This window comes from Gymnoscopelus braueri (genome assembly GCF_963280865.1).
Source record: "Gymnoscopelus braueri genome assembly, chromosome: 4".
NCBI classification, from domain to species: domain Eukaryota; kingdom Metazoa; phylum Chordata; class Actinopteri; order Myctophiformes; family Myctophidae; genus Gymnoscopelus; species Gymnoscopelus braueri.
The window spans coordinates 58294174-58417979 of NC_137605.1; the positions used below are offsets into that span (position 1 = coordinate 58294174).

General features: G+C 41.8%; 4 protein-coding genes across 6 annotated transcripts in view; 2 read left to right on the plus strand and 2 right to left on the minus strand.

Annotated features, from left to right (window-relative positions):
- LOC308083696 (uncharacterized protein) overlaps window positions 1–2914 on the plus strand; it is a gene marked incomplete at both ends in the record, with an annotated part of 38554 nt that extends 35640 nt beyond the window's left edge. The window contains 2 exons of the mRNA XM_080426009.1: window positions 498–560; window positions 2749–2914. Coding sequence (XP_080282135.1) covers window positions 498–560; window positions 2749–2914 — 229 coding nt within the window. The remainder of the gene's footprint in view (window positions 1–497; window positions 561–2748) is intronic.
- A 27730-nt stretch (window positions 2915–30644) lies between these two features.
- LOC308084813 (kelch-like protein 23) lies at window positions 30645–48629 on the minus strand. The gene is made up of 12 exons (XM_080427723.1): window positions 48508–48629; window positions 46281–46450; window positions 45417–45551; window positions 44775–44966; window positions 43905–44048; window positions 43434–43608; window positions 41945–42106; window positions 39535–39663; window positions 39210–39389; window positions 38225–38380; window positions 31709–31871; window positions 30645–31119 (listed from the first exon to the last, which is right to left on the minus strand). Exons 2-12 carry the CDS (start codon window positions 46446–46448, stop codon window positions 30948–30950), a joined length of 1776 nt encoding a protein of 591 aa, XP_080283849.1. The 5' UTR covers window positions 46449–46450; window positions 48508–48629; the 3' UTR covers window positions 30645–30947.
- A 1440-nt stretch (window positions 48630–50069) lies between these two features.
- On the plus strand, window positions 50070–62888 carry LOC308083336 (uncharacterized protein). Of its 3 annotated transcripts, none has more exons than XM_080425626.1 (8): window positions 50070–50318; window positions 51383–51534; window positions 52625–52754; window positions 53765–54046; window positions 56547–56846; window positions 58886–59052; window positions 59494–59601; window positions 61773–62888. In XM_080425626.1, the coding sequence occupies exons 1-8, from the start codon at window positions 50264–50266 to the stop codon at window positions 61842–61844; spliced, it is 1266 nt and encodes a 421-aa protein (XP_080281752.1). In that variant the 5' UTR covers window positions 50070–50263; the 3' UTR covers window positions 61845–62888. The 3 variants fall into 3 exon arrangements, with proteins under 3 accessions (XP_080281752.1, XP_080281750.1, XP_080281751.1); XM_080425624.1 differs by having other exon boundaries at window positions 53762–54046; window positions 61773–62884; XM_080425625.1 differs by lacking the exon at window positions 61773–62888 and adding an exon at window positions 60260–60622 and having other exon boundaries at window positions 53762–54046.
- Window positions 62889–63605: 717 nt separating this feature from the next.
- Window positions 63606–117826, minus strand: gon4lb (gon-4 like b). Its single transcript, XM_080427058.1, has 35 exons — window positions 117711–117826; window positions 114980–115183; window positions 112108–112221; window positions 109338–109564; window positions 108888–108962; window positions 108366–108416; window positions 106938–106985; window positions 105963–106061; window positions 104867–104974; window positions 103825–104010; window positions 101991–102198; window positions 100370–100471; window positions 99774–99814; window positions 98415–98515; window positions 97399–97636; window positions 94128–94214; window positions 93032–93230; window positions 90296–90449; window positions 89466–89622; window positions 87180–87296; window positions 85754–85969; window positions 84091–84387; window positions 83162–83527; window positions 80497–80714; window positions 77995–78976; window positions 74548–74824; window positions 73158–73315; window positions 72115–72312; window positions 71540–71683; window positions 70707–71018; window positions 68682–68792; window positions 67317–67494; window positions 66526–66847; window positions 66020–66122; window positions 63606–64966 (listed from the first exon to the last, which is right to left on the minus strand). The coding sequence occupies exons 2-35, from the start codon at window positions 115125–115127 to the stop codon at window positions 64841–64843; spliced, it is 6468 nt and encodes a 2155-aa protein (XP_080283184.1). The 5' UTR covers window positions 115128–115183; window positions 117711–117826; the 3' UTR covers window positions 63606–64840.
- Window positions 117827–123806: the final 5980 nt, after the last annotated feature.

The window sequence follows — 123806 nt, forward strand, 5'->3', positions numbered from 1 at the left end:
GCATTAAGCCACACAAGGCTGTGTGTGGTTCACTGTGATTTGAGAACAGCTAAGGGGGTTTTAGGCACAGCGCGGAGTGGAAGGCATAACATCCCCTTCGCTGTTGTAAAATCACATGGCCTCGCATGGCTTATTGCTTTTCTAATAATGGTTACCTTATACATGAAAATCATAAATATAACTCAATGAAAACAGTTTTAATGACAAGAAAGTTAGTCCTCGGGCCTGCCTGCACAAAAAAGGAAGTTGCTGCGCACATGAATGCCAAAGTAATCCCTTTGTTGTCAAATCTTGCACAAAAAAGACTTTGCCATCATAAAAACAACCATGGAACTTTAAGGTGAATATTGTAAACGATATGGTGCAGTGATACTGATTCATGCGGTCCAGGTGTGTGTTTGTCGAGTATATTACAACGGGACTCAGCCAATCAGAATCAATGGATGGAACTATCAGTTTTATTATAATATGTTCTCTCTCTCTCTCTCTCTCTGTAGGTCTGTTGGCGTAGAGGTTCATAAGTCAGCCAACACAGACGTGGAACACAGTGCATCTCAAAGGTAACGTCACTGCAAGGCATCATGGGGTGTTATTTAAAGTTAATTTGTCAAAGTGGAAGCAGCGGTTAAATTGTTCTAGGGCTTAATTTAAGCTCCTATAGACCCCTTAACACATTCCATGCCAGAGGTTAATCTCATAATGTACTCACCAGTGCCAACGTTTTCTTGTTTTTTAGTTTTTTTCACGTCGCCATAGACCTTGTTAAAATCCTTAAGATTGAGCTCTGTTTGTAAACATCGCCCAGATCTCCCTGCGTCTACCAGTCCAAACCACGTGTCAAACGGACCTCCATTTTTGTAGTTAGAACGGTTTATGTTAAACAGTGATATGCGAGGAGAAAAAACTACAAGGAGAAAATTGAGTTTCAGTGTGCGCTTTAGAATGGGGGCCGACGGGATCGGCAAAACGGGATCCCGAAATAATTCCGCTTCCGGTGGTGTTACAATGAAATGTGCCGTACTAAAAATTGATTTTTTTTTTTTTTTTTTGAAAAAAATGAAAAAAAAACGTCATCTATTAACACTCAATGTGTTAATAGATGACGTCACACTGGTTGCAAGCGTCATACTAGTTGCAAATGAAACCCATTCTGTCAGGTCTCGCTAGGACGCGCACTAGCCAACACAGAAGAGGGGGTTGTGGTGCGCTGAAACCAGAGCACCCCGAAACAACAGGTTGAGAATTGATCGCATGAAACAATCACCTGTGCATCTAGTCTCAATGTTGGTAAATAAATAATTGGTCTATATACTTGGTTGTAGGATGAATAGCAAAGTTGTGAGCTTGTAGATTTCACTATTTTTGAGTGGGGGGGAAAGTGAAAAAGTAGTCTTCAATTTCATTTTAGTTAAAGTGCATTTGCTAGTATGTTATTTTGTGAAAAGGCTTAGTTTTTTAGAGTTCGTTATTAGTTTTATTGGGGCGGCAGTGGCTCAGGGGTAGAGCGGCCGGATGGGAACCGTGAGGTTCCCAGTTCGATCCCGGATTCCCCTTGAGTTAGTGTAGAAGTGTCCTTGAGCAAGACGCTGAACCCCTAGTTGCTCCCGATGAGCAGGTTGGTGCCTTGCATGGTTTCCTCCGCCATCGGTGTATGAATGTGTGTGTGAATGAGTGAATGTAATGCACAATCTATGTAAAGCGCTTTGGATAAAAGCGCTTTATAAATGCACCATTTACCATTTTATTGTAATATGTGGGATGTGTCAGTATTGAGTAATAAAATACACATATTTGAAAATTAATCACAGCTAAATCATCGTATCCACCCAAAATGTCAGGCTTATCCCATTAACACATTGACCGCCGGGCCCGTAGTTCTACGGGCCGTTAAATCCAACGGTTAAGCGCCGATCCCGTAGCCTACGGGCTGTGGTGCTTTTTCCTTTTTTTTCGATTTTTTTTTTTTTTCAATTTTCTAGGGGGACCATTTTCAGTGTAACACCACCCGAAGTTGACCGGAAGTGCGATCCCGTTTTTTGTTTCCCGTCTGCCTCCATTCTAAGTCGTACACAAAAAGCCCTGTAAAAGCCCCTGTAAACATGTAGTTTTTCATCCTCGCATTTCCCATGTTAACATAAACGGTCAGAACTCAAACATGGCGGCTCCGTTTGACACGTGGTTTGGACTGGTACACGCAGGGAGATGTCGCCGATGTAAACAGACTGTGTACGGCTCAATCTTAAGGATTTTAACAAGATCTATGGCGACGTGAAAAAAACAAAAAACAACAATAAAACGTTGGCACTGGTGAGTACATTATGAGATTAACCTCTGGCGGTCAATGTGTTAAAACCGGGAAAGCATCCGTGTCATTTTAGATTTTTGCGTTGGCTATTCAAAAACAGCAGATATACAAGGTCATACAAGGCGAGCTTGTACATCTGTTTTTTTTTTTCTTAACTCATGCACTGCCTGAATTATTTCTGGCCGCGTTTGCCCACTGCCAGAGATTTTTCATTGAAAAACAAAAAGTACTCAGGAGCCGAGATACAGAATTTTTAAGTTTTAAGTTAACAAGGAAGTGGATAGGAGTCTAGATCTTTGAAAAATCATATCTCCAGTCCTTGGTCTTTGGGTAAAAAAAAAAAGAAAAAAAAAGATCTACGCGATTGGCAGTCAATGAGTTAATGGGTTCTGTATGAAATATTGACATTGTGTCTATTATGTTTTTACGTCCGCATGGAGCAGTGTGGGAGCAGAGGCCATGCTGGACAACGCTGACAATCTGTCTGGACAGGAAGACGTTGTCTCTCTATCTGACATCATCCCTGAGACCAACATCTGCTTTGTAAGACACACACACACGCACACGCACACGCACACACACATACACATAGGGCTGTCACGATTATGACATTTTACTTGACGATTAATTGTCGCTCAAATAATTGCAATTGACAATTTATTTATATTTTTTACATTTTCGGCATTGCACATTGGAACATAATTATGAATAAAACATATGTCTGGTTACCTTTTAGGCTTAGAATCCAAAAGTCCATAGGGCAGATATGACAAATAACATAAATATACAAAGAAATTACAGACATATTTAACAAATAATGTAAAAAATATTGTGACAGGTTACAACCTGTCACAATATTTTTTACATTATTTGGAAAGTATAAAAGTATATTTTTCAGCATGTTTCCATGCTGAAAAAGGTTTATACATTAAAAATGTATAAAGCTTGTTTATAAAAATTGTGACAGGCCTACACACGCACGCGCGCGCGCACCCCCACACACACACACACACACATTATCGTCACTGTTGGATGGAAACCTTGCATGTCCAAAACCGTTACTTTTAACGAAATGGGGGGGAAAAAGAAACTCAACACTTAACGTGCATTTTCAGGGCATGTTTATTGAAATTAGAAATTGAAATGAGTCAATGCGCACATCTCTAATGTGTATATCTCTCTCCACAGTAAAGAAAAGAAAAGAAAGCTGGATCCCCGAGGAATCGACCTGAACACAACACTTCTGGAAGAGAAGAGGTGGGCGACAGTCATAAAGACACAGAAAGAGAGCGAGAGAGAGAGAGTCACTCATCCACAGCCAACCTATACTCTCTCTCCCCTCTACACCTGCAAGAGAGGGAAGATGAGGAGGCCCTATCCATGCCTGGTGGGGTGTCCGGGGTGGTGGTGGGTAGGAGGGGATCTATAGGGGCCTACACAGGGTATGCTGCTTGTAAAACCAAGGGTCTCTGAATTCGGGGCGACCGCCCCAACTTCATGTTATTTACCACAGGACTTACACAGAGAGCACAGCCCTGCAAACAGAAAAAAAAACCTGCTGAGGACAGCCGATCTACAACCTTGTAGCTGGGCTGTTTTTATGCGAGCCACTAAGTATGAGTCAGGCCTAAAGAATAACGGAGAGCACAGCCCTGCAAACTGAACGTACGATGTCCTACGTAGCACTCAATGTAGGCATTTAGTAGGGTGGGATGAATACCTTTTAGTTAATTTGTTCATTTTGGGGCAGTGGTGCTGCTAAAATCCATTAAGACCGGGAAGGGAACTCATCTGTGTCATTTTAAGATGTCTTTGGCTATTTAAAAAATAGCAGATCTACAAGCTCATAGTGCGGCACTTAGTGTTGCGCTATGAGCTTGTAGATCTGCTATTTTTGAAGAAAATGTGTGCAAATCTTTGAATACATATTCTTTGCTTCTGGGGAGGTCCCTGGAACACAACTTTTTCATGTCAAGGACCCCCAAAATGATAAGTATTTGTCCGCCGACCCCCCCCCCCCCCCATCTCAAAATATGTTGTTCCAGGGACCCCAGAAGCCAAGATTTGAGTTACAAATGTTCACTTTATAAAGTATATATTCAAAGATTTGCACAAATTTTCAGGATTTTTCCAAAAAATAGCAGATCTACAAGCTCATAGTGCGGCACTATGAGCTTGTTTATCTGCTATTTTTTTGAATAGCCAAAGAAATCAAAAAATGACACAGACGTGTTCCCGGTCTTAATTGATTAATGTAGTCACGTATGGATGTGACTAGTAAGCCATCCATGTGCTCTGCCGCGCAGCCGCAGCCGTCCATTTGGGTTTGAACCTCGGCACCTATGTCAGATTATTTTGGAGGTCACAATATTTGATGGATGGATAATGGCTGCCATCAGCTTACTGCTTGCAGGGGTAAACAAACCAACTATTCTTTGAGTTTTTACGTACCGACATTTTTTTTTAATGATTAATTTAATTAATTTATTTGGGGGGGAAGAAGTAATACTTTTTATCTCACACGTTTTTAAAAGCTCTGTGGGTGTATTGTTTTCTTATTATTCATTTTCATATTTTTATCTATATACCTTTAAGCCTGGTTTATACTTAGAGTATACACAGAGTATACAGAGCTAGGTGTTCCAGCACATCGCCCACCAGGTGGCACCTGTGAGTCAGGATGTTGTGAGCTCACTAGCCCTGCAAGGAAACGACACTCTTCACGTTTTTAGATCGTTCCTTAACCCCAGCATTTAGCACATTGGCCCTGGCGGGGCGTGGTGGTCAGAACAACTACCCCCACATGAAGTACAATCCAGAAAAGATTACGTGGTTGTGACTCAGACCCTATAGAGCAGTGGTTCTCTCTTTTCGTTTGTCAAGGACCCCCACAACTCTTAGAGTTACAGACCTGTAAGGGTCCATTTGGTTCCATTTGTACACTTAGAGTTACAGACCTGTAAGGGTCCATTTGGTTCCATTTGTGCACTCAGATTTACAGACCATTTGGAACCCCTTCAATGAACCCTGAGGGTCCTTGAACCCCACTTTGAGAACCACTGCTATAGAGTTCAAAGCTGCCCGGGTTGCAGTACATTTCAGGCCTGGAATTGGTTCTTTTCTTTTTCTTTTCTGGGTCAAAATGTGTGTGTGTGTGTGTTGATAGCTCGCTTTCTCCGTGGTGGAACGATCGCCAAACACAACGGAAACCGATCGGATTTACACTCACTTATCGGTGAAGTTCCCCTCTTAAAAGTTTGTAGGTTCCTCAGCCGTCTTCACGCACAGCTTTCTGAGCGAAACAATTTGCTCGTATTTAACTCTGAACACAAAATCTGTTCCGCAACAGGTGCTGCTGTTGACTGTAGTCATATATGCATTTCTTAGAATGACTGAACAAAAAAGATGACTGAGTTTGAAAGATTTTTTTCGGTGGGCCGGGTTCCAGTGTGTTTGTATTACCAAGCCCATTCGTACAGACAATAAGAAGCCGTTCTCCTCACTGCCATGTTGGAACTTAACAAAGCTGCAGAGGCAGGGGGAAACGTTTCTAGAATGTAACATTAGAATGTTCACTTCATTTAGACTGTGTTGCTGTCTACATGGTCTTCCCTTGACAGGCCCTATGTGTGCCAAGCTTATGTATGTTTTATTTTTCTCAAGTGCATCTCTGGTCCAATCCATGCTGTTCTCATCAAGGCATGATATATACAAGCCTGGATTGTACTTAGTTGTATGACATTGTCCCATGCCGAAAATATCTGTGTCTTATGCCGAAAATAGCAGATCTAATAAGCAGTGTGACGCATTGTGAGCTTATTGATCTGCTATTTCCGCTGCACGACCAAGTATGAACCGGGCTGAAAACTGGATATTCGGACAGAATCGCAGACAAAGAATGTTTGACAGAATATGTTCTTCTTTTTATGTTCGGCCTTGAATGATAACCGTGCGAAATTCCGATTCCAGCGTGACAGTTGAAAACCACTTAACTCACTTAGAATCGTATATGCCTCTAGTGATTTGTCCAGGTTACCTGTGCCTTGTATACACTGCTATTCTACAAGGCCAACAGCATTCACACTTTATGTTTGAAAGGTCATAGGACATAGGGTATGACCAGGGTTTAGAAGTGTACCTGTGTAAGGACCGTATCAATCCTTTGAGCCGGACAGGAGATGGAACAGTCGTCGTCGGTGTTGTGGTAACTGTTTTCTCACACTGGAATTTCTGACTTAGTTCCACTTAGTTCCGTAGTATGACACAATGTTTGCTTGGGCTGGGCAATATATCAATATTACAGTATATTGATAGCCTGGTATCCAGCCTGCTTCGCTACGTTCGGCTGACTTTTTTTTCTCTCTTCGCTTCTCAGTCTGGAAAGCCTCCTATCTCCAAGGGAGGCGGGACATGCCAAAAGCTTCGAAACCTAACGTGGCTTCTGATTGGTCTGTGGTGCGGGGCGGGACCAAAAAAACAGTGTGATCGTTGTGATTCGTCATTCGTTTGAACAACATCCAATCAGCAACGACGTTGCCCAACGTAACATACGACGTTGCCCAACGTAACATATGTAGTTCCAGTGTAGTTCTGCAAAACCTTCCAATGGGAGGCTTTCCAGACTGAGAAGCGAAGAGAGAAAAAAAAGTCAGCCGAACGTAGCGAAGCAGGCTGGATACCAGGCTAGTATATTGATATTGTGATATGAGACTAGATATCATCAGGGATTTTGGATACCGCAGCGGTGTCTTTTAGGTTTACTCACTTCACCACTTTCTGTTATCCTCACAATATCAATTCAAGGTATTTGATCCAAAATATTGTGACATATGAATTTGTCACCCAGTCCCATATGAAGATCAGTTTCTTCTTTTCACCAGCAACACCATCGTGCAACGGAGTATAAATGAGGCTTCACATCAGCGTCCATACAGTACAGTCAGTTTACAGTCCGAAACCTGCCACATCAATTACCACTGACTCAACTCTACTGCCAAACGTGTGTCTCAGAGGTGTACCTTTTCTAATGCAGACACTGCTACAGTCCCTTTGGTTGCGACTCTCTGTCCATCAGGAACACACAATAACACAAGAATCCTGTTGGTGTTTGGCCCCGTGGCACTGTTACATCACAGTAGTCTGTAATGTGATCTTAAGGCGAAACCATTCTTCAACGTTCGATGAAGCAGACATTTGCCTTCATTGAGTTTTATCTTTTGATTGCTCTATAACCACCGTTCCTCAGCCGAACCAACTCTATTCCGTCTTCTACAACCCACACAGAGCTTTGTTCTGCTGGCCTTTTATACTGTACTATTTAATGACTTGGAGGAGGTATACCGTTAAAAGAATGCACGCACACCATTCTGAAGCATGCATACCATCATGCAGCATGCACACCATTATGAAGCATGCTGCATGCACACCATTAGGAAGCATGCATACTATTATGCAGCATGGATACCATTAAGCAGCATGCACACCATTATGAAGCATTTATGCATACCGTTATGCAGCATGCATAACATTACAAAGCATGGCCCCTCACGTAATTATTCATTTCTGCTGGCTACGGAGATGAGTCGAACCCACTCTTGGACCAATACTAACATGAACCACATGTATTACTAACTGTTAGTATGTAGTCCTTTATTTTATATGGCTGTGTGTATGTACATTATATCTATATGTTTTTTGTTGTATGTTACGGTTTGGTCCCGGGGACCCAAACAGCTGCTATAAGTATTCTAACAGTCCCTACAAAGGCCAGCAGTACTTTGGTTCTGAAGACGAGACCGTTAGGGCAGTGATTCTTGTCCTTGGTATTGCTGGATTTGTTGAACCAGCTTTGAGGACCACTGGGCTTAAAACAATGCCTGATATATACTTGTCATGCACAGAAAATATCAAACCTACAAGGTTGGCTAGTTTCTGTACGCGACAAGTGTATATCGGGCATTATTTTTGGCTATTTTCTGTGCGTGACGCCGCGCAACTAGGTCAAACTCTGGCTTAATGGTTGAAGCAACCAAGGGCGCTGGCAGTAGGATCCTTTTCAATCGCTACTAAGAGACTGTAGAGCGGTTTTAGAAGCACAAACCTTTTACTAAAGCATGCCGAGTTGAGGCTGTAAATGTACCCCAACTCCAAAGCACTTGTTAGGAGGGGGGGGGGGAGTTGTGTTTTCGTCTCCTCTCTGCCATCAGAGGAATGCTGTAGTCAAATGAAAACACTTAGCTGGGTTTTTATAGGAGCCAAGTTGGTTTTACTGTATACAAATACAAAAAAAAAATCTGCTGTGCCTGCTGTATTTCGGATGGGAATTCTTCAACGGCTACCACTAAATATAGCACTTAAGGTCCTTACACAGCAGGAGCCTTTATTTTTAATCTTTCAAAAAATGTGTGTGTGTGTGTGCGTGCGTGTGTTATTGTCCAAAAGAAAATTATTTATTGTGTGTCAAGAGTACATCCACAGCATGTGATTATTACGCAGCATTAAATGAATGCAGTTTTTTGGGGGGGAGCAAGGTACATTTTCCCCTGCAAATAAAGGCATCAACCTGTATTAATGAGCCATGGACAATTATGAATAGTTGTAATGAAAATAACAATACTCGCTGGTGATTTTCAAATGGTTTATTTGTCATGTCCGCGCTGTGTAAGGACCTCAACCCCATGTGGTTGAGCAGAGTCTCGCAACGCATTGTGGGATGCGTTGCGTTGCGTTGTGAGCTTGTCGATCTGCTATTCTCCTGCGAAAGCTTTCCCCACAATACGTATGCTGGGGTTTAACGAGATTCTCATTTTTGGCACTCAGAAAGGTTGGATTTGAAAAAACGAGAATATACGTTTTTGGCACTCAACGTGTTAAGTGCTACTGTAACAGTACGTTTTAACAGCGGGCGACTCTCGGGCGATCCCGGGCGACATCGTCCAAAAGATAAAGAAAATCCATCTTTCATCGCCCCCCCGCCCACTTCGCCCTATTGCCAGTAGTCGCCGGCTCTCATAGACATATAATGCACTTCCGGAAAATACTATCCTGATCGCCCGCTGATCGCCCGCTGTTAAAACGCACCGTAAGTATTAAATAGCTCTAGGGTCTCATAGTAGTCATTGCTATAGAGTGTTTGTTCAGTAACAGGTGTCTCCCTGTCTCCAGCGCTTTCATAAACACAAACTACATTTTCGGGTGGGTTACAATTTTCATCCAGAAAGAGCCCATTCAATGATCATTTTATAGTGTTCCAGATCCAATTTCGTCTGCTTATTGTGTGTGTGTGTGTGTGTGTGTGTGTCTCATCCCTTCCAACTTCACTTGTGTGTGTACTGGGTCATCACTTCCAACTTCACTTGTGTGTGTGTACTGGGTCATCACTTCCAACTTCACTTGTGTGTGTGTATCGAGAGAAAATGTTCTCTAAAGACGGGATGACTCCTGTTACTGAACAAACGCACTATAGCAATGATCACTATCAGGACGTAGAGCTTACGTTTTTTTTAAAAGCAATTAACATTTTGTTTTAACCCAAAAAATCATGCAACACCTTTTATGACCAATCATAATTGGTCATAGCTTTTAAACTGACCTCACGTCTCCCCTGACCTCGTCTTTTCAGTGAGAACATCACGCTTAAACATTCTCTTAACAGAACCCCCCATACAGCACATTAAAGAAAAGTATTTTTGCGTTGCGAGTTTGCAATTTGGCTATTTTAACTATTTTTCTTTCACTTTTTTTAAGCATTTTCACCTATGACGCCGTTCCCAAACTGGTGACGCGAGGTTGAAAGTGGTCACAACTGTTGTGATATGTGATTGTTCAGATAATCACAAGGCCTGAATATAATATGCGCTGTATGAAGGTTTGATTGAGGTCGTTCATCGCACTGGTTCTCAATGTGAGGTTCCGGGGACAACCAGGGATCCAAATGGACCCTTACGGGTCTGTAACTCTTGAGAGTGTACAAATGGAACCAATTTTGGTTCCATTTGTACACTCTGGGAGTTAACTGAGGATTTTACAGTGTATATTGGGGTCCCAGGGATAAAGAAAAATGGTCACAAATGGGGTTCCGTGGCCTAATGCATATCAAACTAAGGGTCCTTGAAATTCAAAAGGTTGAGAAACTTTTTTTATATACGTTTATGTATCGTCTCGGCAAAACACTCTTAAAGGTTTCATGACGTTCAGTTTTACCACACATTAAAAGTCTTTGTCATGGTCCTTCAAACGTGTATAGAAAGTTTTAACAAAAAATTCCACTCCATTGATCCATGGCAGGTGTTTTTCTCTCACATTACTAAAGCCTTTTTAACTGCAATGAAAAAAGAAATCTTTGCCTGCGGGTGTCGCTAGTGAGGGATTTTGCCTGTCAATCATCGCCTCTGCTCCGCCCCCCCCAAAGGAAAGGAAAGGATAGGGGAGGGGAGGGGCAAGGAGGAGAGTGGGCGGGATTAATCGGCTGTGACCTCACTGTCGAAGGGCCAAGCTCAGATTACTTTTCAGCCTAATTATTCAGAAAACCCCAGACCACAGAAAATCGACTGAATGTTCAAAGTTCAGATTTTTTGGGTGTAATTGAGGTCATAAAACCCCCCAAAAAACATAAAAAATAAAAAAAGTGAAAATGAATGTCATAGAACCTTTAACAGGCACATTTAAAAAAGAACATTTTTGATGGCTTTGATGTGAGCGATTTTTAGATGATTATTAGAAAGACATGTTTTAATTTTTTGTTTTCATTTGTTGTTTTTTTAAGTTTCTATTGATGCGTGTGGTCCCTGTGTATTTTTCAGCTGTATTGGGCCCACCGTAGTTTGGTATTCAACTTGAAGCGTCATGGCACAAGAGACAAATCACCCTTTTGGTGCTCAGAGCGCCAACGGGCTCTCACCACCGACACTAAACTAATGCAACATGGACAAGTCTGCCGTCGTTTTTAGTCCTTTAAGAAGCATATTTATTATGAGTATTACTATTAAGCACTTCGTTGTAGGCCGAAGTGAATCTTCCGCTGTATAATGTACCGTAGACTATAATGTAACCTAATGTATTACGAGTGGGGAAAGAAAAGAAAAAAAACTTAATTAGCGTGTAATTTGCTCATTTGGAGGGGAATGGTTTGGACCGTTTTCAAGTTTTTGTTTGTTTTTTTTGTTTTTTAGATTCTGATAAATGAATATACCCTCCGTAAGGACTCTGGGGTCAACGAGCTCCGTCTTGACTTTTTTATCTACGTGAATGTTTCACACGGACCGAGATGGCCGACGTCTCTATCGCCGCTGTCGCGTTGGGAACCTTGTACGTCCAAAACTGTTACTTTTTAAGGAAATGGGGAAAATGTCAAAATGTTCCAGTTAGTTATTATTTAGTCACAAACTCTTGTTAATAGTTTTCTTTGTTTAAATATTTATAAAACCCGCACAGACTAAACCACTTCCACTTTGATAATATTTCCAAAATATCTGATTTACAAGCTCACAACGCGTCGCAGTGCGACGTGTTGTGAGCTTGTAAATCAGATATTTTTGCTACGTATGCGAGACACTCTAATGCGGTGAAGTATTGAATTAAATATGGACATAAAAAGGTTTTTCCTCGACAGCGACGCGATGTTTCATGGCCCGAGAGCCGTTGTTGCCGGTTGCCATCTCCGCTTGGATGACTATATTTTTACTGTGTATAAAATGTGTATATGTATATATAGAAGTCACAGAAATGCCTTCTTCATGCAATGATGTGCTGCCTCTTCTTTCTGCCATGTTTTCATTCAAGTGGTGGTGTTTTTTTGTTTTTTTTTCATAGTCACTGATTTGAAAGGATTAAACATATTTTATAATTCTTGACGATTCCGTTTCTTTAATTCGGAGCTCTCTCATGAACAAGATGTTCAATGTACTCAAATCATAGTGATGTGAAATTACTAGTGTGTGTGTGTGTGTGTGTGGATGGAAGGATAGATTTTATAGTTATTCCTCCTAATGCACTCCTAATGCTTTTAACAATAACACCTAAAGCCTTTGAAGTAGCTTGTATACTACTTCATAATTGCTGAAACTGGCCAAGGATCATAATGTATTATAATTCGCATAGTTCTTATACATTGTAATAATTGATAATTGTATTATAGTCACTGTTCTAATGCATTATAGTGTGATTAGAACTCACTATACAGTGGTCATTCATTTAACGGGTCATACACTTTGGAAGGCAGTCATAGCCAATCAAACAACTTGATTACATGACCCCAAACATACAGTATAAAAAGTTCTGGACAAAACTTGGTGTATCAGTGAAAAGTGTGTTTTGAAGAAAACGCAAAATGGTAATGGTAACATTTAATGTCAATGAAGTTCATTGGAATAATATTGAATTTAACAGACAGGCCTCTAGATAGAAAAATGTAATGGTGGTGTAATGGATTAATTACACTACTAAACCACCAAATGGGATTTTTCATGAAGTAAAAGCATGCAATTAAAACATTTCCTTTGTAAAAGTTTAATCCAAAATTTAAAAAATGCACATTTTAACAAATGTACCCATAATGCACTTATAACCCATAATTACACAGCTATAATTTCAGTCATTTTAATTATTTTCTTAGTAGCTTAAATCTCTCATGATGGCCCTCCCAATGAGCCTGTGTGTGTCCTTTCCCTCACCCTTCCTCTTTGCTATTTAAATGTGAAAGTTTGTAAAACACATTGCATTGCCTTGTTGAAATGTGCTATACAAGAACACTTTCCTTGTGTGTAACTTTGTTGCAATTAATTGAAAGATTGTTGTGATTATTTGTGATGCCTTCAATGTGGCTATAAATAGGCTATTTTTCAGTGTAGTTGGGATGTAGAATGGGGGTGCAATGCCTAAAAAGTCAGGGAACCACTGGATTAAGCTTTAGTGTCATTTCATTGATGGATCAAAGTCATTGTTTTACCTGAACAGATCACCTCCAGAAACAATGATACTGCTTAGTTCCACACTCCCAACAACACGGGACAAATCAATACACCATACAAGTTGACATGTAAAAACATAACCACATTTTATTATAAATCATCCTCCACTGGTCTCCAGTCTCCATGGTGTTTATCTCTAGTCTAGTACCAGTACAATTACTTGTTCCTCCCACCAACCTCCCACGAGTAAGCAAAAAATGTAACGGGTGCATGTCAGAAATTTGAATATTTTATAGAAAAGTTCATGTCTGATTCATAACCACTTAATATTTCAAGCCTTTTTTACCTTGTTTATTACGACATAAAGGTCATAACAATCAAAAGTCCAGTAGGCTGTCTCAAAATATTTAAAAAATCTACCTGGAATGAATGACTACCTTAAATCATACATTTTAGAATAGATATTTTGAAAATGGAATATTGAAAATATATTTTCTTTTTTTGCATCATATTCCTTACACACACATGAACTTTATTCTAATGAGTGAGTGTGTCATCAATCCCCCGACCAATCAACCTGAAACTCGGCGTACGTACCGAGGACCCAGTGATGTGCTGAGTGGGAGGTCGGTCGGATCAGCGGATCTGTGAATAATATTGACAAATCTGCAAAACCCCATATATAGAGTACCCTGATATCATCAATATGACAATCTACAAACTCGCAACACGTTGCGAGGTGTTGTGAGCTTGTAGAGCGGCTATTTTCACTATCTGTGGAACTATAGTCAAACCAAATGCCTCAACTCCTACTCCAACTCCAAGTGCTTGTCAGGGTGGGGGGGGGGGGTCCCCATTTCAAATACTGTATGATTATTTCGGGGGGTCCCCACTCCCCAGTTCAAAAAATATTATTTGGGGGGAGTCCCCAGTTCAAATATTATTTTTGGGGGTCCCCAGTTCAAAAATGATTATTTTGGAGGTCACGGCCTGAAAAGGTTGAGAACCAATGGTCTATCTATGATATGACATTTGTCCAAGGTTTACTTGACTTCCATTATACACGGAAACCATTGTTCTTGCATTAAAAAATAACACATTTTAAATCTTGTTTGAAACAAAAAAAGCCTGCCTAATGATGATGTCACTGGTAGACAGGTTTCTGAAGTGTCCACAGCCCTCCTACAGTATGAGGCACAGACTGAGTGGAAAATAATTGTACCATTTTATCATGAGCAATAGTGAGGACCAATTATATGAGGATGAAAATGTTGAAAATGGGTAAAGTCGTCCTTTAAGTTTATTGGCTCGCAACATCAGCAGCATCAGCTTTGTGGCTATAGTCTTAAGATTCAAAGTGTTTGGTCCATTGTAGAACGTCAGTCTTAAGCAGTGGTGTAAAGTAACTAAGTACATGTACTCAAGTACTGTACTTAAATGTACAATTTTGAGGTATTTTTTTACTTGACTGGAGTATTTCTAATTTGCAATACTTTTATTTCTACTCCACTACATCTCAGAGACAAATATTGTACTTTTTACTACAATTATTTATTTGAAAACTTGAGTTACTAGTTACCTTGAAGATTATGAATATTATTACAAAACATACATTAACCACTTCAACCCTATATGTACTTTGGCTATTTGAAAATGGACGATCTACAAGCTCAAAACGTGTCACAAAGCGACGCGTTGTGAGCTTGTAGATCTGCCATTTTCAAAATATTTTTTATACATGACGAACTTTGGAAATGGGACATACTGCATAATGAGTATTTTTACTTTTGTTACTTTATTTAAGTGTATTTTGATGCCAATACTTTTGTACTCTTACTCAAGTAAATTTTTAACACCAGACTTTTACTTGTAACTACATTGCGGTATTGATACTTTTACTTAAGTGAAAAATGTCAGTACTTCTTCCACCACTGGTCTAAGTCTGAAGAAATGCATCCATTAATCAGTGGATCTGTCTGATTGGTCAGAGCAAGAAATACAACATTGTTATTCAGCCCCTGAAGAACATCTGTCCACACTCATCTTCTCCAGTTCCTTTGCAACAGTGGGTCTCAACGTGAGATCTGGGGACCCCCAGGGGTCCTTGAGGTGGGTGCTCCAGAGGGTCTCCAGCTAAAATGATTGAGTTAGTAACCATATGGGCGCGTATGGGTCTGTAACTGTGAGAGTGTACAAATGAAACCACATGGTCTGGTAGTGTATGGAACCAAATGGGTCCCATTTGTACACTCTGAGTTAACTTAACACAGAGGATGTTTAAGTGTAGATAGGGGGGGTCCCATGTCCTTAGTAAAGGGACCTGCAGTGAAACTATGGGACAAATAACAGGGCTTGGTCAGGGTGCCCCAGCTTTGTCAAGCGGAACAAATACAATTCTATTAGTTGAAACGTTATTTGGAATTGAATCCCTGCATATGTTTCACATAGGCCTGTCCCCGACTAAGGATTTGTTTAGTCGAATCTAATTGGCGACTAATTGCCAATGTAAAAAAAATGATAATTATGGCCAAAATACATTTTATTTCAAAGGGCCAAGTCTACACAGTTTGTTTTGTGTCTCCAGCAGAGTTTCTAGTGTCTCTATCTCTCTCTGGAAGAGGTTGCACATGAACTCTGCAGCCGCACTGAGGCGCTCCAACACAAACAATACCAATACAAAGACGAGGAAGAAGAAGAATAAAGTGGAAGTTACGTGTGGTTGCAGGTGTAGACTTGGCCAAAAAACTATTAAAAACATTTTTGGCCCTTAAAAAAAATAAAAAATAAAAAAAATCTCAACTAGATTTGACCAAGAGACACGCAGTCGACTCGGACCCCCCACGACTAACCAGTCGACTATTCGACTTATTCGAGGTCAGGCCTAGTTTCACATATTGCTAATATTTCTTTTGCACAAATATGGGAAGTGGGAAGTCGGTCGGATTGCCACTTGTCCCAAACCATCTAAAAATCCACAAATGGAGATCAGTGTATCTGTCCGTCTTTCTGTCTCTTTTATGCCTGTATATGGAGATCCCTGGTGTAATTAATGTCGCCATAGTACTGACATCATAGACTAGCCTCCAGATACTATGATAACTCTAACAGTGCTCTGACAATGGGTACAACAGGTGTTGCATAACCGGAGGGGCATGCATTCCCAACGGGCATCGTTCCCAATGGCAGCCTATTCACCTGTTTCCTAGGCTGTGTGTTTTCCACTTCCTGTCGATTTGATCCAATGAAATCCAATGAAACTGGTCAGATGACCAATGATATCCAATGAAATCGACAGGAAGTGGAAAACACAGCCTAGGAAACAGGTACAAATTCATGTCAGAGCCACTGTCCCGCCATCCCGCCATATTTGGGCAAGATGATGTCACCGACATGACGTCACCGACATGACGTCACCGGTATGTTAAGACGTACGCGGAAGCTGACGGCAGCGCGTCTATTTCTAACAGTTCGAGGAGCCGTTCGACACAGCCCCGTTTGTGACGATCATGGACGAGACGTCAGACAGCTTGGAGAGAAGCAGCAGCACTACGTTGTATTTCTCGGAGGCGGACCGTCCCGGAGGCTTCTCCCTCAGCGACAGTCTGTACATGTTTGAACACGGCGTCGTCACCTCCCTCGCCGCCATGCCAGACACACCCAGCCCTCAAGAGGTGGGGGGGAGGAGGAGGAGGAGGAGGAGGAGCAGGAGGAGGATGAGGGGGCTTCCCAGCCATGCCGAGGAGGAAGGAGCGGCTGAAGCCGCCGCGGTTCAACCCCCGTCTCTGGTTGCCGCCCGCAGGTCCAAGCGGAGGAGGGTAAGCGAAGCCCGCCCCGCCGGGAGGCAGGACGAAGAGAACGGGAACGCCCCCTCGCCGGCCAGAGACGGCGGTTTTCCGAACGTCTGGCTGGAGCCTTGCCAGCCTTCGTCGTCTTCATCCTCCTCAGCTTCCTCCTCGTCTTCCCTGTTCTCCACCTCGGAGGGGGAGGTGGTGACCGCGGCGAACAAGCTGGCCGGCCCCGGCCCGTCCGATTGGGGCAGGAGGAGCAAGAGTGACGCCGACTCCCTGTCGTTCCTCACGGCCGAGGAGAGAGCCTGGCTCTGCGCCGAAACGGCAGCTGCGGACCAGTCGGCACCTCCCCCTTCACGGGAAATCGTCGTCGGTGATGGCGAGGATGAGGAGGCCGGGGTTCGCGGCGCCCAGGTGGAGGTAGACGCGTTTCTGGCCCGACAGCTGCAGGAACAGTTTGACAGGGAGCATCGGTTAGCCCTGCCGTTCAGGGGCCGCCAGCGTTGCCATCACAACCACCGTGGTAACCGGCAGAACCACACCGAACCGCTTGCCGGGGAGCAGCGACAGGAAGCTCAGTCGTCCAGGACCCGCCAGCATCGCCAAAACAGCCACCACGGCACTCTCAGCAGCCACAACGCGGAGCAGATGGACAACCACACGCTCGACTTGCTCCCAGACTCAGATTGTCCTTGGCTAGCCGCTGTCCAGAGGGCTGCTTTCTTGTCTTTGATGAATAGCAACGGAGGCAACGATTTGACGATCGGTCAGCCTAGAGGAAGGGGACGCGGCGGGGGTTCCCGACGGCCAGGCAGGGACGCTCAGCTTTTGGACGCCCTCGGGGGCAACGAGTACAGGGCTCTGTTGGACTTTGAAGAGAGGCAGGGGACGGTCGTGACAAAGAGGAAGTTAAATAAGAGAGAGATCAGCATGTTCCCCACCAAGACGTACGACCCCACCCAGAGCGCCGGGAACGCGCGGTGTCAGATCTGCTTCTGCGACTACACCTGTGGGGAGGAGCTCCGGATGCTGACCTGTTTCCACGACTACCACGTTAAATGTATCGACCGCTGGCTGAAGGTGAACGCCACCTGCCCTGTGTGCCGCTGCAACATGGCCGAAAGAGAGTCCCTGGGGGATCAAGCATGACCCCCTATACCTCAGACTGACTGACTGACAGAGAGGTCCCTCGTGGTCTGTCTTTATAGAGATGAGGTCGAGACTCTACGGCCAAGTGGAAATTGGCCAATGAGAGAGAGAGCGATGAGGTGATGGAGGCAATACTTTGATGGGTCAGCCTTGAGCAGTGATTCTCTACCTTTTTAGTTTCAAGGACCCCCTTTTTGATATGCATTAGACACGCTGGACGAGACCTGCTACTGAGAGTGTATGACCACAAGTACTGTCCAACGAAGTTACACTGCCCAGTGTACCAGTGCAACGTGGCCAAAAGAGTCTCTTCGAGGCTAAGCATGAGTTCTACCTCAGACTGACTGACAGTGAGATCACTCAGTCTTTTATAGAAATGACCTTGAGGCTCTTAAGGCCTGTGGAAACTGACAGGTGGCACTGCTTTGCAGAGCCAATGAGAGAGAAAACAACAAGGTTATGAATGAGGTCAGCCTAGAGCAGAGATTCTAAACCTTTTTAATTTCAAGGACCCCCAGTGTCATATGCATTAGGCCACAGACCCCCATTTAAATACCTTTTTTTTGGTCCTCTGGGACCCCAGAATTGAAGACGTTACGATTTTCATTAGGAGTGACAAGGATTGACAGGATCAGAAGACTACATTAGAGGATCAGCCCATGTTAGAAGGTTTGGGGATAAAGCAAGAGAGGCGAGATTAAGATGGTTTGGGGCTGAGGGGTACATTGGGAGAAGGATGCTGAAGATGGAACTGCCGGGTCAGAGGAGAGGAATGCCAAAGAGGTTTATGGATGTGGTCAGAGAGGACATGAGGGTGGCTGGAATGACCATGGAAGATGCAGAATATAGAAACAGATGGAAACAGTCCAGTGGTCCGCTATGGCGACCCCTGATGGGAATTAGCCAATAGAAGACTCAGAGTTGCAGACCCCCTAAGGGTCCATTTGGACCCCCATGGTGGCCCCTGGACCTCAGGTTGAGAACCAGCGGCCTAGAGGAAGGGGGCGTGGTAGAGGTTCCTGACGGTGACACGCCCCTTCACAGCCTAGAGGTCAAGTGGAAACCGGCCTTGTAGCCTCAACCAGTGATATTGCGTGGTCAGGCGATCTAGGATTTCCACCTGCCGGTGTGTCTGGTGAAATCTGGATTCAAAGTAGGGGCTAAAACTGGGTGGAAGCAATTCGAAGATTTGAAAAATGACTGCATTGCAGGGCCAATGAGAGAGAGCCTGTTTCACCGACGCGATAACCTGGGCAATGAGTGCTGGGTACCAATCTAAGAGCTATATTATATCTGAAGAGCAAAGAAAATCCCCGGCCACTCGTTCCAATGAAAGTTGCTCACCCAGCACATACTCCCCTCCTTCCAGTTTTGGGACCAAGTCAATGGGTTTGATGACAGCATGGGCCCAACAGCATGCACATTAGACTCCTTTATGTGTCTACTCACAAACTAACTCCATGAGCAAGCCTGTGAGTCGAGATCATTGGTCCAACCCCTTTTAACTCATTCATGTAATGGGCCCAAACCGGACCGAACGTGCAGTACCAGTGTTAGTACCATATTTGCTTCAAAAAGCCCTCCCAGTACCGATACCGTCAGATTTTTTTTTGTATACAATGAATACAAAATGGATAATGGACTGTCCCCTGAGGAGGTGAGGTACATGTGTTTACAAAGAAAAAGTAGTTTTTTTTCTCCCCTAGTTTTCTTTATTAAGATCTACAATGAGAACTGGTGACTGAGCAATGTGGTGATGATAGCTTGAAGACCCTGAAGTGACTTGATTCGTGATTGCATTTGTATTTTCTTTCTATTTTATTTATTTATTTATTTTTGTGTCTTCCTACCTCAAAAATGCTGATTGAATTTCCAAACGCTGCTGTTCAAAAAGTTGCAGTTCAAATTTTTGTTTGGGTCTGTAGGTGATTAACTTGAAAGGAAACGGATGAGTAGGCCTATGTGGCTTTGCAGAGGGGAAGGACACATCTATTTCATGTCCATGACAGCAGAATGTTTGAAGAAGAATTGAAGGAAAGTCTTGATTGGGACACAATAACCTGTTGCTCTGCGTTAGAGATATAACATCACAATGTTGACTGAAAGCTCAAATGTGTATACAATATACAGTATGTATCAAGGTTGACTTTTTCATTATAATCTTTTCCTTTTGTTTTAACTTCTTGTTTTCACCCAATGCTCTTTTTTAAATATATATTTATCCATTACTTTTAACCAATCTCTTCTCATGAATGACTCTGTGGTTTTATAAACCTGCTATTTTTTCCCTCTATTTTATTCTCGCCTCCTTTTAACTCTTGCAATGTTGAAAGGTCACACATAGAAGACTTTCACCCACTCTTTTACTTTGTAACTGTTGGCTTAATTTATTGGCTGACTTTTTCATTGATTGATTTAATACGTTTTTAAAGTGGGTTGGATAGTTTAGTTTTTATTTTGTGAAAAGGTTTTGTTTTAGTTTTGTTTTTATACTTTTTTTTTTTTTATTGCAATATGGGGTATGTGTCAGGGACGAGATTCACAAAGGTCATAAAATAATTGTGTGATCAAATACCAAAAAGACAGGCTTATGGATGAAATGTTGACAAAGATTTTTGTTGATATTAGTTTGATTTAGTTATGTAAACACACAATACAGTGTCCTTAGATTTTTTGTATTTTTTTATTTCCAGTTTATTATTTTGTTAGTTTTAGTCACCTTTACTTTAGACATGTATATACAGAAATTCCTTCTTCCTGCCATGTTTTTTTTGTCACTGATTTACAGGATTTCTTCCAACAAACATGATAATCATGATATATTATCATGAATGCAACATCCAATGTTTTTAGCAGTATTAGCCTAGGACCCCAATGGAAACAAGACCGCAAGGACTTTTTTGGTGTTATCCTTTTAGACAGTGTTTGACTGTACACGTGCTGTTTTTACATTTCTGTCTAATAAAATATTCAATCAATCAATGCCTAACCACAGGGGTGTCAATTGGGTATGGCAGGTGCCATACCTTGGCTCCAGAAAAAAATAATAATAATAATTAATTAAAAAATCATGAATAGTTGCCTATAGTAGGTGTAAGACCATTGTGTTTGTATTGTGTTATAGGTATAATGCATAGTTTTCCATGCATTTCGGGGGTTTTGGGGTTTGACCCCCCAAAAAAATCTGCCGTGCGGCTTTGCCGCGCACCCAGGAAGGTGTCCCTTATTTTAATCTCTGGGAGTTGGCAACCCTAACCTTGCCATACCTTAGCTTTTGCTGAACTGACGCCACTGCCTAACCATACAGTCGTTTTTTACGAAACTCTGCAGTATGGTAGAGGGCTATGTCAAATGGTGAAGACACGAAACCCACAACCATTGGCCAAAGGGTGGTGCTATAGCAATCAATTGACAATGCTAACGTTGAACAGGTATAACTCATGCCCTGTTTGAGCTATTGTCATGAAACTTCAATACATATGCGTCTCCTCATGCCGAACAACTTTGCCACTTTGACCTCTGACCTTTCGATCTCCCACCATTTTGAATAATATGAAAAACAGTTCAATTCAAACTTGTCTTGGGTGTTTGATCAATCTGCACGAAACTTTCTACACATGGACTTTGGACCAATATCTACACACCCAGTTGAAGTGAAGCCTCCAGGGGCCAATGAATATTGCAGTTTTATGAAAATTATTCTTCTATCCCTAACTACATAAATGCAGTCACATTTTTATGAAACTTTGCAGTATGGTAGAGGGTCCAAATATAATTTTTAGACTTTTAAGACAGATAAAGGAGCGGGTGATTAGCACACAGTGTATTTATTATTATTGTCCATATCTCCCTTGCCCTGAAAGGAACTTCAAATCGTACCTACCTTTTGACTGATGATATAAACATAACTGACACAAGGATTTAACAACAAGACTTTGTGAATGGATTCCTGTCATTCTAATTTATCTGCGCAATGAAGTGCGGGACCTTAACCCATTAAAACCGGATTTAGAAGACATTTGCAAATGTTTCTCTTTGCACAAGAAGCATAATTATAGTCATTGTATTCCCATTTTGTATATTCAACATTGTGTCTTCTTGTGATCCAAGTTTCTCTTCTTTCTTGATCTATTCTTCAACTTTTTCTTGAAACTGCTAACTGTTGGAAGCTTGTAGAAAAAAGCAGTTCACGCGCGCACTCACAAACTAGTACACACAGTAGAGTGTGGTGAAAACAATAATAATCAACAAACGGACATGCAAGTCGTGCACTGTTTGCTTGTAGTGATCTGCAAGGAGGCAGGTCTTATGTCTTAACTTAACGCCTGGAGGCGTGGTCAACGCTATTTCGCTATGTTGAGGACGGTAATATGTCTTGGGTGTGGTTTGGGCTTTAGATTAATCAAAACAATCAGAGTATTGGCTGCCGTTTGTAATGGCTATTTCAGAATGCCAACCTGTTCTTCTATATTTCTGTACTATCTAACTAAGGAGGTCTAAACTCACAGCAGGGGTTTTTAGTCAACTCAGTTACAGCTGTCAATCTAACAGCTGATCTGAATCCTTCATGCTATTCTCACTGTGTAAGCTATGTGTAACTATGCTTGTGTCGCTCTTATCTTTAGTACATACCTTATATGGCTATTTAGAATTGCATCTGTGGTAAATGGTCTACTATAAGAACTGTGTGAGATGGGTGTTTGAGAGGCTTGTGCCCCGAATGGGCTGTTGGTCAGGCCAGGAGGCCTGGCTCTACCGATCTGTGTATGCTGTTGCGCTCTGCTGACATCTTCCTAATAAATGATCTAAAACTTCACCTGAATGGAATATTATTATTAATATTGCTATAACATTTGGCGACGAGGATGGGATCAATATTTCATATTTCATAACTAATTATGATTATGGATACTTGATCAAAAGAACTTAAGGGTGAAGGATTTTTTTCGGAAAAAGATTTTCTCAAAGCAGATCCAGACGATGGAGGACAAAGAGGAGACCGCCACAGAAGCAAGCTATGCAGAATCGACTTCTGATGATCTTCTTCAACAAGATCTACACGATTGGAACCTTGCGGACCGATCTGTTCTGTCTGTGATGACAACAAGGAAACCACAAGCTTCAAGTGCCAGAGGGAAGGAGCAGAGCATGCGTTTTCCACAGCAGAGCGTGCGTGGTCACCAGCCATGAGAGCAGCACCAACAATCTCACCATGTAACAACGAAGGTGAGGAAATTGACACCATGTCAAACAAACAACAAGAGACTTTGCCACAGCAGGAGGACCAAGGCACAGAGAGCCACAGAGAGCATTTGAGAGCCACTGAACAGGGGAACCACCAGCCCAGTGGAGACCACTATAGAAGAGACATTAACAAAATGGACGTGAGAGCCACTGAACACTGGGACCCACCAGCCCAGTGGAGATCACTGTCAGAAATGCAAACCAAATGGACCCGTACGCCAAGTGAAGATGGAGGAAAGAGCAATGAAGACTGGAAAACTATATTCGATAACTAATGTGAACATATTTGTTCTTACTGCCTAATCTCTGGCATATCAACGTCTAGAAGGGTAAGATACAAGTAATTGGTGAAAGGCCATTCGTAGTCAATCGATAAATAATCTGTGCTTAATTGTACAAAGTGGTGTGAGGCCATCCGGGAAAAAACGGTAAATAACTGTACGAACGGTACAAAGTCCTTAGAAGGAAACTGAATCAATCCGTGAAAGGCGGTCCGAATTGGTAAATGAATCTGTATGAAGCCCTCGGCCTTGAGAAACAGAGATTTAACATACAAACAGATATAGATTTGACATTATGAGTGAGAGGCTTTCAAAGCTTTCAAACCTAAAACAACCAGGTCTATTATTCTGTAATATGTTTCATGTGATATGTTTGATAAATATATAGCTATATCAACATGTAGGTAGGAAAATGTCTATTGATTTGGCATTCTATAAATCTCCTGTCGTATGTACATGAATATGATTATTCATGTACAAAAACAGAAAACTCTGGAATGTAATGGCTATTTCAGAATGCCAACCTGTTCTTCTATATTTCTGTACTATCTAACTCTATCTGAACCAAGGAGGTCTAAACTCACAGCAGGGGTTTACAGCTGTCAATCTAACAGCTGATCTGAATCCTTCATGCTATTCTCACTGTGTAAGCTATGTGTATTTGTGTAACTATGCTTGTGTCGCTCTTATCTTTAGTACATACCTTATATGGCTATTTAGAATTGCATCTGTGGTAAATGGTCTACTATAAGAACTGTGTGAGATGGGTGTTTGAGAGGCTTCTGCCCTACGGGGCCCAAGCTCTGGCCAGGAGGCCAGAGCTCTGTCTGATCTGTATGCTGTTTGCTCTGCTGACATCTTCCTAATAAATGATCTACAACTTCACCCGAATGGAATATTATTACGGGGCCAGAGCTCAGCTCTGGACCTGTCTTATTATTGTACGTATTCTGTTTCTGCCACTTTTCGCAGTTCTGGCTGAACCGTGCTGTCGCTTTTTACGAAACTCGGCCATATGGTAGATGGTCATGTTTGACCTACAGCCATAAAACTTTGATACACACATGCGTCTACTCATGATGAACAACTTTAACCCTCTGACTTTTGACCTCTGACCTTTAGATCTCCCACCATTTTGAATTATATGAAAAACAGTTAAAACCTATCTCCTCCTGGGATTTTTGAGTAATCTGCACGAAACGTTTTACACATGAACTTTGGACCTATGCCGACAAACCTGTGCAAAAGATTTTCCATAAGTGAAAAAATGAAGCTTTAATGAGCCAATGAATATTGCAGTTTTATGACAATTATTCATCTGCCCCTAACACATACATGCAGACTCACATTTCTTTGAAACTTTGCGTTAATGTTGAGGGTCATTCCAAATATTACTGAAACCAATCTTACTCCAATTGGTCAAAGGGGGGCGCTATAGCGATTTTTGGAAAGTGCAAACTTTAAACAGGCAAAAGTCATGCCTCGTTTGGCCGACAGCCATTAAACCTGCTTACACATGTGCCTTGACTCATGAGGAACACATGTATCACGTTGACCAGTAAGCTCCCCCCTTAGATTGTCCGCAATTTTGAGCAGTTTGAAAAACACTTAAACCCAGGATTTTTCAGCTATTTGCGTGAAACTATCATCTGTGTGATCTCCTTTTTCACAGGTTCTTGTCTGTTGGTCCAATGGCTTCTCCCTTAAACGTGTGCCTCACAACGGTTGCCAGTTCAAGCCTCACTTGATGCGGACTTCATTAAAGTTGCATTGCACACAACATGATTGTGTCAATTAATACATGTGCAATTGTTAAACATAACCTGAAATACTTATTTGAGAGGGTATGTTTTTGCAATCTCAAAACTTTTCAGATAGCAACGTGTTTCTGAGTTTGTAGATCGGCTGCTTTCACTGGTTCACTTTTATCTTCAACAGACAACCTCAGCCTGGTCAAAGCTATAGCACTACAGGTAATGTTGCAGCCCGTCAATCCGAAGGTTGAGGGTTCGATTCCTGTTAATGGCAATAGGTTGACACGTCCAATCAATCCATTCTGCTTCCATCCTTCTCTCTCTTCAATCTATTGTTTCCATGTCTCTCTCTCTTCAATCTATTCCGTTTCCATGTCTCTCTCTCCGCCCTTAGATTGTTCGCAATTTTGAGCAGTTTGAAAAACACTTAAACCCAGGATTTTTCAGTTATTTGCGTGAAATGGTATAATCTGTCTGACCTCCGTTTTCACTGTATCAGGTCTGTTGGTCCAATGGCTTCCCGCTTAAGTGAATGTTTCACAACATCAAGGTTGCCGGTTCAAGCCTCACTTGGTGGAGACTTCATTTAAAGTGCATTGCAAACTACAAGACTGCAATTGATAAAGATAACATGAAATGCTTATCTGAGAAGGTCTGTTTTTGCAATGTATGACATACTTCATTCTGAAAATAGCCGATCTACAATCTCAAAACTTTTCAGATAGCAACGTGTTTCTGAGCTTGTAGATCGGCTGCTTTCACTGGTTCAATTTTATCTTCAACAGACAACCTCAGCCTAGACAAAGCTATAGCACTATAGGTAGTGTTGCAGCCTGTCAATCCGAAGGTTGAGGGATCGATTCCTGTTAATGGCAATAGGTTGAGATGTCCAATCAATCCATTCTGCTTCCATCTCTCTCTCTCTTCAATCTATTATGTTTCCATGTCTCTCTCTCTCAATTAATGCATGTGCAACTGTTAAAGGTAACATGAAATGCTTCTTGGAGAGAGTATGTTTTTGCAATGTATGACAAACTTCATTGTGAAAATAGCCGATCTACAATCTCACAACTTTTCAGATAGCAACGTTTTGTGAGCTTGTAGATCGGCTACTTTCACTAGTTTTCGTTCCGAGGAGACACAAAAATGCCTTTATTGGTAAATGGTTTGTGAACCAGTGATCTAGAGTAGTTCGAGACACAGAGGCTTGGTTCATAATGGACGGAAATACTTATAAATATCAACAGACACTACCAGTAATTGTGTCAATTAATACATAATGCAATTGATAAAGATAACCTGAGATGCTTATTTGAGAGGGTATGAAGTATGTATGACATACTTCATTCTGAAAATAGCCGATCTACAATCTCAAAACCTTTCAGATAGCAACGTGTTTCTGAGTTTGTAGATCGGCTGCTTTCACTGGTTCACTTTTATCTTCAACTGACAACCTCAGCCTGGTCAAAGCTATAGCACTATAGGTAATGTTGCAGCCCGTCAATCCGAAGGTTGAGGGTTCGATTCCTGTTAATGGCAATAGGTTGACACGTCCAATCAATCCATTCTGCTTCCATCCTTCTCTCTCTTCAATCTATTGTTTCCATGTCTCTCTCTCTTCAATCTATTCCGTTTCCATGTCTCTCTCTCCGCCCTTAGATTGTTCGCAATTTTGAGCAGTTTGAAAAACACTTAAACCCAGGATTTTTCAGTTATTTGCGTGAAATGGTATAATCTGTCTGACCTCCGTTTTCACTGTATCAGGTCTGTTGGTCCAATGGCTTCCCGCTTAAGTGAATGTTTCACAACATCAAGGTTGCCGGTTCAAGCCTCACTTGGTGGAGACTTCATTTAAAGTGCATTGCAAACTACAAGACTGTATTAATGAATACATATGCAATTGATAAAGATAACATGAAATGCTTATCTGAGAAGGTCTGTTTTTGCAATGTATGACATACTTCATTCTGAAAATAGCCGATCTACAATCTCAAAACCTTTCATATAGCAACGTTCTTTCTGAGCTTGTAGATCGGCTGCTTTCACTGGTTCACTTTTATCTTCAACAGACAACCTCAGCCTGGACAAAGCTATAGCACTATAGGTAGTGTTGCAGCCTGTCAATTCGAAGGTTGATGGTTCGATTCCTGTTAATGGCAATATCTCTCTCTCTCTCTCTCTCTCTCTCTCTCTCTCTCTCTCTCTCTCTCTCTCTCTCTCTCTCTCTCTCTCTCTCTCTCTCTCTCTCTCTCTCTCTCTCTCTCCTCCTCTCTCTCTCTCTCTCTCTCTCTCTCTCCTCTCCTCTCTCTCTCTCTCTCTCTCTCTCTCTCTCTCTCTCTCTCTCTCTCTCTCTTCTCTATCTCTCTCTCTCTCTCTCTTCTCTCTCTCTCTTCTCTCTCTCTCTCTTCTCTCTCTCTCTCTCTCTCTCTCTCTCTCTCTCTCTCTCTCTCATATGATGTGCAACTATGTATAAAATTGGACATTAAAGATGCAGTCCAAGATCTAGTACATGCACATCACACAGGAATTTAAAGAGGTGCTTAAAAGAGGTACATTTTCAACGACCAAAAGAATCATTTTCGACCTCAATACGAAAAGAAAAATTAACTTTTAAGGTTATTCCACCTGTGGGCGGGCATTCTCCTGCTGGTTAACGGCAGTGTCAGTTATTTTGCCGCTGTGCCTGCATCAAAATGCGTTCTATGCTTCCCTCTTTTTTCTGTAATGCTTTTTTTTATTTTTGTCTCCACCAGGCCGAAAGGCATGGCGAGAGGAGTATGTTTTACCCCCTGTCCGTCCGTCCGTGGTGTCCGTGTGTCCATCTGTCTGCGAGCGACTAATCTCCGAAACCGTTGGCCCGGTCGCTGCGAAACTGTGCACACACACTCCCTGGATGCCAATTCAGAACCTCTGCCCCAAATCTTTTACATGGCCCAGTTATAGCGCCACCAGGAGGCCGATTTGTGCGAAATATTTGTTTTTAATATTACGCCTACAGATTTTATCCAAACATCACGCAAATCAGTACACAGTATCTTTATAGTCATGCGATCAACACAGATTTGTCTGATTTTCCATATTCCATCCTGATTGGCTAAGGTTACCTTCCAAAGTTTGCAGAACTGGTCCATTTTGAACTAAATGCCTCAAATCATGAACGCAGCTTGCGATTTCCGTGAAATTTCACACGCACATTTCCCCACTAGGCCGAGGAAGAAATGCCACTTGAACATTTTCAAATCAGCCTCATGGTGGCGCTATAAAAGGCCAATTTGCATTTTTAACTGTAACTGCACCGATCTGCGTGAAACTTTGCACGCATACTCCCTAGAGGCCAAGGAAAAACATCTGCCCTGCATTTTTCACATTAGCCTTTTATAGCGCCACCAGGAGGCCGACTTATGTAAAACACATATTTTGAGATTAAGCCTTCAGATTTTATGCAAATTTCACGCAAATCGTTACACATGATCTCTATAGTCATGTGATCAAGATGGATCTGATTGATTTTTCATATTCCATCCTGATTGGCTAATATTGACATTAAGGTTTGCAGGAGTGGCCCGTTTTGAACAAAATGCCGCAAATCATGAATTTAGCATCCGATTGCAGTGGAACTTTGCACGTACATTCGCACTACGTTGAAGAACAAACACCACCCTTTTAACATTGCCCTATTATAGCGCCACCAGGAGGCCGATTTTTCTTTTTTATATTACTCCTACAAATTTTGTCCAAACATCATGCAAATCAGTACACATTATCTCCATAGTCAAGTGATCAAGATGGTTCCGTCCGATTTTTTATATTCCATCCTGATTGGCAAATTCTGAACATTGCTGGCCCACAATAACCTACCTGACCTGGCGGAGACCCAAATGGACTTACAGGACACTAGCATTTCATTTAACACATTGAATGCCAGTCGCGTAGATCTACGCGAACCTATTTAAAGCCGCAGCGTGCCAGTCGCGTAGATCTACGCGCACCGCCGATTCCCATTGAAATTGCCCCAGGTGCACTTTCCGAATTTTTTTGATCCATTTCCGTTTCCGGTTTCCGGTCGGAAACAGAATTATTCGGGTTCCGGTTTTTTCGATCGTATCCGCTTCCTGTCTGGGATCCTGTTTAAAACTCGATTTTCTCGGTTGTTGTTTTTCTCCTCTCTGATCACTGTTTAGCGTTGATCGGCTGTATCTTCAAGATGGCGGCTCGCATTTGGAAACTGTTTTCGCTGGCCGTTTCTCACGGATCCGCTGTGTGTTTAGAACCAAATGAACGCGCACTTTTAACTTATTTAGCGAGGTCTGTGGCGACATGAAAAAAACAAAAAAAAAACAATAAAACGCTGGCACTGGTGAGTACATTATGAGATTAAACTCTGGCATGGAATGTGTTAACAAACGATGAACCGACATAATTCAAAAACAATAAACCGGACAAGAACCTATTTGAAGAGATGAGATTGTCTTCTACTCCAGGCACTAGAAACACAATGTGGCGTCTTAAATACCTCATAATTAAACAACCACTCCAACTTCTGGCCATCATCTTGCCAGAATAGATCAGGTTTTTGTTTTTGCATTACATCAAATAAAGGAACCCTCAAATCGTCATTAAGAGTACAATAAAACATAAAATGGAATTCATTTTCGACATCTTTCAGGTCACATACATTGCATATCCTATTCTCTTCTGGCACAGCTGAGAACCGACCTACCTCAATAGCAAGAGGCAGGATACCAGCTCTCAGCTGAGCACACAATGACCGCTGGTTTCTGGTTAAAAAGGATTTGACATAGGACTCAGTACCAAAACACTGCTTAATCTGGACATATGATCTAATGTTACAACGAAGCATATTATGAAAGATATAAGACAAATCTGAGAATAGAAAACACTTCATTTATCCAGGGGTCATTGTGAGCCTTAGCCCAGTTGAAGACCTTTTTTGTTAGCCTACCCTCTGGCAAATTAAGGAGACGGTTCCACAACCGTATCACTTCTCCCTTTTGCCTATTCTCCATCGGTTCCCAACCCATATCTCCCTGGATTGCAAGAGAAGGGGCAAATGCATGTACCCCAAGGAAACATCTTATGGCTCTATTCTGGATAGAATTGTGAGATTATGTGACAATAAAGTTGAAATTCAACCTGGCTTGTATCTCCTGTGTGTATATAATTATAGATAAAGACAACACACTCCCGGAAGATAATTACCGTAATACACATTTATCAAACATTTTCACACACGTAACATGTCCCTCAATGTCTCAAAAAATGTATATAAGTTCACAGCTAGACAACAAAAAGCAGGAAGGCATCTATTATTTATACAGTGAATAACCTACAGAGACAGAGAGCCTCACATTAAGCATGTAAAGGTATTGTGCAATAAATCCAGGGTTTGAATTACTACAGTGCTCACCTCCCCTGAAAACAACAGGAGCTACCCAGAAAGCATACACATTATGTACATACTGTATATATATGGCCTCTTTTACACATAACAGCATCTGCTAAATGCCGAATTTGTTAAACTGATCTGGACGGACGTAGGTAGGTACATTGTATACATCTTTACTCAGCCAGAGAGAGACGCAGCTGAAACAGCTGCGACCGTCCGGGATCTTCCCCACACTTTCCCACGTGTCCATCTGGTCACAGTACCGCTCGATGGTACAGAGATCCCTACATTGAAGACAGAACCAATAGCCATGAGAAAAATGCAGTGGTGGAAAGTAACTACACTGTAAGTACATTTACTCAAGTACTGTACTTAAGTACAATTTTGAGGTATTTGTACTTTACTTGAGTATTTCCAATTTCCAATACTTTTACTTCTACTCCACTACATCTTGGTTCCAAATATTGTACTTTTACTCCACAACATTTATTTGCAAACTTTTGTTACTAGTTACTTTGCAGATATAAATTATTCTTTTATAAAATTTAAAAAATGCATTAACCACTTCAGCCCTATTTTATACATAGGCCGATCTACAAGCTCACAACGCGTCAACGTGTTGTGAGCTTGTAGATCTGCTATTTTCAAACATTTTAGTACTTTTACTTACATAAGTATATTTTGCTGCCAATACTTTGGAACTTTTACTCAAGTAACATTTTGAACACAGGCCTTTTACTTGTAACAGAGTATTTTCATATTGTGGTATTGCTACTTTCACTTAAGTAAAATATCTGAGTACTTCTTCCACCACTGGACAAATGTCTGGTGTTAACAAACAGCCACTTTTTCCATGAAGCAGAAGCATCTTACCTGCCCCTGCCATCCAACCCTCCTAGTACATAAATCTTTCCAGCCCTCACAGCCACACCAGGATCGCGGCGTGGCGTTTTCATCGATGCACGCATGGTCCACTGGTTTGTTCTTGGGTCATAGCACTCCACCTTGTTCGTGGTCACTGATGAATGATCACCACCTGTTAGATAAAGAGGTTAGTCTCTTAATTAACCAGATTGTGACTTATGGGCTCTATTACAGTTGGTGCCTAATGAGATTGTCGTTTTTCTTTTAGCATCTCACTAGGGGTGTGCCTAATTTCACGAAACGATACGATACGATATTGGGCTCACAACTTCGATACGATTTCGATACGATACGCACTTCTTTATTATGAAAATATATGGGGGAGAAAAAAAGCAAATGCAAACAAATAATTCTGTTTTTGCATTATTCAGACATGCAAACTTGTAGCTTTTCAGCTACAATAGCCGTTTTGAATCCAAATAGGGCAATAGTGTGACACCTGACCCGAAAAAAAACAACATGTTGTCACCCTTTTCACCTCGGGGCTGTTTGCATGCCTGATTATTGTTATTGTAAAAAATATATATATATATCAAAACGATTTCCCCCCCCCCCCAAACGATACATATCGTCACGAAAACGTTTCGCGATATATCGCGGTACGATATCGGCACACCCCTACATCTCACGCGTGTCACGCAGAACTTGTGTGATTTCCACTCTGTGCCACTAGGGGCAGCAGCGGTCTACTGCCTTATCCCACCCACAGCAGACAGCAAGAATATTTTAGTTACTAGTTACTCTATCCTCTCCAAACTGTACATACTTTACACTTTTGTATTATGTTTTGACACTTGCTTTGGAAAATGTAAACGTATGTTTTCTCATGCCAATAGCTCATTTGAATTGCAAAATTGTTTGTTTTGGGGTTTTTAGGCACTGTTTTTCCTAGAAAAACAGAGAAAGATCCTGTCTGTTGCTTACAGTACAAGATGTGACATTTGTATTAAGCAAAATATTAAGCAAATAAAGTTAGATAGCATGATGCTGAGCTAAACATTAGTTTAATTTCAACGTCTAATTGATAAAACGAGACGGGAAAATGGGCCGCTCTCTCTCTCTAAACGTATTTTTTCTCATGCCAATAGCTCATTTGAATTGACAAATTGTTTGTTTGTTTATTTCTGTGGTGGTGGTTCAATGGCACTGAGGGAATAAATAAATAAGCATTTTGAAATAGCCTAATGTTGCTATATATTAAATTATTAAAATATATATTTAACTCTTAACCATTGTGCTGCCTCTTGGGTGACTGAATGTGCCTAAACTACACTTTCCTACAAAGCCAAAGTTCAGTACATTTTATTTTATTGTCTCCGCCAGGCCGAAAGGCATGGCGAGAGAGTATGTTTTGCACCCTGTCCGTCCGTCCGTGTGTGTGTGTGTGTGTGTGTGTGTGTGTCCGTGTCCGTGTGTGTCCGTCTGTGAACAGCTAATCTCCCACACCGTTGGCTTGATCGCAGCGAAACTGTGCACACACACACTCCCTGGATGCCAATTCAGAACCTTTGCCCCACATTTTTCACATGGGCCTGTTATAGCGCCACCAGGAGGCCGCTTTTTCTAAAACACATTTCTTGACAGTACTCCTACAGATTTTGTCCAAACATCACGCAAATCGGTACACAGTATCTCTATAGTCATTAAACAAAATTGTTATTTCAGATTTTTCAGATTTCATCCTGATTGGTTAAAAATGGCTTCCAAAGTTTGCAAGAGTGCTCCGTTTTGAACAAAATGCCTCAAATCATGAACACAGCATGCAATTTCCCTGAAATTCTGCACGCACATTCACACTATGCCGAGGAAGAAATGCCACTTAAACATTTTCAAATCAGCCTCATGGTGGCGCTATAACAGGCCGATTAGTGTTTTTACCTATAACTGCACCGATCTGTATAAAACTTTGTATGCGCACTACCTAGAGGCCAAGGAAAAACCTTTGCCCTGCATTTTTCACAGCTGCCTTTTATAGCGCCACCAAGAGCCCGACTTATGTAAAAAAAAAAAATTAATATTACTCCTTCCCATTTTATCCACATTTCACGCAAATCGGTACACATAATCTCTATAGTCATGTGATCAAGACGGATCTGTTTGATTTTTCATATTCCATCCTGATTGGCTAAGATTAACATCTAAAGTTTGCAGTGGTGGCTTGTTTTGAACAAAATGCCGCAAATCATGAACGCAGCGTCTGATTGGGGTGAAACTTTCCACGCACATTCACACTATGTTGAGGAACAAATGCCACCCTTTTAACATTGGCCTGTTGTAGCGCCACCAGCAGGTCAAATTTAGCAAAACACATTTTTAGCACAAAATGCCTCAAATCATGAATGCAGTGTCCGATTGCCGCGCACGGCCTAGGAAGAAATGGCATCCTTTTCACATTGGCCTATTATAGTGCCACCAGGAGGCCAAAATAACCTACCTGACCTGGCGGAGACCTGTGCTCCGAGGAGCACTTTTTCTAGTTTATTTGGAATCTCTCTCTTGCGGAGAGAGAGGCTAGCTGGACACTGCGTCAACCGCCAGGCATCCGGAACTGGTGGCGAGCATACTGACACAAGGCATAACCAGGAAAGGATTTTTTTTAATCAATTTGAATATTTGCATAGATACTACAATTTGGCTTTGTAGGGCAGTTCATTAATGTTGTAGTGTCTCTAATCTGGAACTAAATGCCACTTATGCACAACTGAGCATCCCTATTCTGGGGGGAATATTCCCTGGACATAGCAGATCAATAATAATAATAATAATAATAATACAAATTATACAAATGTAGTATATGCAATATAATCTGCTTCATCTACACAACAGAAACAAATTGTAGTATTCTAATTAGGCTATAGCTTTTCATCACTATTCCTGGCCAGCCGGTTTAGCCGGGGCCTGAAATCAAACCTGTGACCTTGTGTTTTCCAGGCGTCCTCTCTACCCACCCAACGTTTTGCCATCTGTCATGCGCCATGCAACTATTTCAATAGGACATACATCACAAAATTGAAAATAAATACTGTGAAAACACAATTTCATGTTGTCTTTAAAAAGTGGGAATGCATTCATTACTAAAGTCATGATTTCTGTGTGGAAATTTAAATTAAGTCTGGATAAGTCGGGGTTGGTACAAGGGACCTTCTGACTGACAGGTCATGTCAGAACTCTACCGACTGAGCTACTGCGACCCCAGAATTGCCAGAGTTTTTTAAATCTTTTTTTGGAAACCATTCCTTCTACAATTTTAATTGGCTCATGGAGGCTTAATTTTTTCACGTTTTTTCACTGGGACTTTCAGGCCGCTATGCGGCCTTCAAATCCAATCCTATATTGCGCTGTTCAGAGCAATGGTCACCGAGTTATGGCCATTTGAAATGTTACACATTGCTGTAACACTGCAATTTTGTTTTTTGGGGGTGTGACTATTGTCATGGCAGACCCCTGAACAGTGTTTGTGTCAGGTTTGGTGCAGATTAGACACTCAAGGCAATTTAATATAGGATGGTCTATAGATTGTGTGTAGAACGTGTCACGCAGATTGAAAAACACTTAAATCCGTACTTCTCTTGCGATTGGGGATTGTTGAGCAAACTACTCAAAATGGAAGAAAATCTAAGAGCTGAGCTTACTGGTCAGAGTGACAGATGTGTTCCTCATGAGTCAAAGCGCATGTGTAAGCAAGTTTTATGGCTATAGGCCAAACGAGGCATGACTTAGGCCTGTTCAAAGTTTGCGTTTTCAATGGATAGCTATAGCGCCATCCTTTGACGAAGGACTGAGTTTAGTTTCTTGGCCGTTTTCCATGACTCTCTACCAAGTTTCGTAAAAAGCGCACAAATAAGCCTGGAGCGGCAGAATAATAATAACATACAAAACGCACATACAACGCACTACGTGCTTGGCCTCCTAAAAGAAAAAATAATAATAATAATAACTAGACGTGTCGCAATTCTGGGAAATTCTGGGGAGTGTGGTTGCGCCGACGCCGGTCGCCGGGACGCGAGGATTACGCCGGGAGGATTACCGCCGGAGGCCGCGCGACGTGCGATTCAAATTCGGTGCCGATCGGATCCCGCGTTCTTGATGAGTTCCGTTTTGAATGTAGGAAATAGGCCCCTCCCACTAAATAAATAGGCCCCTCCCATAAATGTAACGGGCTGATTACGTTGTCACTTCACTCCTGAGATCACGTTTCATTTTGAAAGGATTGATCCCCCCCAAAATCATGTTTTTGCATCAAACGGTTACGTTTTGCGCATTTGTGGCGCCCCCTATGTATCAAAGTGGAAATGCTTTTGGGGATTCGTTGAGTAAACCACCCTCAACATATGATTCAAATTTGGGATTGACTGGACGTTTTGTTCGTGATTTCTGGCCTTTTTTGTAAAACGGGCCCCTCCCACTAACTTTGGAAGCCAATTACGGACGAACGGTAAGGACTATCAAAATGCCATTTGGATATGTTTATCGCATGGGTCCAGAGATCATGTGTACCGATTCTCTTGAAATTTGGACAAAATACGTGGGAGGAGGAGCTAAAAGTGTGTTTTGAAGAAAACGCAAAATGGCGGAAAATCTATCCAGACGCAAATGGGCGTGGCCTATATGGGGAGTTGCGTCATGACCCAAGAAATTCAGGGGTAAAGATTATTATTTTAATCTTATTTTAATTAAGATTATTATAGGCCAAAAGGTAAAGTGGGCTGTTATAGCGCCACCATGTGGCCGACTGGTGTAATTATTGTTTTTAATAATTTGGCAATAAACTCTAAACCTTCCCTCAAAGTCTTGTAACTCTAGCCTTGTATACGCCGGGAGGATTACCGTCGGAGGCCGCACGATGTGCGATTCGAAGCCGATCGGATCCCACGTTCGTGACACGTGCCGTTTTGATTTGAGGAAATAGGCCCCTCCCACTAAAGAAACAGGCCCCTCCCACACATGTAGCGGGCCAATGACATCGTCATGTCACTCCTGAGATCACTTGCTTTTGTTTTTGAGAGAACTGATCCCCCCAAAAATCTGTTACATTTTGTGCATTTGTGGCACCCCCTATGGATCAAAGTGCAAATGCTTTTTGGGATTCGTTGAATGAAACACCCTCGACATGTGATTCAAATTTGGGATTGATTAGACGTTTCGTTCTTGATTTTTGGCATTCTTTGTAAAACGGGCCCCTCCCACTAACTTTGGAAGCCAATTACGGACGAACGGTAAGGACTATCAAAATGCCGTTTGGATATGTTTATTGCATGGGTCCAGAGATCATGTGTACCGATTTTTGTGAAATTTGGATAAAATATGTGGGAGGAGGAGCTAAAGTGTTTTGAAGAAAATTCAAAATGGCGGAAAATCTATCCAAACGCAAATGGGCGTGGCCTATATGGGGAGTTACGTCATGACCCAAGGAATCCAGGGGTAATTTTTTTCATTTTACGACCTACGGTTCAAAAGTTATAGGCTAAACGGTAAAGTGGGCTGTTATAGCGCCACCATGTGGCCGACTGGTGTAATTATTTTATTAACAATTTGGCAATAAACTATAAACCTCCCCTCCAAGTTTTTTAACTCTAGCCTTTACGGTTTCTAAGAAAAAAATACTTTGAGTAATTTGAGTTTTTTCATTTTCCCATTAAAGTGGATGGGGAAATGTAATGCACTAATAAATCAATATCGGAAAATCTATCCAGACGCAAATGGGCGTGGCCTATATGGGGAGTTGCATCATGACCCAAGAAATCTAGGGGAAAAAAGATTTTTATTCTACGACCTACGGTTCAAGTGTTATAGGCCAAAAGGTAAAGTGGGCTGTTATAGCGCCACCATGTGGCCGACTGGTAATTTTGCACTGAATTTTGAACCTCCCCTCCAAGTCTTGTAACTCTAGCCTTTACGGTTTCTGAGAAAAAAATACTTGAATTTGAGTTTTCTCATTTTCCCATTAAAGTGGATGGGGACATTTAATGCACTAATAAATCAATACCAATTAAACTATACAACCTATCTCTTAGAAAAGTACAAGCCCTGGATTCCCGATGAAGCCGGTGATTTTGACATATGACACGAGTGTGGGAGAAATAGCGCGATGAAATAAAGTTTATCTAGAAAGAATAAAGATTATCTATTACTATAGTCTGGTTGCCCCACACTAATAAAGATTATCTATTACTGTATAGTCTGGTCACCCTATTCAGGTAACCACACTAATAATAATTTGGTCCCCACCCATCAGTTTGACACATTTCTGAGGCCTGGAATCGAACCTGGGACTGTCATCTTCCCAGGCGGGCTCTCTAATCATTCAGCTATGGCCGCCCCATCTACGAGCTCACAGATCAGCCATTTTCGGCAAAGAGATTTGGAGTAGAGGAAAAAGAAGAGCGGACCAAGTACAGAGCCGAGTTGGTCGAGTAAGTATTACTTTACTAAGTATAGCGGTTTTACGTGGTTATGGTATGATACCTATAACGTAGATCTTTCCATTGAGAACACAGGCAGCTAAAGCAGAACGTGGAACCTGCATAGGAGCCAGTTCTGTCCATACAGATGTTTTCGGGTTGTATTTGTAGACCATGTCTTTGTCAGGGAAACCATCCGTCTCCTCCTCAGCAATAGCATCTAGGAACCAGGAGGACACGTGGCAAATCATTATTCATTGTCAACAGGAGAAGGATGAATATATAATAACAACCAAGGCTTTGGACATTTTCACTTAACCATTACACATTCACCGCCACAGAAGAATATATCAGTCTTTTAAAATCCACCTGTTTTTTGGCTACAATTATGGAACGGATTACCGCAATCGGATAAAAAGAACAAAAATCAGATTCTACGAGACTCCTGTGTATGTAATGAGGGGATCACCATGAGGACGGTGATCACGGAATTTTTTTTGTGACTACTTGAAAAGGTAAAAAAAATCGTTAATAACGCTGGCACTGGCTGTACCCTGTTTTAAAAAACCTCTGGCACTCAATGTGTTAACACATTCACTGCCAGGTATTAATTAATTAATTCATCCGCTGCTACCGGCGTTTTTTACCATATATTGACGATATTTGGAGAGCCGTGGAAGCCACGATGTGCACACGGATGTAAACAAAGGGTGTCTGGGGGGTGGGGGAGGGTCTCGTCTATCCACCGGAACAAAACGTTTCGGCCATTTTGTTGCTATCGGCCTTTGAATATGGCTCGTTTTCACCCAAAAAAAAGAAGAAAGCCACCTAGATGTGTTTTTCTACAACTCATAACATAGGAGTGGACGGAAGTGATGTTTTTTGGGATGACGTCACATCCGTCCATTCTTTCTCTCAGAGTCAATGGATTTAAAAAAAAAATTATGTAGATCTACATCAATGGCAGTCAACGGTTGGATTTGAAATGACGTAGATCTATGTCAATAAACAAGTGGTTGAACCTGCGGTTGCATAAATCTGTTCCATACCAATATAATAGATCAGGCCATCTAATGCGACCACACAGCTGTTGGAAGGGCCTGGCATGTCATTGTCAACAGACTCCATGAGCTGCCAGGTGTTGGTGTTGGGGTCGTAGCGCTCCACAATGCACCCCGGGTCGTCGTGGCCACCCACTGCCCACAGATAGCCGTCCAGCATCACCAGGCCTATGGACCATGTGGGGTTCAAACCTGATCATTAGAACTGATGACCTTGGTCATATGCAGTATCTACTTGTGTAATCAACGTAACAACCAATAGTGGTTATTCCAAAACAAAGTTAAATTGAGTGCTATCGTTTGGTAGTCTTACCGAAGTCACAGCGTTCCCTATTCATGGGTGCCATCTTCATCCATGAGTCATCATTTGAAGGGTCATAACGCCACAGCTCACTACTATATGAATTAGGAAGTTCTCCTCCAGCCAAATACAAAGTAGTGCCTATGGTGGGAGAAGAGCAGAATTAAAACAACGTATGCCTTGATTGAGGTACAGATTGTTAAAGAAAAACAGATTTTCAGAGCTCAAGATACAATGCCATTAAAGATAATATGCATAGACCTGTGGTTCACAACCTTCTCTGGATCAGGGCCCACTTGAAAACCTTGAAAGCGTTCAGAATGTTCTCAGAGCATGTTTAATTTAACGATTGAGCACGTCAATCGTGTTTCGGTTTGGAGCAACGGAATCAATGTAGTATATACTTAAGTTCCTATTTTTGGTTTCACAGTGATAACGCAATACCCTCACGGCCCACATGTTGTAATCTCAGGCATTAACAGGGTTCCCAGTCACACATTTTTAACAATTAATTTTCTAAACGTTTCCATAAGTATTTTACGCTTTTCCCAGGCCTAAAGCAATCATATGGTGCAATAATGACTATTCAAAATGGGAGAGCGAATTGTGTGTGTGTGTGTGTGTGTGTGTGTGTGTGTGTGTGTGTGTGTGTGTGTGTGTGTGTGTGTGTGTGTGTGTGTGTGTGTGTGTGTGTGTGTGCTACGCTAGTGCATGTCTCTCGTGCGCGCTGACTAGTTTTGTTTACGTCCTGCTTGTACATGCTTGAAAGCCCGCTTGGAAATGGCAGCTTCACATGTGACTGCGGTGTGGGACGATGTTGGGATTGACGATAAAACAGTGCAATGCAAATTGTGCGGCACAAAGTATACATATCACTCGTCAACATCAGTGATGCCAAATCACATTGAGACACCCAAAGCCTTCACCCAAGCAAAGCAGAATGGCAGATTTCACAGTGAAACCTTGCCATTGTGATGACCGGCGGGTCACCAGATTTGATCCGGGACGACCATGTTTTGGGGCGAGCTGTCTTGTATTCACTGAGGTAACTGGAACGCTTCGTAAGATGTTATAAATAATCATATCCAGGCCATATAGCTACATATTATTGAACGTTTTGTGTTGCTACTATAATTATTTGGCATCGGGAAGGAGAGCTGTTTATTTGCGTTTTTATGTAAAAGAATGTCGCCATGGTTACGGCTGCCCAGCTGTGGGATGGCCCCACGAGCTATGGGATGAGTGTTTTGTGTTAATAAACAGATGTTTACAAAATAAAGTCCCATTTTTATTTTCATTAGGGCTTTGATGTGAATTCTAAACATGAAGGCTGCAGCAGTTATTGTGCCATTTGAAAGTGCAATTTGCGCTCTCCTCTCAACTGCGCAGCACAAGAGAAAAAGAAACGGAAAGTCATTAACATCCCTAATAATGTTAGACAAAAACAATAATGTTAATCAAATAACATTTAATTATTTCCAAACCTTTTCCAGGTCCGGAAAACGGTTTTTCTAATTTCAAAATATTTCCAAAATGTCATGACCGTGGGAACCCTGCATTAACAACTTGAAAGGTCTTCACTGATACCCAATGTGCTGTCACCACACATACCACTGAAAACATTTCCATTTTTGCCTGTACTCCTATAATATTGTGATGGTTCATTCTTCATTCTTCTGTATGACCGAATAGCGGAAGGGGATTACGTCACGTGATTCCCTTGTTTGACCCGGCGAAAACTCGGATTTTTTTTGGGGGGGGGGGTGCCCGCTTGCCTAGCAGTCCAGGCGCATACCGCATATGCCGGTAATCCAGCTGGACAGTGTGTCGCGGGTTCGACTCCCGAACCCGACGACCTTTGCTGTGTGTCACCCCCCCATCTCTCTCCCCATTTCCTGTCAGCCCACTATGCTATCAATAAAGGCAGAAAAAGCAGCTTGAAGTAAAACCAGCTTCCGAAGCCTGTAAAACAGAGCTAAGAATGGCAGTATGTTTGCATCCAGACGGTATTGAATCAGTGTACTGAGAAATGTAGCATAACCACACTATTAAAAAGATGTTATAGTTTAATTACTTGATAAATAAACCATTGCAATAATACCCTTCAGGAAAATGCCTTTCCATTGCAACATGCATTCAACAATTCACGCACATACTGTATTCACACACCGATGGCGGAAGTCTTGCATAGCCAGATGATCGGCTCTGATCGTCTGGCTACACAAGACTAGATGTTGGAGGTAACCATGCAAGGCACCAAACTGCTCATCGGGAGCTGTTAGGGGCTCAGTGTCTTGCTCAGGGGCACTCGACAGCCGCTCCACCTCCTGAGCGACTGCCACCCCTACAAATAGAGTAGGATCCATTACAGATCTTAAGTTGATTGGTCTCTACTCCAGTTGACCCTGATGGTACTCCTCACCTAACACAGCCAGACCATGCCTGCGAACAGTGATGGGCAGAGATGCCAGACTCTTCCATGGACTGGACAGGAGCATCTTCCATTCTTTGGTCAGGGGATTAAAACACTCAACGTTGCAAAGCAGCTCGTAGTCACTCCGACCCTCCACCATCACGATCACCTCTTTTAATACAGGGAGATAGAACATAAACACAGCACATTTTAATACAGAGAGTTAGAACATAAACAAAAAAAAGTGTGCTCCTCAGAACTCTGCCAGGCCGGGTTGCCTACCCAGGGCTCGCAAACACATCTTGATCACATGACCCCAGAGGTAATGTGTACCGGTTTGTGTGAATTTTGGACGAAATCTGTAGGAGTAGAAGCAAAAAGTGTGTTTTGAAGAAAATGCAAATTGGCGGAAAATGTAATCTGTCTCTGCTCGTCTAAGAGCACCCATCAGGTTTGGGGCCTTTAGCATGCTGGGAACTGGAGTTATGGCTGTTTAAAGCCCAGCCAATAGGAACACAGAGGGGGCGGGGCTTAAGCAATTACAGCCTGTCCCTATTGGCCGTCATAGGCACCTACCACGTTTGGGGCCTTTAGCATGCTGGGAACTGGAGTTATTGCTCCCAGCCAATAGGAACACAGAGGGGGCGGAGCAATGGTGCGCCTGTGGTCCCTGGTGTGGCTATTCTGATGGCAGACCCCTGACCAGTGTTTGGTGCGGATCGGAGCAACGGTGCGCCTAGTGCGGCACTCGGTGCCACACTATGAGCTTGTATATCTGCTATTTTTGAAAAGCCAAAGTATAGAATACAGCTATATTAACACATCGGGTGCCAAAAACGGTCCGGACTGTTTTTGAGAATCCAAACGAGGAGTGCCCAAAACGGTCCGGACCGTTTTTGACCCAATTTTATTTTTATACGCTGGGCCCACGTGGGGCGCTCTAACGAAACTTTGGGATCATCCAAGGAGTTTCTGAGAAGGAGAGGCCGGATGTGGATCCATGTCAAAAATCCTTCCGGTCGACCTTTCCAATGTTATCTCCTTGACTAAAAGCTTAATATCTCCATTTCTTTTTAACGTGGTGGAAGCGAGCCGTTTTCGATCGGCGATCACTCTGCAATGGAGGATCGCGTTAGAAATATTATTGTTCCAGGCGTTAGTCGGGACCCTCCGCTGTCTCGCACGCTTTGTTTACATGCACTTCCGCGTCGAGGCTTCTACAGCACGAAACGTATCAACGTAAGTGGATGGAAGAATAGCCGGCACTGAACGTATAATATTTGAATAAACCTCTGGCACCCAATGTGTTAACACATTTTGCTGGGGACCCCCTGGTACCCCCCCAAGGACCACTGGTGGTCCCCAGACCACTGGTTGAGAACCACTGCTCCAGGCAATTTTAATATATAGGATGTGTATACATGCATACAATGCCATCTAGAAACCCCTTATGTATCTTTTCCACCATCAGTTGCAACATATGTGTGAGGCGGTGTACCTGAGGTCCTACGTGGGTGTACTGTTTTACAGTAGGGCAGGAGATGCTGGTCCTTGGCCTTGGCCTCAGAGATGATCCTCTGGCAGCACTGGGATTCTTTCACCACATCCAGAGCCTCAATCACATCATGGAGGTAGGAGGGACTGATGAGAGGAAGATGGATCAGCTCTAGGACCTTCAAGAACAAAAAGAACACTAATTATTTACTAGTCCAACTGGATATTGGGTGAACAACATTTAACATTGCTTTCAAATCTCTACATCTACCTCGAGACAGAGTCCTTACGTATTGTAGGTACGTACATAGGTACGCATGTGCATGTTGGGATGATCAACTTTGCACATGCACATCAACATCATAATACAACCCATGTAAACATTGTAAACATGTAAAGCCTTAACAACATGATTTGCCTTCTCCATGGTCTTTGTAGAATAATCAAGTGAAAGACTGAGTGAGAAGTGACTGACCTTTTCAAAGTGCTGTCTGCGTGTAGGACACTTATTTAACCACAACATGGCAGCCTCAAACACCATCTCCTCCTTCGGAACATTGAGATCTTCATTGGAAAGAATCTTTGTCACTTTATCCACCGAGAGAGAGGGAAACTCTTCCTATGGGCAGAAAGAAAACACACCAGATTAGTTTATTTAAGAACATGTTCCTATATTTACTGAAGTAACCTTTTGTCCTCTCAAGTGTTCACTGGTGACAGATGGTTTGGTGAAGAGGACAAGTGACAGTAGTAGGGGCGTGCCGATATATTGTCCCGCGATATATTGCGATATTAAAACGTGACGATATGTATCGTTGTGACGTCATACTGTATCGCAATAAAAAAAAAATTACTATGAATATGACTGATTTTTTTGTGGAATTTATATTCATGCAATATTTATATTATATTTGTTATTAGTGTCTATATGTCCTCTGAAACAAAGGGGTTTATAGTGAAAACTTGCTTTACTTGTTCCTTAAGCTTGTATAATTGTTTTTATTTTGTGTGTAAAACGCGTTTTTATGCGTTTTAAAAATAAAGCACTTTTAAACTGAAGATGATGGCCAATGTTGATGATGATTAAAATCGTATCGATATCGTGAGCCCAATATTGTGTCGTATCGTACGTGAAATTAGTGTATCGGCACACCCCTGGACAGTAGCTGATTAATATCCATCCAATCACTGAAGGAATGTTTCTACACCAGTTCGGATCAGTTGTGGAGGTGAAAGGTTGAGTAATAGTAATAACACCTTTAATATCTTATTATCTGTATCATATTGCGAGGCTGCACAGATTTATAGGAGGAAAAGCCAATGACAGACAAACAACTTCTCTGACCTGCTGGTAGACATCTCTGAAGTGTTTGATGATGTAATCCAGGCTGTGCTGCTCCAACGTCTCAAAAGAAAGGGCCTCCGCAAAGCTGTGAATCCCTAAACAGTTGTTTTTATTGATGTGACGATCCATGTAACGACAGCAGACCTCTTGAACAGCCTTGATATACAGCATATGTGCTGCTGCTACCAGGTCCTAGATGAAAAAATTAAATAAAAAGTTAAGTTCAAAATTACTCAGCACCTTCATAACAATACTTATTTAAGCCCATATGGATTTTTTTGGGCCTCTCCGGCACATCCTATTTTGATTTAGATTTCCATATAAAAGTTTTTGTTTTTATTCCCATTTAGTTTTTTTATCATATGTAATTTTTTTGTGCAATAAACTAAACTAAACAAGATACCTCTTTGTGTTCTAATATAGCTTCTCTGGGAGACCTCATTCATGCACACCCTGATGCTGTTCTGAAGACTGCTGTGTATTTTTCGTGTGCACACGTGTGTGTGTGTGTGTGTGTGTGTGTGTGTGTGTGTGTGTGTGTGTGTGTGTGTGTGTGTGTGTGTGTGTGTGTGTGTGTGTGCACGCACACGTGCGTGCGTGCGTGTGTGTGTGTGTGTGTGTCTCAAGGTGATAATACTTTACCTGCAAATGTGCTTTGGGGATGGACATCTTTGAAGTGTAGGCATAGGTCAGCAACAAGTCAACAATGTGAGGCTCTACTCCATGGAGGTCAACCCTGTCCTGTCTGGACTCCAACATGCCAGTTGTAAACATGGCCTGTGGAGATTGAAAAGGTGGGTGGTTGGCTTCTAATGGTTTAGGCCTCTACATTTACATTGTGTCAATGACTAATTAATTGGATATAGCATGGTCTTCAGTTCACATGAAAGCCCGGGCCGAATTCAATGTCATTCCATTAAGACCGGGAACGCGTCTGTGTCACTTTATATTTCTTTGGCTATTCAAAAATAGCAGATCTACAAGCTCACAGCGCGGCTTGTATATCTCCCTTTTTTCATTTTTTTTTTCAAAGCGTGAACATGTGTGCAAATCTTTGAATTATATATATTTTTTTTTTAACTCAAATATTTGCTTCTGGGGGGACTCTACATATCTACTAAATCCTAACAGTAAAAAAATAAAGAAGAAAAGAACATATGTTCATGTTGCTATAATCAGTGGTTCTCACACTTTTTCATGTCAAGGACCCACAAAATAATATGTATTTGGCCGCGGACCCCCATCTCAAAATATTTTGTCCCCCCTCGAAGTAAAGATTTTAGTTAAAAGTGTATGTATATATATTCAAAGATTTGCACACATTTTCATGACTTTTTTTCAAATAGCAGATCTACAAGCTCGTAGCGCGGCACCGAGTGCCACGCTACGAGCTTGTAGATCTGCTATTTTTGAATAGCCAAAAGAAGTCTTAAAATGACACATGATGCGTTCCCGGTCTCTTAACAGCACCGGGTCAATAAATGCTCATGTGGAATCTGTGTTTACCTGGAAGTACGAGCTAAAGGAGGCCAGTACGACTCTATGACAGGGGAAGTCCTGTCCCCCACAGCACAGAACCACATCACACAACTCATTATTGAGCCTGAGACGGTTTAGGCCTTCGAGGACTGTGTTGGGATGCCTACTCTCCTCCACAAACACTAAGTTCTCCATGACTCCTTTTTCTGGCCTGTATGACAGTAGGATGAGATGGAATACAATGGTTAGTCATTGTTTGCACGTTACATTTAACTAACATGGAGAGAAAGGACACACCCATGAGACATTATTGGAAAGTCAAACATGCAAACCTGTTGGCTTGCTCTTGCTCCGTGCACTGAACAGTGGTGGGAAAACGTACTCAAATGTTTTACTTAAGTAGAAGTATCAATACTGCAATGTAAACGAGTAAAAGTCCTGAATTCAAAATGTAAAAGTAAATGAGTAAAAGTATTGGTATCAAAATGTACCAAAAGTAAAAGTCATAAAATGTTTGAAAATAGCCTAGGAGGTATAAAATAGGGCTAAAGTGGTTAATGTATGTTTTATCATTTATACCTGCAAAGGTATAGTAAATGTAAATGTACTTAGTTACTTTACAACACTGTACACTGAATGTGCTGACTTGACACCTGCCCGGCGCAGACATCTCTGCCACCTGCCAGAATAACAGTATGTGATGAACTGACCTACTATGACTGAGACCAATTTTGTTTATTTCTCTTTATTATCATCATCATCATCATTATTATTATATATTTTTTTACTTGTATGGGAAAAACAAAACAAAAAGGTGATGCCACATTTAACAGAATATTCTGCATCCTCTGCATCTCAATGTGTTTTTCGAAATCATTGGTTCTCAAAGTTGGGTCCTTGCGGAAGTTCCAGGGGGTCCCCAGCAAAATTAGTTAATATAGAATCAAAATAAGTTCAACCCTATACATGACTATTTGAAAATAGCAGATCTACAAGCTCACAACACGTCGCAATATGACTTCCTGTGAGCCTTCTAGATCTATTTTCTTTTGTTTTAATCAAAAATGAAAATATTTTTGGAACATTTTATTTTAACACAAATCTCATATGGGGGTCCCTGGCAAAACACATATTTTCAGGTGGGGGTCCGTGGTTTTATATCCAATGGTTTAAAATGTATTAACTATGGTGCTGAAGCTGTCTTAATATTTGTCTTATCAAACTGTAACCGTCTAGATTAAAATTAAGATTTATAACGTGACAAATTAAAAACCATTTTCATCTGTAACTTGGGTTGCAAAGAGTCTGCCAATTTCTGGAACATTTCCAGGAATTTTGCACTCTGTCACCTTTTCATATTTAAGAGGAAATACAAGTAGGAACACTGTGTTTGGCAGTGAACTCTTTTTGTACATCATCATTTGACAGCATCTTGGCATGAACAGTGCTTTCTGCCATGCCATGTGCAGTCACTGTCTGAGCTAGCCCTCAGAATGTCTGTGATCTTACTGTACATACATTTCATGTATAGCAGTCTGCTACTGGCTGTGTATTTGGAATACATGAAATGTATGTAAGATCACAGACATTCTAGGGCTACGTCACTCTGAGCCAAAGGACAACATTCTTTCAGGACCGTTTAGATTGTATTACTGGAGTTAATATTTTATATTTATTATGATATTTTAGTTAAAGGTAGGGTAAGCGATTTACTTTGTTAAAACAAGTGTTAAATAGCTACATTCTGATAGTACTCATTGCTATAGAGTATTTGTTCAGTAAAAGCTGTCTCCCATGTCTCTCCAGCACTTTATTAAACGGAACATTTTCAGTGCTCTCTCCTGATTGGCTTAAATGTTGTCACCTACCTGAAAATGTACTACATTCTGTTTACTAAAGAGCTGGAGAGACCCCTGTGACCGAACAAACACTCTGTAATGATTACTATCAGAATATAGTACTTTAACCTTTTTAAGAACAAAAAAAATTACCCAATCCTAGCGTGTAGGATTTTCTGTTTGGTAGTTTGGTGACAGTGACACCAGGTGGTGACTGGTGGTACAGTTTAACAAACGATAGCTAGTGTAGCTCCTCAAACCACAGATTTGCTTTGGCTCAGTAAAATTCTAAATTATGCATAATTAAATACACAATAAATAAGTGTTCACGTCACGCACATAACGGTAGAAAAATAACTGTAACATTGTATTGTACAACAAACGTCAACTTCAAACAAAAGCAACTGCAAATTCACCGCAGACATACCTGCCTCTGTGGCTTCATACACATATAAATGAATGAGTCCAGTACTGTACACCAAAAGTCTTCTTTAACAACTACCGGTGAATGTATATTATGTAGACATTTACACTTTGAACACAACTCACTTTCTGCTCGCGCTACACGTCTTCAAAATGTTGTGTGTCACCACTAACGTGTCCCTCTGACAACAACATGCTGTAGAGGGAGTTCCGTGTAAATAAACATAAAACACTTCCTGCGCACACACAGTGGGATAAAACTACATATTCATGGGAACTAAAACATATTCATGGGAACTAATACATATTCATGGAGAAAATCATATAAACTACACATATAAATACAAAATCTAATATTGACATTAAAGCAAATAGTTTGGAAAAAAACGTTTCTCCGCCGTGTGGAAGGTTGCCACTTTTGACCGCTAGATGGCGTAGCGGTGTCGCTGCAGTGAAAACACCAACAGAACAGAACAACACAGATCCTGAACCTACCAGTGGTAACTGAGTAACTTAAGTACAAGCACTAAAAAAAACTCAAGCACTGTGCTTAAGTACAATTTTGAGGTACTTTTACTTTACTGGATTATTTCCAATTTTCAGTACTTCTACTGCACTACTCTCAGAGGCAAATATTGTAAAAACAATTTATAAACACTTTAGTTACTAGTTACTTTGTAAATATAGATGATTACATAATGGGCGCGTTCGAAAATACAGCACTGAGCGCACTGGCCAATACAAACTAATAGGCGAGTGTGCTCCGGTGCGTAATTTCCGAACGCACCCTATAAAACATACATTATAACCACTTTAGCCCTATTTCATACCAAGGCTATTTGAAAATAGCCGATCTACAAGCTCAACATTTTAGTACTTTTACTTTTGGTACTTTAAGTATATTTTGATACCAATACTTTTTACTTTTTGTTTTGTTTGATTGATTGATTGAATATTTTATTAGGCAAAAAATGTAAAGAGCACAATTACATGTGCTGTTTTACATACGTACAAAATCAGCGGCATGCCTCTGATTTTGATAGCCCCCTCTGGTCATTTATGTTTATGTCCAGCCTGTTATGTCCTATGTTTTAACCTGCTTCTGGACAGACTGAATCATGCATTTACTATTGGGAAATATAGACTGTCTGATATCTTTGATATTTATTATGAACACAATTTTATGTCAGTTAATATTCATCCGGGTGTCCCTATTTGGGGCACATGTATACAATTGTTTCAAAATTGTACATTTTTAATTTATTTAAAAATGCAAAACTACTGCTATATTGTTATTTTCACTATTTGTCGTTGGAAGAAGTATATTTGTGGCTAAAGTGGGTAAGACAATGTCACTCACTTTTTTCTGTTTTGCTTTGTACAAATCAGACCGTTTTTTTTTATTTATTTTTTTTAATCAATGATTGAACACTGAATATAATATTCTAGGAATAATCTTAATTTACAACAGCAGTGTGTAGGACTGTCATAACTCTCTGTATCTACGGCTCTGGTTCATTTACAACAGCAGTGTGCAGGACTGTCTTAACTCTACAGCTCTGGTTCAGATAGAAACTCGAAAAGAAGTGGGCGGAGCTTTGAAGGCGGAGGTTTGTTTGTTGTTGCTGCCTGAAAATGTCAGACAATCTGTTTAGTTTTTTTGTTTATAAAGTAAAATGAACTTATAGTTTGTTTTTATAAATTAATAACATCAAGTTAGTAGAGCTTTTCTCCAGCCTCTGTAACACCATGTTCCGCCTTTTCTATTTATTGCTCGTGGTTCTGAATCTGAGTTCTTTTGCTGGTAAGTAACTCATGTCTTTTCATCTAGGCTACAGATAGCCATGATACTGACACGACCGTCATGGATGAACTTCAACCTGGTGTTTGCACTTTCTCCAATTACAGCCCGTTCATCTATATAAACGTTCAGATTTCAAATATAAAGAGTTTACCCCATGGCCACGGATGTTACAATACTGTGCGGGCCCTCAGAAGTACCTGTATCATCCGTATTGTTCAATACAAAAAATAAAAAAATGTAATCCGATTGGGTGGCCATTTTCTCATAGTTATAATGTATCAGAGTGCAATACACCTCCCAACCGATAGCGTCGCGTAGTTGAAAGCATATGGAGAAAATACGGAGAAAATGACCACCGATCGGATTAAAATTATTTGTATTGAACAATACGGAAGATATGGGTACTTCTGAGGACCCGAACATAATTGTAACATCTGTGGCCATGGGGTAAATACTTAACTTGAAATCTGAACGTGTATGTAGATGTACGGACCAAAAAGAGAGAACGTGAAAACACCAGGTTGAAGTTCATCCATGACTGGGATAGAACAGGCCAGAGAAAGACTTGTGAAGAATATGAATTTGAAGGTTAGAATGTAATTTCAATTTATTTAACCTATACCCTGGTTTTTAATGTATTAGAACTCACCTTTCCTTATAATGGCTATACCTACTTCAACCTACAGTATGTCATTTGGTAGCCCACCCTCGTAGTGGAGTGAAGTGGGGCTTAGTGGTAGCCCACTCAGGTGTGTGTGTGTGTTTGATTGATTGATGTAGTTTATTTAGTAAGACATGAGAATAGTACATGACAGTATATAACAGTACATGGAAGTACAAATTCACAATACAAGGTCTACTAAACTGGAACTCTCATTAAGCACTAAGCTTGTTTAAGATGAGAACCCCATGCACACAAATCATGATGAAATATAAGAGGCAGATAGATATACACACTACTATACAGAGTGTGTGTGTGTGTGTGTGTGTGTGTGTGTGTGTGTAGCTTATTACTGTCATCCCCACCCCTATTTTAAACCCTTTCTTTGTGTCTTGTTTCTTAGGCTCATATCATGGAATAAGAAGATACCCATGCTATGGGCGTAATTCTCTTACGGACTGGTCGGACATGGGAATCAAACCCTCCAATCTGATCATGTTCTTCACTCCAAGTCGACCTGGCAGCCAAAGGATACAAGTGTCTGAAAATGGAGTGGTGAGTAACACATGGAAAATGTCCTGCTATATTAAGCTATTTATTTACAGTCATTAGTGCTCTGACATTTTAGGTTGTTTCTGTATAGTAAGACGTTCATTTAATCCACATTCAGTAAATCATCTCCGTCAGGCCAAACGGCTGAAGGCCAGAGATTATGTTTTTGGCCCTCTCCGTCTGTGTGTCTGTCTGTTTTGAGTGTCTGTCTGTGCCCAGCTTATCTCGGACACCGCTGGACCGATCGTGATGCACACACACTACCAATAAGACGAGGAAGAACCTCTGCCCCAAAATGTTCAAATCATCAATCGCCTCATGGTGGCGCTATAACAGGCCGCCCTTATGGCCTATACCTCTTGACTTGAACCGTTGGTCGTACAAAAAAAAAGTTGCGTTTTCTTCAAAACACACTTTTTGCTGGTACTCCTACAGATTTTGTAGGACTTCATTATCTCTGAAGTCATGTGATCAAGATGTATCTGTCAGATTAATTTCCGATTGGCAACGAATAGCTTTCAAACTTTGCGGGACAATTCGGGGGCCAGCCCTCTTACGTTGTTGTAACATCATGTGCACAACCTACGTTTATGATTATTATATTATTATTATTATTATTATTATTATTATTATTATTATTATTATTAAACCTATTTCATCTCCCAGTGGTAACCTCCTTCTTCCCAGGTGGGCTCTACCCATTCAGCTCTGACTATGTATCTATTCATGTATTTGTGTGACTATGTATTTGTATTAACCCATTAAGACCGGGAACGCATCTGTGTCACTTTAAGATTTCTTTGGCTATTCAAAAATAGCGGATCTACAAGCTCGTAGCGCGCTTGTAGATCTGCTTTTTTTTTTTTTAATCGTGAACATTTGTGCAAATCTTTGAATATATATTGTTAAAGCGAACATTTGTAACTCAAATCTTTGCTTCTGGGGGTCCCTTGAACAAAATATTTTGAGATGGGGGTCCGCGGCCAAATACATATAATTTTGGGGGTCCTTGACATGAAAATGTTTGAGAACCACTGATGAAGCAACATAGGTTTTTTCAAAAAACTGTATTTGTGTTGTCGCCCCCCTGCAGGTGTTGGACCCGCACTACGTGTTCTCTGATAGCGTGTTCACCGTACGCGACGTGACGGAGAAAGATGACGGGGAGTATTCTGTCCTGTTGAACGGCGTCTTGACAGATGTCCTGACACTGGTGGTCAGAGGTGAGACCGCTGGACCCTTCAATCTAGGGATGTTCTAGTTAAAGGAGTAGTTGATAGATAGATACTTTATTTGTCCTTGTCCGTGCCAAGCAGCCATCAGGATACAAAAAATCACAAACACATAACATAATTACAAACTAGACAAGGCCACCAGTCATGGTTCAAGAGGCATCACATTACATTTTATGCACAGAACTGAGATGGGGCCTGTTTGTTCAGGAGTCTTATACTTGTAGGGACAAATGATCTTGAAGCCCTAGCCTGCAACATTGGCACCCAAAGCATTACTTATTTCCTATCAATTATACACCCCATGAAGCATTGAATTCATGGAGATTTCTTAGTTTTTGTCGCAATCCGGAGACATTAATTTGATGATAATAATAAGACCCTAATGTATCCGGTAGGTCGGAGACACAAAGAGTCTCCTTTGTGTCTCCTACAAAGGATCGTACATTAGGGTCGTATTATTATATTGCTTCGGAATGCGACAAAAAAAAACCAAATCTTCATGAATTCAATGCTTCGTGGCATGTGTAATTGATAGGAAATAAGATTTTTTTTGGGTGAACTACTCCTTTAACTAAAAACAGAATGACTGAAATAAAAATGAAAACGAGGCACTAAGACACAAAGACGATAATTAACTGAAACTGTAGTGTGTGTTTACAAAACTAACCCTTAATGTTAGTCTTTGTCAATATTTCATACATGGGTCATTTAGCCAGTTTTAAGCCCTTTTGGCAAAAACTGCTGAAACTAGTCAATCTTCAATCTGATGAACACGGAATAAAGTTAAATAAATTTTCCTCAAACTCTGCTGCCTTTTAGATTTTATATGTTGTGTGTGTGTGTGTGTGTGTGTGTGTGTGTGTGTGTGTGTGTGTGTGTGTGTGTGTGTGTGTGTGTGTGTGTGTGTGTGTGTGTGTGTGTGTGTGTGTGTGTGTGTGTGTGTGTGTGTGTGTGTGTGTGTGTGTGTGTGTGTGTGTGTGTGTGTGCGCGCGCAGTAGAGTGTCGATTGACGAAGGAGGTCGTACTCTATGGAAACGCCTACAACTTCTTACTGCGCCAGACGTACTACACCCTGGAATTCACCCCAGAATGGTACTCAGATGAGCCGGCGTTGCTGCTGTGGAATCGCACCGGCAACCCACAAGCCATTGGGGGACGCAGGGGAAGGCTGGTGGACAACACGTGGTTGATAGAGCACATCACGCAGGAGCACAGTGGCACCTACACCACCAGAGAGGAGAACCAGGAACTTGCTACCAGAAGAAAGATTACAGTCGAAGGTTAAGATTCAATAACAAACTAGAAAAAGTGCTCCTCGGAGCACAGGTCTCCGCCAGGTCAGGTAGGCTATTGTGGCCTCCTGGTGGCGCTATAATAGGCCAACGTGAAAAGGGTGCAATTTCTTCTTAGGCCTTGCACGACAATCGGACACTGACTACATTCATGATTTGAGGCATTTTGTTAAAAACATTTGTTTTCGCTAAATTAGGCCTGCTGGTGGCGCTATAACAGGCCAATGTTAAAAGGGTGGCATTTGTTCCTCAACAGTGTGAATGTGCGTGCAGTTTGACCGCAATCGGACGGTGCGTTCATGATTTGCGGAATTTTGTTCAAAACAAGCCAATTATGCAAACTTTAGATGTCCATCTTAGCCAATCAGTATGGAATATGAAAAATCAAACACATCCGTCGTGATCACATGACTATAGAGATCATGTGTACCGATTTGTGTGAAATTTGGATAAAATTGGAAGGAGTAGTATAAAATAATGTGTTTTACATAAGTCGGCCTCCTGGTGGCGCTATAAAAGGCAGATGCAGGGCAAAGGTTTTTCCTTGACCTCTAGGGAGTGCGCATACAAAGTTTTACACAGATCGGTACAGTTATAGGTAAAAACACAAATCGGCCTGTTATAGCGCCACCATGAGGCTGATTTAAAAAAATAATAATGGTAGTTCTTCCTCGGCCTAATGGGAATGTGCGTGCAAGATTTTACGGAAATTGCATGCTGTGTTCATGATTTGAGGCATTTTGTTCAAAACGGAGCACTCCTGCAAACTTTGGAAGACATTTTTAGCCAATCAGGATGGAATATGATAAATCTGAGAGACCCGTTTCGTTTGTGCAGCTTACTATCAAACCCTGCTCGGCTTGTGTCTCTGTCCGTGTGTGTCTCTGTGGTGCACTGCCTGTGTGCAGCCACGCCCCCATGTGACTCACGCTCTCATTGGCTCGCGCCCCCATGTGACTCGAAACTCATGCTGAAATATAGCAGCTGCACTGCCTGTGTGCAGCCGCCAGAGTGCAGGGACGCGGGAAGTGGGGTGCTGAGGGTGCTGCAGCACCCCTGGTGGTGGGGAAGAGAAAGAAAAAAAATTGAAAACATTTTGAATTTTTTTTTTTTTTTTTTTTTTTTTGTAAATTAAACAAATATATATAATTTTTAAAGTCTATATACACACTTATATATTAAAACAATGATGTATTTAACTTTGGGGAATAAAATATTTGTTGAAAAACGTGAAAAATGTGAAAAAAATCGCGGGACACATGTAAAAAAAAATCGTCAAGCCCACCCCCCCTTGGCATAAATGACTTCCAGCGTCCCTGCCAGAGTGCGCCAGAGTGCACTACTACAGTGTGCCTGAAATATAGCAGCTACAGTACAGTCAAGCTGCGTTCGCTTCCAGCGTTCGCGCGTCTTACTTGTGACTATAGAGATACTGTGTACCGATTTGCGTGATTTTTGGAAAAAATCTGTAGTAGTACTGTCAAAAAATATGTTTTGCACAAATCGGCCTCCTGGTGGCGCTATAAAAGGCCCATGAGAAAAAATTGGGGCAGAGGTTCTGAATTGGCATCCAGGGAGTGTGTGTGCACAGTTTCGCTGCGATCAAGCCAACGGTGCCGGAGATTAGCTGGTCACAGACGGACGGACACACACACGGACACACGGACACACGGACACACGGACGGACGGGGTGGAAAACATACTCTCTCGTCATGCCTTTCGGCCTGACGGAGACAATAAAGGCCATTATTTTACACACTGGGGGTGTGATGAATTGACAAGTGGTTCTCAAACATTTGCATGTCAAGTACCCCCAAATTAATGATGTTTGGCCACGGACCCCCTTCTGTATTTTTTTTGTGCCAGGGACCCCCCCCCCCCCCCATACAACATTTGTCTCTCAAAAGAATATTCAAAATTTTACCATTTTGTCTTTGAATTAATCGTACAAAATAAACGCTACCGGCATGTAAGGAACTTAATCGTTTGAGATTCTGCGTTTCATCTTGACTTTTGAAACAGTGAAAATGATATAGAGTTCTTTGGCTATTCAAAGAATAGCAGATATACAAGTTCACCAAAATGTGTCACCGTTTGGCCTGACAGAGCAAAATCTTTTGCACAGGGGGGGGGGGGGGGTCAAATACATATCATTTTGGGTGGTCCTTGACATGAAAAAAGTTTGAGGACCACTACTATTATAGCAACATAAGTTAAACAAAAAAAACTGTTAGGATTTAGAAGACATTTGTAGAATTCCCAGAAGCAAAGATTTGGTTTAGCTTTAAAAATATATATATATATTCAAAGATTTGCAAAAAGATTCACAATTTTTCAAAACAAAATAGCAGATCTACAGACTCGAGTGCCGCACTATGAGCTTGTAGATCTGCAATTTTTTGATAGCCAAAGACATCTTAAAATGACACACAGATGTGTTCCCCGTCTTAATGGGTTAATGCATAATCTCTTCTGTCTCGTATTACAGCGCAGCGCCTGTATTTTTACAAAGTAAAAGGCGAGGAGTTTACCTTCACATTTGAAATGGACCCCGGTGAGTTGGACATGATCTACACCCCATCTGGAGGCTCAGAGGTGCTGCTGATGGAGGGAGGCCGGATGGAGTCTGGGTGGGAGTCTGTGTTTGGAGATAGAATCTCCACGATGACCGGAAGCAGACTGCTGCGGGTCAGGATCACAGACGTCCAGCCGTCTGACGCTGGTCACTTCGAGATCAAAGACCAGCGGGGCAACCTGGCTCTGGTGGTGGAGCTGGAAATGCCAGGTGGTGAGTGATGCCGCTATTAGGGTTGGGATTTTTTTTATTTTTTTTATTTTAACGATTCCAGTTCCTTAACGCAGTGGTTCTCAAACCTTTTCATGTCAAGGACCCCCTAAAAGATATTTATTTGGCCGCGGACCCCCATCTCAAAATATTTTGTTCCAGGGACCCCCCAGAAGCAAAGATTAGAGTTACAAATGTTCGCTTTAAAAAAATATATATATATGCCCCCCCCCCCAGGACCCCAGAACCCCAGAACCCCAGAACCCCAGAACCAATGCCTTAACAATTCCCCCTTAACGGTCCGATTCCTTAACGGTTCCCTTTAAAGGGCAAGACCACTTTGGTAGAGGTTTGGGTTGTGTAGTTACCTTGCCATGATGTAACTCCAAAGGTGGGCAAGAAATAAAAAATAATCGCTCCATTGATTAGAAATTGATAATTCAAAATATGCTCCTCATTGACTTACATTGTACGGTAAAACAGCTCTCAAAGTCACTCTTTTAGCACATAAACGAACGCAAACAAAGTTGATTCAGACAATATAGAACATCACCAGACCCAGTACTGTTTTTTTTTTTTATAAAAATGTCAACTTCCTGTTGATTTTGCCATTTTTAACTGATTCACTGCCAATCACGTAGATCTACGCGAACCTATTTAAAGCCGCCACGTGCCAATCGGATAGATCTACGTGAAGTGGAAAAAAAAGACCCAAAGACCAAGGAGATATGATTGTTCAAAGATCTAGACTCCTATCCACTTCCTTGTTAACTTAAAACTTAAAAATTATGTATCTCGGCTCCTGAGTACTTTATTTTTTTCAATGAAAAACTCTGGCACTGGCTAAAAAAATATGAAAATACCTCTGGCAGTTAATGGGTTAATAAGTAGAAAACCTGGACTGGATCCGCGGATCCGGATCCAGATCTTCAAATAGTCAAATCAACAGGAAGTTGACATTTTTATTAAAAAAACAAACAGTACTGGGTTTGGTGATGCTCTATATTGCCTGAATCAGCTATGTTTGGGTTCATTTATGTGCTAAAAGAGTGACTTTGAGAGCTGTTGTACAATGTAAGTCAATGAGGAGCATTTTTTGAATTATCAATTTCTAATCAATGGAGCAATTATTTTTGATTTCTTGCCCACCTTTGGGGTTACATCATGGCAAGGTAACTACACAACCCAAACCTCTACCAAAGTGGTCTTACCCTTTAAGGGCAGGTACACACTGTAGGACTTTTAAAGTGGTTGGGGAGTCATCTGATCGTTAAGCATTTCACACTACACGATGCTTAACATCATCTACATGCACAAGTCTCTTTCTTGAAATCGGCTGTCGTATATCGTTGTGGTTTTCACACTATACGGTTGATCGCAATGGAGATATTGCAGGCTTATACAGGACTGGACGGTAATATTGCGGTACTATGCGTGTTGCAAGACATTTTTTGTTGTGGGCAGGAGTGGTGGTTATGACCATCCCCTAGCCATCTGGCTGTAATGTGCTCTCATTGGCTGTAGCACGGATCTCCTCGCGGAGTGATCGGAACCCCATTCTTACTGTATGATGTCCAGTCGGCGACAGAGCCAAATATCAAACCTGCTAGATATCTAGAAACGCTCGGGGAACGCATCGCCGAGCACTATTATCGCGGCCAGGTCCTCTCGCAGTGCCTTTCACACACAGCAGGCAACACTTCGGCGAGCAAAGCCCGATCTTGCGTCAGATCGGGGGTTTTGTCGGCGAGCACCACGAGGTCCATGTGTATTGGGTGGTAGAGTCAAACATTTGAACCATGTTGCACAAAATCACAACTTGCTTTCATCCACTCAGTGTGATATCAGTCCAACTTGTCATAGAGAAAACAATGTTTTCTGAAACTTTTTGAAAAACTGTCCAACAGCTATTTGTCATATGAGAAGTACATAGTTTTAAGTGGTTTAACATCGTGTCTGAAATGACATTTGTCAGATGTAAGAATGAGAGGCTCCAAGGGAGAAAAGGTTGGACCACTGACATGTTCTTCTTGTTCTTTCAGATTCCTCCGGTAACATTTACATTGGCGTCGGTGTGGCCGTGGGCGTGTTCTTGCTGCTGGTAGTCTGCTGTTTGTGTGTGAGGAGGAAGCACCGGAACAACAGCAGAAAGAACACCTCTGTTCCTCTCACTGAAACAGCAGCAGCAGAAGCTGTTTCTTTCTCTGATGTAAGTACCCAGAAAAAAACTGTCTCTAGGGCTGGGCAATGAATCCAAAATATACCCATATTTAGAACCAAGTGCCGACTTAATCTTGCTCATGTAGGTTAATGGAATATTCGAGATTTTTTTTTTCAAGAGATATAAAAAAAAATACAAAGAAAAAGTACAAATAGATAAAAAAAAAGAAAATCTGATTAACCACGTAACCCTGTATTATACTTTGTTGTACAACAGTGACATACAAAAATAGCACTAGTTTTTCACTAGTTTATAAAAAATACAATACAAATAAAAATCTTTAATCGTAATCTCTGAAAAATTTAGAAATGATTGCGATATTGAAGTCATATCGCCCAGCCCTACAGGCTGTCCCTCCAGCCAATGGGACGTAAGGGAACTAGCTGTGTGTTTTCATGTCATTTCAACATCCTATTGGTTCAATTCCAGGACACCACTCAACCCTCCTCTTCAGCTCATCCTGGTTCATCACATGGACCAACTTCCTCTGCCCCGCTCTATCCCAAAGAGCCTGGATCCACTCACCACCATCCACTGGTGGGTGATTTATACACCATCATTTGATCCACAGTGGTGGAAAAAGTACTCAAATTTTTTACTGAAGTAAAAGTATCAATACTGCAATATGGAAATACTCTGTTACAAATAAAAGTCCGGAATTCTACATTTACTTGAGGAAAAGTACAAAAGTATTGGTATCAAAATGTACTTAAAGTACCAAAAGTAAAAGTGGTCATTAATGCAGAATGTCCCATTTATTTAAAAATTTCAAATGTATAAAAATCTTTTGAAAAGCAGATACATATATTTTTTTGAAAAGCAGATCTACAAGCTCACAATGCGTCGCGATCGCGATGCATTGTGAGCTTGTAGATTGGCTATTTTCAAATGGCCGAAATGCATATAGGGCTGAAGTGAGTAATGTATGTTTTGTAATAATAATCTAAATCGACAAAGTAACTAGTAACTAAAATTTTCAAATAATTGTAGTGGAGTAAAAGTACAATATGTGCCTCTTAAATGCAGTGGAGTAAAAGTATAGAAAATTGGAAATACTCAAGTAAAGTAAATAATATGTCAAAATTATACTTAAGTACAGTACTTACACTGTACACGTACACCACTGCATGTTGTGATGGTGTTATTCAGTGGCGGGCTTCAGTGAGGTTGGTTATTATGGTTCTTCTTTCACCAGGCGGAGGCCTCCACAGCATCACATGAACCTGCTTCAACTGACTCCCTCTCTTCTTTGACTATTCAAAAATAACAGATCTACAAGTGCCGCGCTATGAGCTTGTAGATCTGCTATTTGTTTTGAAAAATCATGAAAATGTGTGCAAATCTTTGAATATATCTATTTTTTAAATGAACATTTGTAAAATATTTAGTTCCAGGGATCCCCATGCAAAGATTTGAGTTACAAATGTAGGCTTAAAAAAAAGAAATATTCAAAATTCAAATATTTGCACACATTTTCATGATTTAGATCTGCTATTTTTGAATAGCCAAAAGAAATCTTAAAACGACACAGATGCGTTCCCGGGTTAAAGGGATAGTTCACCCCCTCTATCGATTAGTCATCCCATGGAGTATTGAATTCATGGATATTTTTTTGTTTTTGTCGCATTCCTAAGCCAATAATTTGATGACCGGCAGTTCCGGTCATCAAATTATAGGAGACGCAAAGAGTCTCCTTTGTGTCTCCTCTCATCAAATTATTGGCTTAGGAATGCGACAAAAACTAAAAAATATCCATGCATTTTGGTGAACTATCCCTTTAACCTCTATACCCCAGAACAAAATCTTCTCCCTGCTCATTGTATTACCTCCGAGTGGAGGAGAGACTATCACATATTTCTATGTGTATAAGTAAGTAAGTCCGTCAGAGAGGCTTATTGTCAGTATCAGCCGAGAACATGGGAGTCTGTCCCCGTTACAATGTGCTAGACCATTGGGAGATGGAATACTTAGGTGGAGTGTCACACCTACCATCAGCGCCCAGTATTTACAACACCTACAATCAGCTCCTAGTAATTACAACAACACCTACCATCAGCTCCTAGTATTTACAACAACACCTACCATCAGCTCCTAGTAATTACAACAACACCTACCATCAGCTCCCAGTACTTACAACAACACCTACCATCAGCTCCCAGTACTTACAACAACACCTACCATCAGCTCCTAGTAATTACAACAACATCTACCATCAGCTCCCAGTACCACACGATTTGCCACACCAAGCCGCGCTACTCATTCGCTGAGTTGGCAGCGCCCGGGATCGAACCCATGACCTTGTGGATCAAGGGCGAGTGCTCTACCGACTGAGCTACCCGGACACAGTATGGTTCACATTATCACATTGTAAAGTTTGTATGGTTCACAGCATTGTACCCAAATATATATAGTCAGTCAGTTCTGTGCATAACTGTAGTCCCAGGTTTCCAGAAGGTGGCATACCCGCTTCTTGTTTCACTTCTTTTCTTGATACCTTCACCTCTCTGTTCATTCCCCCCAAAAAGGCAGTAGGTTTACACACATTTGCACTCAAAGGACAACAATGGAGATAAGCTCTCTGGCTTTCTGGTGTTATCCTTTTGACAGATTATGTACAAATATATGGTCATGTACATGCTTTTTTTTGTCAGTAAAATCAGTCAATAAACCAATACCCTGTGATTGATAATGATTATTTGATCTTCCAGGCTCCTGGTCCAGTAGAGTCCAGTCCAGCGTCTGGTCTTCCAGTGTTCATCCATCCAGCAACCCACTTCTAGTGTTACTCAACCACTGGCGATAACCACAGGCCACTGAGATCCTCCACTCAAGGTCCCAAAAAGCTGCCTCAAACTAAAGGGTGACTGAGCCTTCTCTGTGGCTGGTCCAACACTATGGAACAGCCTTCCACTTCGTCAGATCCCTTGACACTTTTAAATCTAGACTAAATACGCACCTCTTCTCCCTATTCTGTTGTCCAAGTGTATGTTTTGGCACTCATTCCCACAGTGGAAAACTTGTTCAGATCAGTGGTGTGATCACCTGTAGTTCTACAAGTGTTGTCTACCTTATTAAATGTCGCTTAAGTGGTCTGTCGGGAAAACCAACAGACCACTTCGCACCCACAATCCACATCAGCGAGCGTCGCTCTAATATCAGATGCAGGGAAGCGCAAAATCCTGTAGCTGTTCATTTTAAACAGGCATAATTAGTTTATTCCATTACTTAGGCATTGAAAAGGTGGAAAAGCAATCAGGAGCACCGTCTGTTACAAAGAGAAATGCTTTACATTCATTATCTCAATACATTGGCTCTAAAAACGAAGAGTTTGACATCAAACCGTTCTTGTAACTTGTACTTTTAGATACTGTATTTTATTCAGTATATAGCTGACTGTGGATTCACTGTATTGTTCAGGGAGCTCAGATTATATTTTTACACATTGTGGACAGATATTTTGTATGGGGCACTTCTGTAAACCTGTGATGTGACAAAGCTGATTCTGATGTGTGTGCGTGCGTGCGTATTTTCCTGATGGCTAGAGGAACAATAAAGGCTTGTATATCTGTTTCAAATGGGGGTGTTTGTGTCCCCGGGTGTCTTTCATTCATGGACTGGTGTGAGCTCTGCCTCTTTACAGGCTGTTTAGTACACCTGATGAAGGCCACAGAGGCCAAAAAGTTTTTTTTACTGCTTTATAATAAAATATATTTGGGAGCATTAAGACTGTGTGCGGATCTTCTTTCTCCAGAGTTCAGAATGCAGACATACCCTGTGTGGCTCTCATTCAAACACCATAAGATGTTAAAAACGTATGGTGTGTGTCTGAAAGCAAACATTAATGAACACTAAGCGTGATGCTGTATGACTTCTCACCTGCTTCTCTAAGGCAAAGTCCTTTTATAAAGGTAAAATCCAACAGGTGTTCTAATACATCGGTTTCAATCGCCAGCCTGATTGCTCATTCTCAGACTAAATCATGGGACAATGGATATATAGGCGTTAGCAATAGATTCCATGGTCAATATAGACACGTTGAGCTTGTAGATCAGCAATGCTTGCTACTTTGTGTGACACTAGTATAAGAAGGGCATTGTTTGTTACATAAAAAGTTGAAATATGGAAGGTTTCTGCCCATTAATATTAGTCATGCACATTTGCCAGAGCAAAATCATTAGCTGGCCATACCAGGCTAGAATAATTCAAGCCCAATGGAAATACCACATTTAAACTCCCAGTCATCATTTCTGAAGTTCTGACATTCTAAAATGCCTAAAGATTAAACATGCCTTTACTGTAAGTCCCTCTAGTCCTGCTAAAATGTCTTCAACTAGTGCAACGTGCTGCAGCCTGTCTAAATGCAGAACCGGTTTTAAGGATCTTACGGTTGGTTATTTGAGGCTTAAACATGGCCTAACCCCTAGTTACATTTCAGACCCGTCGACACCCTAAAACTATGCGTGCCTTATGACAAGAGAACATAGGATATTTTATTAATTTAATTTAAAGGAATCTTAAAATATATGCACACAAAGAGCATGGCCTCACAAATATAACGTTTAATGTGTACAAAATAGAACTCTTGTACAGCAGTTGTCTGCTTTAATGTCTTTACTGTGTAACAATATCAACTTACATTCTGTATCCTCATATTTACAACAATGTCCTTCTGTAAGTACAACTAACACATTTAAGCCCAATTTATACTTCGCTGCGTGCCAGAAATGTGAGCTTGTAGATTATTATTTTTTCAGTGCGGGACACTGGCATGCAACCAAGTATAAATCAGGCTATAGCTACTTAATGGGAAAGAAAGCTCAATAATAGCTACTGTACATAATGTCAAAGGGCCTTAGCAACCTTTACTTAAAACTTCTGTTTTCATAAGAATCACTTCCATGTGCCAGTCTGAATGACAACAGTGTGCCATCCGCAAATAAATTAACATAAAAAAACAATTTACATAGTTTTGCCATTTGGACAAGGCTGGCCCACACAGTGTAGATCTGGTGGTGAGGTGGGTGTAGAACTGGTGGTGGTGACGTTTGTCCTGGTTGGTTGTGGTCGTTCCTACCTCAGAGCGTTCAAGTGGTTGAGGTCAGATTGATTTCACCCCACTTATAATTTTATGTATTTTTTATCCATTAAGACCGGGAACGCATCTGTTATTTTAGATTTCTTTGGCTATTCAAAAATAGCAGATATACAAGCTCATAGCACGGCACCGAGTGCCGCGCTATCACCGCTATGAGCTTGCAGATCTGCTATTTAAAAAAATATATGTTTTTGCAAATCTTTGAATATATATATATATATATATATTTTTTTTTAACTCAGGTCCCTGGAACAACATATTTTGAGATTTTTTTACGCAGCAAAATACATATAATTTTGACATGAAAAGGTTTTTTCAAAAAAACTTAGGATTTATTTGGACATTTGTAGAATCCCCAGGAGCAAAGATTAGAGTTATGCTTTAAAAATATAATATATATATTCCAAGATTTGTACATATTTTCAAGATTTTTCTAAAATAGCAGATCTACAAGCTCATAGCGCGGCACGCTATGAGCTTGTATATCTGCTATTTTTGAATAGCCAAAGAAATCTTAAAATGACACACCGTCACTGTGTTGCTTCTTGTGCTTATGTGACACTGTCTGGAAGAAATCACAGTTGGGAGAAAAGTCCAGAATGTCCTGACCAGGCGGGGGGACCGTTCGTTCATGTGGATGTTTGAATGTTTCGGGGCTTGAGCCGATTCCCCCCGCGCCTCTCATTTCACTCCTGCTTCCTCCTCATTGGTAGACGGGGGCTCAGTGGGTGGAGCCTCGTCCTCAGAGTTGGTTTGACGAGCAGCTGTGTGAAACAACTGCATCAGGTCCCGGAACCTTCGAGACACCTATAGTTGACACACAAGATAAAAGGTTGTTTATTAACACATTGCATGCCAGTCGCGTAGATCTACGCGAACCTATTTAAAGCCGCAGCGTGCCAGTCGCGTAGATCTACGCGAACCGCAGATTCCCATTGTAATCGCCCCAGGTGCACTTTCCGAATTTTTTTGATCCATTTCCGTTTCCGGTTTCCGGTCGGAAACGGAATTATTCGGGTTCCGGTTTTTTCGATCGTATCCGCTTCCTGTCTGGGATCCTGTTTAAAACTCGATTTTCTCGGTTGTTGTTTTTCTCCTCGCTGATCACTGTTTACCGTTGATCGGCTGTAGCTTCAAGATGGCGGCACGGATTTGGAAACTGTTTTCGCTGGCCGTTTCTCACGGATCCGCTGTGTGTTTAGAACCAAATGAACGCGCACTTTTAACTTATTTAGCGAGGTCTGTGGCGACATGAAAAAAACTAAAAAACAACAATAAAACGCTGGCACTGGTGAGTACATTATGAGATTAAACTCTGGCATGGAATGTGTTAAGTAACTATATTACATATCGTCGCTATCTCCGTTTCTCTTTTATTTTCTTTAATAAATCAGTGCTATTGGACACCCTTTGATTTGGGTACAGAGTCAGGGTGCTGATATTGTACATGTTGGCTCACTGGAAACACTCTGCTACACCAGTGGGTCTCAAAGTGTGATCCAGGGACCCTTATGATTCCTTGAGGGGGTTCCAAATGGCCCCTTACGGGTGTTTAACTCAGGAGTGTACAAATGGTTCCATTTGTTAAAAATTAGTTAAAATGAGTGAAATATCTTTGACAGTGACAGAAAGAGCCAATCTACAAGTTCATAATGCGCCACATTGCGACTGTTGTGAGCTTGTAGATTGGGTATTTTAGTATAGGGCTTACAGTAAGTGGTCGAAATGTCTGAAAAACACAAGTGCGTGCGAGCGTCTGTGCACGTGTGGGGGGTCTCAGCTTGGCTAAGTAAAAAAGCTCTCCCAAGCCCACAAAGACCTCTACAGCTCTTGTACTCAACGCATCAAGTGAGCGCTCACCTCGTTGGGCGTTTTGTTGCCCAGCTGTGTGGAGATGGCCTGAAACGTGCTCTGATTGGCTCCTTCCTGCTGGCATGTGGTTAGAATGACACGGTCCGCTTCCCTGGAAGACAAACATCCGGTTAGGTCCCATCACCCACCTCAAAACATCCATCCATCATTCACCTATATAGCCAATCTACAAGTCCACAATGTGTTGCGATGCAACGCATTGCGAGCTTGTAGATTGGCTATTTTCAAACGTTTTTTATGCATTCATTTAATGAGTACTTTTACTTTTGGTACTTTAAGTACATTTTGATCCCAATACTTTTACTCAAGCAAATTTTGAATTCCGGACTTTTACTTGTAACAGAGTATTTCTACATTGCAGTATTGATACTTTTACTCAAGTAAGAAATTTGAGTACTTTTTCCACCACTGCTGGCTTCCATTGAAAATGAATGGCAGCCTGTAGCTTTGTGTGTGAAAGCAGCATAGGGGTCCAGTAGTAGTGAAATACAGACCTGGTCCAGAGGATGACTTTCTGCCCAGAGGGCGTCAGAGAGATGTTCTTGGCGGGGACGGGCGGGTCAGCGGGGGGGCTGGGCCGAGCCGGGCCAGGCTGAACGGGACTGTCTGAGGAGGAGGAGCCATGTCTCTCCTCGCCTCCTTCTCCTTCTCTCCTTTTCCTCCTGGCACAGGGACTGGCTTCGCCGCCGCCGTCGTCTTTCCTCTCCTCCTCTTCCATTTCCTCCAACTCCTCCTCGTCCTCTTTCCCCCCCCCGGCCCCCGCCAGAGGAAAGGAGGCCTCCTCGATGGCGCCTTCCCACGATGCCGTGCCTCGCTCTGTCAGCAGAAACACCACATTTGTTCACTTTTAACTACATATTCATGCCTGATTCAGCAGAAGACTGTGGTTCAACTGCTCAGTTCATAACTTATAGATAAACTACAGCAATTTCCAAACTTATAAAAAAAGAGGGGGGTCCAAAATTGACTTACAAACAAGGTACACTAGCATTTTTGTACTATTAGGTTTTTAAGTATGACGTCTTTTTCTAGTCCGACGTCACTTCCGGTTATATATAATTACTATATATATATATATATATATAAAAAATAACCATTTCCTCTTCTCTTTGTCGTTGCCAGGAGAGCGGTAGAATGACACTTATTCGTTATTTTAGTCTCAGATCTGTTAAAACAGCGAGGGACACAGCACTGCGCATATTACACACAACACACACTTGGACCCGGAAGTTGTTCTGACAGGGCGCATACGTCACGGCTTAACAACAGAATGGTGAATACACACCTGGCTGAGGGCTGTTAACGTCGCTGTCCAGTTCCTCTTTGAGTTCAGACTCCAGCTCTCTGTCCTTCTCTGCACCCTCCTCCAGGCTGGATTCTGTCAGCCGATTGGCTGTGGGACTGACTGACAGGTTGTACAACGGGTCCAGGCTCTTCATGGCCCTGGAAACACCGTCCGAAGTCTAGAGGAAAACAACAGGACAAGTTAAGGTCAATCTAACCGCATAAGGCCTGATGCAGATAACAAGAAGCAACCTTTCAGCTCTGAGCAGAGCTACAAGGATATTAATTAAAGGAACCACATCATTCCACTAATGGACTGTCAGACCAACATGTCATTGCAAACTGTACTTGTATGAGCATGTGACAAATAAAACCTCTTGTTTCTTTAAAGGGATTCTAGGCAACATTAAGCATACATTTAAAAAAATATTTATACATATATATTTAGCATTTTTTCCCCTCTATCAGCCACTATATAATGATGCTGGGGTGTTTTTCCTGCATTGAAACACGGTCCTCTTTCTGAAATCCGTATTTTCCCTACTATTTATGTTTTGACATCCGGGTATCCGGGACGTAAATGAAACGCACGCATGTGCGGTGTTTGACAACAGTTTTTATATTTTTTGATCTCTGAACTTGCCTAGAATCCCTTTAAATAAATACATGACCATTGCTACTGAAATCCATTAAACGCTTCTGAAGCTAATATGATATTACTCTATGAATAATTTTATGAACATTTTCAATTTTGTGAATCCTACAAGAAATGTGCAGAATCTCTTTTTTATTTATTTATAGTTATTCTATTTATAGTGGTTCATAGGAATAGACTACGTGACAACCAGGAACAGTCTGGTGACCACTGGAGAGACGGTTGACAGCCGGAATGTAGGCGGCACCCGGGAGCAGTATGGGTTAGCGCCCCAGCCTGTGTCTTCCGTGAGGAAGAAGCCCAACAAACCCACGGTGAGGCCTTTAAGGAGGGCCTTTCAGGCAAGCTGCAAGTGGAGCCTGCAGTACCACCACCACGGCCCAAGAAACCATCACGCCGGAGCGAAATATTTGGAGCGGGGGAGTCTGGTGCAACGCTCAGGTCCTGGTGAGACGAAGGAGGGGCCCGGACAGGAGGCCATCCACAGAGCCTAGTCCCTCCACGTGCCAAAGCCTCCCCCGGTTCTGGCAGAGTAGTTCCCGGAGAAGCGGATGATTTGAATAAATCATCATTTGGAAATGTTTCCCAGCTTGGAAAAGGACTAAATGGAATACGGATAAATGATACTTTCCAGCTACAGTGTAAAGCAGTTAAAGACAGATACAGTACACGTCAGAGCACGTCAACCAGTGACCTAACAGAACAGATTACCTTGTTTCCATGGCAGCGAGGACATCCTTTCCTCCTGTGTTTGCGCAGCTTGGCGTCGTGGCTGGACTCATGGCATGGACAGGGACAGTCCTTATCCAACCAATCACACTCCTAGGAGAGTCAACGACAGGTCAATCGGAATCGAATGGCCTTCATGTCATGTGATTGGGCTACGTCAAAATAATCTAAAATCTAGTCTAATCCGATGACTTTTTTCTCTATTTTTTGTCAAAAAGTAAAACATCTTGAAATATATTTCAAAAACCTTTATTAAAGTTCCTATTTGAGAACATTTAACTTATATACCGGTAAGCAAATAAAGTGCTGTAAGTGATATTTTATTTAAAAAAAAAGCATGTGTTAAAAGGATCCCTGGCTAAATATGCCTTAATACATTATAATTGTTTATTGGATTATTAGCCAGGGATCCTTTTAAATAGCTCTACATTCTAATAGTGAGTGTTTGTTCAGTAGCATGTTAGTAGCAATATTTTCAGGTCCGGATACCAATTTCATCCAAACAGGTGAGAGAACTCATACAGGATACTGGATAAACAAGTGAAATTGGAAGTGATGAAACAAATAACTACATTGGAACAGGAACACAAGCTGATAAAATTATCTGTGTTTCTCTCTCCCGATTGGATGACATTTTTATTCCGACTTGAAAATTTCTGTTCTATTCTACTGAAGAGATGGAGAGACGGGGAGACCCCTGTTACTGAACAAAAAATATATAGAGCTTTAACTTTTTAACAATAAACACTAAATAACGCGTTTTAACAACGCCTCACAATTATATAGAGCTTTAAACTTTTAACAATAAACAATTAATTTTAACAATAAACAATGTGCCGCGATACAACACGTTGTAAGCTTGTAGACCGGCAATTTTTGAAAGAGTTTTAAAAGGTTAAAATTTGAGACACATCGGTTGCATAATTGCCGATTATCCAGCCAAGCCAAGATCAGTCTTGCTCTAGAGCAGGGGTCTTCAACGTTTTTCGGGCCTAGGACCCCTTAGCCGAGAGAGAAATGAAGCAGGGACCCCCTACATATTGTATAACATTGTGTTGCAGATTCAACTTTTTCATAGATTTCACAGCACTATCTTCAGTGTTGTGTAAATTCATGTTTTTTAACACATCGGGTGCCAAACACGGTCTGAACCGTGTTTGTGCAGAGTAGCGGTCCGGTGCCGAACACGGTCCAGACCGTGAAATATGTATTTTTGTTTTTTTCGTTTTTCTCCACACGGGCGGGGCTAGAGCAGCTCTGGGAGTACCCATTGTGATCTTGAGAAGGATAGGCCAGATAGATCACCGGAAACAAAAACATGGCTCCCATCCACTTCCTGTCTATTTCCTTCTTTAAAACACCTATATCTCCGAATCTGTTTCCGGTGGGGAAAACCGGTCATGCGCGATGCGCGATCCCCCCCCATTGTAACTCGCGAGTGAAATGTTATCGTTCCAGGCTGTAGCCAGGGTCATCGCGCAACATGAATGGATGTTTTTTTTTTACATGGATTTGCTCCTCGTGGAGTCTAGAGCCTTAAACAGCAAAGCGCAGTCAATGGGGAGAATGCTGGCACCCAACGTAAGTTGTTATGAAAAAATGCTGGCACCCAATGTGTTAATATGTTGGATTCATGTTAATGTGTATTTTCAGACATATAACCTAACCACTTCAACCGTCAATACTTAGTAAACTTGACCTTTCATTCCGTACTTGGTCTGCTCTTTTTCCCCTCTATACCAAACCTCTTTGCCAAAAATAGCAGAAAAATAGCAGATCTACAAGCTCACTGCGAGGCGTTGTGAGCTTGTAGATCTGCTATTTGTGGCTAAAGTTCTCCTCAGAATAGGGATGCTCGGATTCAAGTGGTTAAAGTAAAAAAATCAAAAACATTTCTATCACACAAAGATTTGGCGGCCCCCCTGTAGTAACTCTAAGGACCCCCTAGGCCTAGGGGTCCCGGACCCCCTGTTGAAGACCCCTGCTCTAAAGTCTAATACCACGAACCTTATAATTCCCATGGGAACCAATCTTTCTCCTCCGCCGCCGAGCCGCCATTGGCTGGATCTTGTGGCCCTCCTCCTCTTCCTCCAGGTCAGGAAGCGTCACTTCCTCAAAACCACAGCTGGCCCCGCCCCCTACGCCCCCTCCGCCAACCACCTCGCCTCCGTCAGACCCGCCCCCTCCTTCCTCTGGCCAATGGGCCTCTTCAAACTGTCCGGGGCGGGCGGGCGGTGGGCGCAGCTCGTCGAAGAATACCCAGAATTCCCCTTGCAGGTGGGTGTGTCCTTTGAGGAGGGTGGCCATCTGGGATTTCAACTGACAGGAGAAGAGAAGAGCTCAACACAAATTTATATTTGTGTGTTTTATACATTACATTTTTATTACATTTTAACTTAATGAGACTTTTGATGTCATTACTGAGCGTGGCTGAGCAACTGAAAAACAACATAATATACTGAGAAATATAGCCTCAACTCTTTAAATATTAAACACACATACATTTTATTGTAATATTAATATATTTTGATTTGTTCTGATAAATTGGGGCTTTTAAAACAAATATGTAAATTCTTCTATAAAATTGCAATAACTGTGCTTTGTTTTGGCTTCAACATTGGTTTCTAAGGCTCGCAATCATATTTTATATTTATTGCATTATTTAATTTAATCCTTACTGTGATTGTTTATGGAAAATACACTAAAACTACATTGCATTGGACTGTTGACAAATTAATCTTAAAAGCTATGACACATATGTTTGTGTGGGGGGTCGGGGAACAAACTCAAACCAACGAGTTTGACTCAGGATGCATGTTTGTTAAGTGATGCGAGTGTACCTCGTCGATGCTGGCCTGGCTCAGGTTGACTCCTCCCTGCAGGGCCTTGATGATCTTCTGGTAGTGGGACGGATTCTCCCCAAAACTGATCTCCAACTGACGCAGGAATCGGCGGCTGCGCTCAAACGCCTGCTGCTCCTCAAACTGGACAAGCAGGAAGGAGAGGAGAATGGATTGGATAGGAGGAGAGGAGTGGAGGGGTGGGTGGGGGGGTTAATCATATCTACAGGGGAACCTACTGATCATTTCATCCAAGTAGGGAAGTAACAATTCACTCAACTAACAATATTATTTTCTCACGATTTTAACAAGGGTTATTTTATTAGTTTGTAATGATAATAATTCAAAGATGAGTGTTGAAATGTATTCATTTATTGCTTTCTATCGTTTCCAATTTTTTTAACTGGGGGGCGGGGCATTCAGGTTGGTAAATATGTGTTTACACAATAAGCCGGCTATTTTTGTATGGACCTGTTTGGTTTCTTTTGTACACTCGCAAGAGTTCTGGCTGCACAGAATCAGAATCGTCGAGGCAGTAGTAGTGTAATGTAATAATGAAGTATAAGAGTGTTTACCAAGCCACACTCCAGGGCTTGCTCCGGATGGAGGAAGGCTGCAAAGTCTCTGAGGAGGTCAGGTTGTTCTGCCAGGACGCTGCGCAGGTTTTTGAACAGCTGCACCACGTCGCGTCCCTCGCCCGTCTGTTCAAAGTCGTACAGCAGACCCAGGAACTCCTCCATCTTACCTGGGGCGTCCTGCAGAGCCTCTCGCACCTGGACAAGAAACAACATAATCAAAGCCTCGTTTAGCCAGTGATTCTCTGCCATTTTCATTTCAAGGACCCTCAGTTTGATATGCATTGGACCACGGACCCCCATTTGATACCATTTTGCTTTCCGGGACCCCCAATCTGCAATGTAGTGTCATCAGTGTTAATTTAACTCAGAGAGTGTACAAATGGAACCAAATGGAGCCGTTTGGTTCCATCTGTACACTCTCGTAGTTACAGACACATAAGGGTCCATTAGGTTCCTAACTATCTATAATTTGACCAGGGACCCCCTGGAACTACCTGGTTTAGACTCCATAGTACCACATTAACAGTCCCTTAAGAAAAGTTTGGGCCTCCTAGGCCTTAAGAGGATATCGTCACTGTCTTTTCTCATAAACTAAACCAGTTTAGCCTCATTTTATAGTGTTATGCCCTCCCGCTCCCTCAGGTCGGGTGATGCCAAACTCCTGGACATCCCCAGGACAAAGAAACCAACCTGGGGTGACAGGGCCTTCTCGGCGGCCGCCCCCCTCCCTATGGAACTGACTCACAGCTCACATCAAAGCTGCCCCCACCCTCGCCACGTTTAAAACCACACTCAAAACCCACCTTTTCAGACTACCTAATCCCCATTTTACCTTTACTTCTATAGTTTGTTTTCCTAATAAAGTTGTTTTTATTTTGTTTCCGTTTTGTTAAGCGGCTTTCGGTACTCAGAAAAGCACTATATAAATGATATGTACTATTATTATATTATTACGCAAAAGTAGCTAAAATTGCAGGTATCCTAAAAGAACCACATTTAGAAGGTGACAGTTGAGTTGCAAGTGGTGGTGGGGTCTTTACCCGGGTGAGGTAGGCCTGAGCGAAGGCCGTGTCCTTGCCGTCCCGGAGCGGGTCGTTGTCCAGGATGTGGTCGTCGTACAGCAGCAGCAGCTTGGCCGTGTCCTTGCTGTGGCGCTCCTGACGACGGCTCCGCCGCAGGCTGCCAGGTCTGGCACGACCTGGGAACACACAGGCAGGGCTGGTTTTAAAGGGATAGTTCACCTAAAAACATATTTTTCTATCGATTAGTCACCCCATGGAGACTTGGATATTCATGGCTATTTTAAAGTTTTTTTTCACATTCCTAAGCCAATAATTTGATGACCGGCGGACCGGTAGGCAGCGGTTCCAATAAGAGACACTTTGTGTCTCCTCCCGGAGCCGCTGCCGGTTATCAAATTATTGGCTTAGAAATGTGACAAAAACATATCCATGAATTCAAGTCTCCATGGGGCGTTGGGGGTGAACCATCTCTTTAACTAGGGCTGGGCAATTAAGCAAAATCTCAAAACCGATATTGAGAACCAATAATAGACTTAATCTTGCTGATGTAGGTGGATTAATCGAGAAGCATTTTTGAGCGGTGTAACCGCTCCTATAAGAGGGTTTAGGACCCATCCGTGGCGAAAGTTTTTCTTTCCGTCGTGAAAATTTGTCTTTCGCTGTGACGCCATGCTGTGGAAAACACGCCCATAGGCTAAGCTCTGCAGGACGTGCCGTGATTGGCTAGCGAGACACATGATGAAATTAACTTCAAACTTCGCAGACGCGCTGTGATTGGCTAGCGAGACGCATGATGAAATGTAAAAAATGTAAGCACGTCACTTCGCAGGACGTGCTGTGATTGGCTGAGATGCATGATGAAATTAATAACTCATAAATAGCACCGCTCACTTCACACTGGGTGTGATTTATTTATTTTATTTCAAGTATATCAATGAATCGGCACAAAAAATATATATAAATAATATATTTATATTATTAAATTGATTAGTCTGAATAACCCTGTATTAAACTTTGTTGTTTAAAACAGGGTTAATGGTGGCGTGTAATAATTGTGAAAATAGCAGATATACAAGCTCACAACACATTGAGAGCTTGTAGCTCTGCTTTTTTCACTATAAAAAAAAAAAAATCATTAATAATAATTGTGGCAAATGTTTGACATACCGGTAATCGTGATATTGATTTGGTGTCATCCCCCAGGACCCAAACATACAACAATACATTACGCATTAACTACTTAAGCCCTAATTCCAAAATGGTTAAAATACCCAATCTACAAGCTCACGTACCCATCCCAACGCATTCTGAGCTTGTAGATCGGCCATTAAAAAAATATATTAAAAAATAAATACAACAGGATATTTAAATTCAACCTCTAAAAAAAAAACGGGTGTATAAAACTGACCCCTGCCTCGTCCGGGACCCTTGCCGGACCCCCTGGGGGTCCCCTCTCCGGACGCCACCTCCTCCTCCTCCTCCGTGGCCTTGCCGCCTCTTCCCTCGCAGGCCGCCAGCTCCTCCTCCTCCCCCTCCTTCACCGCGCCCTCCTCCTCCTCCTCAGAGTTGTCCTCCTGGGAGTTCGGGGAGCCGGGGGAGGCGGGGGAGTCGCGGTCCTCCTCGGAGTCTCCGTCGCCACAGAGCCTGCCCTCTGAGGCCAGCCACGTCAGCTTCTTCATGGTCTCCTGGAAGAGAGGACGTGCCGGGTTCACCTTGCTTTGTATTTTACCCGTTCAAACTGGGAACGCATCTGTGTCACTTAAGATTTATTTGGCTATCCAAAAAATAGGAGATATACAAGCTCATAGCGCGGCACTCGGTGCCGCGATATGAGCTTGTATATCTTCTATTTTTGGGGGAAAATCGTGGAAAATGTGTGCAAATCTTTGAATATATGTATATATTAATGCTGTCAAAATTATCGTGTTAACGGCGGTAATTAATTTTTTTGATTAATTGCGTTAAAATATTTAACGCATGCGCAGAATGGCCCACCCCATACATCCCATAATTCCTCCGCACTTGCTCTAGTGTTCCAGCGGGGCGGATGAATGACATGTAAACAAACATGGAGCAAGAACAGGTTGGCCCTCTGGATGGGGAATTGGAGTACAAAAAGAACATAGATGGAACAATAAATAAGCAAATAGTTATTTGCATGCACTGCAAGAAGGAGTTTCAGTTCCACCGCAGCAGTTCAAGTTTAAAGTACCATCTCAACGCTAAGCATGCGTTTGTTGGGGCTTCCAGTGCAACACCTGGCTTGCGTCAGACCACCCTGAATGAACGCAGGCCAGTAAGCAAGTCCACCTCGGATAAATTAACCAACACGATTGCCAAAGTATCGTTGAAGACGACGGCTTCGCCGATGTTTTGAAAGTTGCGTCCCTCGACACATCCTACAAGCCACCATCAAGAGGCACAATAATGACCAGAATCCACGCACTCTATGACACTGAAAAGGAGAAAAAAAACGCGGATGTCGTCACCCTGACAGGAGACCACTGGACGTCAGTGAGTAACACTAATTACCTAGGAGTAACTGCACATCAAATCACTGAGACATGGGAATTGAAATCATTTGCGCTAACTGTAATGAAAACAGAAGAACGTCACTTTGCGGAGGCGTGTGCAGAACAGTTCGAAACTGTTGCACGCAAGTGGGACATTGAAGGGAAAGTTACAACCGTAGGGACTGACAGTGCGCGCAATATGATTGCTGCGGCTCGTATTATGCCGTACGAGCACATGCCCTGTATTGCTCACATCTTACAGAGAAGCATCACTGTGAGTCTCTCTGACAGCGGATTTGTCGGTGCGTTGGCCAAGTGTCGCAAAATTGTGGGCCATTTCAAGCACAGCCCGGCTAACACAGCGGAGCTGCACGTAGAACAAAAGGAACTTCAAGACGTTTTTTTTGTTATCGTTGAATACGATTTTGTCCACAATTCCATGCTGTATTGATGGATTTGTTGCTGTATAATAAACATGCATACATACTGTATGTAAATGGAGATATCAGCCTTATTTCATTTATCTTTCCATTCCCACAACAATATACAGAAAAAAATGGCATATTTTGGACATAGTTCGAATGGTGATTAATCATGATTAATACATTTTTAAGCTGTGATTAATCTGATTAAAATGTTTAAACGTTTGACAGCCCTAGTATATATATATGTTTTAAAGCATTTTTAACTCTAATCTGTGCTTCTGGGGGTCCCAGGAACAACATATTTTGAAATGGGGGTCCGTGTGTGTGTGTGTGTGTGTGTGTGTGTGTGTGTGTGTGTCCAGCTGATGCTCGTTGACGCTCGTTAATTTAATACTGGAAGACAATTGAGGTTTGACTGGGCTGAAACTTTATCTCAGTAAATGACATGGAACTCCATATTTGGGCATGGCTGACATCATAGTGACAACATGAGCTTTCCACTGTAAACAGTGTGTCAAGAGTTTCAGTGAGTCAGGTAGCCTACGGAGACACCAGCGTATTCACACTGGAGAAAAACCTTTCCACTGTAAACAGTGTGTCAAGAGTTTCAGTGAGTCAGGTAGCCTACGGACACACCAGCGTGTCCACACTGGAGAAAAACCTTTCTATTGTAAAAAGTGTGACAAGAGTTTTGGTCAGTTAGGTAACCTGAAGACACCAGCGTATCCATACTGGAGAAAAACATTTCCACTGTAAACAGTGTCACAAGAGTTTCAGTCACAATTCTAACTTGAAGACACACCAGCGTGTCCACACGGGAGAAAAACCTTTCTATTGTAAACAGTGTGTCAAGAGTTTCAGTTTGTTATACGACCTGAAGAGACACCAGCGTATTCACACTGGAGAAAAACCGTTCTACTGTAAACAGTGTCACAAGACAAGAGTTTCAGACGGTTTTGTGAGTGCATTATTTCCTTGTGTGACCCTCAACACAGGTTTTAAAGGTTTCATGACATGCTGGTTTTACGAAACATTAAGTCTTTATCATGGTCCTTCAAACGTGAATTAAAAGGTTTTAACTGAAAAATCCCCTCCAGTGAGCCATGGCAGGTTTTTTCTCTCAGTGTTCTGAAGCCTTTTCAGCTGCAATGAAAAGAAAACCTATTTGCCTGCGGTTGTCGCTGTTGAGGGATTTTGCCTGTCAATCATCGCCTCTACTCTGCGGGGAGGGGGCGGGATTAATGGACTTTGACATCAAAGCACTTTTCTGAGCCTAATTATTCCGAAAACCCCAAACCACAGAAAATCCACTGAATGTTCAGTTCTTTTGGGTGTAACTGCGGTCAGAAAAAAAAAAAGAAAAAAAAAAAGAGTACCACAACCAATAATAATTACAATCATAATTGTGGTAAGAGCAGCAACAACACTAGTATCTGCACTGTCACTGGATCTGCTATTTTTTTTTAAATCAGGAAAATTTTTGCGAATATCTGGATATTTATATTTTGTAAAGGGAACATTTGTAACTCAAATCTTTGCTTCATGGGGGTCCCTGGAACTAAATGTTTTGAGATGGGGGTCCGCGGCCAAATTGGGGGTCCTTGACATGAAAACGTTTGAACACCACTGATATTATAGCAACATTTGTTTTTTAGAAAACTGTTAGGATTTAGAAGACATTTGTAGAATCCCCCAGAAGCAAAGATTTGAGTTAAAAATGTTCACTTTAAAAAACATTTATATTCTATAGATTTGCACACATTTTCACGATTTAAAAAAAATAGCAGATCTTCAAGCTCATAGCACGGCACTCGTGCCGCGCTATGAGCCTGTAGATCTGCTATTTTTGAATAGCCAAAACAAATTAAAATTGACACAGATTCTTTCCCGGTCTCAAAGGGTTAATCAACTCTATACCTGTAACTCCGGAACGGACAGCACCGACTCCTCGGATGCCGACGACATCACTTCCTCCTCGTCTTCGTCCTGCGTCAGGTCGTCAAAGTCCTCCTCCTCCTCCTCCCCATCTCCGTCTTTGTCCTCGTCCCTCTCTCCTCCGCTCTGACCGTCGTCTCTGTCTCCTTCCTCCCCTCCTCTGCCTCCTTCTCCTCCCCCTCCCGCATCTCCGTCTCTCTGTCCGCTCGACTCCTCTCCTCCTCCTCCCTCCCCCCTCTCCTCTCCTCCATGCTCTCCCTCTCTGTCTCCTCCCGACTCCTCCTCTCCCCCGCCCCCCTCCTCCGTCTCCCCCTCGTTTTCCGTCACTTTGTCTTCGCCGTCGGAGGAGGAGGTGAAAGAGTCCTGGACCTCCTCCTCATCCAGGTAGGAGGAGGTGACGGAGTCCCGGACCTCCTCCTCGTCCAGGTAGGAGGAGGTGACGGAGTCCCGGACCTCCTCCTCGTCCAGGTAGGAGGAGGTGACGGAGTACCGGACCTCCTCCTCCTCCTCCTCGTCCAGGTAGGAGGAGGAGGACACAGAGCTCAGCGCCGACTCCAAGCTGTCGTCCTCCATCGTCTCCACTCCTCCCTCCGGGTTCAATGCCTCCTCCTCGCTCCTCCTCTCCTCTCCTCTCCCATCTATCTCCTCCTCCTCCTCTAAGGTGTGGAGAGGAGTGCAGCATGTGGCACTTTCTGAGGCGCTACTCCCTGTGCCTCCACCTTCCTCCCCCTCTCCTCTCTCCTCTGTTATCTCCCCCTTTCCTCTCTCCTCTGTTACCTCCCCCTCTCCTCTCACTCTCTCCTCCTCTCCTCTCTCCTCCTCTCCTCTCTCCTCCGATATCTCTTCCTCTCCTCTCTCCCTCTCCTCTGTCACCTTCTCGTCTCCTGTCTCTCTCTCCTCCAGCCCGTCTGGCTCCTCTCTCAGCCCTTCCACCAGCCTGTGGAGCTGTTCTTCAAAGCTGGACCTGGGGATAAGGATGCAACCGTTATTGGAAAACTTTGGAAAAGTATAAAATCAGAATCAGTTTTATTGTCACAACAAAGGTTTACAGGTGCAAGCTTCCTCATCAATTTTGTTTTCCAGAAGGAGAGAAAAGAAAAAAAGAGGAGGTGGGACGGGGAGCAAGGAGAAAGGAAAAGTGTTAAAATTTAAGATATCTACATATATAAACCATATATACCACAATATAGAATATAGTGTACACAAAGCATATCCATCTGATACAGCGTGTACATGAGGTTAGACATAAGGTGCGTGAACATAGCAGCAGGTATATATTGTATATGATATTTAGACATGAAGGTGCAAAAAGTGGTTAAACATCCATGTCAGTATTTTAGTTTTGTTTTATACACTCGGTGTTGCAGGTTAGGAACACACATAACTTTTATACTAGAGCTAGTATTGCTAATGTGTGCCTCTTCAAAACACGATGGAAATAAGTCCTGGACTTTATTGTGTCTCATCCTTAACTCATTCACTGCCACGGAAGTAAAAAACATATTTTTTTCCAATTAACAAATCTGCCACTGACGAAAAAAACGTAATTTTGAAAAAAGTTGATTTTATAAAAGATCTCACCGTTCTTCATCTCTCGTAGTGATACATTTCATTGTAAAACACCCGGATACGGAAATAACGTCAATACAAGATTTCCGTTTCCGTCTGCTCTCTGTTTAACTCTCCCTCTGAAATGCCATTTTCTCTGCTTTGTTTTTCTCCGCCGTGCTCCGCTCAGACGCGCTGTTTACAAACTTCTACTACTGGAGAATGGATTGTCGCAGATTGAAAATGTGTTCTCTGGGCCACTCACACACCTACCCTGTGTGTCTACAAACAGTTGGACACGCGATCATAAGGGATGTACATTTTCTGTGGCGAGCTGAAAAAGTAATGAACCGTGCCATTTTGACGATAAATGGTGTGTTTACACAAGGCTGCATGAGAAGGACTCCGAGCCGTCGGAATGTTCGTTATCGGGGCGACCTGCACGGATAGCCTGTCTGTTTACAAACGATTGGACCACATTTTTTGTGAAAAAAATACGAAATTGCTGGCAGTGGGCAAACACAGCCAGAATTTTTTTTGGCAGTGAATGAGTTAATTGGTTTTAGCTGTGTTTTCAAATAAACTATACCAGTGGTTCTCAAAGTAGGGTCCCGGCTCCCCAGGGGTCCTTGAAGGCGTTCCAGGGGGTCGGCAGCAAGTTAATAGTTTATATTATATCACAATCACTTTAACGACTTTAGCCCCCATTTTATACTATTCAAAAATGAGATTTAAAAAAAAAAAAAATTTAATAAAATATATATATATATTTTCAAATCATTTAAAAACTTGTTAAATACAATTATTTTCTTCTGGGGGTCCCCAGCAGAAACAGTTTTCAGATGGGGGTCTGCAGCCAAATACATATTCATTTGGGGGTCCTTGACATGAAAACGTTTGAGAACCACTAGTCAAACTGGTTCATCACATCCTTACCTGGTGATGTGGGCGTCAGAGTACATGGAGGTGCTCTGGGAGGAGGTGCTCTGGGAGTGCTGAGGAGTCAGAGGAGGAGCAGGAGGTAGGTCTGGGGTCTGGTTCTGAACCCTCATCCACAGCATCTGAGAGTCTTTGATCCGGAACATAATGTAGTCACTGGTCTGGTTCAGTGAACCACACACTGGTCTTGCTGGAGTCCAACTGGACTGGGGAGCCTGTGGGTAAGGAAGGGTCGTCACAATCATCACATTGTAGTTGAGTCGACCATTAACTGGCATACAAATAACTGTAATATAATTGTGTATTTGGCACTGAACATTGGAACATATCATGAAAAATATATTTCTGGTTGCCTATAACGACCGTCAACAATCAACAATGCTCCCCCATGCTCTGGAACGACCTACCCCCTCCCCATTAGAACTGCCCAGTCTATTGGGGTTTTAAAATCCCGCCTCAAGACTCACTTCTTTTCTCTAGCTTTTAATGTTGTTTATACTTTTTGTCATTTACCTGTTTCAGTGATGTTGCTAGGTTTTCAATGTAATGGGTCCCGGGACCCAAGGGTGGTCTTTTAGATGGGTCCCAGGGACATTTTATGAGTCCCACAAAAATTCACAGCGTTTAACTTGTGTTTCATCTTATATGGTTATAATATGGTTATATTCATGCAGAACATGTGTCTGAAAGAAATCTACGCAATTCCAAATCTGACAACTTTTAAGTATATGCAAACATAGAACAGTATATAAAGTAAATTAAATAGCACCAATATAGGCTTGCTATTTTAATATAGCAAAATATAAATATTAAAACGGCTATATAAATAGTATATTTTTATATTTTTATATACTAGCTAAATAGGCTTGCTATTTTCTGTTGCCCTGCAGCAGGCTTCAGTATCTTTTTTGTTGGCATGTTACACCACTAACAACATTAATCAGAGTTTATTTTTAATTCACGTTTGTTAAATGTGTACAATCAGGTCTGCTCACGTCACGTTTCAACTGCGCGGACGGCCGCGGACGCTAGACGCTAACGGCCCTTGTTGTGTTAAAAGCAAAAATGTTACCCACAATAATTCGGTCTGAGCATGTGCAAAATGGCAACGTCCATGGATTATTATTATTATTTCTATCGTCTTTCTAAGACAATTTCTACGTGGATTTTATTGTTTATAAAGTAGGATGTGGCCATGCAAAATGGTGGTGTCCCGTGGATTTGTAAAATATTCGAATAATATACCGCGAATATTTTTTATTTTGTCTGTTGTTGGTGACAACTATAGTGCGTCCCATGGACGCCACGACGGTGGCATGAATGCGTCCTTTCTCAATAATGTGCGTCAGAGACGCAGGCCTATGAGCATCTCTGCTGTTTCATATGTTTTATTTTATTTTTTGCTTTTGTCCTATGACAATGTTGTTGCACAGGCCTGTTTCTGTTGTCTCCCCCCCCCCCCCCATGTACAGCACTTTGGTCAATCTTGATTGTTGTCAATGTGCTTTAAGTTTGATTTGGTTTGATTTGAATCAGATCAATTCTGACGATTATGCTAAATAATTACTATCATTATCTCAAATGATAGCGATCAGGCGATCATATAATTACTAACTAGCACACCTACGTCGCACTGTCGATCCAACTGATATGCCCATATACCGTATGGCGTATCAGAGGACACATGCACAAATCGGTGTTGTTTATAAACTCTTTTTTTTTATGAATCAAAAACAACTAATAATACATGGTTTATGTTGCGTCTGACACCAGTGCATGTTGAAAATCTACATACTGTACATCTCCGTGCATTTGACATGGCTTCTGTTGTGTCTGACATCAGTGGAGGACCAGGTTGAAAATCAAATCATGTGTGAATTTGGTTTATGTTGTGTATGACATCAGTGCATGTTGATCTCCATATATGTGTATTTGTGTATTCTATATATGGTTATGTCTGAGTCATAGTGAACTCTATATATGGTTACGTCTGAGTCATAGTGAACTCTATATATGGTTATGTCTGAGTCATAGTGAACTCTATATATGGTTAAGTCTTATAGTGAACTCTATATATGGTTATGTCTGAGTCATAGTGAACTCTATATATGGTTAAGTCTGAGTCATAGTGAACTCTATATATGGTTATGTCTGAGTCATAGTGAACTCTATATATGGTTAAGTCTGAGTCATAGTGAACTCTATATATGGTTATATCTGAGTCATAGTGAACTCTATATGGTTATGTCCGAGTCATAGTGAACTCTATATGGTTACGTCTGAGTCATAGTGAACTCTATATGGTTACGTCTGAGTCATAGTGAACTCTAAATATGGTTATGTCTGAGTCATAGTGAACTCTATATATGGTTATGTCTGACTCATAGTGAACTCTATATATGGTTAAGTCTGAGTCATAGTGAACTCTATATATGGTTATGTCTGAGTCATAGTGAACTCTATATGGTTACGTCTGAGTCATAGTGAACTCTATATGGTTACGTCTGAGTCATAGTGAACTCTATATGGTTACGTCCGAGTCATAGTGAACTCTATATATGGTTATGTCTGAGTCATAGTGAACTCTATATATGGTTATGTCTGAGGGCCATGGGCAAGGGCCCATTATAAGATTTTACCATAGGATTGGGGACAGTCCTACCTTTGGGAGCAGTGTGCAGCGTGCTGTGGTCAGTGGGACGGTGGACACGGTCACAGTGGCAGTGGGAGGGGGTAGGGGGGCCGTGAGGGGGAGGAACGAGGGGTTATGGGAGGCGCGGAGCGGGGGCGTGACGGAGAGAGGGTCCAACTCTTCCTCCGGCAGGTCGGGTAAGATGGGCCTGGCGCGGGAAAGCGCCCGGGCCTTGTCCACCCTGTGAACTCTGGTTCTGGCCTTCTTGGTGGTCCGGGGGGATGGTGGTGGTGAGCGACGTCTCACCGTGCCGTGGGGATCACAGGGATCTGGCTTCAGCTGAGAGGCAGAGCGGACTGGAGCAACGTTGGAGGGGGTTTTCGCCTGCCTATAGGGCTGTCACGGTCATGAAATTATAGCTGACGATTAATTGTCATACACATGATTGTGATGAATGATTTAAATTGTGAGCTTGTAGATCTGCTATTTTCTGAATTTCTAAAAGTTTTTTTCGGGGGTGGAAATGTCTTAAATGTTTTTTTGGTTCGTTTTGAAAATCTTTTGAAATAATAATACAAAACTGTAGGGAACATAAAAAAGTGTGATATAGGCCTGGAATTCCGTCATTTTAGGGGAAAGGCGATTGCAAATGTGTTTCCGTCATTGAACAATGGATCATTATGAATCAAAATTATATTTCTGTTTGCCTTTTTAGGCTTCGTAAACAAAAAGGTGCACACTTCACAGGGCACATATGACAAGTAACTTACATAATGTAATATCTTTATAAAGAAACAAAATATGAATAGTGGAAATAGCCAATATACAAGCTCAGTAGATCTGCTATTTGAAAATGTTTTCAACATGGTAATAATTATGACGATAATGTAAAAAAAAAAATTGCGATTATCTCAAGGAATTGCGATTAGGCTATGATGTAATACTTGTGACAGGCCTACCTGTTTTCTGCACGCGGTCCTCCAGCCACCAGGTGGAGCTCCAGTCGGGGACGACTGGGAGGACTCGGGCGGATGCAGCGACCCTCTTGTAGACGAGGCCGCCTTTCCTCTAATGGAGCGGTGGCCGGAGGCTGGATACACGGCAGCCAATGACACAGGCTCCTGGGCGGGGACCAACATCGTCTGACCCAATGGCGACGGCTGTTGGACCAGAGTACAAACGCTCTCTGCCAATAGGATGACACCTTGCACAGGCGGGGCTTCCGCCACCTGGGGAAGGACTTCCTGTGTGTAGGGCTGTCACCGTCATGAGCATTTTGTTAATAATAATAATAACAATGACAATAATAATTGTGATTAACACATTGCGTGCCAATCTACTCAAACCGAAAACGCGAAATGGTCTTTTTTTTCGCAGGTTCACATTTCATTGTATGCCTCCCTCGCCACGACACATTTCATTGTAGCACACCCGGAAACGGAAATATCCGTACCCGGAGATTTTCGTTCCCACCCGCCTCCGTTCTAAAGCTCCCACTAATCCTCCATTTTCTCGTTTGTTGTTTTTCTCGCTGATCGCTGTTTAACATAAACGGTGACTACTTCAAAATCGCCGATCGAAACAGTCTTCTCTGGGCGTCTCACACAGCTACCCTGTGTGTCTACAAACAGTTGAACGCGCGATTTTAAGGTATTTAGCGAGGTCTGTGGCGACGTGAAAAAAACAAAAAAACAATAAATGAGTACATTATGATATTAAACTCTGGCGTGGAATGTGTTAATGATGTAATTGGACTATTTAACACATTAACCGCCAAGAACGTAGTCCTACGGTCCGTTAAATCCAACTGTTAAGCGCCGAGACCGTAGCCCTACGGGCCACGGTCTTTTCGCGCTAAGAATGTCCGGGTTCACTTTCGGAATTTTTTTGATCCACTTCCGTTTCCGGTTTGATGACCGGAAACGGAATTATTTGGGATCCGGTTTTGACGATCACGTCCGCTCCCATTCTACAGACGAAACTGAAACTCAATTCTCTTCCTGTAGTTTTTTCTCCTCGCATTTCACTGTTTAACGTAATCCGCTCTAACTACAACATGGATGCCCCGTTTGACACGTGATTTTCACTGGGAGATACGTTGAGATGTCGCGGATGTAAACAGACCGTTTACGGCTCAATCTTAAGGATTTTAACAAGATCTATGGCGACATGAAAAAAACAAAAAAACAACAAAAACACCTTGGCACTGGTGAGTACATTATGAGATTAACCTCTGGCGGTCGATGTGTTAATAACTCAAAAAAAATATATATATAAAAAAGATAATAAGACCATAACTGCATCAAAGGTAATCAACAAACTATACTGTAAAAAATGGTCAAACATAGGCCAAATTGTAAAATATTACCTAAGAAAGAGGCAAACATTTGGAAAATAGCTGATCTACTGTGGAACCGAGTGAAACACAATGTAATGCCTCAACTCTGACAATTCCAAGTGCTTGTCAGGGTGGGAGGTCCCCAGTTAAAATATGATATTTTTTTTTTGGGGGGGGGGGGTCGCAGCCTGAAAAGTTTGAGAACAACTCATTGAGATGAATGGAAATGATCCTAAAGGAGTATGCGATTACCTCAAAATGTAAATAACTGCGTTCAGGCCTACCTGTGAGTGGCTGGCGGAGGCAGCGCTGGCTAGCAGATGCAGAGAGCTGTTGTGATACAGGGTGATGACGCCGGGCGGTCTGGGTGGTGGGTGGAGCATCTTTTTGGTCAGGGCCGGGTGCAGCCGCAGGGTGCAGTTTTTGGGGAGGGTGCGGGGGTACTGAGGCTGCTGCTGGCCGGAGGACAGCCTGGCCTTGTGGATCGCTGCTTGGCTTTTCTGGAACGGACACCAAGAAAGCAGCGAGGTTACTTTAAGCGCTGGTTCTCAACCTGTGGGTCGGGTCCACAAATTTTTTTTTGGGGGTGACAGTGAAGTGACAATTGAGGGACTTTTAAGACCCTTTTAATGCCAGAAAAAAAGAAAACAAAACCATCACTGCATCAAAAGTAATCAACAAACTACATTGGCCAAATTCTCATATAAGAAAGAGGCAAACTTTTTTTAAATAGCCGATCCACAAGCTCACAACGCCTCGCAAGCTTGTAGATCGGCTATTTTCACAATATTTACCGTAAATTTCGGACTATAAGCCGCGACTTTTTTCAAATTTTTCGACCCTGCGGCTAATATAACGGTGCGGCTTATCTATGGATTTTTACAGCTAACGGCCACTAGGGGACCTCCTAAATCTATGGATTTTACACCCGCGGCTTATAGTCCAGTGCGGCTTATATATGTACAAATCATTCAATTTAGCTGCTGCGGCTTATATTCAGGTGCGGCTTATAGTGCGAAAATTACGGTAGTCAAACAAAATGTAATGCCTCCTCAACTCCTACAATTCCAATTGCGTGTCATGGTGGGGGGTCCCCAGTTAAAATATGATTATTTTGGAGGGTCCCCAGTTTAAATATGATTATTTTTGGGGGGGTCGCGGTCTGAAAAGGTTGACATCTAAAGGGCCGTTCACAACAAACACTACATCGATGACTATAACCATAAACATTTTTGTCGTGAAACAAAATACACGTATTTAATCATATGCCATTATAAAGTACTAAGATGTACTTGCAAAGCGGTTATTCATTCGTCTGTGCGGAAATAGGAAGTAGGGAATTCCACCGTATCAGTACCGTGATGACGTTTCTAAACGTACGTGATAAGGTTTCTAAAGGAACGGCCAGAGCCTTCCAATGAGGCGCCAGAACGTCAGGCTATTACTTCAACAGTATACAGTACAGTAGGATCAAATGTGGATAAAATGTTCACGTTTCACTCCTTACACAGTTCATGTTCATTGTAGAGCCTTTCTCCACAGATTCACTACACACGGTGAGTGTTTACTGGATGTAGGAATGTTATGGTAATATTATATAAATATATAATATTAATATGTATTTATTTACCTACCAGGGACAATGCACATTAATCACAGAGAGCAGCAGTCTGCGTTGTGTACAATGTGAGGTGTCACAGTGTTGAGTACCTTGAGCCAGTTTGGCAGGAAAGAGGTGTCTCTGTCCACCGGAGGGCGCTCTTCTCCCTGCACAGCTGTGCTGCAGGCCACAGGCATAGCAGGAAGCACTCTGCTCTCACAGAACACCTGGGAACACATGGATGGATTATTGTGTTGCTGGGGTCCACCTTGTTACATTATGTCCATAATGACTTCCAGTCCACCATGCTGTACTCACTCTAATTACATTATATCTGGTCCTGCAACAATAAACTAATCAATAAACAAATGATTCTAATGCTGCTCTTGCTTAATCAATGTATTCAATTGATAACCCTTTTCGGCAGCTTTAATGTCAATGTATTATTATTATTATTATTATTTTTTCAACTATCAGATGTATTGCCATTAAAACAGGCACACAAAAGTGTCCTTAGAAGAAATTTCTAGGTTCTATTCAATTACCCTGAGTTAAATCATAAGATGAGAAACTAAAGGTTTATTTACACTCCCATCGCACGAGTGTGTCGCTTGACAAAAAACAACCGATCCAGCTAAATATTGATTAGCTTGTGCATCAGATTTTTTCTTTCATTTTCGTTCATTTTGTCGACTACAGTATGTCTTTTTTCTCTGACGAAAAAAAAATTGCCCATCTACATACAAGCTCACAATGCATCGCAGACGCATTGTGAGCTTGTAGATCGGCTATTTTCAGCACAAAGCTAAGTATCTACTAAAACTAGACTTAAACATTTCAGATGACTAAAATATGACTAAAAATAAATGGAATATTATTCAAAAGACTGATTAAAACTACTACTATCAAAATTTTCTTTTTTTAAACATAAAAAATAAAAAAATATATATATATATCAAAAGTATGAAAAAATATATCGTCAGTGTCCAGCCGGGACCAGCTAACTCCATTTTTTTCTTTTTCATAAATCAACGCTATTGAACCCCCTCTACATCTGTGTAATTTTTTTTTAAATAATAACATATGAAAAGTATTAAAAAGCGCCTCTGACGAAAACTCCTAACTCCATTGGACCCTCAAACTGTCCGTCAAAAACAAACAACTCCACCCTCCTCTTAGGCTCTCGAGAAGCTCTGCTCTGTATGAGGCAGACAGGGAGAAGATTTTTCAATGCTTTTGGGAGAACATAAACTGGGAAGAGAAGAGAATGTATGTGCAAGGTTTGATAGATGTCACCCCAGTAAAGAGGAGAAGGGTGTCTTCACAAAGGTCATCTGCTCGTGTTTTCTTTTTAAATGTTAATGGACAGAGAATGAGTGTGTGCAGGAGTTTGTTTCAAACATCTCCAAGAGCTCAAGGAGATCATGCCAAAAGACTTTCACAGCTTTTATGACAATCTAAAGCACTAAGAAACACCCACCACACACACGCAACACACAACAGTGTGATAATAAAATGTTGATAGGTATATGATAGGTAAATTCAACTGTGATTGTTATTGTTAGTGCAGTAGGCTACAGATTTATTTGACAGATTCTATTTTTCATGAATGTATTTTGTATTTATATGCCATTTATTTATTGTTGGTGTGCCATGATCGCTTTTGTTAAATACATGATTGAGTATTGAGGCAGAATTGTTTGTTGCACTCAACTGTAGAAGAACAACAGTGGTAACAGTTAGATCCATGGTTGTTTACAATGCATGTTAAAATAAAAGTTGTTTAAGTACAGAATTCAGCTTGATCTATAGTATATGAGGATGGCGCTCACCATAAATAGCTGATCTCCAAGCTCACAATGCGTTGTGATGTGTTGTGAGCTTTGAGATCCAATGCCAGCTGTTCTTATCAATGATGGACAAAACCTCCTAACTCCACTTGCACTGGATTTGGGTAAAGTGGTGATAATATAATGACACATGCAAGTATCTGATAATATATAAAGTCACAATACCAAGTTTGATGAGGCAGTATTGCTTCGTTTTAAAAATATAAGGTTTTCTTCATTTTCTGAAAAATTGATATTTTGTTTTTCATTTCCTGAACAATTACCATTTTGGATTTAGCTGGTTCCGGCCGAACAGCAGAGATATACAATATCAAAAAACAAAAATATCTCAAAATATGTTGTTCCAGAGACCCCCAGACCCCCCACCCCCCAGAAGCACAACATTTTACGATTAAAAAAAAATAGCAGATCTACAAGCTCTCGGTGCCGTGCTATGAGCTTGTATATCTGCTATTTAAAAAAAAAAAATCTTAAAATGACAGTTATGACACAGCTGCGTTCCCGGTCTAAATGGACTTAAGGAGGTTTGTGCAGCTGCCCACAGACCTTGATGGAGTTGCCTGGCGGTCCGTTGGGGCCGTACATCTCTACGATGCGTTTGCGGACGTCCTTGACCTGGTGGGTCTTGCGGAGGAGGTAGGTGCAGAGCTGCTCGTCGGGCAGAACGGTGTCCTCAAAGTGTTTCAGCCCCAACGCGATCAGACTGGAACCAAGAGGCACAGAGGAGCATGATGGGAAGGGGGGAGGGGTGCAGTTGGTGTGTACAAGTCAGCCAATGAGACTCCAAAATATGTTTTGTAGTTTAAAGAAAATTCTGCCATTACTTAGAAGTTGCACAGTCAAATTATGGATTTTGTTATGTGTCTGATTGAGGTTTGATGTTTTATACGGCATGGCTCTGCAGGAGTGAAGCCGTCTAGAATGGGGTCTGTCTGTGAGTCCGGTGCTAATCTCACAGGCCTCTGTGAAACTTTGTATGCACGCTGCCAGTAGGCCACAGAAGTACCTCCACTATCATTTCTTTTCATGTTTTATACTTTAACTGAAAAACTGAACGACTTTAATTTTATAATGGAAGTTAAATGGGCTCGGATCAGCAGAAACCTTGCCCATATTTGGAGTCATTCGTCGTAGATACGTCACAAATGACTGATGTCACAAGCTGGTCACATGACGTCTGAGATCCACATTGGAACCACGCCGTTCCTAGATATCTACATAGAAACGACGCCCGACCAACGGTTGGAGCACCTGGCCAACCTGGAGGCACTGTGGAGGAATGGAACCCCAGTGTGTGTGTGTGTGCGTGTTTGTATTACTATAATTGTGAGTATAATAACACAAGCCTGTGTTTGTGTGCGTGTGTGTGTGTGTACCAGTCTTCTCCAGGTGTGTAGTAGATCTTCCTGGGCAATCGGGGCATCTTGCTGGGGTCCAGGTTGCGTATGGGGAGGAGCTCTGGGTACAGGAACACACGCCTGGTGGCAAACAGCCAAGCTGTATCTGCAGGCAGCTGGGGGAACGCAGTACCTGCACACACACACACACACACACACACACACACACACACACACACACACGCACACACACACACACACACACATCAGAATCAAACATGTGAACATCTTCTGAACATCCTGACATTATTGGCTATCTGGGTTTTCCTCTGACATGATTGGCTAGCTGCATGCCCCTCTGAAACGATTGGCAGTGGTGTAAAGTAACTAAGTACATTTACTCAAGTACTGTACTTAAGTACAATTTTGAGGTATTTACTTTACTGGAGTATTTCCAATTTTCAATACTTTTACTTCTACTGTTGACCCAGCATGTGGAGAGTCTGCACCATGAGGCCAGTGTCACCAAATCACCGTAACGATCTCCTCTGTTACTATAGCAACACCGCACACACACACACACAAACACACTGAAAACTTTAGTTACTAGTTACTTTGCAGATATAAATTGTTACGTTATAAAACATACATTAACCACTTTAGCCCTGTTTTATACCTAGGCTATTTGAAAATAGACGATCTACAAGCTCACAACGCGTCACATCGTGACGCGTCACATCGTGACGCGTTGTGAGCTTGCAGATCTGCTTTTTTCAAACAACGGGTCCTTTCCTTTATTTACCTTCCTTGCTAGCTGCATGCCCCTCTGACATGATTGGCTAGTTGGGTTTCACTCAGATGTAACAGGCCTCGCTAATGGCACAAAAATGTAACACTACTTTATTCAACAAAAGATCAGACTTTTTCCAGTTTTCAGAAAGAGGATAAGCATACTGTTGTGCAGACGTGCGATGCCTCCACTGTGAGTGAGTTCAGATAAAGAGACAACAATGTAGGGCTGGGCAATTCTCCAAAAATACATCCTGAAACAGGTCGTTTGTGACCTTAACCTTGCTTTAATATCCTACGTGTACCTTGTAAGAGGCAGTGTGTGGGCAGTGTTGGGACTAACGCGTTACGTAACGCAACTACTTTTTGCAGTAACTAATAACGTACTGTAACTAGTTACCTTTTCCAATTCAGTAACGCTGTTATAGTTACTGTGATTTAAATAGGTGCGTTACTGCGTTACATTATGTGATCCAACTGAACCGTCTCCCCCGCGGAGCAGCCTGCCTGTCATCTAAACAGGACAGGCAGGCTTGGATGGATACAGGCAAATCCAAGCGATCCCTCTCGCTCTAACTTGAGAAAGTGAAAGTGGCCAGAGAGGAGTGATGATTGGTTAACAGGGGGTAAAATGTCAGCCAAATCGGCTAGTCCTACAACAATGACGGGCTATTTTCGCTGCACGACACCATCGTACAACAAGGTATAGAGAGCCTACGTCAGGGTTCCCACGGTCATGAAATTCCTGGAAATATTTAGAAATTAGGAAGAAAAAAAAATCTGGAAAAAGTTTGGAATTAATCAAATCCTTTGGAGAATGTTTGGATATACATTGTTTTTGGCTATAAAACACATGTCTCAAAACATGCGTAACATTGTGTGAAATGCCTGTGGCCTAATGTGTACAGGGCGTCACGTGACAAAAATAATAGATCTACAAGCTAGCATGTTGCATCATGATACGTTGTTAGCTTGTAGATCTGTTCTTTTTGTTACGTGACACCTTCACTCAAGTCTGTTTGGGGCAATGATAACACACAGGTGTAAGAGCCTCATTATATTGCACCGTATGCTTGTTATAGACCTGTTAACGCATTGAGACCGGGAACGAATCTCAGTAACCACTTAAACCATTATTTTATACTTTGGCTATTGAAAAATAGCAGATATACAAGGTCATAGCACGGCACAGAGTGCCACGCTATGAGCTTGTAGATCTGCTATTTTTGAAAAATCGTGAAAATCTTTTAAGCGAACATTTGTAACTAAATCTTTGCTTCTGGGGGGTCCCTGGAACAACCTATTTTGAGATGGTGGTCTGCGGCCAAATACATCATTTTGGGGGTCCTTGACATGAAAACGTTTTTTTCATTTGTAGAATCCCCAGAAGCAAACATTTGAGTTACAAATGTTTGCTTTAAAAATATATAAATTCAAAGATTTGCAATCATTTTCATGATTTAAAAATAGCAGATCTACAAGCTCACAGCGCGGTACTATTTTTGAATAGACAAAGTACAAGATAATGGTTAAAGTGGTTCAAATCTAAAATGACAGATGCTTTCCCAGTCTTAATGGGTTAAAATAGTAAAGTTATGGAAAGGTTTGTGGTTAAAAATGTGTGGGAACCCTGCAAGCAGAATAAATCAAACAATCCTGACCTTTAATGTAATTTTTTAATGACCTGTAATCCTGACAATTACCTGACCTCAGAGACTGTCCTAACTGAACACTTGATCTTTTTGGCACTTTTTGGCACTTCTCATATTTATTTTTATTTATTACTTGTTGTTGCACTATGATGTGGTTTGCACTGTCTTGTCCAGTCTTGCACCAGTCCTGTTGTAAACTGCGCTCCACTGCATCAAACCAAATTCCTAACATGTCTACATGTCATGGCAATAAAGTCTTCTGATTCTGATTCTGATTGTGATTCTGATTCTGAATCCTCCACACACAACGTTCACACAGTCATGAAGGTCTTACTCCTTTTCTTGGGGAGCCACCTGCAGGCGACGGGCGCAGCGGGCAGAGGGGCCGTCCGTCTCTTGGCCTCGTCTAGGTGCAGCTCCTGCAGGAGGTCCAACGCGCCCTGGAGGTTGGAGGCCCTGAAGCTGCTGCGGTATCCTGGCTGCCTGGGGCGCTGCGCCTCCTCCCGTTTCCTCGCATACTGACCCAGCTCCTCCTGCAAGCAGAGAAGAGAGGAGGGACAAGGAGGAAGTGGAGGAGAGGAGGTGGAAGGAGAGGAGTTGTTAAAATGTTCAGAATGATTCAACATTTTTCACAAGTCTCCTAAATTGTCTAAAAAATAAGTAAAAACTACTGTAGCCAATCTACGAGGTCACAAGTATAAAATAGGGTTGAAGTGGTTCAAATGGTTTTGGTGCTGTACTAACCAATTTAGCCGGGGATGCAGAGTACACCCAGAAATCACGTGATCACAACAAAATGAAGCTGGATTTGTGTAGTGTTATAGGATTTATAAAAGTAAAATTTTCTCTGCTTTCTGTTGTTTTTGGCGAAAACAACCCACATTCAACTGGCCATAACTATGGAATGGATTACCGCGACCGGACATTTTTTCCCCGCCGATTCTCCAAGACCCCTGTGTGTGTAATGAAGCGATCCCTGTGAGGACGGTGATCACGTAAAAAAATCCATGATTTTCAAAGGTTAGTAAAATCGCTCGTTTTTACTGGTAGTGGCGTGACACTATTACTCTGGCAGGTAAAGAGTTCAAATATACGTCATAATTTACAAAAAATTAATTAGAGATTGGACGTTTATTATGATTAATTATCAGTATAAATGTGTTGGATCTTGGGACAGTACAGGTGAGCTGAGGTGAAATGTAATGTCTCCTCTGCACTGAGTCTCTTCTTCATGTTACTGTGTGTAGAAGACAACAGCGGAGGACATTTCTCTACCTCCCTACCCAAACAGACACAGCACCACTCTGCTGCCCTGTCCCAAAGGGAGGACTGTGTGTGTGTGTGTGTGTGTGTGTGTGTGTGTGTGTGTGTGTGTGTGTGTGTGTGGTGTTGCTATAGTAACAGAGGAGATTGTTACGGTGATAACCTACCAGGTAGTGTTTGGTTACACTGGCCTCATGGTGCAGACTCTCCACATGTTGGGTCAACAGCTGGACCTGGGTCAACAGCTGGACATGCTGCAGAGACAAATAACATTATTATACTTGACTATTGTAACTCTCTCCTTACCGGCCTCCCGGCATGTGCACATAAGCCTCTCCAAATGATCCAGAATGCAGCAGCACGCTTGGTCTTCAACCAGCCAAAATGTTCACATGTCACCCCCCTTCTCCGCTCCCTCCATTGGCTCCCAGTTACTGCCCGCACAGAGTACAAAACAACACTGACGTTGGCCTACAAAACAACGAAAGGTATGGCAACCCTGTATCTTCAAAGCCTGATCCAACCCTACAACCCCTCCCGCTCTCTCAGATCGGCTAACACAGGGAAGCTGACAGAACCTTCGCTAAAACATCCGGGACAGCGCTCCACACGTCCCAGACTCTTCTCCCAAACTATGGAATGAACTCCCCATTGCAATTAGAACTGCAGACACAATCTTCTGCCATAATCTGAAGACTCACCTCTTCAGACAAGGTTTCCAGAGGTGGAAACCTTGTATGTCCAAAACTGTTCCTTTTTTATTATGATTATTAAAACATTTTAAAATAGTGAAAATAGCAGATCTACAAGCACACAAGTAGATCTGCTATTTTCACCTACTTGTGTGTGAAACTCTTGTATGATGAAGTGGGATACTCAAATAGCTGAACCTGTGGGCCACATTACAAAAATGGCAATCTGGGAACCCAGCGCCAAATGAAAAGGAAAAACAGCGCCCTCTGCTGTTTTTGACTATCTCAGTTGGCTCTGGGAGGAAGAAAACGTAGCACCCGTGCGCAAGGAAACCGGGGTTTTGGTCTGCCTTCAGCACATCACTTCCGGTGGTGCGACTATGTTTTCATTCCAACTAACAATATTTCTACACGGAACACTAAAACCACTTCTCCCAGAGAACATGGATCGTCTTGGTTATAAGCCCACTTGTTTCTATGATGAAAGAGCAAGTTAAAATGTGAATACCTTTCCGTGGTTTTGTCTGCTCCGCGGACGCTATTGTTAAATGAGTGTCGGTTTGTTTCGAGTGGGGAAGGATCGACGGACACGTGAATCCCGCCCACTACATTTGATTGGGTAAAGCGCGGCCTGCTTCCTGATCTGAAGGCACGTCCACTTGTAGGCCAGTGCGTACCCGATATGACGAACCCCCCCGACAGATTCAAACGCAGAGCAGAATCTGTTCTTGAGAGATTACAAAAATGGTAAGAGGCCACGGGCCAGTTGATAAAATGACAACATTAAAAGGGACAGTTCACAGAAAAAAATACTTTTTTCTATCTATTAGTCATCCCATGGAGACTTGAATTCATGGATATTTTTTTGTTTTTGTCGCATTCCTAAGCCAATAATTTGATGATTCCGGTAGGAGACACAAAGGAGACTCTTTGTGTCTCCTACCGGGACCGCTGCCGGTCATCAAATTATTGCCTTAGGAATGAGACAAAAACTTTTTGGGTTGATTGAATACTTTATTTAGAAGTTTGCAGAAAAAAAGCACAGTTCAAATACAAGGCCAACTAAATAGGATAGAAAAGCCTATGGCTTGTTTCAATTGGGGTCCTTTGTACTCAATTCATAGTGAAATGACAGAGAGATTTATTTTATTTATTTTTCATTGATTGATTGGCGGGCCAGTCAAAATTGTGGCCGGAACTGGACCGTGGGCCTGAGTTTGAGTATCACTGCGGCATTCATTTATGAAAAAACACATAACAATTTGAAACTTGGAGATATAAGGTTTCTGCTCGACAGCAACGATATAGTAGACGTCTGTCTATCTATAGGTAGATAGATAGGCGGACAGACACACAGTTCTTTATACAAGTAATGCTTGCCTTATACCAAACAACCTTTCAACATTGTTCACTGTCGCAGACACGTTTCCCAGTGTTGGAATCAGGGCAGGAATTTCACAGCGGCCACGACGGCCATGGCCGTCGTTGCCCCTCTCATTGGCCGTAACTGATTTCACAGCAACTGATTTCACAGTTTTTCCTCTGCGTGATTTTCCTGTCAATACGGGGTTTTTTTTAGACACCATTCCCTTTGGTTGAGCTGCGCAGCTACAACATGCACAGTGGTAGGTAGGTTTGATTTTGAGCCTCCTATGAACCGTCGGAATCCCGCAACACAGTGTAATAGACACAAAAGCATTACCGGGCCAAACAGGAGATAAATCTAATGCAGCCTGTTGAACTAATCAATGGTAGGTTTGATTTCTAGCCTGAGAGAGAGAGAGGATTCCGTAGTCCTACAGACCGATGTGCCCCGATGTTTTTTTCAACAGCAAAATATAGATGAATACATCTGTGAGAAAAAAAAATCATTTTTGGACTTAAAAACTTTTTTTTTTTGGATGGCCTTCCTGCCGTGGCATTTGGCTTTTGTGCCTTGCCCCTAAAATGACGAAATTCCAGGCCTGGTTGGAATTCAAATGAAGACAAATTAGCTTGAGACGCAGTGTGTCCCCGTCATCTCGATCGTTTGGTGTAAGGTGGTAGCTGTCTTATATCAGTCTTTTTGTTGTGTTGATGGTTCCGATCAAATAAAACGTGTTTAATAATATCATGAGTCTTTAGTCTTGGCACATGCTCATGTGAAGTTCAATGGCGTGAACCTCGTCAACAGCCAGTAGGTGTGCTCTCTGCCTCCAGCACCAAACAGTAGACAGATTGGTAGCATGGAGCGAACAATGGCGGACGCAGGTGAATAAACAAATCTCTACTATTCATGTGTAGTACCTCTGCTTTGTCACAAGATGGGGCACTTTCCTAAAATGTTGTCTCCAAAATGTATAAATAGCATACCGATTAATAGGTATTGGTAACACATAGCATGTCATTTCAGATGTAACCTGGTAATGGCCAGGCAACATTCTTTCCTAAATCTTTCACCTCTTTCAACCTGGCATCCGTATTATAGAAGAAAGTTTTCTCAAGATTCCAAAGCATTAAAACAAACATTTTGTGCACATTTTAACCGATTAAGACCTGAGGCCGATTCTACAGTTTTTGAAAAAAACGTATGTTACTATTTCAGTGGTTCTCAAACTTTTTCATGTCAAGGACCCCAAAATGTATTATGTATTTGGCTGCAGACCCAATACATAATACTCGGTGCCGCGCTATGAGCTTACAGATCTGCTATTTTTGAATAGCCAAAGTGTAAAATAATGCTTTTTTAGCTCAAATCTAAAAATACCTGCTGGACTTGCTGCTGTAGCCGCAGTTTCTGGGCGTGGTCCAGGATGAGGGAGGCAGGGGGGCGGAGCACGGCAGGCATCGTCGTCACGGTGGCCAGGGTCTTGGCGGCGGGCGTGAACGTTCCGGGGGCGTGGCCAGGGGTGTCGTGCAGGGCTCGTTTCTGCTGCAGCGCCTCGTACTGTTCCCTGACCACGCGCCGCCGCTCCGTTAGCATGCTGGCCAGCGGCGCCTCGAAGCTGTGGGCGGAGGATTGAAGGGAGAGGCCAGGAGCAAAAATCAAGTCACGTTTCCATACTTTCCCAAAAACACACATTGGGAAAAGGTGAATTATCTGGTAGATTTGCATCTATACATAATGATTATTATAAGTCCAAGTGGCAGCAGCAGGAAACGTGTTTACTAGTCATTTCTCATTTCGTCAATCAACGACATTACCTTTCAGAGAAATACACTTTTAACATAAAAATGTATAGACATTGGACGTTTATTACTTCATCAGTACAAATGTGTCTTAAGAGCTGGATCTATTGTACAGTACAGGTGAACTGAGGTGAAATGTAATGTCTCCTCTGCACCGAGTCTCTTCTTCATGTTACTGTGTGTAGAAGACAACAGCCGAGGACATTTCTCTACCTCCCTACCCAAACAGACACAGCACCACTCTGCTGTCCTGTCCCAAAGGGAGGACTGTGTGCACGTGCGGCGTTGTAGGAACCGAAACCTGGTTCCCAAATAATAATTGACAGATTTGACACTACAGTTTACAGTACAGATACACTTCAATATTATATTGGTTCTGCCATCGGTATAGGAAGAATCAGGGAGTGGGGCTTCCATAGCAGCAGATATGGTTTTCACTTCGCTCTTACTGTTATGTAATTCTGTATTTGTGGGTGTTTTGTTTGATTATATGCGTTAGTATGTGCTGTAGAGATATACAATAATGTCATGCAATAGCAGGGGAAAAGGCAGGTTGTGTGTGTGTGTGTGTGTGTGTGTGTGTGTGGTCAGTACCGCAGAGCTTGGGGGACATTATATTTGGGTATTTGGGTATGTTGCTGTGAGACCTCCACGTCCTCTCCCTCCATCTCCTCAACAACTACCTCCTCCTGGAACTGAAGAACAGGCATAATCTGCATTATACTGTGAGCTAGCATGGATGCATTAACATTCATTATGTTTTTCATTTCATCCATTTGCAAAGCAACTTACTGGTTTGTGCTGCCAGTTGTGGGGACTACCTACTTTTCTTTCTTATTTGTATAGTGAAATTGTTCTTAAAACAGTTTTAATTGGGATATGTCTATGACATTCATGTTGCCATAGTTGGTAGCCGTGTTAAGATAAGCAATAAGCCACGCGAGGCTGTGGTTTACCATGATTTTAACGCACTTCAAGGGAAAGACTTGCTCAACTCGAGGACAGTCCAACAAAAAGTTCAAGAATATACTGGGTGCCGATACGTAAAAAGGAAGATACAATCCGCACTCACTGTAGAGGTCTTAGGAGTCTTTTCTAATAATGTTTATGATCCGCAGCAGCAGTTTACCAAACAAGACGCGTTTCGGTACGCAGGCCGGTCAGTGTTAGACACGGACTCTAACACTGACGAAAAAGGCGTCTGTTGGTAGACTGCTGCTGCGGATCATAAACATGAACCCATAAAGACCGGGAACGCATCTGTGTGTCATTTTAAGATGTCTTTGGCGATTCAAAAATAGCAGAGCTACAAGCTCATAGCCGCGCTATGCGCGTGTGTATCTGAAATGTTTTGAAAAATCATGACTTTTTTGCAAATCATTTGAATATATATAATTTTTTTAAGCGAAAATGTTTAACTCAAATCTTTGCTTCTGTGGATTCTACAAATGTCTTGTGACGCCCAAAAATATATGTATTTGGCCACGGACCCGCATCTCAAAATATTTTGTAATAGGGACCCCCAGAAGCAAAGATTTGAGTCAAAAATGTTCCCTTTAAAAAACGTATATTCAAATATATGCACATATTTTCACGATTTTTCTAAAATAGCAGATCTACAAGCTCACTATGAGCTTGTAAATCTGCTATTTTTGAATAGCCATAGAAATCTAAAAATGACACAGATTCTTTCCCGGTCTAAATGGGTTAAAAAAAGATTCCTAAGACCTCTAGAGTGAGGCGGATGATATCTTCCTTTTTACCATGATTTGAATACAGCGAATAGGGACAGAGGCATTCCCCTCCGTCTTGCTTCACTACGTCTTTCTTAGCCGTGGTAAAATCCACAGTATACCTCCTATGGCTTATTGCTTCATCACTGGGACTCCTTGAAATTAAAAAGGTTGAAAAATCACTGGCATATAAAGGATCTTATCCCACAATGGAACTCACCGTGTCAAAGAGTTCTTCCAGCAGTTGATTCACTTCTTTTTCTGAAAAAGGCCAGAATGATGCACGTTAAGATAAATAATAACACTGATGTTAATATTTAACAACTGTGCACCAGGTTGGGACCAAGTGTGGGGTCCATACCAGTGTTAATTTCGTCGACTAAAAAACAATGACGAAAAATGTTCGTCGACTACCATTTTTCACCGACGAAAATGAAATAAAAACTAAGCCTTGATGACTAAAACTAAGACTAAATATATTGACAATTGTGTCATCAAATAAAAACTAGACTAAAATGTTAGGGAGGGACTAGTGGAGAAGATATCCAGAAGAAGTCATTTTATGTTTGGTTGCGCTCGGGTGTTGCGCTCTGAAAATAGCAGCTCTACAAGCTCACACGTTGTGAGCTTGTAGATCGGCTATTTTCAGCATGCAATCAATTGCATAATCAGCCATTACGACGCCATCACGGCCCGCCAAATACATTTGAGTTGACAAAATCAACTGTATATTTAGATGACTAAAACCTTATGATATTTAGTCGACAAAAACTAGACAAAAACTTTTCAGATGTCAAAGTTAACACTGGTCCGTACTGGTGATCCGGACGGCGCGGTCCGTCCTGTAGTCCTCCTTGTCCGGCACGTCTACATCTTCCAGGAAGTTATACTCTGGGTCGTCATCATCATCACCTTCCTCTGAAAAGACAGACGGACAGAGTCAACCTCACCAAATGAACTGAATGTGACATCTTACTATTTCTCTTCATGGAGACAAACTGTTGAAAAGCTGAGAGGGAGACAGTGGAGGAAGGACAGACAGTGGGAAAAATGAGAGTGAGACAGTGTAAGGAGAGGCAGACAGTAGGAAAGCTAAAAGTGAGACAGTGTAAGGAGAGGCAGACAGTAGGAAAACTGAGAGTGAGACAGTGTAAGGAGAGGCAGACAATAGGAAAGCTAAAAGTGAGACAGTGTAAGGAGAGGCAGACAGTAGGAAAGCTGAGAGTGAGACAGTGTAGGAGAGACGGACAGTAGGAAAGCTGAGATGGAGACAGAAGGTATTGGTTCGGTTCTATCTCAGACCAATAGTTAGGTTGTGGGGCTTCAGAACCGTCCAAAAGAAAACAATGATGTTGCAAAGGTTCAAATGTAATATAGATAGCATGTTTTTTAGACAGATGCCAAAGGTTAATTTCTCATTTGTTGACCTGGCATCCTATAGTTTGTATAGTTTCAATGTACAGATTATACACATTTTGATATTATACTGTTTAGACTTATGCTAGGTTCTTGGTTTACCTATGATCCTAGATTACTGAGGCACTACACTGACTCTATGCAGTGGTGTGTTCTACTGTGTTACGCTACATACGTAGCGTGACCTGCAGACATTTTTCGTAGCCCAGCGTAGCCCTCTACTAACCATTTCATCCATTCGCTAGCGTATCTCCAAGACCACGTGCATGGCGTGCAGGGAATGATTATCGTATCCCTCCGGGAAAAAAACAGAACACACCACTGACTGCATTTGATGTATGCGTTTACCTTGCTTACTGCAAGTCGCTCTGGGTAAAGACTAGTAAGAGCGTCTGCTAAATGCCTAAATTGTAATGATCTCACACGTACAACAAACAAAGTATATCGTCTCTGTCGATCTGCTCTTTTGGATACTTTTGAGTGACGTTGTACTAGCAGTGTTGATTTCGTCGACTAAAACTATGACGAAAAACGTTTCGTCGACTACCTTTTTTCACTGACGAAAACTAAATAAAAACGAAATACAAACTAAGCTACTTTGACTAAAACTAAGACTGAATATACAGACAATTTCGTAGACTAAAATGTTAGTGAGGGACGAGTGGAGAAGCGATCCAGTAGAACTAAAAGACATGGTGCGACACATTGTGAGCTTGTAGATTGTCTACTGTATTTTTAGAGTGCAACCAAGTGTAAAATCAGCCATTACGACGCCATCAAGGCACCGGCAAAAATTGTTTTAGTCAGACTAAAATCTTACTAAAATATGACTAAAACGAAACAGAATTTCATTCAAAAGACTATGACTAAAATTAAATCAAAATCTGCTGTCAAAATCAACACCACGTTGTAGTAAGATCTAGTAGGTAGGGCATTCATTTACGAAAAGAAAACAAAATACGTTAAAATATGGAGATAAGGGGTTTCTGCCCGACAAATATATACGTGTATGACCTCTGACCTTCGTTGTCGAAGGCCATGAGTCCCTGCAGCCAGTGTGTCCAGTGTCTGTCCTCCTCCAGGACGGCCTGGTGCTGTTCATACATGTCAGGCGTGATGTCAGGAGCCCGCAGCTCTGCCTCCAGTAGGCCCAGCGGCACGTCACGCAGCGGCCGCTTGGAGCGCGTCCGCAGGGCCACGAGACCACTGGCGTCGTCGTCGTTCAGAGCCTAGTAGTGACCAGCAGGTAAAGTACAATATTTGATACGTCTCATATTTTGATACGTCTCATCATCAGACTATAGAATGCATAAGAACTCTCGCTTATTGTAAGTCGCTTTGGATAAAAGCGTCTTCTAAATGACTGTAATGTAATGTACAGGGAGGTCTCTCCCATTGTGAGCCATGAACCAGAGATTACTGGCAGAACATGACTGTTCAACAGTTTGGCATGATAGGGGACACTAGGGGGCGTATTCAGACTGCCGTATGTTTTAATACTCATGAGTGGCCACAGTGTAACCACCCTAAGCACTATTTTACCCCATAGGCGATTGTCATCAGCTGGAAATAAGTCACGCTAATAATTACCACGTAGAAATCTAAGAATAACAAAAGATGTTGGTGTCAAATTAAATGTTTAACCCACTATCAATTATTGGAAATATCACTTGTTTTAACTTGTTTTCTAGAACTAAATATATCTTTTTAACAAATAGACATTCAGCGCCTGGTTGCTTGAGCACATTGGGAAAGGTAAATTACCTGGTAGATTTACATCTATACATAATAGAGATTATATAGATTATTATAAGTCCAAGTGGCAGCAGTAAATGTATTTACTAGCCATTTCTCATTTCGACATTATCTTTTTCGTGGAGTCAACATTTCAGAGAAATACTTCATTTACATAAAGATAAATAGAGATTGGATGTTTATTACTTCATCAGTATCAGTATAAATGTGTCTTAAGAGCTGGATCTATTGTACAGTACAGGTGAGCTGAGGTGAAATGTAATGTCTCCTCTGCACTGAGTCTCTTCTTCATGTGACTGTGTGTAGAAGACAACAGCGGAGGACATTTCTCTACCTCCCTACCCAAACAGACACAGCACCACTCTGCTGCTCTGTCCCAAAGGGAGGACTGTTAATTTAACCAAATGGATTTGGTTCTATAAAACACTGGGATTTTACTGTGTATGCCTAAAAGTAGGAACATTTTCAGCAGGTTAAGTACGACCTAGTCTCACATAGCCATACGATCAGAGATCTTTCCTTGATTCCGATTCGTCTGGTAAAATCTAAATTAAATGTAAGAGAACAGATGCTAACAAACAAATGTCCAAGTAATGTCCATGTCCATGTACAAGCTCACAACATGTTGTGCGACGTGTTTTGAGCTTGTAAAATCAATTATTTTAACCCATTAAGACTATTGCGGCACAGAGTGCCGCGCTATGAGCTTGTAGATCTGCTATTTTTCTTTAAATCGTGGAAACTTTGAGCAAATCTTTGAACATATATATATATGTTTTAAAGCGATTTTTTTTACTCAGATCTGTGCTTCTGGGGGTCCCTGGAACAACATATTTTGAGATGGGGGTCCGCGGCCAAATACATAATTTTGGGTGGTCCTTGACATGGAAAAGTTTGAGAACCACTGATTATAGCAACAAGTTTTTCAGAAAACTGTTTGTTATTTGTGATTTAGAAGAAATTTGTAGAATCCCCCAGAAGCAAAGATTTGAGTTACAAATGTTTGCTTTTAAAAAAAATGACAGAGATGCGTCCTAATGGGTTAATTAAAACTATAACCGATGAATTGGATGAACTGTTGCACTCCTAACTGTGTGTACCTGGTAGGAGTGACAGTCGTGGCTGAGGTTGAGCTCCTCCTCTACGGCGTGCAGTCTCTCCAGGAAGGAGGAGTCAGTGGGAGCTGGGAGGAGGTGGTGTGGAGATGGAGGCGGAGTGCTGGATGAAAAGGGGGGAGGTGGAGGGAGGGCTGCGTCCACCCGCAAGTGTCTGGAACATCTGGGTCTCTGCGAGAAAGCACACAACGCATGTGGTCAAGAGGTCACAACCTGCAGCAGGTAGTTACTGATTGGCCAACAGAGGGTAAATATTCTGTCACAACCAGTGACATATTTGTAGTCCACTGGAAACAGAGGTGCTGCTAGTTTTCTGTCCTACTAGAATATTGAACTGGTACCCAGCAGTGGCGTAAAGTAACTAAGTACATTTACTCAAGCGACGCATTGTGAGCTTGTAGATCGGCTATTTTCAAATGGCCGCAATGCATATAGGGCTGAAGTGGTTAATGAATGTTTTGTATTAATAATCAACATCTACAAAGTAACTAGTACAGTAACTAAAGTTTTCAAATAATTGTAGTGGAGTAAAAGTACAATATTTGCCTCTGATATGTAGTGGACTAGAAGTTAAAGTACTGAAAATTGAAAATAAAGTAAGTAAAAAAATACCTCAAAATTGTACTTAACTCATTCACTGCCTTAACTATTTCTGGCCGCGTTTGCCCACTGCCAGAGATTTTTCATTGAAAAAAAAAAAGTACTCAGGAGCCGAGATACAGAATTTTTAAGTTTTAAGTTAACAAGGAAGTGGATAGGAGTCTAGATTTTCGAAAAATCATATCTCCTTGGTCTTTGGGTCAAATAAAAAAATAAAAAACGTTTTTTACGTTCTTGGCAGAATTGGTAATTGGAAATAATTACGTTTTTTACGTTCTAGGCAGGGAATGAGTTAAGTACAGTACTTGAGTAAATGTACTTATTTACTTTCCACCACTGTGTACAACCAAGTATAAATCAGGTATTTCAGGCTAAACAACGCATCGACCAAGTATGAAAAGCATTTGGTGTTGTGAGTGAGTGGTACCTTTGTCTGTTCCACTGGACTATCAGGCTGTTGTCTGGACGTCCCGGGTACAGTCCCTCTGGACACTCTGGGAGACGACCCCAAGCTGTCCACGTCACTAAGAAACGACTGCACACACACACACACACACACACACACACACACACACACACACACATTAGGTGGAATAGTACAATGGTTCTCAAAGGGGGGTCCTGGGACCCCCAGGGGTCCTTGAGGGGGCTCCATAGCCAAATTGGACCCTTATGTGTCTGTAACTCAGAGTGTACAAATGGAACCAAATGGACTCTTACGGTTCCATTTGTACACTCTGTTAAATTAACACTGATACTACAGTGCAGATTGGGGGGTCCCAGAGATCAAAATGGTATCAAATGGGGGTCTGTGGTCTAATGCATATCAAACTGGGGGTCCTTGAAATTAAAATGGTTTAGAATCACTGCTATAGTTGTAAAAGTCTTCTCTCATGGGGGTCCTTTGGGGAGTATCTTTTCAAATTGGGGTCCAAGGGCCAACACGTGTCAATTTGGGGGTTCTTGACATGAAAAGCTTTGAGAAGCACTGGCATAATAGCACACACACACAAACACACATATATATAAAATAGGGCCCGACCAACATGTTAAGCCGATATCACTCAGCTATGGGTATGTGTATGTTTGTGGTCCGATATGGACCAATATGAAACCTTTTTCTTACAGAACATAAGGTAGAAGAAGAGGCTTGGGGTCATTTAGAAAGTGTTTGTGTACCGGTAGTTTTTTTTAAAATACAATTTATTTATTTTTTAAAAGTAATCGAAAAAACACAGCCCCTTCACGTATTAGGGGGGCAGGGATGAGTCACCAGAACCAAGGACGGTTGTTTTTGATGAATCTAACATGTTAAAAATTGAGTTTGAAGTTATAATGGGTTTGTATAGGAAGGGGGCGTGTCTGATAAAATGAATATCAAATATCTAAATACTGAATCAAGCAACTTAAAAACTGTCTGGGGTGCTCCCAAAAGCTGGAGTAGACGATAAAATTACCCAATTTCTTTGTTAAAGTGAAATATCCTTTTAGGTCAAATTCAGCTTGCTTGATTCCTCCCTTACCTCCTCTGCAGTTTCATCATCCTCATCCTCGTCTGGACAGTACTCTTCATCTGACGAATCCTCCTCTTCCTCCAGAGGGATGTCAACAAACTGTGGGGGCTGGAAGCAACATAGACATACGACACATAGAACCAATTGAAACCGGGAAAGCCATGTCATTTTTTATTTTAGCTATAGCAACATAAGTTTTGCAGAGAACTCTCAGGATTTAGAACAGTGGTTCTCACAAAAAAAAATGGGAAAGAAATCGTGAAAGTGTTTGAAAAACTTCGATTAAAAAAAAAAATTCTCTTCTGGGGGTCCCTGGCACAAAACATTTTCAGGTGGGGGTCTGCGGCCAAATACATATCATTGTGGGGGTCCTTGGCACGAACAGGTTTGAGAACAAATGATTTAGAAGGCTATTGTATTTGAATTGGCCTCAGGTCTTAATGGATTAAAGCATTGGTTCTCAAAGTGGGGTCCGGGGACCCCCAGGGGTCCGTGAGGGGGTACCAGGGGGTCCCCAGCTAAATTTGTTAATAGTGTCACAATCATTTTAACCACTTAATCCATTTTTTTTTACTTTGGCTATTCAAAAATAGCAGATCTACAAGCTCATAGCGCGGCACCGAGTGCCGCGCTGTGAGCTTGTAGATCTGCTATTTTTGAAAAATCTTGAAAATGTGTGCAAATCTCTGAAAATGTATATTTTTTAAAGCAAGCTTTTTTTTTACTCAAATCATTGCTTTGGAGGGTCCCTGGAATGGGGGGTCCACGGCCAAATAAACATCAATTTGGGGGTCCTCTGCATGAAAAGGTTTGAGAGAACCACTGGGTTAAAGAACTTACTCCGGAACAAACGGTGTCCTCAGCATTAACTGATAATGCAGGATATAACACCACTGGTGTTGTGATGGACGGATGAAGGCATGCAGTATATTGCATAAGAGACTTGTGTATGACAATAACTGTGTGTATGATGAGAGGACAAACCTTGGTGAGAGCTCTTCTGATGGGTGACAGGTTTAGGTTGTGGACAGACTGCATGCACACAGGAAGTAGAGAGAGGTCACAATGTCAGTGGCATGTTTCACTTCCGGGTGTTAAGTTGCATACTTAACCCCATTAAGACCAGGGAATTTATCCGTGTGTCATTTTTTGATTTCTTTGGGCTATTCAAAAACAGCAGATCTACAAGCTCATAGCGCGGCACTCTATGAGCTTGTATGCTTTTTTTTTTTTTTCGTGGAAAATGTGTGCAAATCTTTGAATATATATATTTTCAAAGCGAACATTTGTAACTCAAATCTTTACTTCTTTACTTCTACTAATGTTTTCTGAAGCAGTTTTTGTTTTTGTTTAAACGTATGTTGCTATATATCAGTGGTGCTCAAACTTTTTCATTTCAAGGACCTCCAAATGTATGTATTTGTCCACTGACACCCATCTAAAAATATTTTGTTCCAGGGACCCCAAGAAGCAAAGATTTGAGTTACAAATGTTCGCTTTAAAATATATATATATTAAAAGATTAGCACACATTTTCACGAGCAGATCCACAAGCTATGAGCTTGTATATCTGCTATTTTTGAATAGCCGAAGAAACAAAAAAATGACACAGATGCTTCCCTGGTCTTAAAAGGGTTAACATGCACCCTAGGTGGGTAGATGAGATTTTAACAGAGGAGCACAAAAACACGTATGTAACAAAGATGCACAAAAGATGGTCAGACACAGGCGCTTTGATTGCATGAGTAATTTGACGTGCAAATGCGATGTAATCTGCAAATGGCAATCTGCACAAAATGACACATTTTTGTAGGAAACAGAAATAACTTTTTGTGAACGCCAGGTTGGATATTGCTACCAGATATCCTAGTAGTAGCCTGCTGCAACCCTCCTGATTTCGTGTATAAAGGGGCGTGTGTATAGAGCCGGCGAGAGACGGCGCCTGATCCCATTGGTTCACCGATCTGTCCGTCAACCCCCGCCCCGTTAACACAACATTACGAGCGACGCCCACTGCACTCTGGTTGGTTGGGAAATGAAACACTTCCTCATACCCAGTACAGGCTATAGTTGGGCCAGGCTTTTATTTTTTAGCAAAACTAAGCAATAAAAGCCTGGAGATCGAGGCTATCCTAGTAGTAATCCAGAATACTCCATTTCAAAAGATAAGTGACTCGCCACTGATGTGTAGGATGGGAATTAAGAGGAAAGAGGAATCAGAATTTTGGGCAGGAAAGAGCTCTGACTTCAACGTGCATACCAAGGACACGTGCAGCTGTAAATGTAATCTCACTGAATACTGCCTGGACAGCATCTGAACACAACATTAACGTTAGTCTCACTTGTACATAACGTGTCATGTCTTTGTAAATAATAATAATAATGATTGCAAACATTCTGAGAGAGACAAACCTCTCCCTGCTCCACTACTTGTTTGAGTCTGGAACGGGTCATCTTGGGCTCCTGCAAGTAAGATACTGTAATTAAGTTCATTCATGAGCACAGATTATTTTGCCCCCTAGTCAATTAAGTAGCGGACCCAGAGCCTTTTCTGGCGGTTAACCTGCATATCCGACTGACTCGACGCAGGGCACAGCACTCCCTCTGCTCCCTCTTTATTTGACAGGGCAATACAAAAAACAATGTATCACATTGTAAAAACAAAAAAATATAATTTTATTGGATCCGAGCATATTAGTCTATTTTTAAGACTAATATTCAAATTTCATTTCTGAGAAATGTTAACAGCCCTAATATATACTACAGAGATTCAGTGCATTTATTGTAAGATGGCACAGAATCAAATACGGCAGACTTTTGTGGTCCTTGAGGATAAGAGACATGTTATGAACCGAGGTTTGATACTGATCAGACTTTTATGGACTTTCACAGTTACAATGTCCTTCAGATAAAAAAACACATGCTGACACTCACAAACAAGGGCAGGTCCTGGGTCTCTCTGATGGCTGCTTTCATCATGGCCACCACGTGTTCATGGGTTATAACCTCCTGAGGAGAGAGACAAACAGTCTACTGTCAGGTTTGTTCACATCAAGGGGAAAAAAATACTTCAGAGGTTCATTCACCAATCCTTGCTCTATTTATTAACATTTTGGCAATGTTGTGTTTTTAATATGATTGTAGAATACAATCAAATGACCGGCACACCGTCTACACTTGCACAATAAGATAATATAACATTATCTAGGCAACTTCGTCAATAGACCTCCTTCTCTGAGGTCTATTGATCGAAACCTGGCCTAAATAAAGTTGTCCTTATCCCAGCCTACGGACCTGTCTCTGCGCTGATCGGGTGTGCATAAGACCTTGCTTTTTCTAAGTGACTGTGTGTAAAATATAAAAGCATGTATAGGAGAGACTGACGTGCAGGATAGAGCGGATGTTCCCCGACGTCAGGTTGTGCTCTCTGGACTTCCTCTCCAGGTCAATGTCCAACTGGCCAAACTCATCGTCGTCGTCGCTGGGCTCGCTGTCGCTAGGCAACCAGCTCTCCAGGCTGGAGAGGCCGTCCTCAGCATCCTTGTCCCACGGCTTGCTGGGATCTACCTGCTGCTCCCTGGTCCTGTGTGCTCCAGCACCATCTCCGTCATCTGTCCGAGAGAGACGATAACTTAAATGCTACAATCCTCAACTTATTTGGAAGGTTTTAATCTGTATGGTAGAGTAGTGGTTTTCAAAATGTGTAATTGCAAGGACCCCCATAACAAATGGAACCACATGGAACCGTAAAGGTCGATTTAGTGGATACAGGAACAGCGGGTACCAAGGAAGAGTGGGCGCCTCAATGTTTTTTTCCAAAATAAAAAATAAATAAAAAAAGAATGGTACAATAAGTAAAGTACGTATATATTATTTGAAAATGCACGGAACATTATCAGACATAAATTTACCCTTCAACTCCTTGTCCAAAATGACTGGATATACAGGTTTTGTAGCAATTGTAGAAATATTAGGGCTTAATAGTCGAATGTTCAAGCATGTTCCAATCAAGTTCTAATCATGTGTATTATGATGTATTGTCTTGTGTCCTTGCTTACTGTAATTCGCTCTGGATTAAGAGCATCTGCTAAATGCCTAAACTGTAAACTGTAAACTGTAACTACTATTTTGTATACACAAATCCACGGAGCGCTGCCCTGTAGGCAACCATTGCTGCGGTGTCAGTCAGCTGCAGTCACTGACTGCTCACGTTACTCTTTTACCTGCTTTTTACTAACTTTTACTAACACTAACTTTACAAAGATGTACAGAAAATCAGGACGAACCACCTACGTCAGGTGCCAGTAGGCTAGTTTATGGCTGCTCTGCTAACGTCAACAGACGGACAGAACCGCAGCAGCAGCTGACTGACACCGCAGCAATGATTGTGCCACCTACAGGGCAGCGCTCCGTGGATTCGTGTATACTTCACATCGCTTAAGAACATTTTCTAAATATAAAAAAGGCCAATTTTACATCAATGTGCCTTGATGTAAAATTGCACCCTACTTTGAGAACCACTGTGGTAAAATGTGGTAAAAAATAGACCCTGCTGTGTCTGGTAGGACACCTACTGGTTGACAATATCAATAAAGTTATTTGAAGCAGATGTCGCACCGTATTGAACACTAGATACACTAGATGCATCTTTATTGTAGTTGGGACATTGTTGCAACTCCCCCTCTCCATTGGGAGTGACAAAACGTATGGATTGTAGCTTGAATAAGAAAATATCAGTTTTATATCAAAGTAAACAGCAGTAATATCTACTTGTCTTAAGCCATTGATACTTGGTTGTAAGACAATAGTGAAAATAGCAGCTCAACAACACTACTGTATTTCTGGACAGAATTTGCCTACAATAACTTGAAAAATAGGGGCATGAGGTTGAAAGAGGTTAACCCATTCAATCCAGCAACGCATCTCTGTCATTTTAAGATTTCTCTGGCTATTCAAAAATAGCTGATATACAAGCTCATAGCGCGGCATCGAGTGGCATGAGCTTTTTTTTTTTTTTTTATCGTGAACATTTGTGCAAATATCTGAATATATATTTTTAAAGCAAACATTTGTAACTCAAATCTTTGCTTCTGGGGATTCTATAAATGTCTTCTAAATCCTACAGTTTAAAAAAAAAACGTATGTTTCTATATCAGTGGTTCTCAAACTTTTTCATGTCAAGGACGCCCAAAATTATATGTATTTGGCCGCAGACCCCCCATCTCAAAATATTTTGTAATGGGACCCCCAGAAGCAAAGATTTGAGTCCAAAAAGTTCCCTTTAAAAATATATATATTCAAATATTAGCACAAATTTTCACGATTTTTTAAAACATTTCAGAAAAATAGCAGATCTACAAGCTTGTATATCTGGTATTTTTGAATAGCCAAAGAAATCTTAAAATGACAGAGATGCTTGAGGTCCTATCCAGGACAGGTTATGAATCTGGGTCCCCCACACATGAGCGCCAACATTGCTACTATTGTGCTATATAAAAGGGAGAGTTTGTTAGAGCAGAGGATACGTTGCGATTTTACCTTGCATGCAGTACCTCTTCTCAACCAGTAGGTGTCCTACCTGACCACAGGATATACATTTCTAAATAGAAGAGCAGCAGAGCACCACTACAGTCGTCTTAGTTATATTGTATTAACATAGACTCTACCATTCATATTATTGGTTAAATACAATTGCATCCACTAAAACAAGTTAAGGACTGCAGCTTTAACCCATTTAGAGGCCGATTACTTCTAAATCCTAACCTAGGTTTTTGGAAAACATTTTAAATCATGTTGCTAAACCTTGTTTAAACATGTCCAAAGCCGTTCCTTTTTTATTATTTTATAAACAATTTAAAATAGTGAAAATAGCCGATCTACAAGCGCACAACCCTTGTAGATCTGCTTTTTTCCCGCTACATTTGTGCGTCTTTTACATTCGCTGGCTCTTGTGCGATGAAGTAGGGCTTAAACTTGAAGATACAAAGTTTCTGCCTGACAGCTTTCCAGGTCTAAATGGGTTAAATGTCAAAAAGGTCATGTGTACTCTTCTGTATCCCACAGCTTTGGCTCATCTGTCCTGAGGCAGACAGTCATGTGATGATGGGTGTTCAGTTGGGTCATACTGGGGTGGGGGGGGCACAAGACAACTCACCCACAGTGATGAACAGGTGTAACTCTCTGTCCTCTTCCTGACCACCAGAGGAGCACTGAGAGGGACGGACATAATCCACATCCTCCTCTTCCTCCTCCCCATCACTGCCTGGAGCTGCAAACAAACAAACAAACATATCACCAATCTATCTATGAAGTTCTGAAAACATTTAACCCATTCAAACCGGGAACGCATCTCTGTAACCCCTTTATCCATATTTTATACTTTGGCTATACAAAAATAGCAGATCTGCAAGCTCTTAGAGCTTGCATATCTGCTATTTTTGAGTTTCAGTAACATAGGCCACCATAGGCTTGCTGGAGAGTGTTTTGTTTTGGTGTTTAAGATCATTTCAAGTTCTTGAGCTAGAGAAAACCTTGGAGGACACAGACTTCAGCATAAACATTTGTAGTTCATTTGCGATACTTTTCTATGTGGTTAAATGTGCAGGTTTCTCAGCTGTTCAATAAGCCTTGTTAATTAGCAGGCATTTATCCACGCTGGCCGTAGCTGGAGCTTTCCAAACATAGAGCTACGTGCGCAGTGAATTCCACGCTGTACTCAGTGATGTTGCTAGGTTTTCAATGTAATGGGTCCCGGTAGGGGTGTGCCGATATATCGTCCCGCGATATATCGCGATACGTTTTCGTGACGATATGTATCGTTTTGAGAAAAAAGAAATATCGTTTAAAAAAAAAAAAAAAAAACATTTTTTTTTTTTTTACAATAATAATAATCAGGCATGCAAACAGCCCCGAGGTGAAAAGGGTGACAACATGTATTTTTTTCGGGTCAGGTATCACACTATTGCCCTATTTTGATTCAAAACGGCTATTGTAGCTGAAAAGCTACAAGTTCGCATATCTGAATAATGCAAAAACAGAATTATTTGTTTGCATTTGCTTTTTTTCTCCCCCATATATTTTTCATAATAAAAAAAGTGCGTATCGTATCGTATCGAAATCGTATCGAAGTTGTGAGCCAAATATCGTATCGTATCGTTTGGTGAAATTAGTGTATCGGCACACCCCTAGGTCCCGGGACCCACAGGTGGTCATTCAAATGGGTCCCAGAAACATTTTATGGGTCCCCAATTACACGTCTCCCCCCCCCCTTCTATCGTTTTCTTTGATCTCCAATCTCCATATCTTCTATGTGTGTGTGACTGTGTACATTATATCCTAATGCAGTGGATCTCAATCTTTTCAGGCAGCGACCCCCCAAAATAATCATATTTGAACTGGGGACCCCCCCACCCTGAGAAGCGCTTGGAATTAGGAGTTGAGGCATTTAATTTAGTTTAACTCAGTTCCACAGATACATAGTCAAAATAGCAGTTTTTTTTTATCTACAAGCTCACAACGCCTTGCTTGTAGATCGCCTTTTTCTTATATTATTTCACAATTTTGACCGTATTTATAGTATAGTTTGTTGATTAGTTTGGATGCAGTAATAGTTTTTTTTCTTTTCTTTCTTGAGGTATTAAAAATATCTTAAAAGTCCTTAAATTGTGACTTCACTGTCATCTGGGGACCCCCCCCCCCCCCAAATCATGTGGGGAGCCCCCTTGGGGGTCCTGACCCACAGGTTGAGAACCACTGTCCTAATGTACATTCTATTTTGCTACTTGTTGTAGTCACAAACTCAGAATACAGGGTACAAACTACAATATAAAGTTCCTAATAATAATATGAAAAAGATAATGTACACTTCATAGGAGCAGAGATAGATAGGAACTAAAGAACAACAACACTTTGTGGAAGAGAATGTAAACGGAGCAGAGATATTTGTTTAAGAAAAGTAGATGTTTGCGGCAGTATTTATTGCTCTGGTGTTTTCTTCTTAAAAAGTGGGATTCCCTTCAAATGATTTATGCTTGTGTCCCACCGAAAATAACGATCTGAAAACGACGTGTCGCGCGTCGGTGTTTCGGCTCGCGGGTCGGTTTGGTGCGCGGCTCGCGGCTCACTTTGCTGCTCGCGGTTTGGTGTGCGCTCGCGGGTCGCTTTGGTGCGCGGCTCGGTTTGGTGCACGGCTCGCGGTTCGGTTTGGTGCGCGGCTTGCGGCTCGCTTTGGGCGCGGCTCGCGGCTCGGTGTGGTGCACGGCTGCGTGGCTCGGTTTAGAGCACGGCTGCGTGGCTAGCGGCTCGCTTTGGTTGTATGCGTCCCGTGGACGCTGTGATGGTTGGTTTAATGCGTCCTTTATTAAAAATGTGCGTCAGAGACGCAGGACGCAGGGCTAGCAGCATCTCTGTGTACTATCTCTGTCCCAGAGCCATGTTGCCTACAATGAGGAGCGATGCTTTGGGAGTGGGGGGGTAACTAACACTAGCTGCAGAAAGTTTAGAAACCGACCCATGCTGAGTCGCTGACTTCATTTGGGAGCAACAGAAAGTGGTCAGTGTTGCGTCACTGAAACAATGTCTGATAGACAGACATAAACAAGCAAGGACTGTTCGTGGTTGTAAATAGCCACAGTGACACTGTCGATTTCAAGACACCTGACTTAATAGTTTGAGGGGAAAAAATGATTTTGATTTTTTTTTTAATTATTCAAAAAACATTTAACACATTCACTGCCAGGAGTTTTCTAAAACAGGCTGTAGGTTCTGCAAAAATTTTTAAGCACTAATCTTTCAAGAACTATATTTATCTTTGGATCGCGTTATCTTTTTTTTTTTTTTTTTACGGAGATCTCCGTCAAATATGTATTACTATTATGAAATATCTTCATGTGCTAAATGACGTGCTATCGGATCGGCATAGACTGGCATACTCGCCGATTAACGGCAGTATCGGCAGCCTTTTCCGATACGGTTATATCGGTATTGGAGCAACGCTAAAAAAGCTAAACGGCTCGACTCATTTGTACCTGGGAGAGCAGACCTCTGCTTCTGGTGCCCATCGACCTCAGTGGACAGCAGCGAGTTACAAACCCTCTCGTCCTTCTTCAGAGCTTTGCTGGCCGTCAGCCATGTGTCCGGGGAGCTGCTCTTACGCTTGCGGCCCATGCGTCTCATTCTGCCACTGGAGGGTCAACGGGGACGGTGCCGGCTCGGCAAAAACCATGAAGAGTCTGTGTGTGGTGCAACAGAACATAGAAACGGTAGTTGGAAATTAGCATGCTCGAACTTTTTTTTATAAGATAGCACATGAACAGCGGTGGAAAAAGGACTGAAATGTTTTACTTCAGTAAAAGTATCAATACTGCAATGAAGTACTCTGTTACAATTAAAAGACTGGTGTTAAAAATGTTCTTGAGTAAAAGTACAAAAGTAATGGACTTTAAAGAACCAAAAGTAAAAGTACTGAAATGTTTGAAAATAGCAGATCTACAAGCTTGTAGATCGATAGATATTTTCAAATAGCCTAGGTATAAAATAGGGCTAAAGTGGTTAATGTATGTTTTATAATAGAATTTATATCTGCAAAGTAACTTGTAAGTTTTCAAATAAATGTAGAAAAAGTACAATATTTGCCTCCGAGATGTAATGGAGTAGAAGCAAAAGTATTGGAAATTGGAAATACTCAAGTAAAGTACAAAATACCTCAAAATTGTACTTAAGTACAGTACTTGAGTACATGTACTTAGTTACTTTCCACCACTGCACATGAACCACTTAAACCCTATTAGGGATGGAACTATATAAATGGTTATTATCGTGATAAAAAACCCACTCACAATAATCGTGGAGATTTTAATTTATCGTGAAATTGTCCTCCGTCATTCACTAGGAATTAGCTTTTGTTGAGCTGCAAATTCAGCACCACCTACACCTTCTATACTTGATGAAACTGACCTGTAAAGAACGCATTTGGTAAACTCTTATTTCACTCTAGTCTATACTAATCGATTCACCAAAAGTAGCAGATCTACAAGCTCACAACAAGCTTGTAGATCTATGTTTGGCCCCCCAGAATGGGGATGCTGGGGGTTCAAGGTTATGAGTCTTTAGTGGTCTGTTACTGTAGTGAATTGTGTTACCTAGCTCAGAAAATGACATGCATACATAGCTATTTACACCAGTGTAATGGTAAGCAACGTACACAAATCTGAACATTTGTTAGAACAAAAAATAAAGCTGCTTGACGTTGTCGATGCAGCTTTGCTGACTATATTATGGTATTTTATACAGTATAGGGCATAGCAGTGGCAGCCATTTTCTGGTTCCACTTCAAAATACAATGGGAAAAATGCATTGAGTATTTTGAAGTGGAACCAGAGAATGGCCGCCACTGCTATGCCCTATATGAATGACGCAGAATCACATGTTCATAGTCATACTTTAGACACACTATATCATGATTTGTAACAAACAGTTGGTTCATTTCTCACACATCATTGTGTATGGTATGATTTGTCAGGTCAGTCATCCCTGACCATAAGAAGACAGCCATGATTGTAAACAAAGCTATGCTGGGTCTATCCATACATATGGATGCTAAGTTTAAAGAGGTTTGTTCCATGTACCCTCAGAGATTGGGGTCCATGGCCTAATGCAAACCAAGAGAATGAATCACTGCATTGGGGCACATGCCTTTTTTCCCCTTATCCTGAGAAGTAACGGCTTTGGACAATACAAGGTTCCCCTCCAGCCCTATCGTAGATTTTGATTATTATTACAAAACATACATTAACCACTTCAGCCCTATATAAAGTCTGGCCATTTGAAAATAACAGATCCCCAAGCTGACAATGCGACACATTGTGAGCTTGTAGATCTGCTATTTTCAAAAGATTTTTATATATTTTAACAATTGAAAAGTTGTGAAATGGGACATTCTGCATAATTTTGACAGTACAATTTGTACTTTTTTAATCACAGACTACTTGTAACAGTATTTCTACGTTGCAGTATTGATACTTAAGTTTTAAAAAAAATAGTACTTTTTACACCACTGCCTACCATGGAGTGCTCATATTGTTTCATTTGCATTTCACTTACAGGGGGATGAGAGAGAGAGAGAGACATCTAAACCTGATTTTCATTTAAAAAACATATCAATGATGTATGATGCATATTTAAGAATTCAGTGGTGGAAGAAGTACTCAAATATGTTACTTAAGTAAAAGTAGCAATACCACAATATAAAAATACTCTTGTTACAAGAAAAAGGCCTGTGTTCAAAATATACTTAAAGTACTAAAAGTAAAAGTACTAAAATGTTTGAAAATAGCAGTGTGAGCTTGTAGATCTGCTATTTTCAAATAGCCTTGGTATGATATGGTGCTAACGTGGTTTTATAATGTAATAATATATATCTCCAAAGTAACTAAAGTTTTCAAATAATTGTAGTGGAGTAAAAGTACAATATTTGCCTCCGAGATGTAGTGGAGTAGAAGTAAAAGTACTGACAACTGGAAATACTCCAGTAAAGCAAAGGTACCTCAAAACTGTACTTGAGTACAGTACTTGAGTAAATGTACTTAGTTACTGTAAGAATCATTTCCCAATCAATCAGTAACACAGAGAACCGTGTTGTTGTTGTTAGCTCCCGTTAGCAACTTAGCAGCTAACAGTCAACTGAAGGCACACACTGAATTACATGTAACCACAGACATACAACTCATGTTTAATAAAGCCGTTGTTTATCAGTCTTACCTGTTTAGTTGGTGTTTTAATGATAATAATAATATATAATAATAACGACGACGCTAATAATTAATCACTGAACCAAAGGCAGAGCGCCATTTCTCTGTGTGTTCCACTCAAACGCGTCCGTACCGGAACAGAGAAACATTGGCTGTTCTGGATTATTGTTCCCACTGGCCGGCGTTGCCAGGTTTTGCGAGAGAAATAAGTAAGCAGTAGGTCTAGGACAGGGATGGGCAACTGGCGGTAGTTAATATCCCTTATTTATCACATATGTGACTATTATGGGCTTTTTGAGTAATGGGGTACTACTGGCGAGAGTGCCGATAAACAGGGGCGGGCTGGGACCAAAATTCAGCCCTGGCATTTTGGTCCGAACCGGCGCACCGCCCCCCCCCCCCGGACCGTTTTGGCAACGGGGGGTCCCTGCCGATAAACAATGCGGCCCCCCAGAGTGATTGAGGAAATTTTGTGGCCCTCACCATCTACGAAGTTGCCCACCCCTGGTCTAGGAAAACAAGCCTTATACTTTAGTACCCGGACCCAAAAGAAGCAACTACGAGCAACTAACTGCGAGGCTACATGAGAACTTTAACTGGGTTATGACTTTTAAGGGGGCCAGTTTTGAATTGCAGCCACCTGAAGGTACTCCTTTACTACTTTTAGTAGGCATTACACATTAGTGTCCCACTTGTTTTTGAAAAGAATTGGGGGGGGAAAAGACACATTTTGAATATTTTTTGAAACATTTTAACAACACAAATCTGGTACATGGGTCCCTGGCACAACATATTTTCAGATGGGGGTTCTGTGGACAAATGCATATTAATTTGGGGGTCTATGACATGAAAATATTTGAGAACCACTTAAAATAATTAAAACATTAGGAAACAATGACACTCTCACCACATCCAAACATGAAGTGAGTAAAATCCTCAACATATTCTTCACGACCATAACCTCAGATTTGGTTGAAAAGCTACCCCCTCACTCTGGGTGCTATGGTGAAGAGTATGTTGACTCATTTTACGAAAAACAGGTGTACGCAAAGATGATTTTAAACTCTCCCCTGTGAAAACAGAAGAGGTGTTTAAAAAATTGAGTGCTCTTCATCAACACAAAGCCACAGGCCTCGACAATATCCCCGCCAAATTTCTAAAAGACTCAGCCGCCTCCATTGCTCCAATCATTACCCACATAATAAACCTCTCCATCACACAGGGACGGGTCCCTAACGATTTCAAAAAAGCAAGGGTGACCCCTCTGTACAAAAAAAGAAACAAATTAAACCCTGGCAACTATAGTCCGTGAGCCAGGACCCCAAAAATGGGGTCATCATTACCATCTGGGGGGAATAATTCTCAAAGTGATTTTTGGGTAGGTATACACCCCTAGAGCTAGGAAAAATGTGATGTGCATCGGTGGTAGCTATCTGTGTGTTATCACTCCTTTTATAACCACAAGCCAAAACACAGTTTTCAAAATCCGAATGAAGCATTCTACTTCAAACTGATGGTTCTCTCTTATTATTGACCCTCTCTCTCTGAAAAATGGTTGGGATAAAGCTCAGACTATATATTGTCCAGAAAGGTTGTTAAAATTTGCATATCTAGAATATTTTTCTATTACAGGCAGTGACAACATAGTGACTATATGTGACATAAGATGTACTTTGGTTTTAATGAAAGATGGAACACAAAGGGTTCCTTTGTAAATTACCTATAGATTTAAAACCATGTTAGATTCTAAGGAAATGTATTATGAAATTCAATAAACAGAATATAGTGCAATGGGTAAGAAAATATCCAAAATGGCCACTAAACACACGCCTGGCAATTTTTTACTTTTAATCCGCTTGTCTTAGAATACCTCTGTTTAATACCTATTTTTTAGGGTTTTCATATGTAGAATCCATTCCTGATGTTATTTTTTTAATATCAGGTCAATCATGTCAAAGGTCAGGTCAAGGTTATAATTGACCTCTGGGAGAACAACAAATGGAAACAACTTGATGAACATTCATGGTTCACTATTTTGTTTTGTGAAAAGTGTCATTAACATGTCACAAGAACTGGTATTCATAATAACATGAATGTAAAATGATATAATCTAATGTCAAATATGTATCTTTTGCAACTACATCTGTATTCTCCAACCCACATCCTGTTCTACCTCATCCTTACAAGTATCCTCCTTATTAACATCACTCCTCATCTGTAGCTTGAACATATCATCAGTAACCATCTTCACCAGAGCAGTTACAGTACATCAGTGATGTACTTCTCACTCTCTGTGCCCTAGATTGATATTGCACCATGTCACATAGCTCTGACGGTGGGGTCACCCTTAGCAATGACAGGAACAAGAATATCCTAGATCTCCTATCCAAATTTTGTGACATCAAACGACTTGTCAGGTGGGGCTTGGTGGTCTGCCACTTTCCACAACATCACTTGTAAATAAATGAGCCCACATGTGGTGCAACAGGTTGGTCGGTGTTGGAGGAAGGGCCATTGACTTGTGGCACCCACCTCACCCAGCACATCAGGGTAGCCTGGGAAGTTCCCTGCCAGCAAAGTGTAGTGTGCTCTGATCTTGCCTTTGTCATACATATAAGACTGTCCCATCCCAATGCTCCATCTATACTTTACACTGTAGGTCCACCTGATACACCCCAATACACAGCATACAACAGGACAAGAACATCAGTGTAATCACTGAGCATGTGTATCACACCCTTTCCAGAGATGGCTGCATCAGGGATATAGGAACTCATGGTGATGTCTGCCTCATCATGACTAAATGCAGTATCTATCGTCAGCACTGAAGGTGTACAACATGCTCAACGGCTTCTGCTTAATGTTCTTACTCTTCATGATGACATCTCATGTGGGTAAAGGACATTACTATTCACAACAGCATGGGGGCAAATTAGCCAAGGATGGGATTGAAGAGATGATCTTTCTGTGTGTGAGGAATCCTACACCCCAATATTTTATGACCAAGACACACCAGTGCTTCAACTCTCCCTCTGTTTCTGCACATTTTGGGGAAGGCTTCAGTCCACTCCACTCACATGCATCATGACAGCATCTTTCCTGATCGTTATGGCAGTCTGCTCCCCAGACTGGTCAGCAGAGACAGTGATCCATAATCCATCATGGTGCCGACAGACAAGGTCTAGCTTAGCCTCTATGCTATGGCATGGAGCACATGCATCTTCAGCAGGCACTGGGTTAGATATCAAGCACACTGCACATGGCCAGCATGGAAGAAGTGCTTCAGTCATGTGCTTCATGAGAGAAAAGGTGACGTTAATGTCAATGTGTCTCCCTGCGCATTCAAACTGGTGGATGTGAAGTGTAGGAAGAAGTTGTCTACCCACTGTCAGCCATTAGGATGGAGATGTGCAGTGTCCAGGTAGGCTACTGCTGTATCTTTTCAAATGTCTTTGGCCAAGTTGATAGAAACCACTTCAGAGTGCTGCTGATACACTCAGGACTGACCACTGAACTTGCCTGTCATGTTCTGCAACCACATGCATTTCCACTTCCAGTGCTGAACCTTGCATCAGTTTTGCAATGCAGCTGAAGAATGACTGTATAACATGCATCCCACCGGGATGCACAATTACATTATAGAGCTTATATACCTGCAAGGTGTCAACAAACGGCTCCATGTCAATTGTGAGGTGAATAGGGCCTGCTGTACATGTCAACCAGTGACCATATCTGCTGCCTGCTTGGACACCTGGTTGGACGATAAGGTGCGAGAGAGACCTTGACCTGACCTTTAGCACATAGGCCAAAGACTGACCAGCAAGTCAAAATTTAACATTAGAAATAGATTCTACACCTATGAATGCCCCCCCCCCCCAGGTCCCCATATGAATCACGTTCACGAAGTTCACAGATTCCCTCACACAACTGCAATATTTTGTTGTTTTTAACATAATTTAGTACAATGGAACATCACCATGGGATGGACACCATCTTTGATTTGGCAATAAAAAATTAACTGATGGTAATTTCACTGATTCAGCCATATTTCTTGAACCCTAAGACCTAGTTTTAGACACCAAAACCACCTTTCTAGGTTGAACAGTATCATAAAGCCATTTAAGCTCCTGGCAGTCATATTGGACGCCATCTTGAAAATGATGGCTTTACGAGAAATATAATTTCCTAGATTTTTTTGTATGTTCTTAAGCATTTTTGGGGGGGGGGTTAATAGTATGTTTTCATATATTGACCCATGTAATTTTCGCCTAGTGTTATAACATAAAATGCATGATAGCACCCATAAAGCTACCATTGGTGCAAGGCTATCACATATTTTCTAACTCTAGACATGCATACCTTGACAAAAATCACTATGAGCATTATTCCCCTCAGATGGTAATGACCAACCCCCCTGGCTCACGGACTATACCGCTCTATTTCTATTCTTAGCTCCATCTCGAAAGTCATGGAAAAAATAGTCTTTGATTGATTGATGTAGTTTATTTAGAAAGACATGAGAATAGTACATGATGACAGTACATAACAGTACATGGAAGTACAAATTCACAATACAAGGTCTACTAAACTGGAAACTCTCATTAAGCACTAAGCTTGTTTAAGATGAGAACCCCATGCACACAAATCATGATGTCATATAAGAGGCAGACAGATATACACACTACTATACAGAATGTCATACAATCAGCTTTCAGGTTACTGGTATGACGAGAGAAAAAATATATATATATATACAAAAGAGGAAAATGAAGGGGGGGGGGGGGTAGGGGGGGGTAGGTTAAGACTTAGACAGGGGCCATTTTCGAATTGCAGCCTCCTGAAGGTGTATCTTTAGGGCAGTTTTGAAAGTGAGTAGGGTTTTACACTCCTTTACTCCTTTTGGTAGGGCATTCCACATTTTTGATGAATAGCATGAGAACGAGTTCATTCCCTTAGTTGAGCCAAATCTGGGTTGAACATGATTTGTGGAGCTGCCTCTGGTGTTATGATCATGGACTGCATTAACATTTTGGAAGTATTTTGACAAATACAGGGGGATCCCAATGTTGTGGTGTATCTTGAAGACCAGGCCCATAGCAAGTTGCTGTACTCTGTCCTCAACCCTAAGCCATCCAATCCTAGCAAAATGAGCAGGGGTTAGATGGGTTCTGTGATTGAGGCCAAGAAGTAGCCAGTAGCCAGTCTATGAACAGGTCGATAAGTATCTTGCCGAGAAAAATCTAATCTACAAATTCCAATCGGGCTTCAGAACAAACCACTCCACTGACACATGCCTTCTCTATTTGAACGACTATATCAAACAAGATGTCGACAAGGGCAAATATTGCGGCATGGTCATGCTGGACCTCCAGAAGGCCTTTGACACCGTTAATCACCCAATTATGATCAATAAGCTCAAAGCAATAGGTTTTGATGATACGTCAGTGAACTGGATGAGATCCTACCTGGAAGGGAGGGAGCAAGTGGTGGAAGTAAACGGCACCCAGTCCCCCCCGCGAACAGGCTTTTTGCATGTAGTTTAAGCGCAAGGGGGCGGGGCCGCGGGTGGTGGGTGGGGAGAGAGCCCGTCCCCCCCCCTCCCTGTGACTTGTGGTGTCCCACAAGGAAGTATACTAGGACCCTTACTGTTCCTGATATATGTGAATGACATGTCATCAGCCTGCGACTGCAAACTGTTCCTGTTCGCAGATGACTCGGCCCTGCTAGTCTCGGACAGGGACAGGCTGCAGGTTGAGAAAACTCTCAGCTCCGAACTCAACAAGATCTGCATCTGGCTCTCTGACAACAAACTTTCATTACACCTGGGTAAAACTGAATCCATCCTCTTTGGGTCCAGTCCTAACCTTAGCAAGGCAGAGAGTTTCACAATCAAAGTGGGTAATGATGTCATCAAAAGAAAGGATGAAATTACCTACCTGGGCTCCATCTTGGAGGCAAACCTCTCTGGTAACAAAAACGCCGAAAAAGTGATCAAAAATGTCAACCAAACAACACGCTATTTGTGGAGGATTGATCGTCTAGTCAGTAAGAATACTCTGAAGATTCTTGCAGGGGCCCTCATTCAAGGTCATTATGATTATGCATG

Excerpts from the sequence above, each read along its gene's own strand:
- gon4lb (XM_080427058.1), bottom strand. The coding sequence starts at position 115,127 with ATGAGACGCATGGGCCGCAAGCGTAAGAGCAGCTCCCCGGACACATGG. Across the intron at positions 98,516-99,773 it reads TGGAAGAACTCTTTGACACG|TTCCAGGAGGAGGTAGTTGT; the intron begins GTGAGTTCCATT and ends CCTGTTCTTCAG. Across the intron at positions 72,313-73,157 it reads CTCAGGCCTACCTCACCCGG|GTGCGAGAGGCTCTGCAGGA; the intron begins GTAAAGACCCCA and ends TTTCTTGTCCAG.
- LOC308083336 (XM_080425624.1), top strand. The coding sequence starts at position 50,264 with ATGTTCCGCCTTTTCTATTTATTGCTCGTGGTTCTGAATCTGAGTTCT. Across the intron at positions 51,535-52,624 it reads AAGTGTCTGAAAATGGAGTG|GTGTTGGACCCGCACTACGT; the intron begins GTGAGTAACACA and ends GCCCCCCTGCAG. Across the intron at positions 54,047-56,546 it reads AAGAAAGATTACAGTCGAAG|CGCAGCGCCTGTATTTTTAC; the intron begins GTTAAGATTCAA and ends CTCGTATTACAG.
- LOC308084813 (XM_080427723.1), bottom strand. The coding sequence starts at position 46,448 with ATGGAGAACTTAGTGTTTGTGGAGGAGAGTAGGCATCCCAACACAGTC. Across the intron at positions 44,049-44,774 it reads TCAGAGATGTCTACCAGCAG|GAAGAGTTTCCCTCTCTCTC; the intron begins GTCAGAGAAGTT and ends TTCTGCCCATAG. Across the intron at positions 31,872-38,224 it reads TGGAAAGATCTACGTTATAG|GTGGTGATCATTCATCAGTG; the intron begins GTATCATACCAT and ends TTTATCTAACAG.